At 39.5% G+C, this 127,169-nt stretch overlaps 5 protein-coding genes across 5 annotated transcripts; 1 reads left to right on the top strand and 4 right to left on the bottom strand.

The window, feature by feature from the left end:
* Nucleotides 1-34,860: 34,860 nt before the first annotated feature.
* Nucleotides 34,861-36,505, bottom strand: LOC109196405 (lactose-binding lectin l-2-like). The gene is made up of 2 exons (XM_019350393.2): nt 36,160-36,505; nt 34,861-35,326 (listed from the first exon to the last, which is right to left on the bottom strand). Exons 1-2 carry the CDS (start codon nt 36,245-36,247, stop codon nt 34,902-34,904), a joined length of 513 nt encoding a protein of 170 aa, XP_019205938.1. The 5' UTR covers nt 36,248-36,505; the 3' UTR covers nt 34,861-34,901.
* Nucleotides 36,506-47,021: 10,516 nt separating this feature from the next.
* Nucleotides 47,022-48,306, bottom strand: LOC100692159 (lactose-binding lectin l-2-like). The gene is made up of 2 exons (XM_005478658.4): nt 47,858-48,306; nt 47,022-47,519 (listed from the first exon to the last, which is right to left on the bottom strand). The coding sequence occupies exons 1-2, from the start codon at nt 47,943-47,945 to the stop codon at nt 47,086-47,088; spliced, it is 522 nt and encodes a 173-aa protein (XP_005478715.1). The 5' UTR covers nt 47,946-48,306; the 3' UTR covers nt 47,022-47,085.
* An 8,187-nt stretch (nt 48,307-56,493) lies between these two features.
* On the top strand, nt 56,494-57,410 carry LOC100692428 (lactose-binding lectin l-2-like). Its single transcript, XM_005478657.3, has 2 exons — nt 56,494-56,582; nt 56,921-57,410. The coding sequence occupies exons 1-2, from the start codon at nt 56,495-56,497 to the stop codon at nt 57,352-57,354; spliced, it is 522 nt and encodes a 173-aa protein (XP_005478714.1). The 5' UTR covers nt 56,494; the 3' UTR covers nt 57,355-57,410.
* A 2,514-nt stretch (nt 57,411-59,924) lies between these two features.
* LOC100692883 (lactose-binding lectin l-2-like) lies at nt 59,925-61,004 on the bottom strand. Its single transcript, XM_003444027.4, has 2 exons — nt 60,773-61,004; nt 59,925-60,422 (listed from the first exon to the last, which is right to left on the bottom strand). The coding sequence occupies exons 1-2, from the start codon at nt 60,858-60,860 to the stop codon at nt 59,989-59,991; spliced, it is 522 nt and encodes a 173-aa protein (XP_003444075.1). The 5' UTR covers nt 60,861-61,004; the 3' UTR covers nt 59,925-59,988.
* A 5,061-nt stretch (nt 61,005-66,065) lies between these two features.
* On the bottom strand, nt 66,066-114,408 carry rapgef5a (Rap guanine nucleotide exchange factor (GEF) 5a). The gene is made up of 26 exons (XM_003444113.5): nt 114,026-114,408; nt 102,950-103,000; nt 100,409-100,515; nt 99,686-99,807; nt 96,997-97,174; nt 91,462-91,543; nt 91,272-91,320; nt 91,063-91,136; nt 87,475-87,654; nt 81,353-81,498; nt 80,305-80,405; nt 77,068-77,146; nt 76,821-76,965; nt 74,293-74,384; nt 74,127-74,157; nt 73,665-73,743; nt 73,302-73,451; nt 73,006-73,103; nt 72,253-72,375; nt 71,601-71,779; nt 71,408-71,498; nt 71,277-71,327; nt 71,073-71,160; nt 70,895-70,959; nt 70,132-70,186; nt 66,066-69,583 (listed from the first exon to the last, which is right to left on the bottom strand). The coding sequence occupies exons 1-26, from the start codon at nt 114,167-114,169 to the stop codon at nt 69,465-69,467; spliced, it is 2,679 nt and encodes an 892-aa protein (XP_003444161.2). The 5' UTR covers nt 114,170-114,408; the 3' UTR covers nt 66,066-69,464.
* Between the last annotated feature and the right edge of the window lie 12,761 nt (nt 114,409-127,169).

Here is a 127,169-nt window from a genome sequence, read left to right as displayed (position 1 = left end):
GGTAGAGCAGAACACTGATCATTTTATTAAAGATGAAAGACTTTAGACAGTTTTTCAACTCTCAGTAATGCCACAGTGATCGTTTGATATATGGACCTGCAGCAGAGTTCTGTACCTGAGCTGTGGTAACGCACAAATTTGGGATCAATAAAGATTTATCTTTTCTTACCTTATCTTATTTAATGTCTTAATTTTCTTATACTATATCAACTGACATAATAAATAAAACAATGTGTGGGGCAACTGGAAGAGTCCTACATAATCTTATTTGAAAATGTTAAGGAAGAAAAATTTTACACTCCGTTTGCTTCTTCAAGTCTCACAGGAGATCGTAGAGAAGTGGTTGTAAAAGGTTTTATGAGCACGACCTGAGACGATTCTATGTTATCAAGACAAGTGTCATAATTTCTTGCAATAATAAAAACTACAGTTGTTCTTGAACTGATATTCAGATGCAGACACAAAGGTCACACTAGTTAATCTTAAGTCATTGCACACAATAAATCATTTTTATATAGTATTTCCCACACACAAAGGCAATTCAAAGCATTTTACAGAATACAATAAAACAACTAGAAAGCGAAAATTTCAGAAGAAATTTTATGTGTGCCTATGCCGCTGCTAATCACTGTAGTTTGCCATTCATACGGCTACAGAGAGCAAAACTCAGAAGAGCAGCCATTCTCCACCATGAACTATGGTAAAAACAAACACCGCTCACGCTTCACAGATGACAGCTTACAGTTTTGTGTAAAGATGAAGTTACTTTGTACAGCGCCGATTTGCAGACGCTGTGCACACAGGTTCATGAGCAGAAGTCCCATTGTACCACGGCAGACCCGACAATGTTTGCATGAACACACTTTGAAGCATTACATTATAGACCACTTTTCACACATGCATTCACTTTTTGTTTTTTGTTATTTTTACACAGTGTTCTGAATTATGAACAATGGTCTACAGCCAATCCTGTGTATTATTATACAAACTTTGGTTGTGAGATTCAGATAACTATTTAATAAAAGCTAAATATTTTATATGAGAGTAAGAAAGAAAAGTATATCTTTGTGTCCACCTTTCTCTGTTAATGCCCTAGCTCCCCCCCCCCTAAAAGCTTTGCTAGATCCGCCCCTGCACAGTTACCAGCTGTCAGCTACACAAAAAAGGAGCTTGGTCTTTGTCTCTCAGAAACAACTCATAACTTCCCTTCAACTCATTCATGTCACCTAAAGTGTAAACCTGTTTCTCCATCACCAGTTCAGCTCTGATGATTCAGTAAGGACATCTCCTGATTTCATCTTCATGCTCCAGCAAACATCAGCTGATACTAGAAATTAAAATCAAAAGAATTCTAACAACAGCTGATCAAGCTTAAACGTGCTGCTGTTGTTTAGCGCGATAAATAAGAGCGAACAGCCGATCATTGATCAGTTTCATGATTGACGTTTCAACACGCGAGAGAATGACAGGGGAGGCTTCGTAACGACAGAATAAATCATAATGTTTTCTCTGAATGTGGGACGATTCCGTTTGTACGGCACGGCAACTCTATGAACTAACCCTAATGAATAAAATAAAGTCCAACGTCAGTAACTTAGTACGCACACAGCTGTATATAAACTCCCGTGGCATTACGATTGTAAAAGGTCAACGAAAATAAATTACACCTAAACTCGGTTTATATCTGACCCAAATAGAGAGCGACCGGGTGCTGACACGAGTTTCACCCGCCTCAATATAAGCCAAGCCTGGGTGCTTTTTCACGAAGGGTTGCTAGCGGCGCGAGCTAACTATGCTAGCGGCGCTAGCTAGCTAGCCGGCTATCAGCAACACATAAGAGAACTGCTGCTAAATAAACTACACCTAAACTCGGTTTATATCTGACCCAAATAGAGAGCGACCGGGTGCTGACACGAGTTTCACCTGCCTCAATATAAGCCAAGCCTGGGTGCTTTTTCACGAAGGGTTGCTAGCGGCGCGAGCTAACTATGCTAGCGGCGCTAGCTAGCTAGCCGGCTATCAGCAACACATAAGAGAACTGCTGCTAAATAAACTACACCTAAACTCGGTTTATATCTGACCCAAATAGAGTGCAGTTCATAACTTCTTACCTGAAATTCAGTTCACCTCACGCTCCTGCCTTCGCTTTCCCTGATCCATGATTGACCACCGCGTTAGCAATCGCCTGCCCGGCCTCATATGTCTCGTTGGCGGCATGTCCTTTCTGTCACACACCGGTGGGTAGCTGCCCTCTGTTGTAGCTCCACCACCAAACAACTCAGTTATTTTTTCCACATCCAGCTGTAACTCCGATTCTATGCGAGCATTTGCGAGAGACCACGGAGGTGAAACGACAGAGAGAGTCCCCTCGCTATCCATTTGCAGCCAAGTGCGGCAGCTAGCTAGGTAGCCAGCTAGGTAGCCGGCTAGCTGTCAGGCAGGACCGACGTAGTCAGAGCACTGTCGCTAAATATGGGATGTCTTGATAAAACAAGCAGATATTTGAAGTTTACACACCTACATTCTCGCCTGAAAATATCTTAAAAGCTTATTTTGTGACCTAGAAACACGAATAAAAGACATATAAAACGAAGTGGTGGCCGCCATTGTTCACTCTGTAGAGGCGTGCTATGAATTGTGGGATATGGAGTTTTCAACACAAGGATAAATCTTTTCGGCTGTACTACTCCCGGTATACCACTAGAGAGAGCCAAGACACCACAAATGAAGTCTGTTTATTTGGCGCCAAAAGATGAATTGGCCTAAATTTGTACTAAAATATTAATATTTAAAAAACTATAAAAGTCATAAACACCAAAAGTCACAACATAATAGTCCAGCTCCAGCCGCACAAAATGATCTAACATATGTAATCCTAATGTCAAAACTGTTTGGCAGAGGAGCGCGGGAAAATTTTCACTAAAATATTAATATTTAAAAAACTATAAAATTCATAAACACCAAAAGTCATAGCACACCATTCCAGATCCGGCCGCACAAAATGAGGTAACATATATGAAGCTTGTCTCAAAACTGCGGGGCGTGATACGTGCCGAAATTTAGGCGGAAGATGGAGAATAATAATAATAATAATAATAAGAATAACTAGAAAGCGAAAATTTCAGAAGAAATTTTATGTGTGCCTATGCCGCTGCTAATCACTGTAGTTGCCATTCATACGGCTACAGAGAGCAAAACTCAGAAGAGCAGCCATTCTCCACCATGAACTATGGTAAAAACAAACACCGCTCACGCTTCACAGATGACAGCTTACAGTTTTGTGTAAAGATGAAGTTACTTCGTACAGCGCCGATTTGCAGACGCTGTGCACACAGGTTCATGAGCAGAAGTCCCATTGTACCACGGCAGACCCGACAATGTTTGCATGAACACGCTTTGAAGCATTACATTATGGACCACTTTTCACACATGCATTCACTTTTTGTTTTTTGTTATTTTTACACAGTGTTCTGAATGATGAACAATGGTCTACAGCCAACCTTGTGTATTATTATACAAACTTTGGTTGTAAGATTCGGATAAGCATTTAATAAAAGCTAAATATTTTATATGAGAGTAAGAAAGAAAAGTATATCTTTATGTCCACCTTTCTCTGTTAATGCCCTACCTGGCCCCCTGGCAAAAGCTTTGCTAGATCCGCCCCTGCACAGTTACCAGCTGTCAGCTACACAAAAAAGGAGCTTGGTGTTTACAGGGAGTGCAGAATTATTAGGCAAATGAGTATTTTGTCCACATCATCCTCTTCATGCATGTTGTCTTACTCCAAGCTGTATAGGCTCAAAAGCCTACTACCAATTAAGTATATTAGGTGATGTGCAGCTCTGTAATGAGAAGGGGTGTGGTCTAATGACATCAACACCCTATATCAGGTGTGCATAATTATTAGGCAACTTCCTTTCCTTTGGCAAAATGGGTCAAAAGAAGGACTTGACAGGCTCAGAAAAGTCAAAAATAGTGAGATATCTTGCAGAGGGATGCAGCAGTCTTAAAATTGCAAAGCTTCTGAAGCGTGATCATCGAACAATCAAGCGTTTCATTCAAAATAGTCAACAGGGTCGCAAGAAGCGTGTGGAAAAACCAAGGCGCAAAATAACTGCCCATGAACTGAGAAAAGTCAAGCGTGCAGCTGCCAAGATGCCACTTGCCACCAGTTTGGCCATATTTCAGAGCTGCAACATCACTGGAGTGCCCAAAAGCACAAGGTGTGCAATACTCAGAGACATGGCCAAGGTAAGAAAGGCTGAAAGACGACCACCACTGAACAAGACACACAAGCTGAAACGTCAAGACTGGGCCAAGAAATATCTCAAGACTGATTTTTCTAAGGTTTTATGGACTGATGAAATGAGAGTGAGTCTTGATGGGCCAGATGGATGGGCCCGTGGCTGGATTGGTAAAGGGCAGAGAGCTCCAGTCCCACTCAGATGCCAGCAAGGTGGAGGTGGAGTTCTGGTTTGGGCTGGTATCATCAAAGATGAGCTTGTGGGGCCTTTTCGGGTTGAGGATGGAGTCAAGCTCAACTCACAGTGCTACTGCCAGTTTCTGGAAGACACCTTCTTCAAGCAGTGGTACAGGAAGAAGTCTGCATCCTTCAAGAAAAACATGATTTTCATGCAGGACAATGCTCCATCACACGCGTCCAAGTACTCCACAGCGTGGCTGGCAAGAAAGGGTATAAAAGAAGAAAAACTAATGACATGGCCTCCTTGTTCACCTGATCTGAACCCATTGAGAACCTGTGGTCCATCATCAAATGTGAGATTTACAAGGAGGGAAAACAGTACACCTCTCTGAACAGTGTCTGGGAGGCTGTGGTTGCTGCTGCACGCAATGTTGATGGTGAACAGATCAAAACACTGACAGAATCCATGGATGGCAGGCTTTTGAGTGTCCTTGCAAAGAAAGGTGGCTATATTGGTCGCTGATTTGCTTTGGTTTTGTTTTTGAATGTCAGAAATGTATATTTGTGAATGTGGAGATGTTATATTGGTTTCACTGGTAAAAATAAGTAATTGAAATGGGTATATATTTGTTTTTTGTTAAGTTGCCTAATAATTATGCACAGTAATAGTCACCTGCACACACAGATATCCCCCTAAAATAGTTAAAACTAAAAACTACTTCCAAAAACATTCAGCTTTGATATTAATGAGTTTTTTGGGTTCATTTAGAACATGGTTGTTGTTCAATAATAAAATTATTCCTCAAAAATACAACTTGCCTAATAATTCTGCACTCCCTGTATTTGTCTGTCAAAAATAGTTCATAACTTCCCTTCAACTTATTCATGTCACCTAAAGAGTAAACCTGTTTCTCCATCACCAGTTCAGCTCTGATGATTCAGTAAGGACATCTGCCGTTTTTACAGCTGTAGCTCCAGCAAACATCAGCTGATACCAGAAATTAAAAGCAAATGAATTCTAACAACAGCTGATCAAGCTTAAACGTGCTGCTGTTGTTTTGCGCGATAAACAAACAAGAGAGAAACGCCGATCATTGATCAGTTTCATGACTGAAGTTTCAACAGGCGAGAGAATGACAGGGGAGGCTGTCATAAAGTTCAACATGCGCACACAGCTGTATAGAAACTCCGTCGTGCTAGCTAGAACGCAGTACGAGTTATTGTAAGTGATTGAAAAAGTCAGCACAACGAAAATAAACTACACCTAAACTCGGTTTATATCTGACCGAAATAGAGTGCAGTTCATAACTTCTTACCTGAAATTCAGTTCACCTCACGCTCCTGCCTTCGCTTTCCCTGATCCATGATTGACCACCGCGTTAGCAATCGCCTGCCCGGCCTCGTATGTCTCGTTGGCGGCATGTCCTTTCTGTCACACACCGGTGGATAGCTGCCCTCTGTTGTAGCTCCACCACCAAACAACTCAGTTATTTTTTCCACATCGACCAGCATCATCAGCCCATATAAACGAAAAATAAGTCCAGCTAAGACACAGACCCTTGCCGAGCGATCGGGCGATTAAACAAATTTTAGCCACCTCACTATCAGCCAAGCCTGGGTGGTTTTTCACGAAGGGTCGCTAGCCGCGCTAGCTAGCTAAGCTAGCGGCGCTAGCTAGCTAGCCAGCCGGCTATCAGCAACACGTAAGAGAACTGTTGCTAAATAAACTACACCTAAACTCGGTTTATATCTGACCCAAATAGAGTGCAGGTCATAACTTCTTACCTGAAATTCAGTTCACCTCACGCTCCTGCCTTCGGTTTCCCTGATCCACGATTGACCTCCGCGTTAGCAAACACCGGTCGATCGGCGGTAGCCTCACCGCCTTGTATGTCTCGTTCGCGGCATGTCCTTTCTGTCACACACCGGTGGATAGCTGCCCTCTGTTGTAGCTCCACCACCAAACAACTCAGTTATTTTTTCCACATCGACCAGCATCATCGGCCCATATAAACGAAAAATAAGTCCAGCTAAGACACAGACCCTTGCCGAGCGATCGGGCGATTAAACAAATTTTAGCCACCTCACTATCAGCCAAGCCTGGGTGGTTTTTCACGAAGGGGCGCTAGCTAGCTAGCTAGCTAGCCGGCTATCAGCAACACTTAAGAGAATTGTCGCTAATATGGGATGTCTTGATAAAACGAGCAGATATTTGAAGTTTACACACCTACATTCTCGCCTGAAAATATCTTAAAAGTGTATTTTGTGACCTAGAAACACGAATAAAAGACATATAAAACGAAGTGGTGTCCGCCATTGTTTGACTCGGTAGAGGCATGCTATGAATTGTGGGATATGTAGTTTTCACCAAGCATGGCACTCTTTAGGCCGTACTACTCCCGGTATACCACTAGAGAGAGCCAACACACCACAAATGAAGTCTGTTTCTATGGTGCCAAAAGCAGAATCTTTCTCAGGAGCCTAGAAATTGGCCTAAATTTGCACTAAAATCTAAATATTTCAAAAACTATAAAAGTTATAAACACCAAAAGTCACACCATACTAGCCCAGCTCCAGCCGCACAAAATGATGTAACATATGTACCCCTATTGTCAAAACTGTTTGGCAGAGGAGCGCGGGAAAATTTTCACTAAAATATTAATATTTAAAAAACTATAATAGTCATAAACACCAAAAGTCATAGCACACCATTCCAGATCCAGCCGCACAAAATGAGGTAACATATATGAAGCTTTTCTCAAAACTGCGGGGCGTGATACGTGCCGAAATTTAGGCGGAAGATGGAGAATAATAATAATAATAATAATAAGAATAATAAATCCGACGAATAGTAATATGTGTGCCTCTTGGCATAGGCACACATAATAAATCCGACGAATAGTAATATGTGTGCCTCTTTCCATAGGCACACATAATTAAAGGTAACATCAAAGGAGCTCATTTAAAACAATCTGTAATTTGACAGAACGTCATTTTAAAAAACACAGTATGTTGCGACTTTCATCCACAAATAAAGCCGCTGCCGGTTGAGTTGGTTTTTGTTTGTTTGAAAAATTTGCAAAAGAAACCCATTCAACCAACCTCCCTCTGATGTACGCCAGTGTCAGGTAAATAACATGCGACCACCCCCCCATGCAATCACCTGAGGTGCAGGAAAATCTGAACACCTGTGTCACCATAACAAAAAAACAAAACATAGATATTCACTTTGGCTCTTACACAGTACAAGCTGTTTTATCATAATAATAATAATAGTAATAATGATTATACATTTTATTTATAAAGCGCCTTTCAAGACACCCAAGGACACTTTACAATGGGATACAACACATAATGGAAAAATGACAAAATGAAGAACAATAAAACAAAAGCACAAGATAAAATTAGTGTTTCTAAGTTTTTCTAAATTTAGTTGTTTTAGTCTCTTTGCACTGGCTCCCAGTCTGTTTTACAAGAGCTTTATTGGCATTTCTCCATTTGGGATCTGCCCAAAGAAACACAATCACCATAGTCAGTAACTACTTTCAAGATGTAGTTTGATGGGAGAACCTTTCCTGAGTTTTCCTTTAAATTTCCTCATCACTTTTTTATACACTCGTTTGTTTTTATCTGTTTTTATTGCTTTTGACAACATTTTATCTGTCTTCTTTTAAACTTGATGATTTTATGACATGATTGACGGTTGGGTTTGCTGCCCTTGTGAATTGGTTTTTAGCACTGACCTGGAAAAGTGCTTAATAAACATTATTTAGACTATTTTATGTTCACCTACAAACAAAACATGCCTGTTTTATTAGAAATAACATAGGATTACAGAGGAAGCGTAGAGGTCGAAATTTTTTACTAATATTTGAAAGGAATTTATATTTACGGATCCGTGAAGCTGACAATGTGAAATGTGTCACAAATCTCAAGTGCACATGTGATGTGATCTGTTTATCAGTTGATATGAGCACTGTGTTTAATGATCTGAGAACAAATAGATCTTGAAGTCTCTCAGAATTTTCATGTTCAGGAACTGTGACATTGAACTTCAAAATTTGTGTGTAACTCCTCAGTTTTTGATATAGACACTCATACAGAGGCTTTGTTGTCTTTTTTATTGTTAACCATGAAATTAGTTCACTAATTGTCATCACTAAAGAAATGCTTCCTCCTTTTAATTGCCAGTTGCAGTTTATTTTTATCCAAACACACATTAAACCCAGGACTGTGCTGGGTTCAGGAAGAGACTCTCCCGGTCGTCTTGTCCCACGATGATGGCTTCTCTCACCAAGCTTGGGTTTTTGTTCATTTTTGATTAAAGGATGTTAGCTACCGCTCACCGTTTGTCTTCAGGTTTTATTAAATGGAAACTTCCACAACAGTCTCATCTGACTAAAGGACGCACTTCTAGTGTGCATAATCCTTTCTTCAGGTTGTCCTTAGTATACTGCCTGGTCGCTTGGATCTCCCACTACCTCACTGACAGACCACAGTATGTTAGGCTGAAGGACATCACATCTGACACTGTGGTCAGCAGCACAGGGGCACCACAGGGAACTGTACTGTCTCCTCTTCTCTTCACCCCCTACACCTCTCACTTCTGCTATAACTCTGAATCATGTCATATTCAGAAGTTTGCAGACGACACGGCCATCATGGGGTGCATCTGGGATGATCAGAAAGAGGAGTACAGCAGTCTAGTGAGGAACTTTGTCACATGGAGTCACACAAACTACCTGCAACTCAACACCTCAAAGACCAAGGAACTGGTTGTGGACTTCGGGAGGTCCAGACCAGGTCCACATCCAGTTCAGATAGACGGAGAAGAGGTGGAGGTGGTCAACACGTACAAGTACCTTGGGCTGTGGGTGGACAACAAACTGGACTGGTCATGTGTGATCCACACAGATATGTGGTCACAATTGTGAGTTAAGTGTCGTGATATATGGAGATTATTATGCATGTTTTATTTTGCTGGTTTATTGGTGTAATTTAAATCCACAATGTCATGTAAGTTCCCTGTTGCCAGGAGAGTGTATAACACTTTGGACAGTAGGGGGCAGCAGCGTGCTTTGGGAACTGAGTCGGGTGCATAGCTGCCGTAAGTTTTCCATTGTGGCAAGACTGACCAGGCGAACGGCAGCGTGTCTCCTGTGTTCACTTTCTCTCCTGTTTTACAGGTCAGTAATGTGGTCAAAAACATAAAGAAATACACAGCTGGACACTGTGATACTTAGACTTTCATGACATAAGACGGGTCTGTGATATGTGATGTATTACACTGTCGCTATGTGAGCTACTTTAGCTCTGTAGGATGTTATAGCTAGGCTGTATGCCTGGGTAACGCTAGCAAGCTGTTGCAACTGCGTATAATACTCCATATAATAATAAGAAGCACCAACCCGGTTGGGTTTACAATTCCTGATAAACTTGTAGCTTTGTGTTCATGGCAAATGTTTTGTATAACGTGTCTGTAAAGTGTTCTGAGCCCGCCTGAAGTCATGTGTAAACTTGCTGTTTCAGTGTTAGAATCTAACTGGTCTGAAAAAGACATATGAAGCGAGAGAGAGCTAATAAGAGTACGGCCAACAAAAATGCTGGCAAGGACAGTAGTGCAGTAATGTTGAAAGTAGAGATTCCTTTCTATGATAAGACACTACCATGATGATGTGAGTTATTTTGTTTATCTGTTTTATGGGAAAAGAGGTGTAGTTTTCATTTGTTTCATTCATTTAAACCCTTTGTTGTTTTATGCCAGTGGTGTGGATTAATTGAAATGTACTGGTGGAAAACAAGCCATGTGAGGGAATGAGCAGTTATAGTGCAATTGAGTTACCAAAAGAGTGGAGCAGATATGCTCGTGTTGTATGAATAAATTCTGGCAAGACTGACCAGGCAAACGGCAGCGTGTCTCCTGTGTTCACTTTCCCTCCTGTTTTACAGGATCGTAATCTGGCTACGCGCCCATCATAGTGGGGCCTGTAACACATGCAACATGCAGCACCTGTACATAAAAGGCCAAAGCAGTCTGTACTTCCTCAGGAGGCTGAGGTCCTTCAACATCTGCAGGAAGCTCCTGAGGATGTTTTATCAGTTGGTAAGTAGGGGAGAGGGAGGGGAAACAGGAGGACAAAGGAGGGTGGGAACAACTGAGCTGTAGTGCCTTTTCACTGTGCAATATTTATTTTGTTATACTATCAATAATATTTATATGAATATGGGATACTGTTAGATGTTTGCATAGACTTTTGTGGAATATGGAGACACTCCTGGCATTATATGAGCAAAGTGAGACTCATTTTTAGGGTTTGTGGAGATGAGTGTGAAGATCCAAACAATCCCTGTCAGTGATGGAGAAGCTTTGATGAATAAATTTGGTAAAAAGTTCACCAGCATGAAGGAAATGAAGTTCTCAAACTTTCCTAAGGAGGACCCCAGCACGCCTGCTTAAAGAAAAGTAAGTGTGCTGATGTGGATGCTTGCAGCGACTGCTGTATAGAGGCCATCCTGCTACACATGAAACACATCAGTGTCATAATTGCTAGTTTAGTCACGTGTTTGTTTATTATCCTCATTGTTTTATCAGGGACTGTTTGCAAACATCTCAGAGAGAGGAGACACCAGCATCTGAACAGAGACTCAAACCAGCAACCTGCAGCTCCCTGCTTGGCTGCTCCAGTTTTCTCCTCACTCATGTTGCCCACCAGTGATTTCTAGCTGCCCACCCACACAGCAGGCTAGAATATGCGCTGAGCCTCAGCACCATGGTTGCAATACTTGGACATGTTTTCTTTATTAAATAATGAACCAGACCCCAAAAAGTAAACAGCTGTTATTGCTAGGCAACGGGAGCAGCATTTGGTGATGCAGCACCTGACATTCCTGACCATGTGGGCGGAGCATGCGTGAAATGGAATGTTTAGTAGAACTGTGCAACACAAGCACTTAGTTACGGCATTTTTCATTGTATCCAGACACAGTTAGAGACACATCTACAGCAGCATCTCTGTGCAGGACAAACGACAGTTGAAGATATAAAACATCAAAAACTTCACTTCTCTACAGTACGTTGGTTCCTTTGTTTAAAAGGCCAAAATGAATCAAGGGAGATCGAGAAGAGGATTGGCGAGTGCTTCACCATACAGTATAGTGAAGTCTGAGCTGACTAACCTACGAGAGGAATTTCAAATAATACAGGCTGAAAATGTCAAATTAAAAGAAGAGGCAGAAAAATCAAGAGGAGAAGCTAAAAATTCAAAGTTTGAAACTGAAGTAGTATTGCAGGAATTACTGCATGTGGGTCTAAAACTTAAAGGAGAGAAGATGGAAAAACAACGGGCAGAAAATGAGAATGAAAATATAAAGAAAGAACTGTTGGAAGCTGAAAAAGCATTGGAGGAAGAGAAAACCACAGCACAAGAAGCCAAAAATAAATATCAAACTGCAAAGAAGGAGGCAGAAAATGTGATGCAGGAATTACAGGAGGTGCAGAAAGATTTTGAAGAGGAAAAGAGGAAAATGCAGTTGGCAACACAAGAAGCTGAAAATGTAATGGCTGAAGCTGAAATAGTAAGGAAGGAATTCCTGCATGTAAAGCAACAACTTGAAGAGGAGAAAAAACGTAAACATGAGGCAGAAAATGAGATTGAAAATATGAAGAAAGAATTGTTGGAAGCTCAAAAAGTGTTGGAGGAAGAGAAAATGAAAATACAGGAAGCAAAGAAAGAAATAGAAAATACAAATAGTTACACTCAAAACATGAAGAAGAAGTTGCTGGAAACACAGGAAGCAATAGAAAAAGAGACACGTGGAAAATGGGAGGCAAAACAGGAAAGTGAAACTCTGAAGAAGGAACTGATGAAAGTGAAAGAAATACGAAAAGCACAAAAAGGAAGCTAAAGAGCTCCTCAAACAGAAAGTGAAACTGGCCAAACAGCAGCTGAAAGAAAAATTTAAAGACGCCGAGGAACAGCTAAACAAAACGTTGAAAGAGCTGAAGGCAAAAGAAAAAGAAAAGAAAGCCGAGGAGACGAGGGGATTCTGGAGCAGACTGCTGAGAAAGAACTGACCCAGCAGCATCAAGTTTAAGGAGATCAACAGTTTCGTCCTCCTTCCCCCTCTCTCCACCTTTCTTTCACCCCATCCTTCTTCTTCTCTCTCTCCTCTCTCATCTTCTCTACCCTCACCTCTCACCTTTAACCCACTTTCTCTTTCACCGTCCCTCTCCTCCTAAAAATTCCCCCAAACTTTACTTGGGACATTTGTTTGTTTTTTAAAAACTCTAATCTGAATACATGTCCTGAAATACACAAATAAAATTGCCGTAACTTGACCTCATGTTGCCTGCTTCTTTTCTTGTGTGTCTGTGGATGTAAAACAGTAACACACTTTCTGCTCTGTGTGTCTTTAATTGTAAATAAATGCAATATATCTTCATTTTAAAATGCAGTGCAAAAAACTTCTGCTCTAAATCTTTTTTTAGCAAAAAGCTTTTTTTTTTGCCCCTTCCTGATTTCTTATGTTTTAACATGTTTGTTACACTTACATGTTTCCGATTTCAAATGTGGTCAGAGTAAATACAGATTGTAGTTTTTAAATGATGATTTCATTTAGTTTGGGAAAAAAGCTCTCCAACTTTACCTCATGTGAAAAAGTAATTTCCTTCTAAACCTAATAAGTGGTTTTGTCATCTAGCAAGAACTGCAATCAAGCATTTGCAATAACTGGTGATGAGTGTTTTACAGCGCTGTGGAGGAATTTTGGTCCACTCTTCTTTGCATAATTGTTTTCATTCGGCCACTTTGGAGGGTTTTCCAGCATAGGCTGAGTTTTTAAGGTCATGCTAAATCATCTCAATCTGATTCCAGTCTGCACTTTGACCAGGCCAAAACCTCCATTTTGTTTTTTGAGCCATTCAGAGATGATCTTGCTGCTGTGTTTTGCATTATTGTCCTGGTGCACTTGAGCTTCAGGGCACATTAAATGAGACAAGTGAGGCCTTCAGGTTTTCCACATTTTCTGGATAATGGCCCTCATCGTGGTTCGATTCCCAAAGCGTTTGAATTGCCTTTGTAACCCTTTCCAGACTGATAGAGTTCAGTGTTTCTTAGCTCTTTCTTTAGATGTCCATGATGTTGCTTTCTAAGATCTTGTAGTCACCGTCACTTTGTCAGACACGTTCTAGTTAAGTGATTTCTTGACTAAAATATTCTGGCCATATTCCAGCCTGGGTGTTGCTCATGAAGTCATCTCTATAAAAAAATGTGATTAATCACTGTTGATTGTTGATTTAATACATTGGTGTAATTACTTTTTACATAGAGACAGAGGTTGGACAGCTGATGGGTCTGTCTAGCACAAACCCGCCGCTGGAACGAAACAATTTGACTACACAGCAAAAGCACTGAACACCAAGTAGGCAAAGTTCTTTGTGTTACTCATGCATGAGGGAGAGGACTGGACGAGCGCCGTTCCTTCGCCTGACCTCAGTTGCTTTTGTCTGCTCCCTCGTAACACTGCTCCTTTATTGAGGTTACATGCATAGGTTCATTAACATATGAGTCTTACATAGATATACATGTAACCAGAGTGTACCGTGTGTGTGTGTGTGTGGGATGTGACCCCATAAACGACCCCCCTAATCCTGCTGGTCTGGAAGTCCAGCAGTTCATCTAACCCACGGGTCTGCAACCTTTAACACCGAAAGAGCCACTTGGACCCGGTTTCCACGGAAAAGAAAACACTGGGAGCCGCAAATACTTTTTGACATCTAAAATGAAGATAACACTGTATATATTGTTTTTTGTGCTTTGTGTAAACAACTTAAGTAAGTAAAGTTTATTTATTAAGCGCTTTTCACAGACAGGCAGTCACAAAGCGCTGCACACAAAGATTCAAATAAACAATACAGTCAATAGACATTATACACAATGTAAAAGATCAAATGTAAATAATGTAAAGAATATAAAATACGTAGATCAACAAAAGGCTTGTTTGAACAGAAAAGTTTTTAACTGCTTTTTAAAAGAATCCACAGAGCAACTAAGGTGTGTTGCTTATAAAATCCATGAAGTGCTACAGAGAAAATTACATTTTATTTATGTAATTAACACATTTTGAACTCCTAAAGAAATATAACAAAAGGAAAGACACCCAGCTGAACTAAAATGATCCATGTAGCAAACAAAAACTGTTGTGAGCCGCCACCCTCACAACAGTTTTTTTCCAATTAAAAAGTAATTGAAAAAAAAAGCACTATGCCGCTAAAAAAAATAGATATTTGCAAAATTCTGCCTAAATATGTATTTTACCTGCTTAATGTGTGTGGCGGGGCGTGGTCTGCAGTGCCGCTGCATGGGAATCGGACGCACCTGAGCGGCACCCGCAATCACGCCTCGCCGCCTTAAAGTCTGTGCTCTCTCTGTTGTTGGTATGTGTCGGGCTGTGAGCTGAAAAGCTACAGCCGGCTGTATGCGTACAGCAACCGTGTGTGAAAAGTGCTCAATAAAGAGATGCTGAAAAGCATGTCCATGCAAACATCATCGGGTCTGCCGTGATATGTTTACAATGAGACTTCTGGTCCCGAACCTCTGCGCACAGCGTCTGCAAATCGGGGCTTTCATCTTTACGCAGGACTGTAAGCTGTCATCTGTGAGGTGTGAGCGGTGTTTGTTTTTAACATAGTTCACGGTTGAGAACAGCTGCCGACATAATGTGAATTCGAAGATCCATAATTGGCCTACCTGGAGTCGAAAGTCTCGATAAATGCACGGCGTTTCAGCGGGTATACCGGCTTCTGCGAGTGTGACGCTTATTGTGAGCGATGAAATAATAAAATATAATTGTATTTTTATATTTCAAAATCACAATAATCTTCCAATTTAGAACTACAAGTTAAAAAAGCACTAACATAAATAAAATACACTTCAGATAAATACTTCTAATTTATTTTCCCAAACCACCCGGAGCCGCAGTATAAGGACAAAAGAGCCGGGTTGCCGACCCCTGATCTAAACAAAAGACACTTAGACTAAAACAGATATACTTGTGTTTGCTATACCATAAAACAATAAAAGAAGGTACGACCTCTTCTCGTGACCCCAGGATGTGAGTGTGTATGCCAGAACACTCTGGAAGGCACACAGAGTCTTTACAGACTGCTAAGGATCAAACCTCTATCAATATACAATTGATTATAAAACTCTAAGCATATATGGGTAAATATTTCTAAGCATAAATAACAATCCAATAATATAAACCTGACAACAGCTCTTTCCCTTTATTTGTATTTTTTTTTGTATTTATTCAGGTTATCTTTGAAATATCTCAGTGTGACACTGATACTGTACATGAGTGTGGTAGGTTTTGAAAACAGCATCAGCACAGCACACAGCAAAGGGGACAGGAACAATTGTTCCTTTCAAATTTTATACAAGACATCCAATCACCTCATAGGTTTCACTCTGTACTCACCACACCGAGGACGGCATACAAGGTGATGATGTTGGCTATGGTGGGATTGCTGAGGTTCACGGCTGGCCTGAAGGCGTGTAGGTCAAAGACAGCCTGCAAGGACTCGTGTGTTGGACCACTGTGGCCATTTTTAAAAGACAGTATACTGTAACATACAGACACTGACCACAGAGAAAAGGTATTTAACATAAACAACAGAACACAAAAAGAAGAAAAACAAACTTTGCTTTTGAGTTTTTGCCTTTATGCGTTTTACAATAGCTGGACTGGCCAACGAGCATACCGGGCATATGCTGGTGGGCCGATGGTGAATTTTTGTTTTTACCGATGTTTTTTATCTTTCTTTCTTTTTTTCTTTTCTTTGTAACGTATAAACAATGAAAGGCGGGGCGATTGGTCAATGTGTCATGATCAACTCTGGGCTGGACCAATTACAGCCGAGGAGGTCGGACTACGTTTGATCTCATGTTATATTTAACCTTCAAATTGTTTTATTATTATTATTTATAATTTTTTTTACCCTGCCTTGCTGAAGCTTTCTTTTCAGCACAAGCTCACGTGTCTGAATTTACAGTTATTTTTTCATTGACATGAACACAACTGATCTGAAATCACACAAAAAACATAAAATCCAAGTAGTAGTTTTTTTTTTACTGTAAAAACCACAGACATGTTTAGTGAATTATTTTCATAACTTGAAATGCAAATATAAATTATTTTGAAAACTTATGCTTAAATGTAACAATGTAAATGTAAACAATAAAATGATATACAACTATTTATCTGAAAATGCAGGCAACACATCTGGTGTTTTTTTTTTTAATTTATGTTTTGTACAACCGTTTAAAAAACACACACAAAACGTAAATCTGCCAGAGTGCCTATTCCAGGTCACTTTTACCGGTACCAAGCCCGGATAAAGGAGATGGGTTGAAATTGTGACATAAAAAAAAAACAATTGCTGAAAGAAATGTAACTAGAAAAATTTGCATTTCCTGCGAAAATGCAGTGTGGATGCTGTAATGCTGAAGCTGTCTGCTAAAAATAGCTGAAAAAGCTGAAAAGTTGCAGAAATTGTAAAAACTTTGCAGAAGCAAAGGAACTTTGCTAAAATGTAGTAACTTAGCAGAACTGCAATATCTTAGAGGAAACATAATACTTGGCAGAAATACAATAGCATAGCAGAACTTAGCAGAAACATTGTAACTTAACAGAAACACGATAACTTCTCAAAAATACAAGAATTTAGGAGAAATAGTATAAGATAACAGAAAGAATATATTTAGCCAAACATTCTTAAACATTACAGAAATACTATGATTTAGAAAAACAGTACAACATAGCAGAAATGCTGTGATTTACCAGAGACACTGTGATGAACTATGAATATTGTAATTTTAAATTAAAACTATGTTTTAGCACAAATACTATAATTTGGCAGAAATACTATCATTTGGCAGAAATACTATGTTTCAGCACAAATACTCTGGTTTAGCACAAATATTATAACATAGCAGAATACACTTATATAGCAGAAATGCTATATTTAGAAAGAAAAATATAATATAGTAGAAATACTATGATTTAGCAGAAATACTGTAATCAGCACATATACTGTAACATGACAGAAATTCCTCCACTTAGTAGTAATACTATAACATAAGACAAATGTTATGATTTGGCACAAAAACCAAGATTTGGCAAAATACTATGATTTAGCAGAAATACTATGATTGAGCAGAAGTACTAAGATGTAGTAAAAGTACTTTGATTTAACAGAAATACAATTATGGAGGAGTAATACTTTAAAATGGGAGAAATATTGATACACACACACATACACAGAGCCTAAAGGGAACATTATTTGTGCCATGGAGTTTTAACAAGAATCTGAAGTCCATATTAGAAAAGCTGGTAAAATCATAAAAGTTTGCAGAATACTGTAAAAGGCTTTCTCTCTCTCTCTCTCTCTCTCTCTCTGTGTGTGTGTGTCTCGCACACACACACACGCACACAAACACACACACGGAGAGAGAAGCAAGTTTCTAGGTCAGTCAAGCAGCCTGGGAGCCGCTAAATTTGAATCCACCAATCAGAGAGGCTGTGTACTTTTTCCCGCCAAAACAGGTGCACACACGCAGCACAGAGACAGGATTTTTGTAGTCTATTTCTCATAGTGAGGATTCCCCTCAAACAAATGGCCATAATTACCTAACCGTAGGGGTTAGAGCGGTCGTTCTTAGATCGTTTTGTTCAGAAGAGATGGGGGAATCGTCAAGTGTTGTCTATTTAAAATAAAAATGTAAATTTTTAGAGATATATGACATTGATGACTTGTTGGCTTAAAAGCCGTGAAGGCCCCAATATGCAAATTTGAATGTGTCAGACCTCAGATATGATTGGCTGGTTGGGAAGCCGTGCAGGCCCTGATTTGTGGATTTGAATTCCTCAGCCCTCAGATATGATTGGCTGGCTGGGAAGCCGTGCAGACCCTGATACGCAAATTTGAATGTCTCAGTCCTCACAGAGGATTGGCTGCCTGGGGACCTGGCAGTAATATATGGAAATAGTATGATTAAGCATAAATACTACATTTAGTAGAAATACTATATTTTTGCACAAATCCTATAAAAAGCAGAAATACTAAAATTTTGCAGAAATACAATATTAAGCACAAATCCTATAAAAAGCAGAAATACTATATTAGGCACAAATCTTATAAAAAGCAGAAATAGTATGATTTAGCACAATAGTAATAACTTAAACAGAAAAATTGGAAAAGCAAAATGGACAGCTGAAAAAATGCTGAACATGCTGAGGGTCCCTCAAATATACTTGTTAAATGAAAAAAATCGGCAAAAAAAATATAACAGGCACACAATCACAAATATGGACACATATGCAAACACACATGCACAGAGAGACACACACACAAGATCCAATTCAGTCAACCAGTCTAAATATATTGAATTTGAATCTTACAATGAGATGCTTCCATAAAAAGTCTCTCTCTCTCTCTCTCTAACACACACACACACACACACACACTAGCAGCAGCAGCAGCAAGTGAACTGGGGCTGTTAACAGCATGTTTCTTAGTCAGTCAAGCAGCCTGGGAGCTGCTAAATTTGAATCCACCAATCAGAGAGGCTGTGTACTTTTTCCCGCCAAAACAGGTGCAGCCGCTTTTGCACAGGCAGCAGAGAGACAGGATTGTTGCAGTCTATTTCTCACAGTGACGACTCCCCTCAAACAAATGACCATAATTTCCGAACCGTAGGGGCTAGAACGATCATTCTTACACTGTTTTGTTCAGAAGAGATGGGGGAATCGTCAAGTGTTGACAATTTATCATTAAAATATGAATTTTTAGAGATATATGACATGGATGACTTGTTGGCTTAGAAGCCACGAAGGCCCCAATATGCAAATTTGAATGCCTCAGCCCACATATATGATTGGCTGGCTGGGAAGCCGTACAGGCCCTGATTTTTAAATTTGAATGTCTCATCCCTAAGATATGATTGGCTGGCTGGGAAGCCGTGCAGGCCCTGATATGTAAATTTGAATGCCTCAGTCCTCACAGAGGATTGGCTGCCTGGGGACCTGGCAGAAATATATAGAAATACTATGATTAAGCATAAATACTACATTTAGCAGAAATACTATATTAAGCACAAATCCTATAATAAGCAGAAGTACTATATTAAGCACAAATCCTATAAAAAGCAGAAATACTATATTAAGCAATATAAATAACCTATAAAAATCCTATAAAAAGCAAAAATACTGTACTATGATTTGGTAGAAAAACTATAATTAATCAGAAATACTATATTTGGCAGAAATACTATATTTAGCACAAATCTTATAAAACAGCAGAAATGCTATGATTTAGCGCAATAGTAATAACTTAAACAGAAAAATTGGAAAAGCAAAATGGACAGCTGAAAAAATGCTGAACATGCTAAGGATCCCTCAAATATACTTGTTAAATGAAAAAAATCGGCAAAAAAAAATATAACAGCCACACAATCACAAATATGGACACATATGGAAACACACATGCACAGAGTGAGACACACACAAGATCCAATTCAGTCAACCAGTCTAAATATATTGAGTTTGAATCTTACAATGAGATCATCCCATAAAAAGGCTTTCTCTCTCTCTCTCTCTCTCTCTCTCTCTCTCTCTCATACAAACACACAGACACACACACACACACACACAAGATCCAATTCAGTCAACCAGTCTAAATATATTGAATTTAAATCTTACAATGAGATCATCCCATAAAAAGGCTTTATCTCTCTCTCTCTGTCTCTCTCTCTGTCTCTCTCTCTGTCACACACACACACACACACACACACAAGATCCAATTCAGTCAACCAGTCTAAATATATTGAATTTGAATCTTACAATGAGATCATCCCATAAAAAGTCTCTCTCTCTCTCTCTCTCTCTCTCTCTCTCTCTCTGTCTCACACACACACACACACACAAAATCCAATTCAGTCAACCAGTCTAAATATATTGAATTTGAATCTTACAATGAGATCATCCCATAAAAAGGCTTTCTCTCTCTCTCTCTCTCTCTCTGTCACACACAGACACACACACACACACACACACACACACACAAGATCCAATTCAGTCAACCAGTCTAAATATATTGAATTTAAATCTTACAATGAGATCATCCCATAAAAAGGCTCTCTCTCTCTCTCGCTCTCTGTCACACACACACACACACACACACACACAGGGAGAGAGAAGTAAGTTTCTAGCTCAGTCAAGCAGCCTGGGAGCTGCTGAATTTGAATCCACCAATCAGAGAGCCTGTGCACTTTTTCCCGCCAAAACAGGTGCACGCAGCACAGAGAGACACAGGATTTTTGCAGTCTATTTCTCATAATGACGACTCCCCTCAAACAAATGACCATAATTTCCTAACCGTAGGGGCTAGAATGGTCATTCTTACACCGTTTTGTTCAGAAGAGATGGGGGAATCTTAAAGTGTTGACAATTTATCATTAAAATATGATTTATTAAAGATATTTGACTTCTAATGCACCATAACTGAGTAGAGCAAAGCAAAAACTGCCTTGACTTGCCCTCAAACAATGCTTTCTAACTCTAAATCTATTTGGAGTATCAATATCATTCTTTCACCGTAAGAGACAGCAGGCTTTGGTGAACAATCATGGAAATTTTCAGATCTCTGTGGAAATCCATTAAAAAGATATGACGAGAGAAAAAAGTGGTTCATTTCCAGAGTTTGAAATCTGAAGAAATCTGAGCGAAGGACGAATTTCCTACCCTCAAACAAGTCTAACTCATTTCAGAACGGTAATAGGTGAGAAAGAAATTCTTGAATTGTGAGCGTCAGGAGTGTCTGAAGATATACTGGGACAAGCCTTATGTCTTAACTTTGCTTCGTTAAGGAGATATGACAATTCGAATATGCCTCTCATTACAGAAATCAAGCGGTGATTTTGAACAAGCTCTCCATTGACTTTCTATGGAGAGTTTTGCGACTTTGTGTTGGTCTGAGGAGATTTGCCAAAATTCTATAAATCCCACAACAATGATAGTGACATTTTCGGAAAGCCAGCAAAAATACCTACGTTTTGATATATAATTTGTGGAAGTTGAGTGAAAATTGAGCAAGTAGCAAGAAGTTGTTCGGACATGAAGAGAAGACTGCAAAACCTTCAGTGGCACACTGAAAGCCAAGTGCATAGCAACCATAACAACGCATGTATTTTGTGAAAAATCACAATTTTGCAACTGAAAACTTTAAGAGGCATAAAAGTAAAATGGTAAAACATTTGAAAAAGCTGATTTATACCTGAATAGCCCAATAATTTGTGAACATTTTAAAGTTTAAATGGTTGTTCTACATGAAAATATGACGAAGTAGTTTCAAAAACAAGCAAATTTTAGCAGAATTGCAGAAGTTTCCCATTCATTTCAATGGGACAAATTAAGCTTAATATTTTAAAAAGTATAATAGTGAAAAATACCAAAAGACATAGCCATCATTAGCAGAAATAGCAGAATAGTTCAAAATTTGAACGGTGAAAATCGGCTGAAAATTGTGGAAGTAGTTAAGTGCCAAAAAGTGTACGGAAGTCCCAAGAGGAACTCAATAGTGTGGATGCTTAAAGCATCCACACAAATATATTCTAAATGCATTTAGGGTGTTTTTACTCTCTTTGTCTCTTCCTACAATGTAGGTTACAATTACATAAGCATGACCAATTATGCAAATTAGGCGATGAAGTCATTTAGCGACTTCTAGCCACTTTTAGTTCAGCCAATAGCGATTTTCCTTACTGGCCACAAGACAGAGGTGTTACGACTGTTGTCGTAATTTTATCTAATATGCAAATCTGAGTGTGCAGGTGCCTTTCCATGATTGGTGCATCCAGGGGGACGGATGGCACCAATTGGCTAATGACCAGGAGGCAGCATATAAGAAGACACCACCATGGACGGCCAGTCATCCATCCTCGGCCCATCCCAACCGGCAGACTGTGTGTTCCCTGTCTAGTAATGTTTGTTTAATGCAGGAGCATGTAGGGGTGGACTGCCTTTTTGGTTGATTACAGTTTTCTCCTGTTTTTGTTAGTTAGGGAGGTAAGGCATTGTCGTTTGGTTAAATTCTTTTGAATAGGTAAGTTTGATGTATCCTTGAGATAGGCTGCCTTTCTTTGTTATTTTGGCCGTAGGTCCACCCCGAAGTTATAATTTGCTCTCTTCCTTTGTTTCTCAATTCACTTATTGTAAATAAATCACCGTCAAAAAGTATTAATTGTGTGATGTGCTGCTTGGGGTCGGACGGGGATGGATCACCCTTATGTTATGGTCTGGCCACGCCTAGAAGGGCCATAACAGAGGAGAAACCACAGGGATAAACCTTGCAGGCCTGGCAACAGGAGGTGTATCACTCCTCTGGTTTTCCACCTGGAGACAGTGTTTACATAGCAATCTGCCTTTGTGACATTCATTAGTGCCTAACTAACGCACTAACTACTGTTGTGGAAGTTTTCCACTTAAATAAAGCCTGCAGATGAGCGGTAGCTAACATTCTTTAATCAAAAGCACACAAAAGAACATACAACCAAGCTTGGTGGAGAGCCTGCATGACCACGGGGCAGGGTCAGCAGAGTCTCTCTGAGCCTAGTGTGGCTCTCAGTTAAATACCTTCTCCAGGAACAAAAGGCAGTACACAGTTGTTTCACACCTTAAGATTCACCACTCCCTGGAAGAGACAAAAGACTCTTCCTGTGGAGTTGTCTGCTTCCCCCAACTTCCTAACTAGACCCCCACCATTTGTCTTACAGTATGGGTGTCAGACATGTTAAAATCCAGTGGCACCAAGGCATTACAATAAAATAATGTGATTAATACATAAGTGAAAGAAATTCCTTTACAATCCCACCCTTTGATTCTCAAATCAAGAATCACATTAAAACCAGAATTTCTTTCCCAACATTCTGTATATTACATCAACATTATTTTACACTTAAAGGAGTTTCACACTGTGTATCCTCACTGCACTGTTCTCTCACCACCCTTTGTTCATCTTTAATCCTCCCCACAATCTAAGCTCTCACATGCAAATGGCAACAACAATGATACAGAGGAAAGGTCTTCTCCAGAGTGTCAAAATACTTTGCATGGCAAAGTGAAACAGCATTAGGTGGTTATATGGTCATGGCTCCTGGTGTCTGGGCTGTTTACAGAGTCATAATTCCAACGCTGGTCTCCCTCTGCGCTGTCACTTTTGGAGCTTGGCACGCTCTCTCCATCCCTTGATTTCTGTTCCAACGCAGCTGTAGATTTAAGGCAGAGCACGTCGTACACCTTAGTTGTCTTCCTCAACGTCAACGGCGAAACTCTTTCATTTTATTTTAAGATTTTTGCTGTTCAAAGTCTCCTCATGACAATCCTTTGGAAGCCCAGTGGTGCAGCCCACTGTCGTTTGTCTGCTGTCCTGCAGATGGTCCCTGCTTCTCGCTGGTCCTGTTGAAGCGTTCTCTCCCGGTCGTGGTCTGGATCTGCGTCAATCCTTCCATATCCCTCATGTCATGGTCTCTGCAATTTAAAAATGAAAGCTTCCACGGAAAACCCTCTTTTGCCCTATGTCAGCTTAGCACAATTAGACATGCACAATGAAGTTGTGCATTGTCTCTTAAAAATTCACAGGGATTCTCCCCTGGAGTAGTTTCACTCCAGGCCCTGTCTTAAGAAAAGGTAAAACATTAGCCAGTGGTGTGTCCTGCTGTAGATCATGTGATTAGATCATATGATTAACCCTCTGCTGTGGAAAAATAGATGTTAGCGCAGCGCATCTGTATGCACACTTTCTCACAGTGACCTCTGCACTGTAAACAATACAAGGTCATGAATAACACACTGCTGGTAAATTCAAAGACACAGAAAGTGGCAATTAAAAGGTTAAGTCAGCACGGCCCAAAAGCCCATACAACCTTTTGCTGTCATCTTTCTGCTCCTGTAAAAAGAAACATACATACATCCACCCTTTTGTCACTGTCTGGGTGGAGGTGCAATCTTGCATACTGGTGTCAAGTCAGTGAAGCTTTTGTCAGTCCAGTCAGTCCCCATTTTTATTTGCTGACAGTAGAACCTCGTGACGCAATAAGTTTCTACTGCCAGCAATGACGTCATTTAAAAAAAGAAAAATAATTTAGACTGGATTACATCGCTGAATCCTTTTTGGCAGGGACTTGTTTTCTGGTTGTCCCAAATCAGTGGCTTTCTCCCGAGCCCATTTTAATTTTTTGGAGAAACTCACTTGCGATTGTTCAACATGTTGTGTAGCGCTTTCGATCCCGATCTTGTAGGCCTGCTTCAAAAGAGAAAATTACCAAACAAAAATCTCAGTGCACTGTTAAAAATCAGAAAATATGAAGGCCTCTTTTTAGAAGTTGTCTGAGCATGCTATCTTAGAATGATAGATCCAAACAAAACTAATTGGCAGTTTCAAAGTGGTACCAAAAGAAAATGCATCAGTAAATCTCCCAAACTTTCATCCACCAGTCACACACCTCACACAACAACAATATTCTATTAGATAATGAGTTTTGTTTTCCCCCATGTACCCAGATGTGTGTCATGATAAGACCTTCCCCACACATCAGAAACAAGAAACTCAATAATCTATTAGTCCCCACTCATCTGACCCCCCTGCAGCATTCTGTTCACCCCTGCAATAATTCAGTCATCCTTCCCCAAAATAATACTAGTTCACTAGTCTATGTATCACTTCTTAACCCACTAAGTGAACCGGACAAGATGATGGTAACAGCAATGCATGCTTAAAATGCTATTTGGTCTTCATGAGCTTCATTGCATGTGTGTTTGTGTTAGTAGGATTAATGCATTTTTCTGTTTGTGTAATTTTTTGTGTACCTCTCCTCTTTGCAGTGCTCCAGACACTTTTCAATTCTCCACGCAAGGCAGTCATTTTTTCTTCCCACTCAGTTTCCTAAACCCAAATTTCAGTTCCCACACTAAAACAGCCATGTTCTCCCCTGCTCCTTCCACTGTGGTCTCATCTCATCTCTCCCCCTTGCAGCAGTCCAGTGAGAGTCAGTTGTCCTGTGTTTTCCACTGTCTCATCTTGCCATTTTGCTCCAAATGTGGCAAATGTCCAACTCAGACAGTCTTTTCAAAGGTCCATTCACACACAGTGAAGTTGCAGCTCGTTGGAAATGCACATCCATCCATCCAGTCATGATGATGCCATTTTTCTCCTTGCTGTCGCTGTCTTGCACAGTTGCTGCTGCAACTTTTCTTCACTGCTCAGGATACTGCTGTGAGCTCCTGATATCCATCTCGTTGTTCTGGAACTGCATTTCTTGTCTTCAGGGAGAGATTCTTGGAGCTTGTGTTCTCAGGGTGACAAACACATGGAAGTTAAGCTGTAAAACAATTCAGCCAAAACTTGGCTTGAGTGTTTCTAAATGATGTTAACCTATAATTTCTTGCGACTGCTGCATGTGAAAAATTGATCAGGGTCTGCTCTTCACCTGCAAGTGACACACTGAGACATTTTGATCATTCTTATCACTGCTTTAAAAAAAAAAAAACACGTCTCCCCTCTCTGGTTCTGAAGTCCCCTTTCTTAAAAACCCAGAGAGATTGTAGTTGTTCTACATTGAAAATCACCAAACCCTCTTCCTATTTTTATTGCTTATTTTATCAACAATTCTGCTAAAAAGAAATTTTTCTGTGTCCACACTAGGGGAGCTGGTAGCCTGCAGTACCACCGTCTCGCGCTAGTTGGAAACAACTTTTACACACATGTCTACACTCCTCTCTTTTTTTTTTTTTCCTGTTTTTGTTCCCTATTTTCAACATTTTGAACCCCATTTTTCACTGGTTTTTTTACACACACATCAACTTTTCCCACACAACCATTCTCTGCAATCTTACACACCACACATTTACTCAGTTCTTACCATACAGTCAAACATTGAGTTCTGTCCCTGGCCGCCTGGTGGAACGTCTGCCGCTCTACTGGATCTAGATCCCATTTTACTACACGAGGCGTCCCCCGTGAGGCCCTTGCCTTCTACGGACCAAGGAGCGAACACCGCCACTCCGTGCACTATAGTATGCAGAAATGGACTCCGACAGTGTACCCGAACCGCTGTTCCTGTGACGTACTTGGACTGACCACAGGTCTGGGCCGGCTTCTCCCCAACAGCGCACTCGAGCCAATGTCCTTGTGATGGACCGTACCCAACACAAGCCTGGGGCCTCAAACCACCAGGATTTCCTCCCGGAGACTCGAACTCCGGGGGCAGCCAGCGTTCCCCCCCTCGGCCAGACAAAAAACTCTCCATGACTGTATACAAGTTAGCTACAACTCACCCATCTGCAGGAGTCCCCTCAAAATCGATGGTCTCGGTGGTGACTGAAACACACGGCTCCGTGACTCCTCCATTTCCTTTGCTTCAACAGCTGGTAGGACAAAGGTACCTTTTCCTTCAGGGGTGATCAGCCCATCCACGGAACCGTTGTTCAGCGACCACACGGACCACCCTGCTCACAGCGCCATTCTGTTGTGGAAGTTTTCCACTTAAATAAAGCCTGCAGATGAGCGGTAGCTAACATTCTTTAATCAAAAGCACACAAAAGAACATACAACCAAGCTTGGTGGAGAGCCTGCATGACCACGGGGCAGGGTCAGCAGAGTCTCTCTGAGCCTAGTGTGGCTCTCAGTTAAATACCTTCTCCAGGAACAAAAGGCAGTACACAGTTGTTTCACACCTTAAGATTCACCACTCCCTGGAAGAGACAAAAGACTCTTCCTGTGGAGTTGTCTGCTTCCCCCAACTTCCTAACTAGACCCCCACCATTTGTCTTACAGTATGGGTGTCAGACATGTTAAAATCCAGTGGCACCAAGGCATTACAATAAAATAATGTGATTAATACATAAGTGAAAGAAATTCCTTTACACTACACAAGACAACACAACACACTAACTATACACTAAACTTCACAAATCTAAAATAGAATAGAATAGAATACAATTTTATTTCGAACATGCAAATATAATTGAAATAACAAGAGAAAACAAAACTTAAAAAACATCAAGTTTTCATGTCTACGGAATGTGTGTGCTCGAAAAGGAGTAGGATGAAGTTTACACTTTTGATCCATATATGTTTAACTATGTACAAGTCTAACACATTGAACATACACAAATAAAACCATTTTCAGCACGTAAACCAGAACAACAACAAACTGCATTTTTACATAAACTAATCACCCTGTCTTTAACACCCGCTTAATCTCTGAGCTTATTTTATGTCTGTGTGACAAACACCTTAATGAACACTTAAGCTTGGGGTACTCTGGCCTTGATCTATAAACAATGAGGACACAATGAGACGACTCAGTCACTGAGAGGAAGATTTCCTATATTCATGCAATTTACTATTTTTGAACAATTGTGTGAATTTTTGTATTGATGTACTTTTCTTGATTTCATCTGTACAGGTGTTCCACACACTAACTCCTCTGACTGTAATGCTGTGATATTTTACATTTGTCCTTACTACTGGCTTGCTGAACATAAGGATTCCTCTCATGTCATGAGTATTTGGTGTTATTTGGAACAAGTTCTGAATGTTGTGGGGCAACATTTGCTGGTTTGTACATTGTTTGCGCAGTTCTGAGGTCAACCAAATCTTTAAATTTGAGAATATTTAATTTGATAAAAAGTGGACTTGATGGTTCTCTTGAAGTAGCTTTATTTATTATTCTTCATTCTCATTTCATTCTCATTTTCTGCCTGCTGTTTTCCCATCTTCTCTCCTTTAAGTTTTAGACCCACATGCAGTAATTCCTGCAATACTACCTCAGTTTCAAACTTTGAATTTTTAGCTTCTCCTCTTGATTTTTCTGCCTCTTCTCTTAATTTGACATTTTCAGCCTGTATTATTTGAAATTCCTCTCGTAGGTTAATCAGCTCAGACTTCACTGTACTGTATGGTGAAGCACTCGCCAATCCTCTTCTCGATCTCCCTTGATTCATTTTGGCCTTTTAAACAAAGGAACCAAAGTATTGTAGAGAAGTGAAGTGAAGTTTTCGATGTTTTATATCTTCAACTGTCGTTTGTCCTGCACAGAGATGCTGCTGTAGATGTTTCTCTAGCTGTGTCTGGATACAATGAAAAATGCCGTAACTAAGTGCTTGTGTTGCACAGTTCTATAAACATTCCATTTCATGCATGCTCCGCCCACATGGTCAGGAAGGTCAGGTGCTGCATCACCAAATGCTGCTCCCGTTGCCTAGCAATAACAGCTGTTTACTTTTTGGGGTCTGGTTCATTATTTAATAAAGAAAACATGTCCAAGTATTGCAACCATGGTGCTGAGGCTCAGTGCATATTCTAGCCTGCTGTGTGGGTGGGCAGCTAGAAATCACTGGTGAGCAACATGAGTGAGGAGAAAACTGGAGCAGCCAAGCAGGGAGCTGCAGGTTGCTGGTTTGAGTCTCTGTTCAGATGCTGGTGTCTCCTCTCTCTGAGATGTTTGCAAACAGTCCCTGATAAAACAATAAGGATAAGAAACAAACACGTGACTAAACTAGCAATTATGACACTGATGTGTTTCATGTGTAGCAGGATGGCCTCTATACAGCAGTCGCTGCAAGCATCCACATCAGCACACTTACTTTTCTTTAAGCAGGCGTGCTGGGGTCCTCCTAAGGAAAGTTTGAGAACTTCATTTCCTTCATGCCGGTGAACTTTTTACCAAATTTATTCATGAAAGCTTCTCCATCACTGACAGGGATTGTTTGGATCTTCACACTCATCTCCACAAACCCTAAAAAATGAGTCTCACTTTGCTCATATAATGCCAGGAGTGTCTCCATATTCCACAAAAGTCTATGCAAACATGTAACAGTATCCCATATTCATATAAATATTATTGATATTATAACAAAAGCTGTCACCAGCACAATTGTCCCAAGTGCTTTTTTTAAACAGGATTTTCAACCAGAGGATTTCCCTAGAGCTTAATGTTAAGTTGTTCCCTCCCTCCTTTGTCCTCCTGTTTCCCCTCCCTTTCCCCTCCAATGAGAAGTTAAACAGTTTGATGGCGTGTGGGACAAAGGAGTTTTTAAGCCTGTTGGTTCTTGACTTTGAGAGAAGCAACCTGTCGCTGAATAGGCTCCTCTGATTATTTACCACCGTGTGCAGAGGATGCCCAGCATTGTCCATAATGTCCAGCAGTTTCTTTAATGTCCTTTTCTCTGCCACTGTCACCAAAGTGTCCAGCTTCATGCCGACCACAGAGCCAGCCTTCCTGGATGAGTCCTTCTTTGCTGTGCTGCTCCCCCAGCACACCACAGCTTAGAACAGTACTCCTGCAACCACCGACTGATTAAACATCCTCAGGAGCTTCCTGCAGATGTTGAAGGACCTCAGCCTCCTGAGGAAGTACAGTCTTCTTTGGCCTTTTATGTACAGGTGCTGCGTGTTGCATGACCAGTCCAGTTTGTTGTCCACCCACAGCCCAAGGTACTTGTACGTGTTGACCACCTCCACCTCCTCTCCGTCTATCTGAACTGGCAGTGGACCTGGTCTGGACCTCCCGAAGTCCACAACCAGTTCCTTGGTCTTTGAGGTGTTGAGTTGCAGGTGGTTTGTGTGACTCCATGTGACAAAGTTCCTCACCAGACTGCTGCACTCCTCTTTCTGATCATCCCAGATGCACCCCATGATGGCCGTGTCGTCTGCAAACTTCTGAATATGGCATGATTCAGAGTTATAGCAGAAGTGAGAGGTGTAGGGGATGAAGAGAAGAGGAGACAGTACAGTTCCCTGTGGTGCCCCTGTGCTGCTGACCACAGTGTCAGACGTGATGTCCTTCAGCCTAACATACTGTGGTCTGTCAGTGAGGTTGTTGGAGATCCAAGCGACCAGGCAGTATACTAAGGACAACCTGAAGAAAGGATTATGCACACTAGAAGTGCGTCCTTTAGTCAGATGAGACTGTTGTGGAAGTTTCCATTTAATAAAACCTGAAGACAAACGGTGAGCGGTAGCTAACATCCTTTAATCAAAAAAGAACAAAAACCCAAGCTTGGTGAGAGAAGCCATCATCGTGGGACAAGACGACCGGGAGAGTCTCTTCCTGAACCCAGCACAGTCCTGGGTTTAATGTGTGTTTGGATAAAAATAAACTGCAACTGGCAATTAAAAGGAGGAAGCATTTCTTTAGTGATGACAATTAGTGAACTAATTTCATGGTTAACAATAAAAAAGACAACAAAGCCTCTGTATGAGTGTCTATATCAAAAACTGAGGAGTTACACACAAATTTTGAAGTTCAATGTCACAGTTCCTGAACATGAAAATTCTGAGAGACTTCAAGATCTATTTGTTCTCAGATCATTAAACACAGTGCTCATATCAACTCATAAACAGATCACATCACATGTGCACTTGAGATTTGTGACACATTTCACATTGTCAGCTTCACGGATCCGTAAATATAAATTCCTTTCAAATATTAGTAAAAAATTTCGACCTCTACGCTTCCTCTGTAATCCTATGTTATTTCTAATAAAACAGGCATGTTTTATAGATAGACATGTAAAAACTGGTCACAATGTGTTTTTGTAGGTGAACATAAAATAGTCTAAATAATATTTATTAAGCACTTTTCCAGGTCAGTGCTAAAAACCAATTCACAAGGACAGCAAACCCAACCGTCAATCATGTCATAAAATCATCAAGTTTAAAAGAAGACAGATAAAATGTTGTCAAAAGCAATAAAAACAGATAAAAACAAACGAGTGTATAAAAAAGTGATGAGGAAATTTAAAGGAAAACTCAGGAAAGGTTCTCCCACAAAACTACATCTTGAAAGTAGTTACTGACTATGGTGATTGTGTTTCTTTGGGCAGATCCCAAATGGAGAAATGCCGATAAAGCTCTTGTAAAACAGACTGGGAGCCAGTGCAAAGAGACTAAAACAACTAAATTTAGAAAAACTTAGAAACACTAATTTTATCTTGTGCTTTTGTTTTATTGTTTTTCATTTTGTCATTTTTCCATTATGTGATATATCCTATTGTAAAGTGTCCTTGGGTGTCTCGAAAGGCGCTTTATAAATAAAATGTATTATTATTATTATTATTATTATGATAAAACAGCTTGTACTGTGTAAGAGCCAAAGTGAATATCTATGTTTTGTTTTTTTGTTATGGTGACACAGGTGTTCAGATTTTCCTGCACCTCAGGTGATTGCATGGGGGGGTGGTCGCATGTTATTTACCTGACACTGGCGTACATCAGAGGGAGGTTGGTTGAATGGGTTTCTTTTGCAAATTTTTCAAACAAACAAAAACCAACTCAACCGGCAGCGGCTTTATTTGTGGATGAAAGTCGCAACATACTGTGTTTTTTAAAATTACGTTCTGTCAAATTACAGATTGTCTTAAATGAGCTCCTTTTATGTTACCTTTAATTGTTTTATTGTATTCTGTAAAATGCTTTGAATTGCCTTTGTGTGTGGGAAATGCTATATAAAAATGATTTATTGTGTGCAATGACTTAAGATTAACTAGTGTGACCTTTGTGTCTGCATCTGAATATCAGTTCAAGAACAACTGTAGTTTTTATTATTGCAAGAAATTATGACACTTGTCTTGATAACATAGAATCGTCTCAGGTCGTGCTCATAAAACCTTTTACAACCACTTCTCTACGATCTCCTGTGAGACTTGAAGAAGCATCAACAAAAAAGATTTTGCTAATGCAAACAAGCTCAAGATAGCGAATACATCCAGTGGTGTATGTTGAAGGGTGTGTGTAAGACATGCATGCAGCCTCTGTAATGTAACTTGCACCATGTACATTAAAATCCAACACTTCGAAAAAAGTACATCACAGTTTTTGTGATGTTTTAAAGGGACTGACCAACTCGAAACAATGAAGAGAAACTAGAAGGGAGGATTTTGTTTTATAAACCACTGAGCCTCCAGAAAGAGCAAATCAAACTGGGATAAAACTAACACGGCATTTCAGAGAAAGAACATTATACCAACAGTCAAACATGGTGTTGGTAGTCTGGGGCTGCTTTGCTGAACAACCTGCCATAATTGATGGAACCACCTTAACCTGTTGGCCTGCAAGACGTTATGCCTTTGGTCTTTGCAGATTGTATGTTTTAAGCGCATTGAATATATGTATAATATAATGCCTAATTTACACCTAAAATACTAAAGGAACAGAATTAGATGATTTTTTTTTCGTAATATCCTATAATGAATCAAGAAAAGAAAACGGAGTGTAAAATTTTTCTTCCTTTATATTTTCAAATACGATTATGTAGGTCTCTTCCTGTTGCCCCACACATTGTTTTATTTATTAGTTGCTATAGTATAAGCAATTAAGACGTTAAATAAGATAAGATAAGAAAAGATAAAACTTTATTGATCCCAAATTTGTGCGTTACCACAGCTCAGGTACAGATAACAGAAGAATACAAAGAGTATACCAGAATAGATAATATAATGTATTCAGCGGTAGCTGAGGTTCTATGTACACACATACCCAGAGTGTGTTATGGATATAGGATTGTGGAAAAATGCAAGTAATAAATTTCAACTATTCTACTACTACTATTACTACGTAAGTAATAGCTGTCTATAAGTATCAACAAGTATAGACATGTACATGCACACAGACATGTACAAATACACATACACCGTACTCACTAAAAATACATATATATACATATACATACACATATACATGCATACGTCCATACATATATAAGGTGCACTATGCACGAAGTGGTAACCGTGGATGTCCAATGGATGTCCACAATGTCCAAGTGACTCATGTCATCATGATTGAGTTATTGAGGAATAAATAAATTAAATTAAATTAAATTAAAACTATTTTAATAACAAATTATTTACTCTCTCTTATTTGACTCTCTTTCATTGACTTAGCTTGTTTCTTCTAAGTGCATTTGAATTTGATACATGTGAATCCCTCAGCAAAATTAAAATTGTGGATCAGGGAAAGTTCAAGTTCATCCGAAGAAACCAAACCAAACACTGAAAGAAGATTATGTTTGAGTTCTTTAGGGTCTATAGCCTTCAGAAAGGCTGCTTGCATTGTTGCTGTGATATCATTGGCCAAACGCACTTGTGGTGTCCCTGAATCTACAACTTGCAATCAGTATCAGAAATATCAGCTTCCTGTGACATGTGATAAAACTATAAGCAAATTTATTTTCTGTAAAATTTTGAGAGAATAAAATGTTCCTTTCGAATCAAGAAGTGACAAAGTAAAATGTGATTGGATGGGATGCTCTTTTTTGACATTATAGATTGTATTAGATTGTATTAGGGTCAGCTGTTCAACTTCTCATTAAGACAAATAATCAGCCAATCACATGGCGGCACCTCAGTAGATTTAGGCATGTAGACATGGTCAAGATAACTTGGTGAATTTAAACCCAGCATCAGAATTGGAAGTAATAAGAATCATAATCATCATCTTACACTGTAAGCTTTTTATATACAGGTTTTTAACTATGTCGCTTTAAGAACAATACTTTCATAACAGTGACAGAATACTGTTGCAACCATGTCGGCTTCCAGGCTCCTTTTAGTTTCCTCTCCATTACAGAATTTGACAGCAAAAGGAGGAGATGGGCATCATCACATCAACCAGCTCTTTTTTGGTTCCTTAACCTGGAAGCAGGTTCAACAAACTCTAAATTTTTAGCTACAGCCCTGTCCTTAGTGACCACAACACAGCCACAACTAGACATATGTTCTACCATTGAGCTATAAACTGGAGTTTATAGCTCAGATTTTGTTATGATGGGGAAAAATAAAAAATGACCTCTGGAGGTGCCAATAATTGGATTTTTCTCAATAGCATTATCATCATCATATTGCTTAAAATGTTGATTTTGACTGTTTACCCTTTCTGTGTGTTTAACGTTCCTGGAAGTGAGACATTTAAAGTTCTCTGCTATTGTGAAGGATTAATTATCATGACTACAAATCGTAGTAGTACTAATCAGTAGTTATTAATAGCACTTATCAGGATAACATATTGCTGCACCCTGTGTCAAAACAACCACTGATCCCTCCCTTACACAAACACACAAAGATGCACTTGTTGACAGAGTTCATTTTATTGGAATCAGCTCAATTCAAATATCTTCATTTCTTCCTTTTTTAGTTAACCAAGAGCAGCCTCAGTCATCTTTGTACAGATGTAGGTTAGAACAGGTGTTATTTTTTCCACATAGAAATTTGTTTGCACGATGACAGGCTATGTACACTCAGAGTTACTGTAAATAACTAATTTCAACACACTTAGTTACTTTGAATATGTAAATAATCACAAAATGTGTAACCATTCTAATTGATCATGATGTGTTACTAGTTCTTTAATATGTAAGAGTCTCGGTTACTGAGAACAGCGAGTTGCACAGACAAAGGGAAAACTTTCAGAACATCGATTGTCATTCCACTTCATACCAAAGTTTTTATGAACACAGTGTTCATTTCCTCCCATGTTGTCTGGCTGATTTGAGGTCCAATAGGTGAAATCCACTGGACTACCATCAGACCACATCCAGCCTCCTTCTTTATGGAGATCTGTGAGTCCAATCCAGGTGTATCCTTCAGTGGGGTCAAAGTTACTGATCAGGACTTTCACAAACTGATGTTCCTCCAAACTGTGGATAGATGCCAGGTTGGCTCCCTGTGACACACAGTGGAGCTCTGCATCAGCCCAGGTCATGCGTGCAGAAACATATTTGTAGCAGCGGCTGTTGAAGCTGTACCAGAACGCGGGACAGTTTCCACGTAGTAGTTTAACTCCATGGTCAGCTGAAGGAAACACAGAAAGAAGACGAGGAACAAGATTATGATTTTATAAATCCAGAACAAACTAAATGTTAATGAGATACTTGCCATAGGCACCTTCAAAAATATTAGAATTACAAAAACCATAATTAACAAAACCATAATGTCCTGTGATGAATTGTGAAATTCATGTTCAAAAAGCATGCTCATAATATTGGGTATTAAAATACTAACACTGTTCTGTTTTCTTTTGATTACAGTATTTGACAGCAGATCATCATCATAACACTAATTCAATCTTCACTCATTCAACTGTCCACGACGTCGTCATTAAACCCACTGTTAAACAATTCTCAAGTGTGGTTGAATTTCTGTGCCATGTAAAAGTTAATACTGAAAATGAATATCACAAGATCTTGATGACAGTTAATATGTACACAGCCTCTCTTTTATTTTTAGCTTACTAGGTCAATATATCTTTATGATGTATCTGTATGATGTACAATACATCTACTAACTGATGCCTGTGTAGCAACATTTTATTTTGACTTCAAATGACTGTTAAGTGCTGAACAGCAAACTATTATTTCAGCATAGAAAGCTTAATCTGACGTGTCAACCTGTACTCCAAATAACATGATATTAAGGGGGTCTGTCTGTAAAGGCACTGGACAAACTGGACTAATGTATCCATATATAATCCGACACAAATTTGTATCAAAATATCTGTTGAAACAAAGAACGTATTCTTGGAGTGCTTGACTTAAATCATGGTTCATTAAAATGAACCAAAACAAAACAAAAATCAGGGTAAAAGTAAATAAAGTAAAAGAGCAGCCAGAATATCGGACAGTTACCGAGTTGTAGCTTCATTTCTTTGCCATCAGGAGTAGACTCAGATGGAGCACCCAGAGCCAGACCAAACCAGAAGAGGAGCAAGATCATGTTGGAGCTTTAAGTCTCAAAGTGTCATAAAGTACTGTTGAAGCTTCTTAAAGTAGGATATTAAGATTCCTCCAGAGATTTGGGCTGCTTTTTTACATAGATGCCTGAGAGGGCGTTTTTGTTGCTGGTGTGATATGATTGGCTAAAACATAAGCCAAAAAAAGAGAAAGAAATTAACAATTGTTGATCTTTCAGCACATCCAGTAAATGATGAAGTTTTGGGATGTAATTTTTTCATTTATTGTATCATAAAAGGCCTTATCGACATAGTGGATAAAAAAGCCAAAAAGGTCAGCGTGATAACACGACAGCAACTGTGTCACTCAACACCACTGCTCTGGTCTAAACATTTCTGCAGTTCCATGGCAACCTTTGTGTGCTTTTCTTTCAGGTAGATGTGCAGTTTTCTTTGAAGGCTTTTTTCATCTTTTAGATCAAGGCTTTTAATGAAATTTCTGATGATAAGAGCGAATATTTGGAAGCATATTTCTAACTTTATGTGAATTTGAACTGCTTTATATAGGCATCAATTGGGCCCTCACAAACTGTTACATATCACTGTATATTTCTAAGTACTTTTGCTCACTTGGTCAGATGGCAGAAAAAAATAAGAGCACAAGGAGACTGCACTTTGATGTTTTATTATGCTTTTATTACAACTTACCAACATCAACCGGCTTTTATAACAACAAGCTCATGTCTGACCTATGACCTTGAGGCATGACATCGTAGAACTGTATTTTATTATCTTATCTATCCATATGATTGGAGCAGATTGGCTGAAAGTTCTTTGCTTATATAAAAAGTTGAGATTTTAAGATAAATTCATGCAGTGTGTGTGTGTATTGGCAGAAATCTATGATGTCATTGTGATGTCGCAGGGCATTGTATAGAAAAAATAAAAAGTGTGTTGTACAGCTCTCTCCATGCCCTTTCATGTGATATATTACTTGATTTGGTTTCTTGACATTTTCTTCAAGGTCAACTTTTGGAAGCATGAAGGTCAAGGTCAAATGCTCAGCCAACCTAGGCACTCATGTCCCCCAACGTCTAGTATATTGTTGTGAAGTTTGGTGTGACCTTGGCCATGACCTGGTTTTCACCTAAATTATGTTAGCTTGAGCTGTTACTCCTTCGCATTGGGGGTAGATCAGAAAAAAGAAGCTGGGTACCTTGCCAGTCTTTTAAAGGATTGGCACAGAGAGACAGAACACAAGCTAACTATTAGAGTTAAAGCAGAAAGACATGGCATGGATGACGCAGACTGAAAATCAGTCAGTGGAAAACAGACAGAGAAAACAGACGGAGAAAACAGACAGAGAAGCACTGAATAGAATAAACATCAAATAAAGGGACCAAAAACTCAAAGCCATATGTGAGAGAAGCTACATGTCATTGCAAAACTCTGGAACCATGACATCAAATAGTTCACAAAACTCTATTTTTTGTGCAATTTTACATTGTTGTACATATTTTACTGCAACATAAAGTATTATTTATTTGTAAGATCACGTTTGTGTTTAAAGCCTTTTATACAAAATCCATTCAGGACACATGATTTTTTATTAAAAACCATAAACAACTCAAAGACATCACAAAGAATATTATTTTACTATTTACTGATACTTGTTGAGCTCTGGCCGTTTCAGCAGAACTTCATGGTTTATCAGAGATGGTTTTATTATATTATAAAAACCCCACACACATCAGCAAATGTCAGGAAGATGTTATAGAAGTTTACAATCCTTTCCAGTAAATGAATACGAAACAATGTGCAACAATGTGAAACAATATGTTATGTAACAAAGAACATGAGAATATGAATGCCCTGATTGTGGCAGACCTGTTTAGAGATAATAAAAATCAAGACTGTCATCATAGTTGTAAGATTTATACATGTGCAGTTGTAATGTTTTTTTCTTCCTTTTGTCACTTTTTTTTTAGTTAGGATATTTAAAGCTTTCTTCTAATCCGAATGTTCATTTATGTTCAATTAAAGTAAAGAATACACTGTAAAAAACAATCTATAGAATCTAACCAGTGAATTTGAAGTAACAATTTGCATTGATTTTGTTTAGGTAAATTTTATTACATAGTTTTAGTAAATAGTCCCTTATATTAAAAGCTATGAAATACTAAAACAAATAAGGTGAAGTCTACCCGATACTTCTCAGTACATTACATAACAAATTACTAAAATTGAATCATTTTAACTTATGTTTGTGAGTAGATAATTGTTAATCTACTTAATAATACTCATTGATTTAATTCGTTAACCCTCACTTATTCAGGGCTTTTAGCTTTATCCCAGAACTTAATTTCAGAAACAAGAGATGATGATTATGTCAATATTTTTAATCAATAATCCAATGTGCTAACAACTCAAGAAACAGTTTGGTCACAGTTGTCACGTTCCTGGGTCTGTTGATTCAGCGTTTTGAGTTTTAGTTTATTTTGATGTTTATGGTTTATTTTTAAGTTCATTAGGTTATCTAAGCTCATTTGTTCATTTAGATTCCCCTTGTGTCTTCTTCCCCTATATTTAAGTTTCCCTCACCCTTTGTCTGTGAGGCTGTTTTGACTGCGTGTCTTATGTTATCAAGTTTGTATTGTCATGTCTGCTTCACGTTTCCTGTTTTATTTTGAAGGTCTGTGTCCTATGTCAGCGTAGTCAATTTTGCTTTCTTTGTCTCGTTATGTCAGATTAGTGTCAGCTGTTTCCCCATGTGTTTCCACTTCCCTTAATCACCCTTGTGTGTATTTAGTCTGTGTGTTTCTGTTCATTCTTTGTCAGGTCGTCTGTTGTTCCACGCCATGTTTCTAGGATTTTCCATGTTTAGGGGGTTTTGGTTTTTTTTTTTTGCAATGTTCAAGGTTTTGTTCTTTACCTTTTGTGTTTAGCATCTAGTTTTCCCAGTTTAGTTGTAGTTAGGTTCTTTCTTGTGTGCATCTGCCTTTTGTTTTTGTACCTTTTTATCAGCCATGTTAAATGGCTCGCTTTTTGTTGACACTCAAGTTTTCGTCCAAGTTCCTTCGTGTCTGCATTTTGGGTCCGCTCTTCACAACACATACAGTCTGCCTCAGCCAGACTGTGACAACAGTGGAGTTGTTATTGTGGTAGAGAAAGAAGGCAAGATGGAGATGAAGGGAAAGGGGGCCAAACCATCTATGTAGAAGGTTCTTGAAGAATAGTGTACAACCTTCAGCCGAACTGGGCGATGCAATATTTTATCACCAAACCTTTTTTTTTATAGTTATTCTTTTAACAGCTTCACATTTGGATTAACATGTATGAACAACCATGGATAAAACATTTCAACTCTTTTAGGGTAAAGAAAGGCAAATGCTCCACGGGAGAGGGCAGAACAAAAATATGTTTAGTGCAAATTTTTTTTGAACAGGGCTGCAGTGAACGGCAGCTTTGAAGAAACTCAAGATGGTGTTGTCAAATGTGTTTCTGCCCACAATTACAACATATTTAGTTTACTTTCAGAGAAGAGAAAAGGAAACGGACCTTGAGGCAGCTGTTGCTATATAAAAAAAACTGAATTGAACTGAACTGAATTGAAAAAAATAAGCTTTATTTGAGAACCATGAATCAGAGAATTGAGACTTTTTTTTCATACAGATTAACTGATTATTAGAATAGTTGACAATGTAGTAGCAAAATCAAAATCTTCCAAAAGAAGCACACTTCCATTATCACTCCATCATAGCTTCAAATGTAGTTCACACACAGGTCGATCCTAAATTAATTTCTATTGATTTCAGGTAAAAATAATAATTAAAAAAACTAAAAAATGAAGACAAATAAGCAACGTTGTTGCTATCTAAAAGCTTTGTTCTTCCCCCAGCTCTCATCTTAACTTCCACTATTTCCGTTTACTGAAGTTTCGTTCTCAAATAAGCATTTAATGCCACATTAATGGTTTGTGGAGCTGTGAGACATTAAGAAAAATGATTTCACAAACACCACAATCACTGTTTCATTTTTAAATAACAGGAAAATTAACATAGAGTCGGTATTTTTTTAAGACAATTTTTTTTTAAATACATTTGTTTCTGTACATAAACTTTGACACAATTAGCAAAAGGTAGCAGCTGTCAGAGCTCAACATCAAACATCTAACAACTATGCAACCTTGTATGAAGGTCACATAGTCAATGCTCGTTCCTGTGGCTTTACTCACACAAGCAAGAATGTAGGCAATTTAAAATAAGTGACGGAGACCATGAGCAGTCAGAAACAACAAAATGTTCATAATTAGCTTATTTTACTTTTTGTTTCTTTTGGCCATGTACATTTGTGTGATTGATGTAGTGCTAGTTGATCCATCGGACAACCATTGGACCACATCCATCTCCCTTCTTAATGGTTCTCACTAAGTCCAACCCACCTGCGTCCCTCAGCGTGGTCAAAGTTCTCAATCAAGGATTTCACAACATTTTCTTCCCCCTCACTGTGGATAGACACCAGGTTGGCTCTCTCAGACAAACAGTGGAGCCCAGGTCATGCGTGTGGCAACAACAGACGGAAGAGGATTTAAAAAACAAAAAAAACAGAGGCACCTCCACGCAATGTTGCAGAGACATGTCAACCAGGACAGCCCTACAACATCCAGAGCCTTTAGGGCGAATCTTATTCATCCAATAGTTCCTGCTACTGAGCAATTGCTGTGACCTCACTCCCAGTGGTAGGCAAGCTGTCTAGGCTTCCAGTATATATTGTATGACAGTGGGTTTGAGGTGATCCTCAAAATGTTCCTTCCACTGCCTGACTATATCCTCAGTTGATGTCAGCAGCATCCCACTACCACTTTATACAGTGTAATTAAAGCACAGCTTCCCCCTCTTCAGTCGTCTGAGGGCTGAGCTTATTGTGGCAGGCCTGCTTAGAGGCATTTTAAAAAACCTATTTTCATAGTTGTAAGATTTATACACAATTTATTTTCCTTTGCTATTGTATGCGGTGTCCTTTGGGATATTTACAGTATATGCAAACATTTTAGCACCCATCCATCCATATCCTCCACTTATCCAAGTCTCTGGGGTTTCCCAGCTGTCATAGTGTGACATGAGGGGTACACCCAAACACAGTTTTATTTCATTTGAAATCCTGACACTTAGTCTTGTCTACGCTAGTTGGAAAACTCGAAAATCAGTTTTATTTGCTGTTATTTATATAGTTTCTGTCCAATTTCTCCACTTTTTATCTGATTAGTGGGTGATTTTAACATCCGTGTACCTACTAAAAATAACATTGTCAACATGGCATTTAAATTCATAAGAATCAGTTGTTTTCTTTCAAAATGTAGAAGACCATAGCCATCACTTTAATCACACTTTAGATCTTTTTTGACACATGACGTGGAAACTGAACATTTAAAGGGATTTCCTTAAAACCCTCTTTTGTCTGATCATTTATTAACAACATTTAGATTTACAGTAATGGATTCGCCAAAGCAGTGGGAAGTTTTTTATCACAGTAGATGTATTTTTGATAGTGCTCTAATTACGTTTAAGGATATAATTCATCCACTTTTATCTTCTTCAATGTCAGGTGCAAACCAGCTACCTGAACGCTACTTTCACAGAGGTTGATTATCTTGTTAATAATTTTATGACCTTCAATGTGTATGACTCTGGATACTGTAGCTCCACTATTGGTTGGGTCTGATTACTGGGGGGGTCATAACCCCCCTAACCCCCCTGGAAATTACACCCCTGCGTACACATGCTAATTCACGCCATTGCCCAGTGTCTGCAAACAGCTGAGCAGATGTGCTTGTAGTGGTTATTTATGTACTTCAATTTCTTGTCAGACTCACTCCCTAGCCTCACATTTTTGATAGCTGAGACATGTAATGTCTTCTTTTTGTTGTATACACTTTAAAGTGGGTATCATATTTTTCATAATGTGAAATTAGATGAAACTTTTGCTTTTGGACAGCTACAAAGACGAAAAACAGGTCTGCAAAGAACATGTCACCTAAAGATGGCGCACAAATCTTGATGATTGATGAAGATTTTTTTGCCTTCCTGTGTGTGTTTTGTTAGCACACACACACACACACACACACACACAAAACTGTAACAATGGCTACTGAAAGTAGCTGCTGAAACTGGCTTGTGTTGATTTTCTGCATTACAGAATTGGAGTTTAGGTTGATCCTCATCACGTTAACTTGATACTCTGCTGCCCTCAACTGGCTAAAAAACATTAGACAAACATTACATCTTAATTGTGTGTATGTGTGTTTTTATATCTGTGTCATGCACGAGTTGATATTTAAAATCAGAACTGATATGTACACAGTGAAAAATAAAGTAAACAAATCATGAAAATGTGAGATATAAAATAAAATGTTGCATTTTTAGAAGGAAGATTTATCAAATCTGCTCTGGTTCTGAGCAAATTACGTACTTTAAATGCATTTATTGTGTGTGTAATACAGCTCCTGTTTTACATGTAAATCACAAAAGGGAAATTCAGTAATTGGCCTCCAGAGAATGGATTCTGTGTTATATCACTGGCTGGATTTGTCGTGTATCAGTATCATTTTTCTTATTAGATGTCACAAAAATTATAATCAGTGATTTTTACAGAATAAAATTCGGCTTTCAAACCAGGATGTGACTTTAGGCGATCATGAAGATGGGGCGAGATAAATGTGTTGGTTGACATTTTTTATACATATACTACTAATAATAATACAAACATAAATACTACTACTGCTGCTATTAGTACTAATAGTAGTAATAAAAAATAATAAAAACTTACACTCTAATTTTTTTAATGTACAGGTTTTAAATGACATTGCTTTAAGAACATTGCTTTTCTGACTTATAAAACACTAAATGCATTCATTAAGAAGGTGCAAGAATATGGGGCAGTTGTTGTAACTTCACTTCAGTACCATCAGAAGGAAACTCATAGACAGAGTTACCTACCTAAATTACCACAGTAACTTGAACACAACCTGATCAAGAGCAGTGTATGTGTTCAGATAGCATTTCTTGTGGGGAACTACACATCACGTTGACACAGCAGCTGTCATGGCGAGTGCTGTGCGGCAGGCAGGAAGGAGGACCCAACTGCAGGACTCACAGATGGAAGGTTAACTTAAAGCACAGCTTTATACGCTGGGAAAAACAACTCATCAAAGAAACAAACTTCTTAAAACAAACCAAAACATCAAATGTGAAACCTAAACTAAACTGGCACTGGAAACTAGAAACTAGGAAACACGGGCTCGGAACATGACGGGAAAAAACACAGCACAAAGAGAGTGAACGACGCGACAACAAGCAGAACATCACAGAGGACTAAAATACACAGCGGAGTAATCAGGAAATGGGAGACATAAGGGAAACACAGCTGGGACTAATTTGGCACGACGAGACAAGGGAAGCAAAAGTAGACACACTACCTAAGCACACGAAACTATCAAAGTAAAACAGGAAGCACACGACAGGCACAGAGACACAAGCTGTGTCTCAATTCAGGGGCTGCATCCTTCGGAGGACCCGGCCTTCAAAGTCTACGTGGGCTGGGTCCTCCGAAGACCGAGAAGGTCTTCGAAGGCTGTGAAATGGGATGGTCTAGCCTTCAATTTTTTGTTGGTGCTAGGAGAGAGTTCATGGAGTTAATGAAAGGAATGGATCAAGAAAAGGCTAAGACTCTAGGATGTGAATTTCTCATGAACCCTCCAAAAGCAAGTCACATGGGAGGTGTCTGGGAGCGTCAAATAAAGACTATAAGAAGTGTTCTTACTGCTATTCTCGATCAGTCATCACAAAGGCTTGACTGCACCTCCTTAAGAACCTTTCTGTATGAAATCATGGCTATCATCAACAGCAGACCACTCACGACCCTGAACCATTGATGTCTTAACAATGAAGTCCAAGACCATTCTGCCCCCACCTGGAGAGTTTGTCAAGGAAAATGTTTATCTTAGGAAAAGATGGCGTCGAGTGCAGTATTTGGCTAATATGTTTTGGACTCGATGGAAGAAAGAATATCTTCTAAATTTACAAGAGCGACAAAAGTGGCGGAAGAACAGAAGGAACATCAAGGTTGATGACATTGTCCTTCTACATGTCCTTCTACAAGATAATCTGGCACCACGCAATGAGTGGAAGATGGCGGAGGAGGGAGCCCCACAGCTAAAACAGTTTTTCTTGAGAGACCTGTTCAAAGTGTGGTTACTCTCTTAGGCTACGTCCACACTAGCCCGGATAGATTTGAAAACGCATTTTCGTCTGAAAACGTCTGAAAACGGCCTGCCTCATTTCTGTCTGCCGCTTATTTACTTTCCTGCTCTTTGAAACGTTGCAGCAAAATGTTGAGGAAAAGCACCGAGTTTTTTAAATGGACTAACAATGAGGTGGAGTTGTTGCTGCGAGTAACACATAAGTACAAAGTTGCAACAGCAAGTGAGAATTAAAGAATTTGAAGAAAAGCCATCTGGAGCTTGTACAAACTGGACTTTGTCAAAATTGAGAGCAAACAAAGCAACTGCTGTACAATGCCCTCCGCTATCTTAGTTTAATTGGTCACATGACTGCATCATATCACTAACATGCGTCATCGTTTTAGAAAGTCTGTATTTTTGCTGTCCACACTGCAACGCGAAAGCACCGTTTTCAAATGTATGCATTTTCGAGAGTGTTTTTTCAAAACGCTGCGTTTTCCTTGAGGAAAACGCCGTCTCAGTGTGGATGGGAGGCCAAAACGGAGAGAAAACGATGCGTTTCCAAACGAAAACGCATTAGTGTGGACGTAGCCTTAGAAGCAGACTAAAGGGTTGTTTGCTGGAAGTTACCTGACAAAGAGTTGATAACAAGACATTCTTTGGTGATAAGTAGAAATGCTTGTTTGAAGAGACTATTTCATTAGGAAAATCCCACATAAACATTTGTGTGATTCAGTGGGAGTGTAGCTGTTGGCATGATGACATTGTATATAATTTGGATTATTTCTTTATCTTCTCAAGGTCCATGTCATCATTGTAAATTGTTTAAGCTGTTCATTACTTTATGCTTTGTTATTTTATGTAGTCAAAGTTTCAGTGCTTTTATTTTGAAAGTCAAGCTCGCTTACAAGTCGCGCTAGTTTCCTCTTTGGGTAGAAAGAATGGTCTTTATTGAAAGTCATGTTAAGTGGACTTTAACAACACACACATAAAGGAAACCTCAGAAGAATGGAGGCTAATTCCCTTTTTGCAGCATGCAGCCAACGAGGTATTTATTGATTTATCGTATTTGTTATACAGTGTTATTTTTAGTGCTGTGTCTTACATTGAGTTTTATTTTGTTAATGCTGTATAGTTTTCACGGTGGCTTTGGAGAGAAGTCTTCAAATAAACCAGTGACAGAAAACCACTTGTGTCTGCCTGTGCTTCGAGGGAATTATATCAGCCATCTGCTCCTTGGTGTGTAAAATATAACAGGACATTTGAGTAAATTCTCACCATTTCACACTTCTGTTTAATCAGTTTTCTGTTCAACGTTTATTCAGCTGTGTGAAACTATAACTTTAATCTCAGCCAAACCGATTTCCTCAGGAAAAAATAAAACACTGAAAAAAGCCAAACAATAACATTTTTAAGTTATCTAAGTGACTTATATATCATGTTATCCCTGATTAGCGAAAGACCGCGTGGGGTCTGAAAACGATGTGCCGGGAATCCGCCAGCTCTAATGAGCTTTGACCACCTGGTCAGCTGTCGAGCTGGTGGGTAACAGACGTCTCCGAAAACGTCAGAGCCCTTTTGCAAATATGTGATGTCTTAATAAACTGAGCAGATATTTGAAGTTTACACAGCTACATTTTCCCTGAAAATATTTTAAAAGTTTATTTTGTGACCCAGAAAGAGTAATATTTCAAACTCTTTAGCTGCGCTCCTCCATCATCGCCACATTTGAAAAGTATTTTTACATAATTATACAAATATTATAAATAATAATTTAATTTAATAATTTAATTTAATTAACTATTATTATAATATTATTATTAGAGTATTAGAGAGTATTATTATAAGGGTAACATTACAACTTAGTTGTTGGTTCCATGGTTGGAAACAGGAATTGGCTGGGCCGCACTATGAATTCTGGGATAGGTTGGGCCATGAAAGATACATCCAACCCAACCTTCAAGTTTGGGGAAAAGGGGGATGCTTTGGTTGGCCGCATTTGGAGCAGCCTTCGAATTGGGACAGCCTTTGTGGCGTTGCTCTGAAGTAATCAGCCTTCAAATGCGGCCTCCGAAGAATGCGCCAGCTGAACTGAGACACAGACTAGACACAGAACAGAGGCAGCATGGGAACCAAAACCTAAGACCTAGAAGTCACAAACCAAAACCAAAACACTGGTAGTAATAAACCAAGATGAAACTAAACAATAATAATAGTAACACTGGGTCACTGACCCAGGACTGTGACAGAAGCAACATCTCTTATTTAGACTGGCTGAACTCTTTCTTTGGTGCTTTCAGGTTAGAGTCACTGTATAAGTAATTTATTGTTAGTTTGACTGTATTTTATTTTAATAAGGCTTTATCACCAAAACATTTTTTTTTTAAAGTTTAATATAGATGTTGGGTGTTTTTTTCCTCCTGTCTCATTATATTAACATTAGCTGTGAGATTAAAACAATGAGTAAATATTCCCTTTGATCCACCATCAGAGCTACCAGTGGATGATTCTGTATTCATGAAAATATAGGTGAGTGAAATTTAATGACTTTTGCACAGACACACAAAAGACTACAGAGATTACAGTGTACATTTAAATCTTTATTATAGCATTGTACTAGCAGGAACAGAGGGTTCAGTGCTTCTAAGGACAGGTAATGCGTGTTGCACAAACATAAGGTAAATTGGTAGCACATGTGTGGTCATTCCATTTCTTATCTGGTACTACATTGGTGTGAACACAGTGTTCATTTCCTCCCTGATTATTAGGTTGTGTTGGACTCCAGTAGACAAAACGCACTGGACATCCATCGGACCACATCCAAGTGCCTTCTTTATGCTTGTCACTGAGTCCAATCCAGGTGTGTCCCTCGGCGTGGTCAAAGTTCATGATCAGGTTTTTCACAAAACTCTGTTCCTCTGTATTGCGGATGGACACCAGGTTGGCTCCCTGTGACAAACAGTAGACTTCTGCATCAGCCCAGGCCATGCGGGTGGCGACATATTTGTAGCAGCGGCCGTTGAAGCTCCACCAGAACATGGGACAGGCTCCACGTAGCAGTTTAAATTTCCGTTCACCTGAAGGGAAAACAGAATTCAGGGCTAGATGAAACAGTTAAAAAGTTGAAGTGATTTTATTTTCTTAGAGTCACAGAAACAGAGGTGAAAATGCTCTGATGGTATTGAAACGACTAACTGCTTTATTTTATGCGCTGCAGAGAAGCATGGCTGCACAGTTGAAATAATGCCACTGGTCAAATGCATTCGGCAAAAGCTTTTTCCTCATTCACAGTTACAAGGAAGAGGAGCATAAGGTAACAAATATCCACATAAAATGTTCTTTTGCTAAAATAATAACCACAAATAAAGGTAAAAATAAATAAGGGAAAATAAGAGCCAGAAAATGGGACAGTTACCAGGTTGTTGCATGACTTCATTGTCACGAGAGGGAGACTCAGAAGGAGCACCCAGAGCCAGACCAAACAAGAAGAGGAGCAAGATCATGTTGAAGCTTTAAGTCTCAAAGTGTGATGAAGAGCTGCTGAAGCTTCTTTGTACAGGATGGTTTCTTTTATAGCTGCCTGAGTGGGTGTTTTTATTGCTGGTGTGATATCATTGGCCAGATGGACCAAACCTCTCCACCATACATAATAACATTAAATATAAGCCAGAAAAAAATGAAATTCCAAAGAAATTCATAATTGTTTAACTGTTGAACAGTCATTTCCTCTTGGCACATTCAGGAGAACGTGACTATTTTATGTAGTTAGATACTTATTGCATAGTAAAAAGCCTTATCAAGGTCATGGATAATTAAACAGGACAGGTCTGAGCTACGAAAGGAAAAGTAAAAAAAGATGAGTTAATCTAACATATAGAGAACAACATCCCTCCACACAGAAGGATCCTCGCTTTCATTTTGGCCGGACAAATAAGTAAATAAACTATTAGGACATTAAAACTTGTTTATTAATGAATGTGTTTGTTTTTTGTTTGATTGCATAATTTTCATTCGTTTATGTTTATAGTTTGAGCACTCTATATTATAACAATTTATTTCCTTTCTTTTAAAATTAACTTCTGTGTAAATCGACTGAGGAAAATTTGTGTTCTCTTTTCTGGTTACTGTCCTCGGTTTTTGGGCTCCTCCACTACTAATTATTACATTGTCAAACTCAGTTTTGCCCTTATCACGTGATCCGGCCATTTATCTTATCCATTTTTTTCTAACTGTGCTTTAAATGTCAGCACTATTCTGTCATTATGCTTTTCAGTATCTATGAAGAATTACAACAGGACCCAAATGCAGACACCGAGCCAGAATGAGCAACAAAACAAGAGGCCTTATTTTGGCTAATTTATAAAAACATACAAAACTCAGCAGACAGAAGGCACCAGAATCCAAAGTAGGCTAGTAATACACACACACAAACACACACACACGCACACACACAGCTGAGAAAACAGATAAAACTGATCAGTGAGACAGAAGAAAGTAAAAATAAACTAAAACTAAAATATATGTCTCAGGGGATCTAAAGGGGAGACTGATCACTTTGTGGTTGCCAGTTTCATTTACAAGAGATTCAAAACAGATGCTTTCATATAGCGCACATGAGCACACTGGCTGTCACTGTCTCACTTGGTCACATGGTAATAATAAAAAATAATCCCAGTTAACACTGGGAGTTTTACAAGTTAACACTTGTAAATAAGTGTTAACTTGTAAAAACAAGTTAACACTTGTAAAACTCTTGCACTTTCACGTGTTATTGTTTTCTTTGTCTGAGCAATTGTCTCTTATCATGTCATTAAAACATCTTATCAACAAGATGATAATGAAAATGGTATCAGGAAGTTGAAGTTCGTAAGCTTTTCCTGTAAACAAAGATTTTTTAAAAAAACCCTTTCAACTCTTTTTTTTATAACAGTGAACACACAACACAATGAACTGTGGCAGGCCTGCTTAGGGTCATTAAAATCCAAGACTATATTCACAGGTGTAAAATTTATAGACGTTATGTTGGGATTTTCCTCTTCTTTATTTTTCTTTGTCTGAGCAATTGTCGCTTTATCATGTCCTTAAAACATCTTATCAACAAAATGATAACAAAAATGATACCAGGAAATCAAACTTTGTGAGCGTTTCTGTAAACAAAGATTTAAAAAAACCCTCTCAACTCTATGCTCACTGTTATAAAAGAAAAAAGAAAGAAAGAAAGAAACTGTAGCAGGCCTGCTTGGAGTCATTAAAATCCAAGACTATGTTCATAGGTGTCAAATGTATGCACTTTATGTTGGGATTTTCTTATTCTTTTATGTTCTATCATTTGGGATATTTACAGTTTTTTCCCTTCCTGACCTAAAATATGACTGAAGTTTTTTAATGGCATTTCTGACAGTGAGAACTGATATTTAGAAGTGCATTTCTATCCTTTAATAACCTCCCAGTGGTTTGGATTGATAGAGGTATTTAGTGACTCTAAGAAGACCTTAGAAGAAGAAGACCATAATTGACAGATTCATGGACTAAATCCCCCAAAGTATTTGCTTGTCTTCCTTCATACACATATGACATCCCATTCTTAACCTAAAGGGTTTAATATAATAAAGGCCTGGCTCACAGTCTCTGCTCTAATTCATCCCAAAGGTCTGGTTGAGGTCAGGACTCTGTGCAGGCCAAATAAGTTCTTCAACAACAAATTTGCTCATCAGTGCCTTTATGGGCCTTTCTTTGTGCAGTGGTGCACAGTCATATTGGAACAAGAAGCTGTTCCCAAATGGTTCACACAAAGTTAGAAACATGAAATTGTCCAAAATATCTTGGTATGCTGAAGCATTAAAAGATCCTTTCACTGTCACTAAGGGGGCAAGCCTAGCTCCTAAGAAACAACCCCACATCATAATCTTCCCTCCACCAAACTACACCTGGCACAGTGCAGTCAGACAAGTACCCTTCTTGTTTCAGTCAATCAGACTGCCAGATGGAGCAGCAGGATTCGTCACTCCAGAGTGATTGTGCATTGTGATCACTGATGTATGTAAGGCTTGATTGCAGCTGCTGGGCTATGGAAATCAATTCCATGACACTCTCTATGTACTGTCCTTGAGCTAATATGAATTAGCTAGGTTCTTGACTTTGTACACCTGTTGCCATGAAAGTGACTGGAACACCTGAATTCAGGCATTTGAATGAGTGAGTGAATACTTTTGACAGTATAGTGCATGTGTGTTTATTGTTACATCAATTTGCCAAGAAGCATTTATCTACAACAGCCGAGAGCACGAACTCAGGAGGTTCAACCTTCCAGCGGCGAACTGCTCCGTGCCACTGCATCAAATAGCAACTAGGAGAATCAGCCAGATCAGCAGTGGTGGTGACAATCACACAGGTGCGTGGGCCAAGAGCAAGAGCCCGTAACGAGCTCCGCCCAGGCAGACAGGAGCGAGGGAGAGGGAGAGAGGAAGAGAAAAACAAAAACAAAACCTGTAGCCAGCGTGAGCCAGCCAGAGAGACACGGGGACCATGACACCAAGCCTCTCTTCTATGGAGCCAGCTCCCACTTTGGATTTGGGAGTAGGGCTGCCACAAACGATTATTTTGATAGTCGACTAGTCACCGATTATTTTTGCGATTAGTCGACTAATCAGATCATGCATCGATTGGACGTAAAACTTACAGCTTGAAAATATGTTAAACGTTTATTTTGTGACCCAGAAAGAATAATAAGAGTAATATTAAAACTAACTAGCTGCCGCCATTGTTGACAACTGCGCTGGGCCGCACTATGAATTCTGGGACACAGCTTCTTCTTCTTCGGGGTTTAACGGCAGCTGGCATCCTTTACATGCACTGCTGCCATCTTCTGTTTCAGTCCGTTATTACACTTTTAAATCCTACTACTTATTCCTGCGTCTTTTGTGATCTTACAAAGCTTCAAACGACGCGTCGACTATTAAATCAGTCGTCGACGATTTTGATAGTCGACGTAATCGTGACTAGTCGACTAATCGTGGCAGCTCTATTTGGGAGACAGATACCCAAAGGATTTCTCTCAGGACTCTGTGCAAGGCCAGTTAAGTTCTACTGCACCAAACTCCCTCATCCCTCATTGCTTTGAGCACTGGTGGGCAGTCATGTTGAAACAGGCAGGTGCTATCCCCAAACTGTTCACACAAAGTCGGAAGCATGCAATCGCCCAAAATATCTTGGTATGCTGAAGCATTAAGAGTTCCTTTCACTGGAACTAAGGGGCCAAGCCCAACTCCTGAAAAACAACCTCACACCATAATCCCCCCTCAACCAAACTTTACACTTGGCACAGTGCAATCAGACAAGTTCTCATGACAACCGCCAAACCCAGACTCATCCATCGGATCATGAGATGAAGAAGTGTGATTTATCACTCCAGAATACACGTCTCCACTGTTCTAGTCCAGTGGTGGCTTGCTTTACACCACTCCATCCAATAATTTGCATTGCGCTTGATGTAAGTCTTGATTCCAGCTGTTCAGCCATGTTAGACCCATTAAATGAAGCTCTCTGCATACTGTTGTTGAGCTAATTTGAAGGCTACATGATGTTTGGAGGTCTGTAGTGATTGACTCTGCAGAAAGTTGGCAACATCTGCGCACTATGTGACTCAGCACATGGTGACTGTCAGCCTACCACTTCGTGGCTGAGTTGCTGTCATTCCCAATCACGTCCACTTTTTTATAATACCACTAATAGCTGACTGTGGAACATTTAGCAGAAAGATAACTTGATGACTGGACTTGTTGCATGGGTTGCATCCTGTTATGGTACCACACTGGAATTCACTAAGCTTCTGAGAGTGAGACATTTTTTTCACAAATGTTTGTAGAAGCCATCTGCATGCCGAGGTGCATCTGCATGCCGAGGTGCTTGATTTTATAGACCTGTGGCCATGGAAGTGATTGGAACACCTGAATTCAATGATTTGGATGGGTGAGTGAATGCTTGTGACAATACAGCACATGTGTGTTTACTTTTATATCATTTCATTGATATCACTGCCAAGAATGACTTTTATGATAGAATAAAACTATTCTATCATAAACTAACAAACAAAGTCCAGATATTTACAGCAGATAATGAATAGTATGTGGTGACCTGCACGTGACCCCACTTGTATAATCAAACAAACAGAAAGTGAAAGCACAGGATGTAAATGCCACATTAAGGAACTTAAAGATTTTAAGTAAAAATTTGCACAGGCCTCAGTTTAATTTTAAATATGCAAGGTTTGCAGCAAATTTAACCGAGGGTTTTAAAAATATATATATTTATTGTTGTATACTCTATTTTTTCCTTAAAGAACACTTGCCATAGTTATAAAAGGTAGCAACTGACAGAGCTCAACATCTAATAACTTGACTCTTTTTTTGTAAGAAAGGTGTAATACTAAGGCTAATATTTTGTGTATCTGGTCTTGTGCACTATTCTATGATTGTGTATTGGGGTTTTTTTTGTTTTTTCTGGTGCACCAGACACGATGTCTGTCTCTCGGCTTTATCAAAAATCTCTCTCTGTGTATTGGCCCGTTGAACTAACTGTCGTATTTTGTGTACAGATACCCCCTCCCGGACCAGGTTACAGACCTTTCCTGAGTTTCCTGTGTTTGGCAGCGTGAGTGGAGTTTTGGAGCGAGTGCAGCTGAAGAGGAGTGAGTGTGTGCCAAGGAGCTGCGGCTGTGATTGTGGTGAAGAGGAAGTGTGTGTGTGGATTACCCCCTCTTCCTGGTGCCCTGGACCTCCTCCCAACTCACTGTACATATATATAGCACTAAGGTGTTTCCTGTTGTAAATAAATTGTCTTTGCAAAGGACTCTGTGCGTGAGTCCGTCCGGTAGCCATGACACCTGGAAAATGAAGGCTCTGCCTCCCATTCTACTGTTAAATATCCTAGGAACCACAAGTAACCTAGTAGTTACTAGGACTATTAGGGTGTTTGTGAACTTTTGAATCTTGGTTAATCATTATTGTGGTATTCCAGAAGTGACTTATGTTTCATCCTTTGTCTCCCCAGTCAGTCATGGGCTTCCATGTCTGTTTATCCCTTGTCCTAATGTCAAACTTACATGTCCTTGTCCGTTTCACTTCCTGTTCTATTTTGACAGTACCTCGTCTCATGTGTGTTATGTTCAGTTTTGCTTCTCCTGTTCCGTTAGTCAGATTAGTTCCAGGTGTTTCCACCCTTTTGCCCATCCTTTCATTATCCTGTGTATTTAGGCTCTCAATCTACCTCTGTTTCTTGTTACGTTGTTGTGATTTTCCTGGCTGTGTGTGCGCTCCTTGTGTCTTAGTGTTCCCACGTCACCATGTTTCTTTCCTTTTTTTCATGTCAAGGTTTTGTTTTTTCCAATTTTGGGAGTATCAGGAATAAAGCTGCCATTTATGTTTAGCCTGGACTGCGAGTCCTGCTTTTGGGTCCTTTTATTATTAAATTTTTAAACGTTGTTTAAACTTTGTCTAAAAGTTAAACTGTGGCATGTGTTGAAAGCTTGTGCAAGTTTGTACTTAAAATCTCAGAATTTTGAACTCTTTAATGTGGCGTTTCATGACTCTTTAAGACTTGTAGCTAATGAATATCACGGCGTCTGCCTTCACTCCCCAGCGGGCGTTCCAGCCTTTGCTTTCGCTTTCTGTGTGTTTAATAATATAAATTGGGTCAGGTTTATAGTTCACAAACCTATTCATCTTTCACATTATAAGTACCTGGACTTTGTTTTTAGTTTGTTTTATTGTTAGTTTGTTACAATTGTTTTATTGTATCATAAAAGTTCTTCTTGGCAAATTGATGTAACAATAAACACACATGCACTATATTGTCACTCACTCATTCAAATGCCTGAATTCAGGTGCTCCAGTCACTTTCATGGCAACAGGTGTACAAAGTCAAGAACCTAGCTAATTCATATTAGCTCAAGGACAGTACATAGAGAGTGTCATGGAATTGATTTCCATAGCCCAGCAGCTGCAGTCAAGCCTTACATACATCAGTGATCACAATGCACAATCACTCTGGAGTGACGAATCCTGCTGCTCCACCTGGCAGTCTGATTGATTGCCACAAGAAGGGTACTTGTCTGACTGCACTGTGCCAGGTGTAGTTTGGTGGAGGGAAGATTACGATGTGGGGTTGTTTTTTAGGAGCTAGGCTTGGCCCCTTAGTGCCAGTGAAAGGATCTTTTAATGCTTCAGCATACCAAGATATTTTGGACAATTTCATGTTTCCAACTTTGTGTGAACCGTTTGGGAACAGCTTCTTGTTCCAATATGACTGTGCACCGCTGCACAAAGAAAGGCCCATAAAGGCACTGATGAGCAAATTTGTTGTTGAAGAACTTATTTGGCCTGCACAGAGTCCTGACCTCAACCAGACCTTTGGGATGAATTAGAGCAGAGACTGTGAGCCAGGCCTTTATTATATTAAACCCTTTAGGTTAAGAATGGGATGTCATATGTGTATGAAGGAAGACAACCAAATACTTTGGGGGATTTAGTGCATGAATCAATCAACAGTGGAAGGTCTTCTTAGAGTCACTAAATACCTCTATCAATCCAAACCACTGGGAGGTTATTAAAGGATAGAAATGCACTTCTAAATATCAGTTCTCACTGTCAGAAATGCCATTAAAAAACTTCAGTCATATTTTAGGTCAGGAAGGGAAAAAAAACTGTAAATATCCCAAATGATAGAACATAAAAGAATAAGAAAATCCCAACATAAAGTGCATACATTTGACACCTATGAACATAGTCTTGGATTTTAATGACTCCAAGCAGGCCTGCTACAGTTTATTTATTTATTTCTTTTTTATAACAGTGAACATTGAGTTGAGAGGGGTTTTTTTTTTTATCTTTGTTTACAGAAAAGCTCACAAAGTTTGATTTCCTGGTAACATTTTTATTATCATCTTGTTGATAACATGTTTTAATGACATGATAAAGGGACAATTGCTCAGACAAAGAAAACACTAAAACGTGAAAGTGCCAGAGTTCAACAAGTGTTAACTTGTGGGATTATTTTTTATTCTTTTTATCTTCTTTGTCTCACTGATCAGTTTTACCTGTTCTCTCAGCTGTGTGTGTGTGTGTGCGTGCGTGCGTGCGTGCGTGCGTGCGTGTGTGTGTGTGTGTGTGTGTGTGTGTGTCCTACTTTGGATTCTGGTGCCTTCTGTCTGCTGAGTTTTGTATGTTTTTATAAATCAGCCAAAATAAGGCCTCTTGTTTTGTCGCTCATTCTGGCTCGGTGTCTGCATTTGGGTCCTGTTGTAATTCTTCATAGAGACTGAAAAGCATAATGACAGAATAGTGCTGACATTTAAAGCACAGTTAGAAAAAAATGGATAAGATAAATGGCCGGATCACATGATAAGGGCAAAACTGAGTTTGACAATGTAATAATTAGTAGTGGAGGAGCCCAAAAACCGAGGACAGTAAGCAGAAAAGAGAACACAAATTTTCAAGATAATTTTAAAAGAAAAGAAATAAATTTTAAATTTTAATAATCTAGGTTGCTCAAACTATAAACATAAAAGAATGAAAATTATGCAATCAAACAATAAACATAAAACAAACACATTTATTAATAAACAAGTTTTAATGTCCTAATAGTTTATTTACTTATTTGTCCTGCCAAAATGAAAGCGAGGATCCTTCTGTGTGGAGGGATGTTGTTCTCTATATGTTAGATTAGCTCATCTGTTTTTCCTTTCCTTTTGTAGCTCAGACCTGTCCTGTTTAATTATCCATGACCTTGATAAGGCTTTTTACTATGCAATAAGTATCTAACTACATAAAATAGTCACATTCTCCTGAATGTGCCAAGAGGACATGACTGTTCAACAGTTAAACAATTATTAATTTCTTTGGAATTTGATTTTTTTTTCTGGCTTATATTTAATGTTATTGTGTATGGTGAAGAGTTTTGGTCCATGTGGCCAATGATATCACACCAGCAATAAAAACCATCCTATATAAAGAAGCTTCAGCAGCTCCTCATCACATCACAGACTTAAAGCTTCAACATGATCTTGCTCCTCTTCTTGTTTGGTCTGGCTCTGGGTGCTCCTTCTGAGTCTCCTTCTGATGACAATGAAGTGACGCAACAACCTGGTAACTGTCCCATTTTCTGGCTCTTATTTTCCCTTATTTATTTTTACCTTTATTTGTGATTATTATTTTAGCAAAAGAGCATTTTATGTGGATATTTGTTACCTTATGCTCCTCTTCCTTGTAACTGTGAATAAGGAAAAAGCTGTTGTCGAATGCATTTGACCAGTGGCATTATTTCAACTGTGCAGCCATGCATCTCTGCAGCGCATAAAATAAAGCAGTTGGTCGTTTCAATACCAGCAGAGCATTTTCACCTCTGTTTCTGTGACTCTGAAAAAATAAAATAACTTCAACTTTTTAACTGTTTCATCTAGCCCTGAATTCTGTTTTCCCTTCAGGTGAACGGAAATTTAAACTGCAACGTGGAGCCTGTCCCATGTTCTGGTGGAGCTTCAACGGCCGCTGCTACAAATATGTCGCCACCCGCATGGCCTGGGCTGATGCAGAAGTCTACTGTTTGTCACAGGGAGCCAACCTGGTGTCCATCCGCAATACAGAGGAACAGAGTTTTGTGAAAAACCTGATCATGAACTTTGACCACGCCGAGGGACACACCTGGATTGGACTCAGTGACAAGCATAAAGAAGACACTTGGATGTGGTCCGATGGATGTCCAGTGCGTTTTGTCTACTGGAGTCCAACAGAACCTAATAATCAGGGAGGAAATGAACACTGTGTTCACACCAATGTAGTACCAGATAAGAAATGGAATGACTACTCGTGTGCTACCAATTTACCTTATGTTTGTGCAACACGCATTACCTGTCCTTAGACCCACTGAACCCTCTGTTCCTGCTAGTGCAATGCTACAATAAAGATGTGAATGCACACTGTAATCTGTCTTTTGTGTGTCTGTGCAAAAGTCATTAGATTTCACTCACCTATATTTTCATGAATACAGAATCATCCACTGGTAGCTCTGATGGTGGATCAAAGGGAATATTTACCCGTTGCTTTGATCTCACAACTAATGTTAATATAATGAGACAGGAGGAAAAAAACACCCAACATCTATACTGAATTTTTCTTGTTCATTGTTTTGGTGATAAACTCATTTTAAAATAAAATCAAACAGTCAAACTAACAATAAATTACTTATACGGTGACTCTAACCAGAAGTTTAAATAAGAGATGTTGCTTCTGTCACTGCTGTCCCAATTCGAAGGCTGCTCCAAATGCGGCCAACAAATGCGTTGGCCGAATTTGAAGGATGGGTCGGGTGTATCCTTCGTGGCCCAACCTATCCCAGAATTCATAGCGTGGCCCAGCCAATTCAAGTTTTGAACAATGGTGGCTGCTACTTAGTTGTAATATTACTCTTATTACTCTTTTCAAACCTGAAAATAGTAATAAGCGAGAATAATAATCACCTGAGCGAGACGGTCATAGAAAAAAGATGAATTGAGTGTAACTGAAGGTATAATTGTTGGTGTTACGTGTACAAGACACACAGATGGAAACACCAGTGAAACACATCTCTCTGCTCACTCTGTTCAAAGAGCAGAGCAGTTGTGCTTTTATTACATGTTGAAGCCTTTTTATAAATAATGGATTTGTAATAATGTTGATGTTTGAAGCCTAAACACTCCAAGTGCACGTTTCTAATGTTTGCATTAAAATGTGGATGTGTGTGTTACTTTTTCAGAGCCAAATGTTCCAGTGAGTTCTGTTAGATGTGCTGTAGTAGTTATGATAAAGAGCTGCACATAAAAATAAAAAGGAGCACACAGTTATCATCTGTGCATGAAATCACTCACTTCCTCTTTGTTGTCATTTATACTTCCCAGTTTGAAGTAAGAAGGTCTTTAGAGCACAGGATGGTCAGATTAAGAGGATACAAATTGTATTTACTCTTCAGGGTGAGACTACATGCTTTTGATGTAGAAAATTTAATTTACTGTTTAACATTTTCCTAATTAATGATTTAAATCCAAGCTAAAATGCTGCTACAGGCAAGTCACCAGTTAGCAAACTGACTGTTCATCATACAGATATATCCATTCTGGGGCTGTTGGTGTTTCAAAGTAGAGACAAAAACAAAACCCCTTTGCACTCACCCATATTGGCAAGGTTCGAGTTAAAACTTTTATACATCAATATTTCCATAAAAATCTCAGATAACTAAAAACAGGACTGTTTCAGAATTACAGAATGTTTAATATGAAATGTGAAATGTCTTAATAGGTCGAGGAGGACTCACAATTTTGAAAAATATTTAACATATCACAATGTAAATCGTGCATCTGATATTTAAAAAGATGTTGCAAGTCAAGACACGACAACAGTATCATCAAACAGACTCAGTATTCTGGGTGTTAAATATTAGCACTGAAATCTTCAAATGACCTTTCCTCCAAATCTATAGAATCTGAATATATCTTTTCTGTAGTTCAGAGGAAAGTCAAAGCTATTTTTCCAGTCACCCATAAAAATTGAAATTTCTTACATTCCCAATAATAAAAACATTGAGAGGAGGCAGCGAGAGGGCCGAGGTGGCTTTCAGCTGTAGCAAGGAGGAGAGAGCTGCACACACCTGCACATGATCTAATGGAAGGAGCCAACGACAAAAATGACATCTGATCATGGATCATGACATCATAACAACATGAATCTTTACCCAGTTTATATATAGTATATAGTTCATAATTAGTAAGTTATAAGAGACATATCTTTTCTTTTAAATTCCTAACGACAAACAGTGCGAGTTGCACATACAAAGGAAACTGTTTTTGAACACTCAAGGTCATTCCATGTGCACAGTTCTCCTTTCCCTTCAGCGTTGAGTTAGTTATGGCAGTGTGCATACAGCAGCGGTCGCTGTAGCTGTACCAGGAGTTGGTTTCTTTGGTAATTTATTTTATTTTATTTTATTTTAAAAATGCTTTATTAGCAAAACAATTAAACAAAAAAAGTTCAGTATAGGTGTTGGGTGTTTTTCCCTCATGCTTCAATATTGTGGCAGGGTGTGGTCTGTGGTGCCGCTGCAGAGGTGACGGAAGCACCTGCACGGCATCTGCAATCATGCCCTGCCTGCTTAAAATCTGTGCTCTGTCTGCTGTTGTTGTTGATGATGATGATGTGTGTGGCTGACAGCTGCAGAGCTGCAGCCGTGTGTGGAAGAAAAGTAGTTATTAAAGATGATGCTGAAAAGCATGTTCATGCAAACTTCGTCAGGTCTGCTGTGGGTCATTTACAAATTTATTAACATTAGCTGTGAGATTAAAACAGTGAGTAAATATTCCCTTTGATCCACCATCAGAGCTACCAGTGGATGATTCTGTATTCATGAAAATATAGGTGAGTGAAATCTAATGACTTTTGCACAGACACACAAAAGACAGATTACAGTGTGCATTCACATCTTTATTGTAGCATTGCACTAGCAGGAACAGAGGGTTCAGTGGGTCTAAGGACAGGTAACGCGTGTTGCACAAACATAAGGTAAATTGGTAGCACACGTGTAGTCATTCCATTTCTTATCTAATACTACATTGGTGTGAACACAGTGTTCATCTCCATCCAGATTATCTGGTTGTGCTGGACTCCAGTAGACAAAACGCACTGGACATCCATCGGACCACATCCAAGTGCCTTCTTTATGGTTGTCACTGAGTCCAATCCAGGTGAGTCCCTCAGCGTGGTCAAAGTTCTGGATCAGGTTTTTCACAAAACTCTGTTCCTCTCCATTGCGGATGGACACCAGGTTGGCTCCCTGTGACAAACAGTAGATCTCTGCATCAGCCCAGGTCATGCGGGTGGCGACATATTTGTAGCAGCGGCCGTTGAAGCTCCACCAGAACATGGGACAGGCTTCACGTTGCAGTTTAAATTTCCGTTCACCTGAAGGGAAAACAGAATTCAGGGCTAGATGAAACAGTTAAAAAGTTGAAGTTATTTTTTTTTCTCAGAGTCACAAAAACAGAGGTGAAAATGCTCTGATGGTATTGAGTAACTGCTTTATTAACTTTAGTAACTGCGCTGCAGGGAAGCATGACTGCACAGTTGAAATAATGCACTTGGTCAAATGCATTTGGCAAAAGCTTTTCCCTCATATTCACAGTTACAAGGAAGAGGCGCACAAGGTAGCAAATATCCACATAAAATGATCTTTTGCTAACATAATAACCACAGATAAAGGTAAAAAAAAAAAAAAAAAAAGGAAAATGAGAGCAAGAAAATGGGACAGTTACCAGGTTGTTGCGTCACTTCAGGAGACTCAGAGGGAGACTCAGAAGGAGCACCCAGAGCCAGACCAAACAAGAAGAGGAGCAAGATCATGTTGAAGCTTTAAGTCTCAAAGTGTGATGAGGAGCTGCTAAAGCTTCTTTGTACAGGATGGTTTCTTTTATAGCTGCCTGAGTGGGTGTTTTTACTGCTGGTGTGATATCATTGGTCAGATGGACCAAAACTCTCCACCATACATAATAACATTAAATATAAACCAGAAAAAAATCTAATTCCAAAGAAATTCATAATTGTTTAACTGTTGAACAGTGATTTCCTCTTGGCACATTCAGGAGAACGTGAAACTTTATTTTATGTAGTTATATATTTATTACATGGTGAATAGCCTTATCAAACTCATGGATAATTAAACAGCACAGGCCAGAGCTACGAAAGGAAAAGTAAAACAGATGAGCTAATCCTTCCACACTGAAGGATCCTCTCTTCCTCTCTTTCATTTTGGAAGGACAACTTAAAGTAAATTAGAAAATAAGAAACTATTAAGACATTAAGACTTATTTATTAATAAATGTGTTTTGTTTTTTTTCTTACTGCGCTTTAAATATCAGTACTATTCTGTTATTATGCTTTTCAGTCTCTATGAAGAATTACAACATGAGGACCCAAATGCAGACACGGAGGCCTTATTTTGGCTGATTTATAAAAACATACAAAACTCAGCAGACAGAAGGCACCAGAATCCAAAGTAGGCTGGTAACACACACACACACACACACACACACACACACACACACACATTTTTATATCTTAGTGAGGACATTCCTTGGCTGCTCACCCTAAAAATGTCCCCATGAGTGACTGTTGGTCCCCACAAGTATAGTGACATGCCAACGTTCTGCCCTCACAAAGCTGTCTAAACATGTACACACCTACACACACACACACATACACACAGCTGGGAAAACAGGTCAAATTCATCAATAAGACAAAGAAACTAAAACTAAATGCAAGACACAAAAAACAACTTCCTAGTAAAACTGAAATAAAAGCAGGTGAATAAGACTAATTGAACAGTGAAATACAGGTTAACCTATGATATAACCAGAAGTGAGGGCTCAAAATTGTAGGAACAACTGAGAACCAAAACACAAATAATAACACTGAAAATACAAGACATCTAACAACATTAATAACACAAAACTCGGCTGTTAAAGCTTTCTTTATCCTCCTGAGCTTCTCTTGACTTTAACAGTTCTCCTTAACTAACATCTCTTGATGACATTTGTGTATGTGTGATTTTTTTTTTAGTTACTTTAGTCCTAATTAAATATTTAAGATTACATTAATGAGTTAGTTTGAAGGTCAACAGACATTCATACATGCCAGAATTACTTTCTAAAAGGGGAGACTGATCACTTTGTGGTTGCCAGTTTCCTTTACAAGAGATTCTAAATAAATGCTTTCATATAGTGCACATGAGCACACTGGCTGTGACTCTCACTTGGTCACATGGCAATAATAAAAAATAATCCCAGAAGTTGAAGCTTGTCGAACTCTGGCACTTTCACGTGTTATTGTTTACTTTGTCTGAGTAATTGTAACTTTATCATGTCATTAAAACATCTTATCAACAAAATGATAATCAAAATGGTATCAGGAAGTTGAAGTTCGTAAGCTTTTCCTGTAATCAAAGATTTTAAAAAACCCCTTTCAACTCTTTTTTTATAACAGTGAACACACAACACAATGAACTGTGGCAGGCCTGCTTAGGGTCATTAACCTCTAAGTGGTTTGTATAGACAGAGGTCTTTAGTGACTCTAAGTCAGGGGTGTTGAACTCCAGGCCTCGAGAGCCGGTGTCCTGTAGGTTTTAGATCTCACCCTGGGTCAGCACACCTGAATCAAATGATTAGTTCATTACCAGGCTTCTGGAGAACTTCAAGACATGTTGAGGAGGCCATTTAGTCATTTAAATCAGCTGTGTTGGATCAAGGACACATCTAAAACCTGCAGGACACCAGCCCTCGAGGCCTGGAGTTCGACACCTGTGCTCTAAGTTTACCTTCTATAGTTGACTGATTCATACGCTATTTTTCCAAAAGTATTTGCTTGTCTGCTTTCATACACATGTGAACTTGAGTGACATCCCATTCTTAACTCATGTGCCCCACTCTAATTTTGCACCCTTTTGACACCTTTGTGTACAAAAAGCTGCCAAAATCCTCTTTTAACCCTTTAAGCGCCAGTTTAAACAGTTGAGGTTATTGCAAAAACTCACAAAAAACAGGCTTTCCACGACGTTTAGGAGTGTTTATGGTTATTTCTTGTCATTTTCTCAGAAGCACATTTGTGAGGTGAGACACTGATAATGGATGACAAGGCCTGGTTGCGCTCTAATTCATCCCCAAAGTGTTCTCTCGGGTTGAGGTGAGGACTCTGTGCAGGCCAGTCAAGTTGTTCCACACCAGATTTGCTCATCAGTGCCTTTATGGGCCTTTCTTTGTGCAGCAGTGCACAGTTATGTTGGAACAAGAAGAGGCTGTCCTAAACTGTTCACACAGAGTTGGGAGCATGAACTTTTCCAAAATATCTTGGTATGCTGAAGCATTAAAAGTTCCTTTCACTTGAACAACTCCTGAAAAACAAACACACACCATTATCCCCTCTCAATCAAACGTTACACTTGGCACAATGCAATCAAACAAGTACCGTTCTCCTGGCAACCGCCAAACCCAGACTCATCCATGGATTTCCTAGACGACAGTCCGATGATGTGGTGTGATGTGATTCGTCACTCCAGAGAACACATCTCCACTGCTCTGGAGTCCAGTGGAGATGTGCTCTCTAAACACTGTTCTAGAGCTAATCTGAAGGCTACATGATGTTTGGAGATCTGTAGTGATTGACTACATCAATTGGCATCATCTGCGCACTATGTGCCTCTGTGATTTTACGTGGCCTACCACTTTGTGGCTGCGTTGCTATCATTCCCAGTCACTTCAACTTTCTTACAGTTAAAGTTGGTAAAGTTAGTAGCAAGAAAACGTGGCCATGGAAGTTACTATAACTTTAATGATACAATAAAAGTATTCTATCATAAACTAAGAACAAAGTCCAGGTATTTACAGACAACCACCTCGACTTATCTGATGAAATTATCTTATTTTATCAGATAATGATGAATAGTATTTGGACCTGCACACATAACCCCACTTATATAATCAAACACACAGAAAGCAAAAGCAAAAGATGTAATTCTAGCTGGCAGAGGCCGTGAAATTTATTAGCTAAGTCTTAAATAGTCGTTAAATGCCACAATAAGGAACTTACAGAATTATGAGATTTTATGTAAAAATTTGCACAAGCTTTCACACATGCCACAGTTTATTTTTTAAACTCACTAAGTTCACAGAAAATTGAAATTGTGAAGCAGGCCCCTCTTCTGTGAAACCAGCTCCCAGTTTGGATTTGGGAGACAGACACCCACTCTACTTTAAAAATTAGGTTTAAACTTTCATTTTTGATCAAGTTTATAGTTAGCGCTGGATCAGGTAACCCTGAATCCATCTTTAGATAGGTTGCAACAGGTCTAGGCTGCTGGTAGAATATAGGCATCAACAATACTACATCATTACAAATCCTTCAATATGTCCTCTTTTGCATTATGAAATTTGCAGTTTTTGTTTAATTAATTTGTGTTTTATCACTCACACAGTTTTTTAAAGAGGATTGCTACTTTAAAAAAGTGACAGTCAACTCATTGACTGTGAGGCAAGTACTTTTACCTCTTGTGTGTGTGTACAGGTGTGCTCGTCTTTGTGTGTTAGCAGGACGCAGTCAGTCTCCACACAGCTGTTGGTAATCTCTCTTCTCAGTCTCTCCTCAGCACAGCAATGTTAAGCAAATATGTAAGTAAAGTAAATTTATGTTGTCTTTCAAGATACAAATCAAAAGGTTCTTCACCTGATATAAAATCAACAAAACACAAGCCCAGGAGTTAGATGACATCAGAATGTCAGAATGTTTAATATGAAATGTGAAAGGTTCAGAAGGACTCACAATATTGAACAATATTTAACATGCAATGTAAATCACAATATAAATGTAAATGTAAATAAATGTAATGTAAATCGTGCATCTGATATTTATTCCCAATAATAAGAACAGTGAGAGGAGGCAGCGAGAGGGCTGAGGTGGCTTTCAGCTGGAGCAAGGAGGAGAGAGCTGCACACACCTGCACATGATCTAATGGAAGGAGCCACACGTGTAATCAAAAATGACATCTGATCATGGATCATGACATCATAACAACATGAATCTTTACTGTGCAGTCTTAATGTGCTTTACCCAGTTTATACGGTTATAATTAGTAAGTTGTATCAGACATATCTTTTAAATTCCTAACGACAAACAGTGCAAGTTGCACATACAAAATAAATTTTTTTTGGACATTCAAGGTCATTCCATTTTAAATCTGGGCCAAAGTTTGTGTGCACAGTTCTCCTTTCCTTCAGCGTTGTTTGGCTCTCCTTGACCCCAAAATTCAAAGCTGACTTGAGATCCATCAGGCCACATCCATCTGCCTTCTTTGTGAATGTCACTGGGTCCGATCCAGGTGAAGACATTTTCACCACTTAAGGTCTTACTCAAGGTTTAGATAAAATTATGTTCCTCCAGACTGGTTGGACACAAGGTTGGCTCCCTCTGACACACAGTGCAGCTCTGCATCAGCCCAGGTCATAGTTACAGCATTGTGCATGTAGCAGCAGTCGCTGTAGCTGGAGTAGAGGAGTTGGAGGAGGAGTTGGTACAGTTACCACACAATAAATGTACTTCTTGTTCATCTGAAGTAGATAGCGCACGCAGAACCAGCAAGAAGACAAGGTCATTGAGTTAGGGCTTTAATCTGTCACTTTTGATGAAGTGTGTTGCTGGAATTTAAAAGGTGGATGTCACCAAGAATCCTACAGAGAAATGTGACTGGATGCTTTCTTTTATGGACTCCAGAGAGAGTGGGTGCAATGTTAGTCAAATATCACTGGCCAAAAGCACCTGCGCCAAATAAAAAAACCCAAACAAATAAACAAAACTTCATTTGGGCATAACTGCACAGGATTTGAATATAAGCCAGACCTTCACTTCTCCATTTTCAGTCAGATTTTGACATAATCAAACATATTTCAGAGATTACACTGAACCGAGTCTGATATGAGTGTCGTCGCATCAGCCACCACATTCACTCGTCCACATCTACACAGTATCCGAACATCGGCCAACAAAAAGACAAACACCTGGAGATATGTCACATAAAACCTATAATTTATTCATTTTCAGTAAAATCTTCACATAGTAAAACGCAGCTTTAGAAAAGACGTGACTTCAGCCGTCTGAAGGTCGAGGGGAGACAAAGGGAGACGTATTGCTTTGTGGTTACTCTTTCTTTTTTTCCCCCATTTACAACAGATAAATAACATACCAAACATAGGCATATATTTACACATCAACAATATTACAATAGTACAAAGCCTTCAACATGTCCTCTCTTGCATTGTGAACATTGTGGTTTTGTTTTGTTTTTTTTCGTCATGCAAACAGGTTTTGAACAACACTGTTCTAAAAAAAAGTAACTTTAGACACTCATAACAGTGGCCGATTAACACTACATATAGTCTCTGTTGGTCTCCTCCCTATTACAGTTTTTACTGCTAACAAAAAAAAGCAACAACAAAGAAATCTGATCTCCGATCTCATCCTCTGCTGCCCTCATGTGGCCACAGAACGTGACAGCAAGTCCTTTTACTTTCCCTCTTTAGCAGTTTCAAACCACAAACATCTTCTTCTGCACTGTTGAAACTCCTGACATGGCACAAAAAACAGAGACATTTTTTTCCACCTATGAAATACATAAATAAACAATATATTACAATAAATAACTTCTGCTCTCTGAACACAACGAGCAGAGGTGTGTGTGCATGTGCGCTTCGTTTACAGGTTAATAGTAAAAATGACTACCACAAGGCCTTCATGTGACACTGAATTCAAACAGATCATGGCTCTCATTTATCACCTCTAGCCAGGCAAAGAATCACCAGCTGGCTTTCCTCCTTTAAAAATTTGAAGAGAAAAAAAAAATAAAGCCAAAAAATTAAAATAAAATAAGAAGAAGTTATGTTAGATTCGTTTAGTGCAGCAACCTGCAGCAAATGATGGCAAAGATCAGATGCATACAGATGAACGCTCGGTCCGACTTTTAACCAAATTCTGAACTTGTTGTTTTCTTGTTTTCTTTCTCTAAAGCACGACTGTTTGGACTCGAGGATTTTACACGACTCAAATACTCTTAAGATAAATACAAGCAATGAAACGCAGACTAAAGCTGTGTCTGCAAAACATTCAGTGACAACAAAAGAGTTAGAGTGTATGTTTCAAAGAATCTTTAATGCACAGTGAGAAGCAGCTTATAACACAAAAACTATGTTTAAAGTGACTCTTCACCTTCACATCCTTGAGTTCTTTCTTGTAAAGAACCAACGATGCCTTTGGCACTAAAACGGTGTCAAGAATTTTAAGAAGGTTCTGATCTAGAGGGGAAAAAACAGCTCTTTGCTCTGAAAGTGTTTAAATAATGATGGTGGACACTTGTGGCAACATTTCTACTGTATTGCACTTCATCCTAATGTCTTGCCTTATAAGAATCAAAAACAATGCAACACACGTGTGGCATCTGGATGTTTCCTCCCACTCAGCAGAAATGTATTAGTGAAATAACAGGCTAGGTATGAACAGATATCGGGCACAAAATAATGAAAATACTAGTGTTTTTTTCTCCTTAATCTCTATTTCTCATCATCTGTCATTACTCCTCTGTGATTCATCCAGTAGTCAATTTCTTTCATTGCAGAGTGATAGTTTGTGTAACAAGACGGCAGATTCTACACAATGGAAATATTAAATAAGTGTTTTTCACGTCTTATGGCTTTATCAACAAGACAACAACATAACTTGGGAACTAATTAGATTCAAAGTAGATTTCTTTGAGAGAACCTCAATCAAAAGGATTAACAATCTATAGAAGAACCAAAATTAAATATCCCATCCATGCACGTGTTATTATAGAGGAATTCTGTGTAATTGTGCTTCCATTATTCCGTCTCACCCTTTGTTATCTTTCAAAGAGTTTACATGGGACCACTTCTGCATGAAGTGATATTTTCAGTCAGTAGGAATTAATCGAAATCTCCACTTAACTCTTAATGAACCCTCAATGATGACCTCTGACACCTCAGCATATATCAACAAAGATGTGGTTTTATGACCATTAGACTGGTTTCTGGGTTTTTCCAAAGGTAGGCAGAGACCACCCGCACTAACTTCTGAGGCACACTCAGTCATTTTGTTCTATAAGTGGGCCTGAAATATGACAGAAACCACTCAGGTTAGAAAAAGCGCTTCAAGGGGTAAAGAATTAAACCACAATTCTGTGGCATAAAGCCATTATTTGTGTCTTGTGTTGGAATACTTTGACTTTATCTGTCTAACACAATAAAACACAACAACAAACATAAAAAAAGAGACCATAGCTCTGTGCTGGGGCCTTGTTTCAACAGAAGCCCGATACAATCTCACACACACCCTGAACTCAGTCACGACGAAGTCAAACAGCATCTCAGTGAGAACTAAGACGTCAGATTTTCCTTATTCCAGGAAATAAAACTCTGTGACAAAAAGACACGGATTCCTAAACAAACCAAGAGCCTCACAGTACAATCGTGCCGCAAGACTCCACGTGAGTTTTGGCACTGAAAAATGTGTAGGTCCATATACACAATGCAGTGTTATCAGTAACTGTTCACACAAAAACACCATAGAGAAGAGTGCACGAGGAGTGTCGGCCTTAAAAGTCAAACAGGAGTTGGATAAAAAGCAAACAAACTTCAGCTTGTCCAGTGTTTCCTTCACTGTTAACAGTGCACCTTATTTTACTCGCAGACTCTATAGATCAAAGAGAAAGTCTGAGTATCACTGTGTAAAGTGTGCTGCCTCATCACAGTAACAAAAAAAAGCTGCACACCATCAACTAAATAACTACAGCATGTGTAGGCTTAATGTATCACAAGTCAAAGATGTTCCATGTAGATAAAAACAGATTAGAGCACCCACAGTACAGATTGTGGCCACAGGTCCTTCACTCCTCTACAGGTGCTTTTGTGTTTGTAGCTGAACTGAAATGTAACAAGGAGGCTATTGAGTCCTTACTGACCCCTCAGGGGGCACGACGACGTGACGGCAAAAAAATAAAGTTTAAAAATTCAACCTGCTGAACAGGCTAATAAATAACAAAAGACCGATCACAAGAACAAAACGATGACATACTCAGTCCAATAGATACTGTACAAACTAATTACAGCCTCCTCTGCTCTCTGTCTCCGTTTGGCAAATCTCCATTTCGCTGCGCAAATTCGGCTCTTGTAGAAAGTTCACAGGTCGAGCGCAGTTTATAAATCCTTTCTTGGCATGTGTTTGGCTTTTACCAGAGCACACCTTGTTGTCCATTTGGCACCACTGCTGGTAGCATAACTTGTTGTCGGCGTGTGACATTGTGCTGTGCAGAGCGTCCTCTACGTCACACAGCAGCATTTCCACCATTGTGTCTCTGTGAGTGTGCGTGTGTGTGTGTGTGTGTGTGCGCGTGTCTGTTTAAGCGCGGGGCTCCAGTTTGTGTGAAAGTTCAAAAAGCGTCTGCTGATTGTCGATAATGTGCAGGTAGTGAACGCTCGCCCTCACCTCCGCACTGTCGACCCCAATTACCTCGTTGCCTAAAAGACAAACACACACACATCAGTGGATTCAACACAACATACACACACAGTTACTACAAACAGACTGTATTACAGCCTTAGAAAGAAATAAAAGACTGTCTGGAAATGGTTGCTTGGAAACTGGAAGAAACGGACTCAGGTAAAAATGCAGTACACTAACTCGGCTGCAGATGGCGACAAATTCCTCTCAAGGATTTGAAAACAGCATAAACAACAGCATCGAGCAGAAAAAACAAATATTTTTTAAATATTGTTTTACTTTTTGATGTCACGGCATTATAGATAGACACAAACTTCTAATGTGTAGTACATACATATATGTGACAGCTCCTTTATGGATTATAAACTACTGGAAGTATATGATTTGTTTACACTGTGAAAAATATATAACATATACTTAATAAGTACCTAAACTACCTTCAGCAACTCTGCATGATTGATATGTTTTACATTGGATGTCCTTCCTAACTACACTATAGAGTGATCAGAAGCAAGACTTTGAACCTAAAGACTCAGTTCAGTAAAAAAAAAATGACATAACCCACCTGGCTGGTCACTTTGGCAGTGGCGAATCATTCTCACCGTGTCTGCAATCATATGCTGTTGGTTTAAGAGAACACATGTTGCATTAGGGTGACATTAAACAGGAAAGATCTCATTTGTTCTGGTGGACTGAAAACATCAATAGTTTTTCTTTTGTCCAAAACATCCATCTTTTTACAAACCAAATACATTTCAACAGGCCAGCGTTTTACTTTTGGTGATGGTGGATTCACCACTCAGCATGTACTCTGGAAATACAGAGCGTTTACTTTCATCAGTCAACTTGACAACAAATAGCAGATGGCGCCTTCATCAGCTGAAAAATGCCCATCTTTAACTCAGGCAGTAGTATGATATATTCACCACAGATGCAGCTTGCTATTGTTATAATATATTGCAGAATACTCACAAAACAGAAACTACAGAGCACAACAGTCCCTGCTTTTTTTAAGGGCCCTGGGTACAAAAGTGAATTTCCCATTTGTTTTCTCCACTGACATTTCAGAAAATGTCATCTGAGCTCTAAGTAAGTCTGCTTTGGATGATTACAACATTAATGTTGTGATTTTTACTTCAAAATCTCACTGTTGCACTCTTTCATCATCACAATACAAATATCCAAGTATCGTGACCTTGTTATCAACTACAGCGCACAGCTTAAGTCTACAGAATAAATCTAGAGAACCAGAAAGGAAAAATTCCTCAAATGTCACAGGGAATTGGTTTGAGGCACTGAAAGACATTAAAGAAATGACTCAAACTCACCAACTTCTCAAAGTTGACCAAGTTGTCATGGAAGGTCTTATTTCCCTCGTGGATAAATGTGATATCTAAAAGCAGAAGACAGGCTTATTAGGGATTCATTCAGTGTTTCTGTGTGTGTGTGTGTGTGTGTGTGTGTGTGTGTGTGTGTGTGTGTGTGTGTAGGATTTAGAATAGGTACCTTTTAAGAGAAGAGGCATGAAAGGGATCTTAGGAGGTTTCATCCTCTTGAAGGCTTCTCTGTAGGCTTTGTGGTTCAGAGATGGATCCTGGAAAAAAAGATGGAGGAAAACAGAAAGCAGAGTAAAGAAAAGGAGGAGGCATTTAAAGGAATAGCACATTTTCATCTCTGCGTGTTTCTCTATCTCTGTCCACCAGGTCTCACCGTGATGAGTTCCAGCTCTGAGAAGAGCTTCTTGAACTTCCCCGGACATTTCTGCAAGGGAAAGCATTTGCTCAGAGCTGGACTTGAAAATAGGCATCGTAATGAACAGACTCAGTTGTGTTAAGACTTACCTCCCACGTTTGGTTGAGTCGACTGACAGCAGCTGTGTTAAGACCCATGATGATGGCAAATGCAGAGTTCAGATTTCTCTGGGCTTTACAGCTGTGTGCAACAGAAGCAGAAACATGTTATTAAAAAAAAGGAGATAAAGAAAAATACACTCTTCATTTTGTTTACATGACCACGTGTGTGTTCTGTTCTTACTGAGCTGCAATCTTGATAAACTTCTTGAGAAGCTGTACTCGCTTGTTGAGCGATACACACATGAGCACCTCGGACATGACCCACTGCTGGACCTCGTTACAGCGCTGCAGCAGGACTGAGAGCGCCGCCGTGTGGCCAGTGCCAGGAGCGCGGCTCAGAGTGTAGTACACCAGCTCTTGCTGCATGTTGACAGAAAGAAAGAGTGTGAGTGAAACACATCAAGAAACACACATCCTTGGGTGTGTTCTCCCTCTATAAACGCGGCTACCTCGCCATCACTTGTTTCACTCTAATCTTGATATTGCTTCATTTTTTTGAACTTAAAATCAAAAACTGAAACAAAAAAAATTCACGTATGCGATATAAAACAAGGAAAGAAAAAAAGTGCTCAAATGTACTCTAGTACCAAATGGGAAAGCACACAAAGATGGAGCCTGTGTCTCTTCATCTGTGCTATGTTTAAAGTTTTCACAAGAACAACACTTCCTGAAAGCCGCTCAGCTGCTGGCTGAGCTGTGCTCATGATCCAGGAAGTCTCGCTGAGCATTTGCTTATACTCTAATGCTTAAACTCCAGCAGCATCTATCATAAATATGAATTTATTAAAAAATCTGTGCATACACCACATACATTTATCAGTATGAGTGGATACCTCATGAATGGATTTGAAGAGACTCCAGTCCAGGTGTGTGAGGGCAGCTGCCACATCCCAGGTGTTGATGCCCAGGAGTCGAACTGGCCTCCTGCTTAGCTCAGCACTGTCTGTTAAAGGAGGCTGCACATACAAACCCGTAATACCAGTTAAATTATTGCACAGAAAGACAAGTCATGCACAAATGAAGTCCTATCAGGAGCACTATAGTCAATTTGCATCTGCATCAGTTAGTATGTGGCATTATGGCAACATCTGTTCTGGGACCTTTTCATTTATCAGCTGTTATAAACGCCGATAACGATAGTTCTGCAAATAGCTAATATCGCCCCACCAACAAATCAGTCAGGCTCCAGCCGGTAGGAAATTCAGACATAGATCTCACTCTGTGAAGATGACATGCCTTTACAAAGGGGTCCTGAAACGGCACTTTCCAGTCCAGCTGTCACTGTGGGGCAACCACACAATAATTGTGGCTCACACGTTTTCCTCTCCTACTGAGTCAGAGTTAATAACAATCACCAGGCCTGAGCCTCTCCAGTTTGCTGCTGCATGACTCATTGCAACACTGAAAATATGTCTGCTGGGGAAGTGAAATTCTCATTTTCATGCCTGATTTACTAAGAAGGTGATACAGAGGCTAAATAACTAACTGTGTTTGCTGTGTTTTGCTTTGGACCTGCAAGCTGCAACTTGAGCTTCTTTTAAAGACTGAATGTTACAGAAAGACACAAAATGCAGTCATTTACATACCAAGATCTCAGTAAGATCCCTGCGACAGGCCACAAGCTTTCCTTGTGGGGTCAGAGACTCCGAGTACACACAGTCACTGGGCTGTAACACCCTCCGCTCTTCAGAGACAAACACAGACAGAAGGAGAGAGATGAACGAGAGCCAAGAAAATATATCAGTGATTCCCAGCTAGGAGGACTTGTACAGCTATGTTTGAGGAGCCGGTCAGGCAGCAGGAGTAAATCCTTCATATTGCTTATATTAGGAAAATATCTTGACTATATGTTCTGCTTGAATTGTGCTTGAATCGCATTTACCTCCAGTGTGCAACACCACGGCGAGCACCATGTCCTCTTCTGCTCTGTCCATCTTCAGAGCCACAATCCGCAGAAGCTCATGGGCCTCCAGCGAGGGATGCGTGTGGACACTCAGGTAGGAGTCGGCACTCACGTACACGCAGCAAATAACTGAAAAACATGGTGACAGTAAATGTCTAAAATAAATGAATACTGAAATGCTGGAGAAAGAAAACTTCAGTTAGTTTTTGCCAAAAAATATTATTGAAAACACCATTTAAGCAATTTGCATGTGCAAACTCAAATTACACTCCACAACTGTAATTATGCATAACTGTGTAGAGTTTGGGGCAGTGATTGTGTATGTCTGTGTCTGTCACTCACCCTCTCTGGTATCGGTCTGTGGACTGCGGAGCTGCAAACAGTTTTCCTTCAGACTCATATGCTGATACGTTTGTTTGCTCTGCGAGAAAAGCGGAGGACAAATAGAGATTTGAAATTCTTTATGTAGTCTGTGCTGGATGTTATTAGGCACTGATAGCACCTGTATTATCTCCATCAGCACCTACACTGCTTAAAGAAAATCTAAAAAGGTTGTTTCTGTGTGTTATTTAACAATGCAAAAATACAGATCCTCCATCTGTTTTAGCTTGTTGTGGATTAGTAAGAATAAGTACAGTGGCCAATGTGAGGTAACTGACAAATATTTATTCTATTTTGTGGACTTTTTCTGTGTATTATTGAATGTAATTAATGCATATTTAGTGTACTTCCAAAGCCTGAATAATTTTTTTACATTTTGAAATATGTGACAGATTCTCTCTCATATCCATTTGTGTGTAATACCTTTTGGTTTGGAGGGCAGTCATCCACCGTGCTGCAAGAAACAAACACAGAAACCAGTGAAGGAGTGAAGGAGGTTACGGGTAGTCAAAATATTTTAAAAAGAAGCACCGTTATAGGCAGACAGATGAGTTTACACATCATCACATGCTTCTTTAATGTCTCTTACTGCCTGCGACGCAGAAGTTTCTGAAACTCCTTCAGGTCTTTCTCCAATGTGGGGAACTCGTACAGATCTTCTAAAACACACCTGTACAGAGTCTGACAGACAGAGAAAGGAAATATTATTAAAATCCATGATCACATGAGTCATGCTAAATACTTCTTGACTAACGGTAAAGGTTGTCTGACCCAGAAAAAAACAAAACAATGAATGTGTGTTAACCTCACTCTATTGCACAGCAGGCATAACAGCCAATCTTAGCTTTCAGTGTGAGGAACATTTTATAACCACATGTATACAAAGACTGACCTCAATGCAACATAACAACCAGGACCAGTCTGCACTGACTGTGTAATAAACAGCTGTGTATGTGCCATAGGTATCTAAACTTAGCTGTACGTCAGAACACGCTGATAAAATATCTTAGAAATATATAACCATACATATTTTGACCACTGATTTATTTCTGTTACTACTTTATGTTTTTGTTATAAAAAATACATTAAAAAAATCCAGTTATGAATCCCCATAACCAAAGTTAACTTAATCAGATTGTCTTGATTCATTTAGTCAAAACCCCAAACTGTTTTATTTGTAATTGTTTTATCGAAATAAATAATAAATATGGAAACATCAGTTTAACATTTTACATTTATCTGCTACTTTCTACTGATAATGTTGTACTTTTAAACACTTTTTAAACCCAGAAACTCAAGAGGAAAAAGAAAATCTATAGCACATTCTTTGTCTGATGCCTCAGCCTTTATTATCTGCTGATATTAATATCCATTACATATGCTTTTTCACCTCTTCTAAATAACTTAGCTGTTTATAACACATTTGTCTGGATGCACATCAGAGCTAAAAATATCAGTTGTATCAATTTTAGGTCAAGATTACACTTTGACTATGTGGGCAAAAGTCTTTTGCAACACCATAATCTTTGAATTCTGGTGTTTTAGGTCTCATTGCCACATGTGTATAAAAATCAAAAACCTAACCAGGCAACCTGCCTTTACAAATATTTGTTTAAAAAAAGTTTCGCTCTAAAGAACTCAATGAATTTGAGCAGAGTACTGTGATAGGATGTCACTGTCGTAACAGGTCAGAAATTCAGCTCATGAAATTTCCTCTCTCCTAGATACTCCACAATCAGCTCTAAGTGGTATTATAACAAACTGGAGGTGATTGGGAGCGACAGCAACTCAATTACAGAACGGGGTCACCGAGTGCTGAAACGCATAGTGTGTAAAAATCGCCAACGCTCTGCTGACTCAGTAACTGCAGAGCTCTAAATCCCTTTGGTGTTAACATCAACACAAAAATTGTGCACCGGGAGCTTCACGGCATGGGTTTCCACAGTTGAACAGCTGCTGTAGGTGTAATGTGTATGTGGCTCAGCACAGACACCAATGCTGGGTATAGACTGCCACATTCCTAAACACATACATTCTGTTTAACTCCTTTACTTCCAGTGTGATACTTCCTGCATCACCAAGTGCAGTACTTAAACCTATGCCTGGACATGCCACAGAATAAGTGACACGACTGAATTAGCGCTAAGAACTTGCAAGGATCCACACAAACACACACGCATCTCCAGACGCCTCCTTATCGTTGTCATTGACCCACTGTAGCCTCCAGTCCCTATTCCCCTCTCGTTCCTCTGTTACTAGGCAACTATCACCTGGGTTACGCACTCCATTTGAGATTATACCCATGCCAACCCTACCACTTTGGTTTCCATGGCAACCCGGCACCGAGCAATGGAGCCGTCAGGTTACGGAGGGACAAGTGATGGGCGAGTATATGTGTGTGTGTGTGTGTGTGTGTGGGTGTACACGTTTGATTGTGTTGTGTGTGTTTGTCTGTTTCCCCTTCGGTGTCAGAGACATCCCGAGTCGATGCAGCAAACCATGTGAAAATAACAAGAACACAGACACAAGCAGCATTTGTGAAGGAAAATGTGACAGTTATGGGAGGTTATGTGACACTTAGGATTCTGTGTGTGTGTGCTTTCAATCACTACCATGCCCTGTGTGGATACCCATCCATACGTGATATAAACTGAAGAAGCTTCCAGATTATAATGTGGAATAAAACATAATAATTGTACAGTAATTGTCGCTGTTATTTTGGATTCTTCTGTGAAGTCATAAAAAACACATCTCACGATACATTCAGAAACTCCTGCATTTTATTATTTGCCAGAAGGATGAGATGAATCAATTAAAGAAGGATTTGCTTGTGGGAGAAGGCAGGAACGCCGATCAGTTTATCATCATGTGCAGCAAGCGCACGCATGTGCACAAACACACACACACATACACAAAGCTCCTTATCCTTTCTAAAAAGCTGATGTCCAGTCATGTAGAACTTAAGGAAGGACAACTTCATTTAGAAGACAGGGAGACAAATGAAGATGAATGAGCCTTTTGATGTTCTTCAGCGATACGTTTAAGAGAAGACAACACTGGATCAAACTCAACATGTCTTTAAAACTATATAATCAGAAATAGTAAAGAAGGCCATACCTTCATGAAGCTCCTGACGTGCTCCTCTTCCTTTAGGAAATCCTTATAAAGTCTGCTCCAGTGGGAAACAAGCTGCAGTACTTTACGTTTCCTGAAGAGGGCATCTTTGCCCTCCTCCTGGCCCCTGCAGCGTGCGCTGCTATAGGTGACTGTGGTCAAGGAACAACAAAGGAGAATATGGAGTCTGAAACGTGTGTGTTAATATGACTGTGTTTGGATCAATGCAGGGTGTTCCTTGTAAGGATATTGTCCCAGCAGGGCCTGACAGAGGTCATGAGTGGACATGAACACCAGATACGTTAACAGGAAATCATCCAGCAGCATTTCTGAAAAACAGAAAAAACATTGTTAAAAATCCAAAATCTTTACTTGGAAAGTGATCCAAGATCTTCTCCTTATCTGTGGGATTAAGATGTGGAAAACCAAAACAAAGTATCTTATATTCTTCTGTCCTTCAATTAACTTCTGATTTCCCCAGATAAGCAGCAGAAGTTATATTCACTTTAAAAATCAATTACAGCTATTTGAGATACAAAAGAGAGGTCGGACAATAAATCTTCAAGCTTGAGCTCATTGTCCTATTTTCTTCTTTTACTTGCCCTTCGACTAGACTTAAAGCAGCAATAATCACATGTTATATGAACAGTGTCTCTTTATAGTGAGGAATCCAAAGATAATTATAACCCATTTCCACAGTTCCCAGCAAAGCATTTTTAACAGTACACATTAAACAATAATAATAATAATAATAATAATGATACAGATGGCTACATAGCAAACTACAACTCCAAACATTCACACTTCTGAGCCTGGTTCTGCCAGAGGTTTCTTCCTCTTAAAAGGAAGTTTTTCTTTCCCACCTACACAAAGTGCTCGATCATAGGCGGCTGTTTGACTGCTTAGAGTTTTCTCAAGAATACTGCAGTGTCTTTATCTTACAGTATAAACTGCCTTGAGACAACCATTTGGTGCATAATTAAACTTGGATTGACTTGAATTTGAATGTTCTGGAGTTTAAAGTTACTTTCTTAAGTCACCAACCACTCCCACACAGTCCTGATGAAGCAGATTATTACTTTCTTTATTATTTTACCCAAAGCTGCTTTTTCCTAAATATTGAGCTATTTTTCTTTGTCAAGAGAATTTTTGATGTCTCACCAGGTTTTGGGGTCCCTAAGGGAAAATTTAAACAAACCTATGACAATGAGCAGGTTTTTCTTCCTCTTGGCTCATTTTCCAAACAACTTCAAAAAAAAAAAAAAAAAAAAAACGACACAAATTTATCAGAGTGGAGCGAGCTAATGTGCAAGACAGATGCCAAGAGTGTGCCTCTGAGTGTGTGTGAGACTCAGCAGGTGATCAATGGGTAAGAACCAAATATAAACAGCCCTCGTGGCAGATGGGTAATGAGCCATTGTTGGTGCTGTGAGGAAGTTGCTGTGTGTGTGTGTGTGTGTGTGTGTGTGTGTGTGTGGTGTCAACTCTTTCCCTGGGAAAATGTGTGACCCACATATGACTCTGTCAGGCAGAGAGCAAAGAAATCAATTATAGAAGACCGAGCATAGGCTGAGGCATTAATATTTTATCAACGGTCTTTGCTTTAAAAATAAAAACACAACTCTCGAGAAATATTTTAAGCAGGTCTGACAGCACTTATCACTTTTTCAGAACCCCGTTCACTCACTTTCCCCACACTTCCTATTCAATCTGAGGAAGTGGAGCCCTTTCTTGACCATTTATCAGTTCTTTTCCTGTTTCCCACTCTCTGTCTCTCCATCCTAAAGTATCCCCATCTACCCCCTCCTCCACTCCACACCCCCCCATTTTTCATTTTCTCCTTCTTAGCGATTACATTTCCCCCTGCTACTTCTCTCCTCCTACATTCACCCCCTCCCAGCTCTCTGTGATGATAAATATCCATTTTCATCTTCAACATATGCCCTCTGCGTTTACCCGCTGGCGCACACAAAGTCAAACACATGCACTCAGACGCTGCAACACACATGCACACAGACACACACACAGCACCCTGATGAATAACTCATTGAGTTCTGACCTTGGGGACTTTATCTCTTGTGAGAGGGAAAGGGGGGGGGAACAAGAAGAGAGAGAAACTGTGTGTGTGCTGAACTAATCGCACTAATCTGCTGCTGTGTTTTTGTTGCGTCTGTGTTCTCTTTGTGCATGCACGGTGCACGGTGAGGGGTGTTTGGGGTAATCGCTGCAGAAGCGTGTTTGAGCCTGTTCAACATGCTGCACCGTTAAGCCACCTAAAACGGCACACTGATGCACTCACTCACACATACACGCACACACACACATACACATATGTGCTTATTCAGGCAACACCAACCATAAAGCAAAGGTAGACATAGACACACACACAGATGGGGAGAAGATGAAGATAAATTCTGCATTCCTACTTCCTCCTTTCCCTGTGCTGTCATAAAAAAAAGCAAGTGTTTTCTCATTTTCACTAAATAAATATCAGACAGAGCTCCTCCACAAAGACCATCTCAGTCCTCTCTCACTCTCCTTCTCTCTCTCCCACATTTATCTCTCCGTCTTTCTTCGTTTGCTTCCTGCAATTCAGTGAGATGGCTCCCTGTGGACTGTTGGGAACTGGTGGTGCTGAGGGGGCTGATGCATAAAGGCGCCTTGTCTAGAATAGATGCTAACAGACAAGTGCAGGGTTTTATAAAATGAATGCCGGGACCCAGACCTCCCTCTGTGATTAAAGCATTATTATAGTGGACCTGGGATCTGTGATGGCTCTGAAATGTAATTAGAAGGAAAGAAGTCAAGACCCATTGATATTTAAGAATGCCAATTTTTCACCACGATTTTAGTGCTTTCTAAATTCAAATATGATAAAAGATTAACTAATTACATCAAGGATTGCAATGATTTCCTGAGTAAAACATTACTGCACTATAAAACAACCCATAATGTAATAAGCTAGACTTAAGGTGTGTGTAAATGTGACATGACAGTTAACAGTCCACTGAAATCGTTTGCAGCACAACTGCCTAAAGCACCCCGTGGCAATCATTTCACAAACCCATTAGAGCATTTAACCTCCTGAGTGCTCCTCATATTTGTGGCCACTGACATGGCTGAATGAATGCACATACACGCACACCTGGATATGGTTCGAGGGCTGACTCATGCAGCCACACACAGGCTCAAACACAGCAGGGAAATGCTCATACCTCACAGGTCTGCCCCAACTTCGGGGAAATTAAAAGAGACAGAGAGGTCGGGGCTGGGTTGTGTTGTAACTTGTGCAGCTGGGAAACAAAGTCCTTGGCAAGAGGTGTGGGGCCTCATTTAACACAAGATACTAAGACTTGTGTTACAACTAAACTCTACACCTTTATGTTTATGCCATTATGTAGATGGTTCTTCACAAAGACATGCCTCTGACTACAGCTTCAAGGACAATCAAATGCGTGTGTTTGTGTTTACATGTCTCCAAACTCACCGCTCTCCTTGTTCTCTGGTGCCCCTCTTTGGTCATCCAATCGCAGGTCACTTAGCAGATGCTCCAAAATCTTGAGCGGCGTTCCGGACACCACCACATACCTGCAAGATGAAGAGTTGCAGGTATCTTCCTCATTATAGCAAGAGGACCAAGTACCACTTCTGTTCCTCCACCCTCCCACCCTGCCTTCGTCCATATTCTCCTCCGTGTCGTCGTCATCAATGTAGCGAAAATGGGGAACATTAAATGCACACATCTCTGACTTGCTCCCATCATCATCATGACTATCCTCCTCTTCATCGTCATCGTCTTCATCACTATCTTCATCTAAATCCTCCTCTGCCTCTGCAAGCGTGACTAGCTCAGAGGTCATCTTCATATCTAAACTATTCCCAGTTCAGCCCTGTAAGGGTCGCTCATTCTGGGTGTAAACTGCTCTGCTGTCTGCTCCTGTCAGCCGAGAGCTCCAGAGATTGAAACCCTCTCTCTGACAGCTCCTACAGTAACTCTGACAGAGAACCAACGTCTACGGAAAACACTGAAAACTGCTTACACACAAATACACACACCCACTTAACCTGCCTGTCACTGACACTCCCTGCATTGTGCCTTAGGTCAAAGACTGTGGTATGTTGCACTATGTGTATTCAAGTCAAAGAAATCAACTTTGAAGAGCTGCACTTGGAAAGGAACACAGATGTGTAATTATACATACAGTATATGATCCTAAAACACACTGATATGTGGAAGGAAGTAAACCAGTCTTATGTGATCTTTTTTCCTCTTCCAGCTGAAAACAAAAAGCCATTCTCTCCTTCCTGCACTCTGCCAGAAGCCAAAGCATACATTATCCTAGACAAACACACACACGCCCACAGATTTTTGACAGCCCTGCTGATATTCTGCTTGCATATGCAAAAGTGTGTGTCTGCAACTTGATATTCCAAAGAAAAAAAACTAAAAAAAAACTACACAGGAGGACTATAATTATGTTTTCGTTGCCATTGTTAGTCTGGAAGGCCCTCATTATGCAGGAGGAGGGACCAACCTCTTGTCGCAATCCTCCTCTCTGGACCCGCCCCCGGACGATGTTGGTGAGGGCCTGTCTGATGGCGATGTCACTGATGATGTCACTCTCCGCAACACCAATACGTCCCGACCTCTCTCCTTTAGACAAACCCTTCCTACCGCCTCCTAAAAGAGAAAATGTGAGAAAAATAAAACACAAAGTCAAGCAAGGACAAAACTGCTGGAAGGCGATTAAAGGAGTAGATGAAAGATTTCAGACAGAACAGGGAACAATACAACGCATCCCATGTGACTTTCTTACATACTCTGTAGTGGATTTGGACACTCTTTGTGGTTTTTGCCAACTTTGTTTATTTCCCATCTGCTTTTACCAAACATTTAAGCAAATCAACGGCCTCCTTTAGCTTATAACTGTGGTCTCTATGTGGTGTTCAATAAATAATATAAAATTAAAGCGAAAGATACATTTAAAACAATAATTATATAAAATATGGTTTGTATGATTCTATTAAAGAGAGCAGCTAGCATGCAATTCTAGTTTTTGTAAACCTCTCAGATATTGCCCTTATTATGCGTTTCTCCAACACATAAGCAGACATACTCACACCTCAGTTTTAGTCCACACTTTCAGACACTGCCTGTGTTGGCAGCGTCAAAGGGACGGATTGCATTTCCTCTGCCTTTAGAAAGATTTCAAGAATTATATTACAATGAGGACATCTATGAATGTCAGCTTTAAATGATCTGCGGCTCCATAAATGTGCAGCAACTTGATCCACGACTCTGATACACGCATACGCAGACTCCTGCTATGACAGTGCAGTGTAACAGTAACAGAGCTCCAGGTGAACAAAGGAGCACAATAAGAAAGAGCCTGAGGAGAAGAGAGAAAAGCAGAGGAGAGAGAGAGAGATCAAAGGAGCAGGAGGATAGATAAAGAAGCGACGTCTCTCCTCCAGATGCTCGCTGCAGTCTCTGTCGCAGCCAGAAGGACTGAGCAGCAGTCACAACTGACACAGAGAGTCAGTGCAAGGCTGTTTTTTCTCGTTAGCTGGCCATAAAATTAACAATTTAGATGTAACATTTCCACTGACTGATAAAAAATAAACCAAACCTCTGAAAACAACACTAACCAGAACTAAAAAAATATGCTACGCTTCATAAAAGTGTGAACAACGCACTAGATAGTAACTGCTTTTGCAACGATCTGTATCTAAAGTGAAAATATAGAGATTTCAGCTGAAGCTGATTGAAATCACAAACACACATACCTGTATAACATTTAGGAAAAGAACTGAGACAAGTTTGCAGAGAAGCAGAGAGCAACACACAGACATACACCATCTCTGGTATTGTATGATGAAAGGATCAGTCTGATCCCAAGAGACAGCAGGTGGGATCTGACTTGTGTCAGACAAAACAATATGCCCAAAGTGTTGTGTGTGCGTGTGTAGAGGTGTTTGTGTGCAGACATGTTTCAGTGATTCATATTCTATGGGAGTGTGACACAGATGTGCAGCAGCAGCCATCACATCCAGTGTACTGTAGCGTGTCTAATTCTTTTTCTAAAGGAATGATAATTGCTGGTTGATGGTACCTTTACACCCCCTCCAACATGTTAGAATAGTAGACTCTATCTTGGCTGAGCACCTGAACAGACAAAACCAGAGGTATTCAACCCTCACACGTCCACGTTTAGAGCTCGTACTGTGATAAGCCAACATGAAAATAAATATTTCATTGCACTGTTTTTTGGGGGATTTTTTGCTTAGTTCTTCTACTTTATATAACATTAAGTGTTACCTTAAGACCCCCAAAACACTTAGCAACGTAATAACTTTGATATAATTATTCTATACAGAAGAAACTTGAGCACCACCCCCTAACTCTTGTCAGGCCCAAAACATTCATACCAAAATAGCAAGGAATGCAACTCTGAAATCCCCTAGGGCTAAACTTTATCTAAATTTGGAGATAAACACAAACACTAAACTGAGTTGAATTCACAGACCGGAAAAGCAGACAAAAACACCATCCACCTGTAGAGAACAGGGACTTTCGTAAAAGGACATAGTCCTAATGACATGATGTTTAATTTCCTCTATAACATGCTAAAAATAATCATACAGAAGGGTTAACAACACAAAAATGCAAAAAGGATATTAGCAAAGCAGTGACAGCTCATCTGACAAAACATCATTAATCACATAATGGCCTGGCACAGACACCGCGCCCAGCGACCCTGATGTGGTGCCGAGATAACAAGTTTGGTGGCCTAAGGGTCTAAAGGGGACACGCCACTGAACAGAGACTGGGATCGGCTTTATCACGAGTCCCCCTTCTCTATCTGTGTTGACTCTTCCTGTCACTCTGCACCATCAGATATATAATAAAGTGCTCTAGAAATACACTTTAAAAAAAAGAGACCCATTATGTAACCAATTACAACTACTGTAAAAACAAAGGAGAAGAAAATGTTCTGCCTTCCTGATTCAGTAGAAAGCGGTTGATCTTTCCGACAACACTTACATTCTTTACACAGATGCCAAGGAAAACAACTCTGAGCCAAGAATGGAGGAAGGCAGTGAGACAACACACACACACACATTCAAGATCAAAAAGCTTTCAGAAAATGCAGCAAAGTGAAACTTGCAGCATTAACACTTGGACAATAAGTAACATGCACACGACACCTCACATACGTGTTTACGCCGTAAGAACGAAGTGCAAACGGCAAAATGCAAGAAAAAACGTTTAATGTAGCCATGGAAAAGACTCAGAGGCATGAAAAAGTAAAAATATACAAAAGGGCACTTGTGGAGAGGATAGGTCAGAAAGTTATGCAATAGAGAAAGACAGTGAGAACAAAAAAGGAACGATAGATGAAAGGAAAGAGCCTGGGAAGTAAAGTGAGGGACACAGAGGAGTGTGGGAGAAAGCAACATTTACAAAAGACAAAAAACAGAAACATTTTAATCAAGCTGCCGTGCGTTTTAGCAAAACATCTGATATGAAAGGAAAAAAGGGGATTTCAGGCAGTTACACATCAATGACAAAGAGAGAGCTTTACAAATAAATAATGGATCTGTTTCAATGTCTTTTTACTTTACTGTCTACTAATAACAGCAACATAACAACCACTAATGTATAGATAAAAAAAACTGTAGGTAAAAACTGTGGACATGACATTTCTGAAATGTCTCAAAGGCATGAAAAAAGCTTCTGACATTTCTTTAGACAGTCACTTGTTCTCTGCTAACAGGTGTATCGGTCCGTTTCCTCCTGTTCTTGTTGCTCCTTCCTCAAACCATTTGTACTTCCAGCTCTCCTGCGTTCACCCAATTTTTCCTGTCCCCCCGCTCCCTCGCCCCCCGTCTGTCTCCAAATTGTGCAGACTTCATGCTCGAAAGGTTTGAGAAGTCGAAACAGAAAATAGAAAGCTCGGAAACCTGGGGACACGCTGCACTCGTCACAGGGTCAAAGAGTTAAATCTGAGTGTGAAAAATGAAGGATTTATATATTATATAAATATAGCTTTGTACAGGATTTGAAAGTCTCTTTTACCCTCACTGTTTCTATCAGTTAGTCACACACAGACACACAGCATGACGTAATATTGTTCAGAGGAAAGGTGGATGCCCATGCAAAGCCTAAAGGAAGCACTCTCTGTTCCTTTCCTGTTCCTACTAATGTATGTGTGTGTCAACACTGGCCAAGCCATATCTTTGTTATGATAGCTCTGTGCCTGATTCCTGGAAATAATGGATAAGAGTATAACACACAATGCTTTTAAGTCAGCAGCACACAGATAGTATGTGCAACCACACATAGTGGGACACACATAAAGCATTAACGAACCCTTTGTGTAGGTGGACCTCTCGAAACTTCTGATGCTGATTAAATGTGGAAGAGTAACAAAAATGCAAGTCAGAAATGACTATTGAGAAATGGAAAAACCCAAAGCAATGCAATGACACAGGAGTTAAATCACTATGGAAACAGCCCACACTGGTTTGTCAGAGCTTATCTGTTACAAAAAAAAAAGAAAATCACCATGACAACCCAGTAAAAGGAGAATGGTTTCTGTTGTGTATCGAGCTGGTCGTCTAGCTTTGGTTTCTGCTAAATTCTGCAGCCTAAGCTGAACGATGAGCTGAAATAATAACACCTACGAATAAAAGGCCAACTGAGTTAAATCAAGATAGCAAAGCATCTTTGTTTCAAAATATGTTTTTACTCATTTATTATGTTGTGTGGCTTAAAACTGACACACGTATTGGTCACATGTAGTTTAAACTGCTTGCACTGTAGTGCTGTACAGCAACACCTGGGGATGTCACACCACACTTTTATGCTATAATATTAAAGGCAGGGATAAATCAAATAAGAAATGTGGCCAGTAACGCACCTTGTGTTCTTGTGTTCTGGTATAAGAACAAGTGCACTTTTCTTTTCAACAAGATTTTGTTGATAAGGCACCTTAAATGTAAATTATACTTTGTAGAGAAAAAATGCTTTCAGTGCTGATGCGTCATTTATGTAAAGAAATCTTCTGTTTGACATCCTGGAATAACCAAACAATGTTCTGTTTACTCTGACAAAGTAAAAAATGGGCACGACTGCAGGATCAATAAACTACATGGGCGTTCCATGTAGGAAGTTTTTACCATGAATTTCTCCCAGCGCCTTTATTTAAGCATATTACTTAGATAAAATATTGTTTCCTGATTATATCATGTTATCTTTGTACCAACCACACATAACATACTTGCATATAATCTTATAAACATCTGCTTGCAGTTCTACTAATAATTCATAAAGAAAATGTGCTTGAAGTATTTGAATAATCCTCATATAAATGGATGCAACTACTTGTTGTGAATCATCACCCGTCATCGCTTGTGATGATTTACAGACGAATACGAAGAAAAGTTTAATCTTCAACCCATCCAATTTCTTTAACGCTTATCTTATTCAGGGTCATAAAGGGGACTGGAGCCTATTCCAGCTGTCTCAGGGCAAGAGACAGAAGGTTTATCCACATGTAACTTAAACTACTTACAGGAACTTAAAGCTATACTTGCTCAGATTTATGTTACATGAGATAAACCCTTCAAGAGTCTAAATACAGATATAATGATATTTATACCTAAAAGTTTAGAGCACAATGATTAGGTAGGAGTCTAGTTGATCTCTCTCTTGCATCCCTCCTTTAATATAAAACATGATAAAGCAGCAATGCTCTTGTAAAATACAGTACATTTTTATTGTGTACGTTTTCAAGAAATGAAACTAAATTTATGCACACTTTAGAAAATCCCCAAGGCTGGGCTTCAGTCAGACTCAAACAGACACAACCACGGTGATGCAGGGTGAAATGTGACTGCATTTCCTTCGTTTCCGGCCCTCAGGTGTACTGTAGAGCAGGATTATACAGTACAATGCTTCACTAACACCCCGCTCATTATCAGCCCACTCTGACTCAGCCTGCCACAGGGCAAGCAGCACATGAACATACACATGCAAGCGCCCACGAATGATTATAAGCTCTAGCCAGCAAACTGACACACACACACATCCGCACGCACACACACAGTACTTGACAGCGTGTAAAAAGAGTATGAGATCACGATGCACTAAGCCATTATTAACACCCACATTAGATGAGCTACAGAACTGGTGTATGTTTAAAGTAAAGTGATCTGAATGAAGCCAAGCTCTGGGCGTCTTCAGTGATAACTTTAGTTGGCGTGTGCATGTCAGTGCAGAATTGTGCCCTCATGTACTGAGAAAAGGCCTAAAAAGGCCAGGCGTGCTGGAAAATACATGCATGCATGCGTGCCTATCCCTTAGGTGGACAGAACCACCAATAATGATGGTGCTGAGGAGGATTTACTCGCATGATCCCTGACCTGAATCCATGAGTAACTCTGACCTGAGGTGTGTGTGTGTGCCTGCTTAAAAATGATGACAGTAATGACAGCATTAACCACATGACGTCCATTACTCTCCACTCACACTGAGCATGCAGCCACAACTCTGTCTGCAGATTACATGGTAGGAGTTCACAAGACAACGTCAGCAATCCTGCCGATATTATAAGATGTACTATAATATCAAACTATAGCACTCTCTACTCACCGCCTGGTTCCTGTCGGGTAGACGGTAGTTGTGGTTCTGCAGCAGCCGACAGCCGTCTTTGGCCAGCCGCTGAACGGCCTCCAGCCCGAGCCGGCTGGTTAGCTCCTCACGGCCGCACACGGTGCCCATCCCTCCACCGCCGCTGCTGCTGCTGTCCCGCAAAGCACACACACCTCCCAGCTGCAACACAGGAGGCATGAAGACATATCTCAGCCCGCAGTCCCAAGACATTGTAGAAACACTCAGAGTATGTTTGATGAATGGAGGTCAACAAAGTTGAGTCACAATCCAGAAACACACTAGGAGAAGTTTTCTGTTGCCCCTATATAGCCATGTGAGTAGGATAAGAAAATGTGGTAATCCTAGCTCTCTCTATCTAATCTCGTTCTCCCTGTTATTATTACTTGTCTCTTTATTCTTTTCTATCTATTACAGTCACTAATTCCTTTTTATCTGTTGAACTCCTCTTTGTCTCAGTCTGACTGCTCTGTGTCAGAGGATCTGGCGGAGAAGGAGTGAGAGTGTGTGATTAGTAGTATAAGTGGGCGGGAGTGGGTGTCTGTGTGAGAATAGTGTGCTAGGGTGCAAGTGTGTTGTCTGTCTCCTCCCCTCTATAGTCAGTACAGAAATCTGCTACTGTCCTGGTAGTCTAGCAAGCAGATAAAATAAAAAAGCGGATGAAAAGGAATGTATAACACTTTGGTCTTAAAAAAGGAAAACGAAACAGGAACATATTTCCCTGAAATAGCTCAAGGATTCTGGAGAAACGAGTGCTTCTGTCCCTAGATATACCTGACAATAGAAAACATTACTGTGTGAGTGTGCTCCCCAGGGTGCTAGTATGATGGTTATCACCAGTGGCTGGTAGCCTGGTCTGTTTATTTTCCTTGGAAGAGAGATAGAAAGGGGAGGGGGGTATGTTTCATTTGGCTGGGGGTGGGTGGGTATCCTTTCCTGTGGGCTCAACTATCCCACGGTGCCATGTTCCAATAGAGGGTAACACACACCCCTGTAGAACATCGCTCATTTTTGTTTACTAGGAAAACACCCCCCTTCCCCCAATGGCACCACTTATCTGGCAGAATAGCCACGTACACATAGACATTATATCACAACCCCTGTGCCATGTCCCTTACTACTTCCTGCAAACCTGCTTTCAGCTTCCTGTCAAAGACACACCAAGATAAAACGTTGTCGACTGCGTGTACTTGAATTGTCTGCCTGTTTCTTTGAGTCGCTTTAATTTTTCTATGATCTTCAAGTGTTTAAGCTAAATTAGAAAGCACTATATTTTAGTGCCTTTTGAGTTTAACAAAATATCTGCATAGGTTAAAAAAAGAAATTGTACGCCAAAGGAAATGAAAGTTGAAATTGACATTGTTATCCTACTACATTTTGCAGTTGTACTTGTTTATTGTAACATGTAACACCTATGTTACCACTACAGTCTGCAGCAGCTCCTAAACTGCTCCTGCAGGATCAATGTAATGTCTGGATCAGATTCACTATTCGCTGTATCCACCTGGGTTGCATAGCAGTTTCCACAGCATTCACAACTGTACCAACACAGTGAGGAGTCCTACATCATTTACTTGTAAATGTACATTAGTGCCTATATTCATTTGCAAATGACTCTAATTCATTTAAATTATGCACTTCATTTGTTCCTGGTAATTAAAGCAAAACTAGTTTAATGCGTTTGTAGTCAGTGAGAGGCAGAATGAGGAATGAGAGTGGAGCAGACGATTCCTCGTTAAGAACAGCTCTACTTCGAAGCGGCTGAATTCACAATGTGTTTGGGCTCATTTGGATATTTTCTCTTTTCCTCGGCCAACAAAACAAATATGAAAATTTGAGCTTGTCTCATAAATAGCTTACTATGTTAGCCAGAACTCACTTCCAAGCTGCCAAAATCCAGATAACATGACATATTCAAACAAAATAACACTATGCGGTTAGACTTTGTGGATTGATATTTAAAAGGAGGGATCAAGAGAGTAAAAAGAACATGTCACTGTCAATTAGCTTTTCAGTATATGTGAAATATAAAAGTCCACAGAGGAGCAACAACTGAGCTACAACAGCACAACACAAACACATACTAACAACATCTGGTGAACTGAAGAAGTTCTAATAGAATTGCTGCAGTCAGAAGCAAGATATAAATATGTTTAAACATTTTCTCTCATTTTGACTCTTTAAAGAATACTTTATCTGCTTTAGTCCTCTAAATTTTTTGATCATCGTTTAAAGTGAAAATAATAGAGACATCTAACACATCACAAGGCATCAAAACAAGCTGAAGTGCAACAAGCCAAAAACTAAAAAGTGGAAGTAAAATGTGAAGTGATCCGTTGGCTCTGTGTATGAAATAGTTTATGTACATCTAGGAGGGATGGGTCAATACAAAGTGCCTTTTTACTATGATGAAGCATTTCTCTCTTGACTGCAGTAGTCTCCTCCAGAATGTCTCTATGCATGGGGCACGAATGGTCACTAAATGATTATCTGATTACCAATATTACAAGCCTAATATGCTACGGCCTTTGCAGTCACCCCAGATGATCCCACCTAGGAGAGGCTTAGGACCAAGATGTCAGGCTAATGTATTTTTAGCATTTGATAGACACACATATTTATTATGAGAGGGTGAACAGCTCACCATGCACTTTCACATGCCCTCAAATTGTCGTGACCACACAAACTAGTTGTATCAAACTGTACTATCTACAAACTACACTTGCATCCTCCAGGCAAACTTGACAACAACTACTTCTTTGTGATATCTGCAGCTGTCCAAGTGCATGTCTTCAAGCACGTATAATCCCAGCCTTAGACAGTGCTCTAAACCACCATCATCAAAATACCAACTAGGGAATAACCTTCAGAAGAATGATGTTTCTTCCTCCACAGGAAGAAACACCAATGCTAAAAAGCACTGAAGCTATTCTAGTGGTGCATGATGACCCAGCACCTCACTACGACGCTATATGGATTTTCCTTTAATCTGTCACCCATCCGTACACATTACTATATGTGTGTAATTGTGTTTAAATGCTGTTCTTCCTCCCGTTTTCCTGCTCTTTCTTCATTTCTCCGGTGTATCCACAGAATGAATAATTGATAGAGAGAAAGAAGTTCTGGCTCTACATAGTCGGGACCAAACTATGTAGAGCTCCCTCTGCTCTGACCCTGTTTTCTACATTCAACCACGTGTACCACTACATAAATTCAACCTGCAACCTTTAAGAGAAAAAAATAAATCGAGCAAAACAATTATCATTTTTATCTCTTCATGTTGGAGGGGATCTGTGTTTGAGCGGAGACTTTGTGTTGTTGCATTAGGGTTGCAAGAGCTACTAGAATGTGTTTACTGTGCCCTATTTAGACACTGAAATAGCTTCTTAAGAGTAATGCAACAAGAACGCAAACTGATTCGGCTGTAGGTGTACTTCAGGCAAGTGCAAACTGTCGAAGGAACAGATTTCTTTTTTAAATGAAATGAACTTTGAAAAATTAATTGATGGACAAGACTATGGTTAAAAGAAAAAAAGGGGGGTTAAAGACGTTTTTGTCTCTGTGTGTTACCGGACTGCTCTCCTCGCTGGGCGTTCGAGGCTCCTGGTGGCTCGTCTCTGCTGTCTCAGAGTCCTGCTCTGACACTGTAACCAATCAAACAGCAGCACATTAACGCGTTTCTTCTTACAACATGACATTGTCCTTTTCATTCTGTCTTCTCACAGTGGAAACGCTGAAAAGGTAACACACACACATACGCATCAACTAAATGTACTTACAAGCTTTACGTGTCTTTCGCGCAAGAGCAGCCGCCAACTCACTTTGAACCTATAAGAAAGAAGATTGAAGATGTTACACCACAAAAACATACACAAACATATCTGGTGAACTATAACACAATCCAGTTTTCACTTTTCAGCTTCAGGATTATGTGTTTATCTCATTGGATGATGATACTGCCACACTGACCGTAGAAGTGAGTCTCTCAAGAGCTTTCATCTGAAGGATCTCACTGCAGATGTCCCTGTTGCCTTCAGAGTCTTCCTCTGACCTTGGAGAGACAGAAACACCTTTACTGGTAACTAACTGGTTCATAAAGTTTAAATAAAACACCCCACAATGACAAAAGTTTCTTCTTAAAGTCCTCACTACACTGCCCCCTGGTCTAATAAGAAAAGAACTACAGCCAGATCCAAATTGGTTCTATTCGTCTGAATAGCAGCGATATTGGTACATCAGCACTTTCCTATTTCCTAAATTAAATAAGCTGACTTTGTTGTGGTGGAACCTTATTATATTATAATTTTACAGTGACTTCATTAAGGTGGCACAACAAGTTCTCAAACACCAACCGATGAGAAATCTCATTGTAAAATGACGTGAAAGTGCACAAGAATTTTTCGTGACCTTGTTTTACCTGTATTCAAAGTTGCCAATTACAATTAAATAGAATTTCTGACATAATTGTTCAATAAAGCTGATTATGAATGCTAAACATTTTTAATGAAAATTAAATGAAAACAAGACTGTTAAGGTGAAATCGGGGGGGAAATTCTTATTCCCTAAAGTTGTACCTGCCCATCTGAGTTACCATCCTGTCTTTATAGTTCCTCAGGGTCTGCATGTTTTTGTATTAGGAACTTCTCATCAGCCCTTTCTCTTTTTCATGTGGTTTATGCAAAATAGCTCTGAGACACACCCTTCTGTTGAAGTTAGAGTGGCCTAGTGTGTGTGTGTGTGTGTGTGTGTGTGTGTGTGTGTGTGTGTGTGTGTGTGTGTGTGTGTGTGTGTGTGTGTGTGTGTGGGTACTGGCAGTGAGTACATCGGTTCACAACATATATATGTGCAGCTCTTGTTGAGGGTTTTTTTCTAAAAGTGCTCTGTGAATATATTTAGGTTTAACTTCATTTGTGTGTGTGTGTGTATGTGTGTTTTGTGTAAACAGGCGGTTGTTTTGGGGTAAACTCTGCAGTATAACTCAGTAATAATACAAGATTGCACTGAGTTTGCCTTCAGTAGCGACAGACTGCACCCGAGGGCCCCTCATCTAATATGTTCTCTTACAAAACCACTGTTTGGATTGGACTCCCACATACTGCCTCACCCACACATATATTCTCTCTGCCTCTAGCACACACACACACACACACTCACGCACATACACACACACTCACACATATGCCCCAATTTGCATACAATTTGGATTTTATCAACAGGTGCCGTAGGCACTTGTAATAGTTGTAGAGGAAAGAAGATGAAGCCCTGTGTGGCTGTGTGTGTGTGCATTTGTGCTTGTGTGTGTGTCTACACTGTAATCTGATAAGGGAATGGTAGATGCAGAAGCAGGAGAGATGGTGATAACGCATAGCCTTCAGCCTGACACTTCAGCTTTGGCACGGACAGAGAGAGACAGAGGCAGGCAGGACATCAGATGCCTGGAAGGAGTGAAAACCTTTCCTTAAAGCGTAATTGGTCAGAATTACTAGTTTCTGTTAACAAACTCAGTGGAACAATTAGAGCAAATTATTCATTTTTGTTTGTTTCATACTTTACATTTTTATTACCCATAAAATCTAGAAGCCCATTACAAAACGAAGTCTATTCTGAGCCATGATAAATGCTAAATTTATTACAAACAGTGTCCTTAATTTTGTTTGCTGTTGATCATTTGGTACTTTGGTGACTCACCATGAGCCTGAATGCACCAGAGCTGAAAAAGAGGTGCAGTAGGAGGTGTGTCACCGGTCATTAAACAACACAAAGCAGAAACTGATACGAGATTATGATGATGGGTCACCTCCTTGTTCAAATTGTATCAGAGTGCACGGCACAAAGAGCAGTCATGTTTTTTGCCAAACACATCTTTGACACAAAGTTCTTCAGTCAGAATAATACAACTACATAACATAGACATTACGTACACGCATGTAGCCATGACCTGCATTTTGCCAGTCTAACAAAGAAATAAAGCCTTTTTAACAAACTGCGACAGACTGAGTGTGAATCATAAGGAGGACGTGTTCTCTGGAATACGCTCCTCTCTTGCTAAAATCCTTCGCTATTCTGCGAGACCGGCTTTTTTGGCTTTACTCGCCTCCCTATTAAAATAGAGAGGGAAACAGATCGTCTACTGTATACCAGAGGACTATGCAAAGCAAGCAAGTACGTTTTCCCCTCTCAGGCGAACGGTGGCATATTTTAGCTCCTGGCAAGTCTGCCTCTCCTGCACAATGCAGAGAACAGCGTTTTTCCACAGAAGGGGAAACCAGCAAAATAATTGTTATTGACAAACACCTCATACATCACACAGTAAAGTGTGTATATGGACTATGGGTTACAGTATATGAAATACAGTGTCATGTGGGATAAGAGAGGATCCAGTGTCTAATAAATTGTTATTTTTGAAACATTTCCTCCTTTTGTCACTTTTAGTGTTGCTTGTGATCTCAGCTTATTAACTTTTTAAGCAGTTGACACAATATTGTGTAAATTGTTAAACTACTGTAGTGTAGAGTTGCTCTTGTAATGCACTCCATAATATTCAAAAGGTAATGTTTAGTTTAAATCCTCAAATGTAAATGTAGCAGAGCTTATTATACTGAGTTACATCACACTGGGAAGATGCTCATATGCATGTCTCTGTGTCATGGGATTTGGCAGTTATATGCAGTTGATATTCAGTGCATGAGATATATTGATGTTCACATCTAGAGTAGCCAAGACAAATCACTGAAACTAAACGTTATTCTTCTGTATGTTTCTATATAAGCAAGATTTACTCTTTATGTAATGTGAGGTAAAGCATTTGAAAGAATGATGCCAGTCTCTATTTTTTTATTGCTGTTGTAAAAAAAAAAAAAGCTAATTAAATTAAAACTTCACTGACTTAATCAAAGAAAGATTCTTGTACGACAATATTGGATTCGCTCACGTCGCTTAGATGCATGAAGTTTAAACTTGCAATCTGCCTGAAACCATGACATTCCTGTCAATTTATAACAGTGAAAACTAACAATGAACTGACAAATCGCAGTGATGAAAATGTGCCTGAGAGCGTGTCATGTTGCTGAGACGCAGAGGTCCTTGGAGACAGACTGACAGTGTTGGCGTTAACTGAATAATATTGAATGAAAGTAGTAAACCTCTTCTACACATGATGCACCAGAGCAAGCCCATTTAATTAGAGACGTGTCCTTCTTTTGCTTTACTGAAGCAGCAATCACTCAATGGTCAGCTCAGGCTGTGCAGCCACTATCGTTTTAATTGTTCTCTTGTTAGATTAAACACTAAGACACCTGACGCAACGGTTCATGGGAGGCAGTCACAGCAGACTGCAATTTAAATTTTGCTGCAGCAATTTTTTTTAAATATGCATAATGTTAGGTGATGTTTTATTACAGTTACAAAGAGAATCAACATCAACTGAGTCACATATTTAACAATTCATCAGCTCACTTTGAAGCAACTAATAGAGTAACATCAGCTATTTTTGAGAACAGCTACAAATATTCTCTAAGAGGGGCGGAGGATGTAAGAAAGAGAGGAAGACAGAGAGAAAGAGCCTGCAGAGAAATGGCTCAACAGTCAAAGACAGACACAAAGTAGCAGTGCGAGAATCCTGAATGGAAAATCTCATTTCTGTCTGGTCTATAAAAAAACGAAATGGCTTCATTTTATTCAGATGCAGTTTCCAAAAGAAAATCTACAATCTATTTGAGCCAATATGGCACTACATCCATATTGATTCTTAGGACAGACATATTTACAGTCTTTTAAATATAAATGGGTGATTCAGCATGTTAAATATGGAATAAATTATATATTACTTTTTCTTTCTTAAATCAAATTAATAAACTCTTCCAGCACCTGGTAGGACTCTAAGTGCACATGTCATGCATTATTATGCATGGAAAATAACCGTACTTACAATACAATACATGAGAGTCACATTCAAATATGACATTCAATTCCCCCCGACTGTCTTTTTGTCTCTCTAGTGTCTCTAAATGCACCTTTTGATGTTGTTACTCAGAATTTCCTTGGCACGTTCCCTTGTTCCTTCGCACAAACACACACTGGTCCCTGCTTTTGTCTGACTGACACCTCTGCAGGAACCCCACACACGGAGCAACAAAGCAGGGAACTCTGGATGACACCACTCTGCATATTTGTTTTTGTTTGCGTAAGCGTGCATCAGAGCTCATCTCGCATATTTGAGCGATCGCATCATGCATCAGATTGTGTGCAAAGGCGATGGCTCATTTCTTCTAGGGATGCGGAGGTGTGTGCGCCAGCAACTGGATGCGTCTCTCACATAAGCAGATTGGGGATTTGAAACAGTGAATAGAGATTAAGTTCCTTGTTGGGATTTGAGGAAAATCTTAGACAGCGTGTGTATTTGAGTTGCAAGGTCAGATATGTACTTGCAAGGATTGCAACATTTCCGCCAAATCAAACACAGTCACATGTCTCTTTGCACAGTACATCAAATAGACAAATGACCTCAATCACAAATATAAACCGGAAGCCTGTCGCTTCAGCTTTGATATTTTATTAGTGCAACAAGCTTCCACTTCAGGTCAGTGAAGCTGTGGTATCTGTCACAAAGATGTTAGTGTCCTTTAAGTCCTGTAAGTTGTGAGGTGGGGGTCCCCATGGATCGGACACGTTTGTTCCCCATATCCTCGACTGGCTTAACATCTGGGGGGTTTAGAGGACAAAATCAACACCTCAAACTACATGATCTGCAATGCTTAGGTAGGTGGTGCATGTCAAAGTAACATCCGCATGTATGCCAGGACCCAAGGTTTCCCAGCAGAACGTTGCCCAAAGCTTCACACTGCCTCCGTGTGCATCCTGGTGCCGGAACGCACACGTACCCGGCCATCCACATGATTCATCAAACCAGGCCACTTTCTTTCATTGCCCCATGCATGTTCACATGCCCATTGTTGGCACTTTCAAACTGAGGACAGGATCAGGACAGGCATCCACCTTCCCATCAGAACTAGCACTAAATTTGTTTGGAGTTTGACCTACAGTAATGCGTCTGTTGAATTGGACCACACAACTCAGTCTTCGCTCCCCATGTGCATTTGTGACCATTTGGCCACCTTTGACCATATCGCTGGTTTACCGCTGTTCCTTACTTGGACGACTGCAGAATCGCCACGACAATTTTGGGCCTCATCAAACTCGCTCAATTCCTTACACTTTCCAATTTTTTCTGCTTTTTTAGGAGATCAACTTTGAGGACAAAATGTTCCCTTGTTCCCTTATATAGTCCACCCACTAACATGGATCATGATGAATGTTATTCCTGATCAGTATTCATGAATTCTTGTATCTTTTATTCAAAATTTTATCTGCAAGAAAGTATATGAGGCCAATACTTAAAATACTATTTATGAATTTTAAGTGATTCAGTTTTACAACATAATCTTTCCAATACATAGTGTGCTTTTCTATAAATCCATACATGATCAGATTTTATTGGACACTTACGGACTATTGGCTCCACCTCCTGAGCGAAATTGGACATATGGAGCGAGTTGTAGGAGGAGCTTAACAGCCTCTGGCCACTCCCCCTCATTGTAACGAAATTCACAGGAGGGAGAGTCACACTCCTCAAAGCTGAACTGGTAGTAAGAGTTGGAGTCTGAAAACACCACCCGCTGGTCCACTGGAGAGACAACAAAGAGAAACACAAACACTGTGATGAAAGAGAAGCAATGGCACCTTTTAAAGCACATATGCTGGCAGCATGCTGAAAGGGGGAAAACACAAAGGGGCTTTTTTGCCTCCTTTTGTATCCGAACCATGTCGTCTCATTAAGCGTGTAATATATAATTTATAGTTCAAGTGTATAAATATGATCAAAGATTGTTATGCCTAAATCACAATCAAAGCTATCAATCAGCCAGGTACGCGCTGAAGCATTTCTCAAAAGAAGTTGCCATGTGGCACATTGCTGTTCTGTTTATTGATTATTATTTAGTGCAATTGTAGAAATAAACATTATACACTCAGTGGCCACTTTATTAGGTACACATTTTAAACTACTGAATTTAAAACAGCCTCAAATTGGAGAAGTTGATTTAAGTGACTTTCAACGAGACACAGTTGTTGATGCCAGAAAGGCTGAAATGAGTATTTCAGAAACTATCGATCTACAACCATCTTTGGAGTTTACAGAAAATGGCCATGAAAGAGAAAATATTTAGTGAGTGGCAGTTCTCTGGATAAAAATACGAGGTTGGTGGAAAAAAAAAAAGACAAGAGTGCTTTAAGCTGATAGGTAGCCAACAATGACTCAAAAAACCACTCAATACACGCAAGGTATGCAGAAGAGCATCTCTGAAGACAACATATCGAAACTTGAGTTGCACATGGGCCACAGCAGTAGAAGACCACACCGAGTGCCAAGGAAATAAACTGAGGCCTAATTCACACAAACTCACCAAACCTGAACAAAAAAATGTAGCCTGGTCTGACGAGTTTCAATTTGTGCTACAACATTGAAAAAAAAACATGACTCCATCCAGCCTTGTGTCAACAGTTTAAGCTGCTGGTGGAGGTTTTGGAGCATTTGGAGCTTGGGCTCCTTATGTTCCAGCTGAGCATCGTTGAAACACCAGAGTCTACTCTAGTTTTGTTTCTGATCATGTCCACCAGATCTCAGTCCAATAGAGCACCTTTGGGATGTGGCTGAACAGTAAATTTGGATCGTGTATGTGCAACCAACAAATCTGCAGCAACTGTGATGCTGTCATGTCAACTTGGACCAAAATCTCTGAGGAGTGTTTCCAGCACCTTGAATCTGTGCCATGAAAAATTAAGGCAGTTCTGAAGGCAAATAGGTGTCCAACCTGGTAACAGTAAGTGATCCCTAATAATGTGGCCAGCAAGTGTATATATTATAATATCTACAGTGGTAAAGCCTTCTAAAAGAAAGCATCAAACAAACAAAAAAGGCTGTCACACTCTTAAAACAACCACCACAAAGAAAATTATTTAATCCACGCTGATTTGATTTTTATGTTTAACAGTTATTTAAACAACAACTGCGCCCACTGTAAATGTATTCTGTGTGGGTGAAAAGCAATTGAAATCCACACAGAGTGAAGTCTAGACAAGTACTGATGTGAGTCAATGCCTTCATGTGAGTTGTTACCTCCGCCAAAGAGGAGGAGGTGTGATTGGTCTGGTTTGTCTGTTTGTTTGTTAGCATGATTACTCATAAAGTTATGTATAGATTTGCATGAAAATGTAACCAGAAATTTGGCTCGAGGCAGTTTAGAAGTGAATACCGTTTGAAGTCAATCCACATCTGGATCAAAGAATTCCTGGCAGGATTATTTAAGACTGCGAGTTAAGATAAAACTGAACATTTTATGCCATATCACCACAGATACATAAAACATTTGAAGAAATTTGGAGACATCATTTTGATTTTTCAAGTCAATATCACAAACTCATTCAATTCCAGATATCTTGGATACAGGGACTCAAGTCACACATGGTGTAGGTGGAATTTTTAGCAGAGTTGCAAAGTGTGTGAATTTTTCCTCATATTGAATTAGCGCTGACAAAAACAAATGAGCACTTCTAAGTTGTAGTTAATGAGCAGAGACACAGCAGACACAGTTAAAGTCCTTTTATGAGTAACTGTGGATTAGCCAGACTGATGAACTGCACCTGAACACAACTGTTCATCCTCTGAAGAAACATTTACTGCCTTTAAAAGCTGAATTTACAAAGATGAAGAATGCAAACAAATGTTTATATTACCCTGTTACTAGTCCACTTACACCCAGGCACAGGGGGGTATGAATGGAGCAGTCTGATATTAGATTAACAGACTCGTAGATGTGTCAGTGCTTAGCAGGGTGTTGTTAACAGGGAGATGTTTTGGGGAATATAATTCTTGAGATTATTCTGGGTTACTGTGGGCTTCAGTGTAATTTAATTGTTGCAAGTTTTATCTCAGAGAGCTAATTCCAATATCTTCATTAGACAAGATCTTAATTTAAAATCAGGTTGAAGCAGAAAATGAAGCTTTTTATATTACTTTGTTTTGTTTGGAGCTGGTATCTCTAAAGATGTGTAGATTGTTGTTGAAGGTGACTGTGAATGTTAAAATGCAGTACACTCCGCAGGCATGGTCAGTGTTTGTGCATGTATGTGTTTTTACCAGACAGCAGGACTCCCAGCTCCAGCAGCACCTGCCAGACACGCACAGCAGTAGTCCGACAGCGCACATACACACATTGCTCACACAGCCACTGCACCAGCTCCACTCCCACATAGCTACGCCTGTTAAAATACACAAATGAAGATTTTCAGCACACAAATATGGCCACACAGTGTTAGCATGCATAATACACACACACACACACACACACACACACACACACACACACACACACACACACACACACACACACACACACACACACACACACTTCCCTTGGCACACAGTTTGTCATTCTTATTTAGTCAATACCCATTGATTATTCATTAGTTCTCTGTAAGCCTTTTCCTCCAAAACACTGAACTATTCCCATCTGCCTTCCCTCAAATAAACTCCTCGTCTATGTGTGCTTCTAAGCGCGTTTGTCTGACTGTACGTGCAATGATTATTAAGAGTATCTATTTATATTTTTCCCAAGATGTTTGGATGGATTTTACATACATTTCAGTGTAATGTGCCCCATTATAGTACATGTATTCCCAGACTACCTTGTGCTTCACTGCGAAACATCTACGTCCTGCTTTGTTCGCCACAGAGCATAAACAAGTTGAGCGACCAATAAGGATGGAGCACAAGAGTGACTGTGAGTCGGTGTATATGCTTCACTGGACTCATCGATTCAGGTCTGCACACAGACACACAAATAGACAGAGACAAGCGTACCGTATGATTCTGGCCAGGTGTATCTTGTCCTTCGCTGGGTATGGTCCATGTGACAAGAAAGCATTCCTCACAGCCCGACCAGCGCATGGAAAACTCTGGGAACAAGACTGACATACAAACAATAACATAAAAATAGTGTTATAATTTTAAAACCTGCAAACTTAAAAACAAGAAAAAGGGACTAAATGCCAAAAATCGTATCTCAGTATTGGTTTAAACATGAATTTTCAAGTATCACAAGCTAATGTGGCTACATGCAGCTGTCATTGACCGGCTCACAAGGACAGCTCGATTTCTTTCCCCCTGAGGAACTGAACATTGACCGTCTACACGCTCAGCAATAATCCTGCTATTGATGCTACCGTAAATAAGACCGTATTTCAATTAAGCTGGTTACATGGGCTGTTTGTTCTGTTCTATTCATATTCCCTTTTACATGCAGCAGAGTAAGGCTCACTTAGAAGCTGATGAGGCTCCACTCACATTATGTTACAACATTAGAGACTCTCTTTATGTCCATATCCCATCTTTTTTATGTAGTGCAGCTTTGTGGCTGCTGTGTACACAGGTTTTTCATAATAGATAAGTCACTAGGCAGTACACATGGTACCTGAAGAGTCCTATATATATAATGCATATAATGGCATTATAAAAAGATGAGAAGCGCATGAACACCGTGAGGGGATTTCTTCACTTTGACTCAAAGAGAAATTTATTAGGTTTTGATGGTTAAAAAAATCAAGATCACTTTCACCTCTTTTTGGTTAGAACTCACAAATTCTATAAAAGTAACCAATTTTCACAAAGACAGTCCACTAGGACAGATCAATGTTCTTTTAACATTTCATAACCAAGGTTTAATGCTGTGCCTGGACAGACCTGGGTGTAAACAGCAACTTTAATAATTGTGGTAATATTATCATACAAAGGTTAGAGCAGAAAACCAGAACATCAGTGTTGGACAAGTTCATCAGGCTCACAAAGGCTCCATCAAAGTTTCAGGTTATTCTTGTGCGTGAAGTGTAGTGCACAAACTGTCATATCAAAGACAATTGAATTTAGTTAACAACTAAATGAAGGTTCAGGAGTATTATGAGTCCATGGTCAACAGTAACCACGACCAAATAAAGAATGGAAATATGTAAATCCACCAGCATGCCGTAGCATTGACCATATTACCATATTACAGGCAACAACCATGCCTTACTAATGTGGGACCCAACCAATAGGACAACATTTCAACAAGTTATCACATCATTTGGTGTTTCAATAAGTTTTTTTCTTTATCATTTTATGCAAAACTTGTTAACATCAAGATCTGCCACCAATGGTTTGAACTGAATATTGTTCAGTACATCCGGAGCAAGAATTTGATGAAACTTAAAGTAGTGTGCATGAAGGTAATACTGTGAAACTGAGGACCCATTAGGTGACCACCGTGTGAAAGTTTGATTACATTCAAACTAATACTGCAGCAGGAGTAGAGCTATGGCATAAGTTCACTTGTCATTTCATCTAGAGTGGTTTGAAGTCTGAGTTAATTTCCTAATTAACTGAAACTTCGGTCATGTTTAGTATGAACATTCACAACTGTGACAAAAAACAAACAAACAACAAAACAAGCAAAGAAAAAGACAACAGGACCCCTTTAACTTTAAGGTAGTAGCTCGTGGTTGTTCATCACACTATGAAGGAAGAATCTGAAATTTCTAAACTCGAAGCAGAATTTCTGATCATTATTGCGGGCGGGCAAGGTAATGTCATCAAAGCCTGCGAAACGAAGAGCCTCAGTTCATCCATACTCACGAGGCCCAAAGCTCGAGAGCTGCAAGGTGGAGATCAGTGGTAACTGTCTGACTAATCATCATCATCCAAACTAATCCGCCAGGTTTATTGATTAGTCTAGCTTTCAGTTACCACATTCAGTTAGTTTTCACCTTGTGTTTGTTAGACAAACTTCATAGCAAGATTTAAAATGGCCTGGCAAAGACTGCAGCTCCTTCTTTCAAGGATCTCCTTGCATAGGTGTTCATGGGCAGGTTTTCAGTGTTGTAATGCTTTAGGCACTACATCAGATGTTGTGTATGCAGACTTTCATTAAGTATATAATGACATACAGCCAATAAAAAATACAAAGTACTGAGGGGCAAAACAACCCAGCAGGTAGAAACATTTTTTGGCACAAGTAACAGATTTGCTTTTGAATACACTGCAGCTCCTCCTCAGATGTTGATTTCTTCGCTTTACTTTTTATTTCTTTGGCTCTTTTCTCCCCAGTGTTGAAAGGAAAACTTCTCCTGTGTGATATTTAAGCTTTGAGGTCTTCAGAGTGCTGTACACACACATATTTGAATTTCAAATTAACGCTGTGTGTGTATGTGTGTGTGCACGCGTCTGTGTAGTTGGTGAAATTAGCCTGGAAAAACCCTCAGATAATATCCCCGCTGATGTAATTTGTGTTGGGATTAAACAAACACACTTTTGCTTGACAGCAAAACTAAAAGTATGACATCACTTTCATGTGTGCGAGTGTTTCCTTACCTTATGTACAGCAGGTCCAGTGCTCGGTCCGGGGATTGTGTCAGGTGATTGCTGTTGAAACACAAAACACACGCCATCAGAGCCAAAACACACAAAATGACACACACAGAGTAAATACACTAAACAAACACGAGTGAGGTGAGCGAGGCCAGTTTTACCATTCCCAAAAGATTACTCGGGTTTTGTTTAAGCTTACTTTCCAGTCGATTGGGTGCTTTCATGCTTACACCTGTTACTGCAATAAACCTAATAAACCTCAAGAACGTGGCTATTAACTTATCTAATAAAAATATCACAATCTGCTTATTTAAACATAAACGTATTCTCTCTGACATGAAACCCGCAAACTACATCAGTTCAAATGCTGAGCAATATAATTCCAACTGCCAGCTCACTTATCACATCGTAACAGTGACACTACAATAAATCCTTTCTTCTTACTACCATCATGCCACCATTTTACAGCATTTGCCTTAGGTGTATCCACTGCACCTCTACTTCCCCAATCAGAAAATAAGCTGTTAATCTTTATGGATTATTATGGCGCCAGGGGAGGAAGATAACAGTGTTGAGACCGTGTTGACACACTAGCCCTAAAATAGATTAAAATTGATAGTAATTGTTAGATCAAGTAGACCGCAAACGAACTTCATAGAGACCACAGTTTCTGTTTCACTCTAGTGTGTACAGTATGATGTCATTTCCTAACTCCTTGTCTTGCTTCCTAAGAGCCCCATTTTAATGGGTCTTAACAGTTAATGACTCCTTATGGCTTAAAAATCCAAACATAATAAGAAATTACAACAACTGGTTATTTTTTATGCTCGTTTTCAAAGAATAAAGACCCCTTTGTATATGAGGTACGGTGCTTAATTTAAATCTATTAAACCACCTGTAATAAGGTACGAAAACAAATAGCATTTACAACTCTATCAAAAACTTGTTAACAACTGCAAAATATTTTGTTTTTTATTAGGTAACTAAAACGTTTTAATACCCATACTGGAAATCTTTGAGAAGTCAGGAATTAATCGAGCATTGAACCCATAGAACTCATTAAAATAATTTAAAAAACTGTAATTTACCATCTTAATCCAAAAAAATGCTTTAATATTTTGTATAATAGTAAAATGTAAATTTGAAAGTTCAATTCAAAAGTTGAATAACAAAAATAATTATATTTTAATCAATATAATTTTGATTAAAGGGCTTGCACACATTGGTGGATTAACCATTACAGAAACATAAAAAATTATTTGGGTATTTACCAGTATTTGGGCAGCTGTGGCATATATTTGTAAAGCAATGTATATGTGTGGCTCCATAGTGTACCTGCTTACACATTCGCTGTTTCTTTGAAGGTTTTCTGGTTCGAGACCAGGAGTAGCCACAAATCCCTTCAGGCTCGTGTCAGGAAGGGCATAAAAATCTTATTTTATGAGGCATCTGTACCACATCCAACATCCAACATCCAGCATATACTTACAAAAGCCCCATTTATAGTACAACCTGACTAAACCAACTATGAAAACGTTTGCTCTAATGCAATCTTTTCTGCAGATATGTAGCCAGTACTTAATATTAGTTTTGCAAAAACACCTCGCTACAATGATTGTACAAAAACGTGTTACTTTATCCATAACCTGTTACTATTCGCCTCCCCCAGTCTTTGACAAAGCTTGTTCAACACTTGAGAGAACAAAAAAACCTTTGTTAACAGTGACCAGCAGAAAATGAATAAAGTCAAAATGAAAAATCTCTACAAATATTTCTCATTCACGCACAGATAGAAAGGACAGAATGACCATTTACATAAACATTAACCCCACTTTATAATGCCACACCTAAATCATCACTGGTGTAGCCCGGGGGTTTATTGAACTTAACTCTTCAGTTATAGAAAAATCACCTCTGTCTAAACAAGGTGTGGTAAGAGATTTTAGCTTAAACAAGCTTCTACCTGCCAGGTGAAGTGGCTGTCTTATTCATTTTTATCTAAAATAACTCAACTCAGACAGAGGAATTAAGTATTTGCCACTTCATATAGAGCAAAGGTGTTACCAATAATGTGAATGATGCCTTCATTATACTCAAGTCCCGCTAAGTCATGACTTTGTCACAGTGAGTCAACTTTCACGTGTGAAAGCAGCTTGAGGTGACTGTTGTTCTGAATGGGCACTATGTACAGTACTGTGTAGTCTTCAGTTACCCTCATTTCTTTACATTTTGCTAGATAAAAATACATGACAGAAATAGATGCACTGATTTATCAAACGTGTGCAAACAGAGAAATACAGTACAGTACAGTTCTAACAAGCTTGAAAAATCAATGTTTGGTATGACCACCTTTATCCTTCAATACAGCCTGAACTCTTTTGGACAAGCTTTCTTGTCATTTCTTTAAGGAGTCTTCAGGGATAGCTCACTAGAAAGACATTCAAAGCTGCTCTTTGGATTTTTTCTGCCTTTTGTTCTGTTCTCTGTCAACATGATCCCACACTGCTTCAGCAGTGTTGAGGTTCAGACTCCGGAGAGGCCAATCCACGACTGATTTTCATTTCTGTGTTGCACTGTGTGCTTTTCTATCCAGGTATGTGAAATCTGATAGCACTTTTCTGCTTTCATACCTCAAACTATTTTGACAAGATCCCCAACACCACTGTCTGAAATACAGCTCTAAACTATGGCAGAGCTCCCTTTTTTACAGATGGCTATAGACACACCACATCCATACATACTTAAGATGATTTGAACCAGAAACTTCAAATTCGTCATCCTTGTGTAACAGGACAAAATGAATGCAAAAATACAGGAGAGCATTAAAGCGAAACCTGCTGCCTGTGTTGGATTTTTGAAAGCTTATTTTCCAGTACACAAAGGTCCTGTAAGTGGTCACTATATTACCATGTCATGCAAAAATACCCAGCTTGAACAGTTTTGATGAGAATAATTCATATGGCTAGTTATTGCATTTCTTCCATCAGGAAATTGCATGGTGGATGAAAATCTGACTGTACTTTTCTGCATTCACTTCCCTCAGTTTCACTCAACTGTGGTACCCCTCTCCTAATCTCCACTGTTAGTAAAACTGAATAGAGACACATCCCATATAAATGTTACAGTTGCTGCCAGACACAATTTATAAAGATTTGCTTTCAAATTTAACAATAACAATTTTTCTTCTACTGGTTTAAAAAAAAAAATAGGACAATTTAGCATCATTATCAGTTGATCTGGGGTAAGAAAATATCACATACTAGTATTTGCTTTAAAAATGCTTGGTAGTACTCTCAAGATAAAACAGAAACTGCAGGGTTGTATTAGGATGACAATCACGTTGCCAACATTCATTAAAAAGAGACAGATAAGAACCTCCTGCAACATGAGTGCAACTGGTCTGGGAGCTCAGTCAGTGAAGCAGGATCAGTGACAGAGTTGTGGGTTTGACTCCCTGCAGAAAGCTCTGCAGTGAACTGAGCCGCTGCAGGCAGTCGTTGCTGCCCTTAGCCTCTCACTGGCTGGCGATAGCAAACCACCAGATGAAAGCAGAGCGATTCAGACACATTACCTGATCAAATGAAAAGCACCTAACTGTGGCAGACAGATCTAGATGAAGAAATACAAATGAGATGATGTGCAAGACGAGCAAGAAAAGACGAAGGCTGAACAATTGACATCAGTCTCTGAAAGTATGAGAGTATGACAGATGGAGAGGAAAAGAGATGAGGCAGTGAGAGACGGAGAGATCGTTTTAATTATAATCGTGAACGAGTGGTAGAGGGAGCAAGACAGAGAGGGAGAGAAATGCTTGGCTGTGGCTTTGAGTTGCAAGAAAATGAAATAGAGTGGTGATTAGTGAGATGTGGAGCTGTGTATGTGTGTGTGTGAGATCCTCATTTGAGCGATGATACTGTCTGCGATGCCACAGGCTCACACACACATACAGACACACTCAGGGCTACAGTGTATGACTGCACTTATTTTAATGCAAGTTACAAAACACTTACTTACTTTTCATTATAGAAATAGATTCACTTTCTGAGATATATGCTTCTTTGCTTATTTAATGAGAATCTGATGGGAAGATCAATACCACTCCTATTCATGGCATTACGTTTAAAACTAAAGCCAGAAGCTGGTTGGATTACCTAAGACCAAAAACGATAACAGGGGAAATACCTAGTTTGCATCTCTCTAAAGGTGACAGGGTTCAGAAAACTAATCATAACCTCAGGGGTTGAAAAAGAACTAACAAAAAAATGAAGGAAGTCTTAACCCCGATCCAAAAAATGGTTTTGGTATCTAGAAATTTCCCCCATTCACGAAAATTGTAAAGTGGTAAACTTTAAAAGGTTTGATTATTCACTTCAATTTAATTGCATTTTATTTATAAATCACAAAATCAGTTCCCTCAAGGCGCTTTATATTGTAAGGTAAAGAATCTACAATAATGTGGAAACAAACACCAACAATCAGAGAAACCCTATAAGGAAGCATTTCGCAAGAGTGGGAAGGAAAAACGTCCTTTTAACAGGAAGAAAACTCCAGCAGAACTTGGCTTAAAGGAGGGGCAGCAATCTGCTGCGACCGGTTGAGGGTGATGTGTTGTATAAACACATAGTGATGAAAAGAAGTGAGTGTAGAAAAAAAACATTCGATGCATCATGGGAAGACCCCAGCAGCCGAGACCTATTGGAGCATAACTACGGGAGGATTCAGGGTCAACTGATTCAGCCCTAACTATATGCTTTATTAAAAAGGAAAGTTGGCAAAATTTGCATCCCATTTACCCTAAGAGTGAGTTTTCACTTCATCTTGCTAACCAAGTTAGCCACCTGGCATGTGTGGAGGTCTCAGCTGTGTCATGAAAGGTCTGCACATTAATCAGTTTGTCCATTTTTTTATCTCCCCTTATGCAAATATACTGATCTCTGGTCCAAAAGCAGTTTTTCCCCTTCAAAATAAAATGCGAGGTGTGAGTATTCGTTTTATATGCTCTGGCAAACATTTTCAGTAAAACGTTGTTATTTGCTGTGAAATATGTCAGCTCATTGTGGACATATTCCTTGATATTAGTAAGCAACAGAGCTTTTTTCCTGTATTTGTGCACTGTTTGGACTGGGGATTAAGTAGAGCACACCAGCCAGCCAAGCGCACAGACAAAATAAATTGTTTCTGTGTCTCTGTAGCTATCTTGTTCTGACTTTCTTTCGTCCTGGTCCTTGTATCTTCTCTCTCCATCTCGGTTTCTCCTCATCTGGTGAAAACAGATCTCTCACGAAGTCTTTGTTTCTTCTACCATCATCTCTTCTCACAAACATACTCCAGACACATACCAGCACCAGAGGTGTTTCATTCATACTGTATCACACAAAAAGAAAACTGCCTGCTATGTTCTTGTCTCTTTGTCTGTGCTTCAGTTTGTATTTCAAACAAGCACACACACATACAATATGTTGCCATGTTGTATCCTATAACAGAGAAGAGAAGAGAAGAGAAGAGAAGAGAAGAGAAGAGAAGAGAAGAGAAGAGAAGAGAAGAAGATGAATGAAAGCTATAAAGAAAGAGCACATGCTGACACGCTTATCTGTGTGATGACTTCAAAGTGTGTATACAGCAAGAGAGAGGAGAGAGAGCGAGGTCATTATCTGCAAGAAATGGATTACTCAGATTAGATTGCTGAGCACAGTGAAGAGCTGTAGCACAGTATGCTTGGCAAACCCTCCTCTCTCTCTCTCCCTCTCTCTCTCTCTCACACACACACACACACACACACACACACACACACTAAGCTCCTGTCGACTCCTCAACACATCTGTCATACAAGCAAGTCAAAATAAAGACATCAAAGAAGCTACAGCTCAATAGACACATACAAATACCCAAGCACACAAAGACACGGTTAATCTGTTAAGAAACCTATCCAACAGCCCACACCCATCTGCAGGCACATGACCTTTGGCTTAAACGCATTCATCTAGTCTTTATTTGTTACCGTCATCTAAGAACATTAAAAAAACAGTCTTGAGTTAGTTGCCTCATCAAAAATCCTATAAATCTCCAATTTCTTCTTATTTTGAAGGTTTCCTGTGAGTATTTACGCTCTTATAACGTAGGTTTTCCCTGTATCTGTTCATAATCTCTGAGATGTTTCTATACTTTTAATGGATTTAGAAAGGCGTCACATTGGCGTGAGGTTTAAAGAACTGCCTGCAGAGCTCAGACACAGGAGTGAATTGAAGCGCAGATGTGCCCAAGAGCACAGTGGCATCCTTAATTCTTAAATGCAAGAAACTTGGATAGACCAGAACCCTTTCACAGTCAAACTGAGCGATCGGGGGAGAAGGGCTTTCGTAAGAGAGATGACCAATACCCTGATGGTCACTCTGGCTGAGCTCCAGAGATCATGTGTGGATAGAGGAGAAACGTCCAGAAGGGCAACAATCACTGCTGCACTCCATCAATCAGTCTGAGCTTTATGGCACAGCAGCCTCTCCACAGTGGAACATGTAGGAAAAACCTGCATGGAGTCTGCATAAAAATACCTAAAGGACCGTCAGACATTTTCTCATTAAAATACACAATTATATCAAAATCTACTTCACCTTGCAGTAAAAGCGTTTTGAACATAGATTTATGAAGGAAAATTTAATTCACTCAGTTTTTAGCATGAGGCTGCAAAGTCTGGAACTGAATACTTGCTGGATTTGATGTAGCCCTCTGAAACCATTACCAGACCATCTGGTGATGTAGACTGCTGTTTTCTGACATTTTTAAAAATTAAAAGTATTACTTTGCTAAATTAAGAAAGTATTGTGTGACATTTGAATCTCAAAATAATTTTAGAAATTAACAGAGCTGCAGGGCTGCAATTTTTTGTACTTTGTTTTGCCAACATAATCATTATTTGGGGTAAATATCCAACCATACGCTTGCATAACATCACATATGTTCATTGCACCTAATAATTCTATGTCAAATGCTCCAAAAGTGATAACAAAAATCATAAACGTTGGATATAACATTAGTATGCTTCTCAGTTTGTGGCCATTGAGAGCCTCTCTACTCCTCGGTTGTCTTTCATCTTACTTACATTAAGGTAGGATGCCTTATGGAAGGAAAATATGGCTGGAAGACGTAAAACACAACACAAGCCACTATTTTTGTGCATATTAAAGCAGAAATGAGATCATCCTCTGAGAAATATCACCAGCTTTCCTCTAAGACAGTGATTATAAAGTCAGATAGCTCGCATTAAGAGTGCTTAAGGTTTCATAATCTCATTTTACCGCCTAAAGCACGATGCTGTATATTTGACTTCAGAGTTTGCAGAAGAAAATGCTGAATGTTTAAGTTCAAGTTTGAATCAACACAAAGGCTTAACTTTTCAAATTGTTGTTATAGCAATTGCATTATAAAACACACCTCTATAAGTACCATTTAGATATGAAAACTTGGTATCGTGTGGGGGCAGCAGTATAATTTACAGCATGTAGTTTATCATAAACTCATTAGCAGAGAGGCTAAAAGCTGCAACCACAAAACCACAGAACAAAGCAAAAAAAAAAAAACGTGAGTGCACAAGATTATTTCTCCAAAATATGCCACTCCACATTTGTTTTTTTAAAACACCTCCTCCACCTTTAACTCTTTCCTCATAAACAACATCTAACAACCTCCCAGATATGGTTTGATGACCATTAGAATATTTTACAGGTTTTTCCGAGCATAGCTACAAATTGGCAGAGGCTAACCTCACTAACTCCTCATGCACACTCAGTAGGTTTCCCTGAAATACGACAGAAACCGCTCAGTTCACAAAAGAGCTTCAAGGGTTACTCCTAGTAGTCCTTCAAAGGGGGTAAAGAGTTCGCATGCATAATTCCTTGGCTGTCATTAAGAATGCAAACACATGGAAATGCAAGAATCAAACAATACAAAGCAGTCGTGCTAGTGTAACTCAAAGTCTCTGCACCTCTTCAATTTAAGCAGAAAATTCTATATTACAAAATTACTGACATCAATACACAGAATCTGGCTCAAGGGAAACCAGCAGTTGACAGTTTTTCTTATTACTGTTGGCAGCATTGCCTTTTAGGTATGTTCAACACGCACAGAGGGCGAGCCAGGGGAGTCCCAGCACCCCACATGCCACTTTCAGTAAATACAATCACGGAAGAGGCTGTTGTTAAAAGGATATGAAGCACTTAATTGGGATTATTTTGGTTTCAAACCAGGAGAAACGTTAAGCCAAAGGACGTGAATGTAACTTCAGATAACGGATGCCGCTGCCTGCAGACTCTACATGAACAAGTCAGCAGAGATAATACATGCTATTAAATGATCAGGGTGCAGAACCACACATGCAGTTGGTGGTCTAGTTCCATGATTTTTGAACCGATGTTGCTTTTCAGCATGGGTTGAATGCCTGAAACACTACAGAAGGCTTAATTCTGTGAGAGGCAGAAATCATTGCAGCATTCATTATATTTTACTAAAGAACACAGATTTTTACATCTGACAAACAAACTCAACATGACCCAGACAAAAATTAAATGGCAATGGACTTGCCAAGTTGCAATTAGCCACTCGCCAAACTCTATTGAAAAACTGCAATGCACTGTGGTTACTGACTTTTCAACTGCCCTTAAAGTGTTAGCAAAACTCCCTGCACCTGTCACATTGCAACCAATAAAGGAGTAATAATTGAATACCAGAGCAAGTCACAACAGAGTATAATGCAGGACAGGATTTTTCAAGGTGAGGCTGCTGCAGGCTGGAATTTTAGGCGACAGATGGCTCCGTAAAGGACAACAAGCTCAATTCACTTTATGAGCTGTCACCAAACATCAAAGAATCAGATAATGTGAAAAAAACCCACTCAGGTAGGATACTTGGGACTTATGAACGCCTTCATATACACGTATTAGAAAATAACATATCTCAAGACATGTGCATCTTGTGGGAGGGTACCAGAAAACTCTCCAGTGTTATTGACCAATCACCAATTAACAAGCTTTTGATGAATGCAGATTAGTACTTGCATTCTCTGCAAAGCAATCTTAAAACTCTCAGTTAAGCTAGCTTTTTAAAACTGTATCTCAGATAAAACCACAACCCTTATATGTAAAATATATATCCACAGGCCACACCAAAGCACTGAAATATATGGGCTGTGACTCCGAGAAACTAAATCAGCAAAGTAGCCGATGCGTTCCCAGGAAGGAGATTGTTTACTTAAGCATGATTTTTGTTTGGCAAACAGTCAAAACTAAAGAAAAAGCATATATTTATGTCAACGAAGATAGCAAGGGCTTTTTTTTTTACTGTAAGTGGGCAGATCATTCTTATTCCTATGTATCACCCACCTCTGAGCCAGAAAAGATGCTGCTGCCGCCGCCATTGTTGCATCTTTAGACAATTGCCTCAGGTGCTGGTGCAGTGCAATGCAAAAACAATCCCAGGAACTTCCCATCCAACAACTTTTTGATTTTTTTTTTTTTTTGTGCACAAAGAAATAACATGTATTGTGGGTATGCCAGGTGAAGCAGAGGTGACTGAAAAGAGCCTGGTGAGGACCAGTCTGTGCAAAACACCCATACCTTTACACTACTTACCTACGCTTCATCACACTCACCCGCACAAACATAGAATGCTCACACCAAGATATCAGAAGAGAATGAAAGATTCTTCATCTACACAAGCCTTCCATTATTTTCACCTTCATGGGTACTGGACAAAAAGCATGGTTAATTCACAAAAGGAGGTAAATTCACCCTCTAATGCAGCTGTTCTCTGGTGGTTTTATAATAACATTCTTGAGTGGGCTCGCTTCAGTTGTCACGTACAGCTGCTGATTTATTTTGACTGGAAAACGGGATCGTACAAACAGGTAACAGGAGACTGAGTGGCCCTGTTCTGTGGGTCATTCAAACATCAGTTAAAATGACCAGATGGAACATGACAAAGTGTTCATCTCTTTGGCCCTATGTGGCTTTAAACTACAAATGTTGCATATTTTTAACATGTCTGTCTCCAGTGGGACTGCAAGGAGTGGCACACAAGTCTCTGATCTCTAAGGAGGGAACTCGGAGACATATTTTTTTTTTCCTTTTTCCCCTCCTGGGTGCCACTGATGATGAAGATGAGGGGAGCTGACACTTTGAGCAGCCATTTGGCTTGTCAGGTGTGTTAGTGCCACAGTAGGGCACGTCAAGTCACAGTTACTGCTTAGCAGGCCAATCATGGAAAAAAAAAATTTCAAAGATACATCAGATGGAAATTCTGATTTGATATACAAATATTAGGATAGCTTATTCGTCAAAGAACAGACCTGACTCAATCAGATGTTTACTCGTTTTGAAATTAGTTTGATAACCAATACATCCTTAAAGTTATTTACATAAACAAAAATGCAAATAGCTGCTAGTCCAGACTTCTTTTTATGTCCTCCCATGAATGCTTTCTCTGTGTGATGCTGTTATCTCTGATTTCTGGGTGAGTAGACCCACGGTTAAACAGACAAAATCATATGAATACATCACAGTGGACTCAGAACTTGTGATGGTCATTTCATCATAATTTTTTTTTTTTAATTTCTCTACTGAAAAAGAAAAAAAAAACTACACGTACCAGAATATTACTGTACAATCAAAATAACTGAGTTGTGTAGCAGTGAACCCACGCACATTCCTTTTTTATATGTTTATATATATATAACGTGTCTAATTCTTAGTGTATGTAAGTAGGTGTATGTAGTCAATATGGTGGAGGTGGTGTTGCCTTGACTACCAGAGTGTGAAGGTATGGTGTCCAACAGCAGTTCTGGTTATTATGGATGTAGCGTGCATACGCACGCGCGCGCACACACGTACACACACTGGGTGCCTCTGCGACAGCGCTGTTCACAGCAAAATACAAACACCTGAGTCGTGACAGGCTTACGAAACGGCTTCAGAGCCTTCACGGAGAGATGTCGGGACAGTTAAAAAAAAAAAATAAAACCCGTCCACCTTTCCCCAGACATCAAACACGGAAGGACGGACAGTCAGACAGCGGTCGGTTTGAAATACTCACGCTCTTCTTCCGCAGGTGCAGCCCGTGCTTCAGTAGTCCCGGCAGATCCCGGATTTTGTGTTTCAGCTGAGCTTGGTCTCTTGCGCTCCTGTTCCACCGCAAGCCCGCGAGTAAGCCGTCCTCTGCGGGCTCCGAGTCCTCCATGGTTCCTCTGCTTCTCCTCTCTGTCCTCGAGCTGCCTCTCTGCCTGCCTGCGCTCCCGGTGCCTACTATATCCTCAAAAGGTGCACCGCCGCCCGCGCCTGTTCGCCATTTCCCCCCGCCTCGCGCTCCCACTCAGCGACCTGCATCTGCAGCCGAACCGCGCGCAGCCTTAACGACCTACTCAATGTATTCCGCAGCACGCGACGCCGCTGCTCCACCCAATGGCTCGAGCGTCCTACTCTTCGGTAGGCTGCTGCCAGGTTCGTGTGTGTGTGTGTCTGTGTTGTCCGCGGGAGGGGGTGTCACAGGTGCAAACGAACATTGCATCACTTTCACCTCTCATCCTCTACCAGCCTGTCTACACCGGGGGAAATATTCACAGGGACTGGTGGAGCTGGCACCACAGTGTCACTGCTTATTTCTGTTAGAAGTTGAAAACTTGAAAGCTAATGACAGCAGTGTTTGGGGGAAGGGAGGGGGAAGAAGAAGAAGCCGACGGCACCCGGTAGGGCTACGTCACCACTTTACCTGGCTCAAATTTCCATAGGTAAACAAAGAGCCGCCACAGAGCGAACCTGTGTGGGTGTGCCTTTCGAGGTAGCTGACATTCAAGAGAGCATTTTCCTCATTTTAATCCATATTTTATTGACCTGACGTTTCAGCTTAACCTTTCTCAGAAGCACAGGTGTGCAACAGGAGTCGCGAGAGGGGTACACCATGTAGCTTTGTTGTAAGTTTTTGCCTCATGATGTCTCATATGTGGTTCGCCCTACCATAAACGTCCATAATAGCAATTATTAGACTGAAAAACGAGATGGTGTTTGGGTATCACCGTTAATTACAGCATGCATTAGATGATAGGTGATATCATCATCAGATGATCAGATGATAATATCACTTTAATGTCATATTATTTTTTTTAAATACATGACAAGTATTATAAATCCTCTTGTGAACAATTAAAAATTATTCGTCAGAAAGTGCCACACAAAAAACACTGCTAAATCAAATGGAAAGTTAGTTATTGTAAACTCAATCTTTGATCCAATTGAGCCCAGGATTAATTTATCCAGCTCAGACAGGTTCCAGCATATATGGCACAAATCTGGGTGCCACAGCGATTGCATGGCCCTGACTGTAAGGCATAGAGATAGAGTCTGATCATATGACGCTAAATGAATGGCAAAGATGTCAATTTATAGATGGACATGTGATAATAGCACCCAAACTCTCCAGAAGTCTGATAGGAGAGGAACAGCGCAGTATAAGAGTGATTTAAACAAACCACTAGAATTACAGGAGAAACATCCAATAGAAAATTTTCAAGGCATTTTTAAGTTAGATACAGAGACACTAAACAAAGAGAAGCTGAACAAATAGTGGTAGAACATTTTAAAACTGGTCTCCTCCAAGCCAAGGAGAATTAAGTATGTCATTAACAATAAAAGTAAACTAAAGTTTTATTCTTTTAAAAGAATAAAAGATTTTTAAAGTCTTCTGAGTTCCAGCTGCAGAGCTTGTGTTTCTGTTGGACTAAATCTAAGCAGTTAGTTTTTCATTTGGCTTTGAAGTGATATTGCATAATTGGTGTGTATATTTCTGTTACATGCACACAAAAAAGAGTTTGATGGAAAATTTCAAGAAGAAAGCACTAAAGAAATGCCCAAAAACTTCCATTCACCAGCTACTTTATTAGGTACATCCATCAGTACTTCATTGATGAAAATCAATAAAAAAGAAATCAATGAATATATCAATCACATGTCAGCAACTCAGTGCATTTAGTCATGTAGATCTGGTCAAGGTGACCTGCTGAAGTTCAAACTGAACATCAGAATGGGGAAGAAAGGTGATTTAAGTGACTTTGAACGTGGCATGGTTGTTAGTGCTAGACCGCCTGGTGTGAGTGTTCAGAAACTGCTGATCTGCTGGGATTTTCCCACATAGCCATCTCCGGTGTTTACAGAGAACAGTCTGAACAAGAAAAATAGCCAGTGAGCAGCAAAAGATGTCTTTCTGATACCAGAGGTCAGCAGAGAATAGCCAGACTGCTTTGAGCTGATAAGGCAACAATAACTCATATAATCTCTTGTCACAACCAAGGTATGCAAAAGAGCATCTCTGAACGCACAACATGTTGAACCTTGAAGCAGATGGGCTACAGCACCAGAGGAGCACAGCAGGTGCCAATCCTGTCAGCTAAAAACAGGAAGCCGAGACTACAATTCACAGGAGCTCACAAAAACTGGACAGTAGAAGACTGGAAAAACATTGTCTGATCCGATTTCTGCTGTGACATTCAGGGTGTGGGATCAGATTTTGGTGTAAACAACATGAAACCATGGATCAGTCCTGCTTTGTGTCAATGGTTCAGGCTGGTGATAGTGGTGTAATGGTGTGGGGGATATTTTCTTGCCACATTTTACACCCCTAAATGCCACAGTGTTAACTGAGTACTGTTGCTGACCATGTCCACCTCTTTATAACCACAGCGTACCCATTTTTTGAAGTCTGCTGCGGTGATAACACACCATGCCACAAAGTTCAGATCATCTTGAACATGACAATCAACTCATTGTACTCAAGTGACATCCAAAGTCACCAGATCTCAATCCAGTAGAGTACCCTTGAGATCTGGTGACTGTGGAAAATTCACATTATGGATGTGCAGAGGCTGTTGTACTGTTGAGGCCTTAATAGACAAACATTGTGAGCTGTAGCGACACTCACCCCATATTTTCCCGATGAGTCACTGCTTGCTATTACATAGTTATACCAGGAGAGAGCACCAATGAGTTATATGTTCAAATGTGAACATGATCATCGCTGTTCTTTACAGTTTGTTTGTTAGTTTTTTGTGTCATTTGGCTCTAGAAAAACCCCACCAGCCAGTAGACCTATATCAACTGGATGTCATTGTAACAATAATGGGCTCAAAAATCCACCAGTCAAGAGGGTGAACACTACACTCAGTCTATGACCTAAGCTCAAAAATTAATGCCAGGCAACGCAGGGGGTTGCAACATTAGCTGCTGCTCTGAGGGTCACAGACTCTTACCAAAATCCAGATTAAAGAAATATCCGGCCTGCTCCTGGATTAAACAGGATTTTGACACATTTCCGGAACTGCTGGAACAGGACGATTTCAGATCCAAGGAATGAATGAAAGATCTCTCGCTGTGTTTGTTTCTATAACATTTTATTATGCTCATTGATTTTCTTTTATACATACATAAATACACACACATTCACCTTACATGATCTACAATCATGAAAAGATCGGCAGTTCGAGACTGGGAGGAGACACAAACCCAACCTTGGGGGATGGTTGCATCAGGAAGGACATCCGGCATAAAACCTGTGCCAAATCAATCATGCGGATCCATCCACTGTGGTGACCCCTTGGGAAATAAGTAAGCAGGTGACAGTACCTTCCAGTACTGTAATAGACTATGAATTGTAAGGAGTATTAATCTCTGAAGAAAATATGTTTGGCTCTGTGGCACGCACATGAGAGACAAAGCCTGGGGCTCGGCCTGCACAGTGGCCTAAGCAACAAGGCTGTAATACCCTCTGTAATGTATTCAACTCATTTTAAAATTCATTGGTATTATATGGGGCAATAAAGCTTTTCTTATTCATAATTCCAGCAGTAAAATATTGTTTGTTGTCCACTTGCATCATAATAAGAAGGATGTGTTTTTGCTACTTGCGCCACACACATAATCAGTGCAAATCAAAACCATGCATTTCTTTCTGGATATTCTTTGTGGGTTTATGAGTCATGGGGGGAAAAGAGTAAATTCACTATATGTATTTAAAAAGTGCAGCCTTCTTGGGAAGTTGTTTAATGTTCAATGACCCAATTAAAAAATTCAACTGAACATGACATGAAAGAGAATGAATTTATTAATACAGCAGATAGGAGAGGATCTGAGCCCGATACTCCACATGACATAAAGCCAAGCAGAGTTCAGCTCGAGTGCTGCGGCTTCAGTTGTACAACTCAGATGTCGAGGCTGCTTCTTGATAGAACGTGTAATCTGGGATAATTGGCCCCTTTCTGGGACTCAGATTATACCACACCATGGCTGTTAGAGGTAATGGGACAGTGTATAATGTTTGGCAGCTGAACAGCACACATAGAAAAAAAGACATCAAAACTATTTTTTGTTTTTGAGCAAAAGCTCGCTGGAGCATTTCAGTCCTTCACATGTCAAACCTACAGATGCAGTCATGACATGCTGTATATCAACTGTCTCCATCACTCACCATACTTGAGATGTTGTCGGTCTTTCCTACAGATGATGGACTGTAAACTCTACATAGACCTTTCCACTTTTGTATGTTGGTCACAGTTTCTTTTACTTTATGACTGCATGTCAATTAAAACCAATAGACCCGAGTGCAGGTGTTTAACAGTAGGAATAGCAAGGGACACTGTATTGTGTGATTAGTACACTAATAACGACAATAGGCCTTTACCCTGCTAGAAATAATCAAGACATGTATATGATATCCACCATGGTACTGTGATAATGTCAGGGGCAAAGGAAGGAAAAGAACACATTATTTCTACGTAGCACTAAAAACCCATTGAGTCGGCCCCTGGCTCCTCTGGTCCACATGTCCTATTCCTGGACAAAATACCGAATCCTAAATTTCCCCATCACCATTCATCCATCAGAGCGCTAGTGTGTCTGTGACTGTTAGAAAGTGCTTTAGGGCATAGAATAAAGAGCTGTATCAATGCGTGTGTGAATGGGCAAATGTGGCTCGCAGCAGAAAGCGCTTTGAGTGCTCAGAGTACATTTACCATCACATTTCTTTTACAGGGTATCCTAATTGATACATGGAAACTAACATCATCTTTTTAAATGAAATCTGCCCACTATAAAGTAGTGGGAATAATACATGGCAAAAAAAAACTAATGTGAATTAATGTCAGACTTTATGGACAGTCAGTTTTGGCAGAAAATGTTCATGTAGCTCACCATCAGAAGTTTAATTCATAAGTTTAATGCGACTCAGTCTGCTGTGCCTGCAATAATTTTAGCATCAAGCATTACCTTTGACCTGATACAGTTAAACTGAGGAACAGGATGGAGTCTTTATATCAGGTTTTTACACAGGCTTGATAAAACACATGGCTGCTGCATGAGAACTCTGTGGAGAGGCTGCTGTTTGTAGATAAACATACAGCTCAAAAATGCAAAGCAGCTTTGACATCTGTTACTAAAATCCATTTCTCCGTGGACAAAGAACGCTGATTCGAAATGAAGAAGAAACGCCTCATCAGGGCCCTTGTGAGCACCACAGTGAGGCAAAAGTGAAGAAGCCAAGCTAAACAGAATTACTGAAAACCCATCAGTCATGTTTAGATCATTGTTCAGATAGCTGCCTTCTGAGATTTTGTGGACACTGAAACAGAGGCTCTGAAACTACAGTTTCCAAGAAGATGATATTACAGTTGATAGGAAGATTTCGCCTGCGCTCAATCAAATCAAAACCTTCCGCAACAAAAAACAAAAAAAATCCTGCAGAGTGGCATCCCACAGTGTATGTTACACAGTGACAGCATGCTAATCAGCGTGCTCTCCTCTAAAAGCAAAAGTAAAACAAAAAAACAAAAACAACAAAAAAAGGAAATAAGGAAAACACTCTGTGCTTGCTCAATGTGCTGAAGAAGCAAAAAGAAGAAAAGAGGACTTTGGGATTTCTTGTGGTAAGACTGATGAAATATGCTTCTCTGTCGTCCTCGGGGACACCACCGGGACCAGCCACTGATGCATGCACGCGGTCATATATGCACACGCAGCGAAATCAAATACAAATGATTATACAGGGTTAGAAAAACACACACAGTAGTGTATATACTGTACTACACAGCACATGATAACGTGATGATGCAGTAGGGGGAGAATGGATTATAGGGGGAGGGGAAGTTGAGTAAAGGAGGAGATGGGGAAAAGAAAGAGGGGGCGAGAGCAGGGAGAGATAGTAAACCAATTACTCCAAGACCGGAGAAAACCTTTCATTCCAACTCTGTCACCACACACAAAAATATACAACTTCTATCTCTTTCTCCACCTTCCATGCATACAAATGCAGTGTCTACACACACAGACACACACACTGGATAGACAGCTCTCTTTATCACTCACTCACACACATATTCAGAGCTCTCTTCAAACAAATGCACTCTTGATTAAATATTGAAGAGGGCCTGTGGCGAACTGAGCAGAGATACAATTTCTGCTGTCTCTCATGGAGCTCTCCGTCCAGGGAAGAAGAAAAAGTCAAAGGAAGAACAGAGCGGCCTGAGAAAAAGGCACAGAGGGAAGAGGAGTGGAGAGAGGAAAGGATGAGAGGTGGAGAAAAGGAGAAGAGCCAACAAGGCTGCGATTACAAAAAAATGACAGGAAAGGAGACGATGGAGGATGGAGCAGAATCACAAAGGAAAGAAAAGTGAGGGGAGAACTGTTACATTGAGCTAAACACAAAATGACAGACAAGGTCATGTATACAAGAACAGAAGCAAAGCTCAGACCCTGAAAGAATGGTTCTTTCATTCTGGTTACTGCACTGACCTTTACGGCATGACAGATGGAACAGGAATTTTGACTCTGCTACCTAACTGAGGGAAACAGCTCAAAGACTGTGAGATAGATTTGCCCTGAAGTTTGGGTAGAGCCTCATAAAACAGCCGTTAACTTATGGTGGCATTTCCCAAAGTTTACCATTTAAGTTTACTGAATTTAAAGTGTGATGTGCAGTAGAGCAAGATGGTAATAGCTGAAGATATAAGGAAAAGAAGAAGCAAATCATACAGGTATTTTAAAGTAGTGAGTAAATTCAGGGTTTTTTGGTTAACAGCAAAAGATACAAAAAACCCTTTAAGTCATTTTAAGCAGTATTTTAAGGGAAAACACAAAGACATCTCCATATTTTAACAACAATGTAATTTTACAAGAATGGGGCGTGTCACTGAGCAACCTAACATCCTCATGCTACATTGTGATTGGGCTTCTTTTTATGCTAGGAAACACTTAATGTGAATTGTCAATGTTTGAACTGTCCAACTTAATTAATTGCAATAAAAACAAATCCCATTAAAATTAAATGCATTCTTTTGGAATACAATTTTAATAAATGTAAAAGTGAAATTTAATTCAGGTGCTTTGAAACTGCGTTTGATCCCCATGAAAGATTCTTGAACTTTCACTTTGCAGAAGAAGAAGAAGAAAAAGAACAACAACAACAACACTGACTGCAGATTCCCAGAACTCCTTTTAGTTAGTCTGCCCCATCTCTATAATTTAAATATCAAAGTACTATGTAGTTAAAATCTAGAAAGGGAAGATTATCCTACTTAGTAATACAGCAAGCTCTCCTAAAAGTAATGTACACTAGAATGGTTTTATGCATAGGAAACACTTACATGAACATTTTAGTTGAGCAGAAAGCAGAACATAAACACATAACACATGTACAACAGATTCACATATACATAAATTCAAGCTTGGTCATATATTGCTGCAGTATTAGCGTGGGCAAATAACAAAACAACAGTCCATTGCATACTTTTAGCCTCAGAAAGACAGCCTTCAAGAGAGAGCTGATCAGAGCGTGAATCCTTAGAGCTACACATGATTGCCATCTAGCAGCAGCCCCAGTGAACTGCAGTAAAGAGTTCAGTCTTACAGGCTCAGCCATCATGTACTGTACTGTATAAATCCTGACCCTGACCAGGACTCACATATCGTGCTCAGAATGTTTTATCTGAGAGGTATGCATGTAATGATGTCTAGCTTTTAAGAGCAGGACACTTCAGGCTGTATTTCTACACTGCAGTCCAAGCGTGAAAATGTAAACCAACAAAAAAAATGTATTTATTAAAAATGACCATTTATAGCTATGTTATAAATGATGAATAGACCAAATTGTTTGTTCTTTTCATAATTTGCGTTAGATAATGATTACTTATTAATTACAACCACAGAATATCAGTTACATCTGTTATCTTAATTTCCATATTCGCCCAGCTGTAATGAACTTGTCTGTATAAATAATTCATCTCCCCAGAGCCCTGGATCAAACTCTAGTTTGGAGGACTTGATGAGTTTACTTCTTTTGTTCTTTTCCCAGGGTGGAATGATTGTACAGCATGCATTTTTGGTGACTTTAAGAAACAAAAACTGTCTATGTTGGATTTTCTCAAATCTACACAGTGTTAAAAGCACACTAGCATCACTATCCACAGTGAAGCCAGATGTACATGGCCATGGTCTGAGAGAGTGCCAACCTAGAAAGAACAAAAATAGTGAAAAGGTGCAGTAATTTGCTGAAACATGTGCAATCAGATGTAAATTCATTACATAAGGCATCAATATAGTTTGTACAATTCTAAATAGCTTAAAGGACAATATTTGGTATGACCACCTTTATTCTACAACAGTCTCAACTCTTTGAGGCAAGCTTTCTTGTCATTTCTCTGTTCTCAGTATAGATAATCCCACACTGCTTCAATAATGTTGAGATCCAGGGAGGCCAATCTATGACTGATAGTGTTCCACTGTGTGATTCTCTAACTAGACAGTTGTAGATTCTTATTGTTGTACCTCATTCTACTGTTGTAAATACTGATGATGATTTGACCCAACAATTTCCTAACTGAATTCAACACTCCATAAGTCCTGCTGCCGCTGGTTTTCATTTCTTGTGCAATTTGGCATAGCTCAGCCTTTTCTTCCTGTTTCCCTGCTTCTTTGCTCCAAATTCAACACCTTCAAACTTGACTGAATTTTGCAGCTGCCCACATGATGGTCAATGGACAAGACAAAGACTAATATATTTGGCCTCAATGACAAGAGGAGTAAAGGTGGAGCTTTCAAACCTAAGAACACTGTACCAGATGTCAAGCATGGTGGTGGTAGTATCATATTCTTGAGCAGTTTTGCTGACCGTGGCACTAGTATACTGCACAAAGTGCATGAAATAATGAAGGAGGAGGACTCCAAATTCTCATAACTCAACTTCAAGTCAGCAGCTAGCAAACTGAAACTTGAAGCTAGGTGTTCCAACAGGATAATGATCCAAAACACACATCAAAACTGGGTTTGCAAAAGCATTGACATCAATCCTATTGAAAATGTATGGGCTACGCTTAAAACCTGGGTCTATGCCATGAAACCAATCAATCTGAAGTAACTCTAAATTCTGCCAAGAACACTGGTCAAATATCCAGACAGAATTATGGCAGCTGATTGCATATTTTTGAGATGCAAATTCCTAAGAGACATTTGAGCCTACATGTATATATATATTTTTTACCTAATAAAACTTCAATCTTGTGCCCTCATTTCCTGTTTTGAAAGTCATTAAAGATGTATGGTGTACAATCATTCCACCCTGGAAAAAGAACAGTTCAAAGAAATCATTAAGAGTTTGATGAGTGCATATAAACTTGACCACAACTGTATTTTGTATATTTTCATTTAGATTCTTTCATCTCCTGAACACTTTTGAGGGCTAGAACTAGTCCCAAAACACCCAGGAGATTTATGGCATTTTTACTGTGAATAAGCCACCACTCACAGGCCAGAGAAAGAATCATAGCTGTCACTTTTATGTTTATTGTAAGGCAATGCAACCATATACTGTATACTGTGAGGCAGTCAAAATGAACAGGATCCGTAATGTTGGAATTTCAGTGTCGATGTAGTCTCACTATTACATTATTTGTCAAAAACAGATATTCCCCTCTGTTTAAAGATGACTGCTAGTTTGACTTTTTTGCACTTACAACCAATACAACGAATGCAAAAGAAAAGTGAACTGAATTTCCCTGAATGTAAGTTTCATTGATAATGAAAGGAAAATAAGAGGATCTTACTAATTTAGATACTGCATTCTATTTCTTGTCTGGACAGATACTGGGCGTTATACAGTTAGAGCCAAGTATTTCCACAATGCTGCAGTTTTTGTAATCGAGCAACTATGATGTGATTGACATGAAGGGTTTCAACTTCAGTTCTCAGTGTTAAAAGTATTGCATATTGCAACATATTTCCAAACATAAAGATTGTTTTTAATACTTGAGCAAATATTTTTTTGGAGTCATTGACTGTTTGAAATCTAGAATGAATGGACATCATCAAATGCTGTGTTCCTTCACTCGAAATGATCAGCCGGGCCTTTACAGGAGACAGCTTTAGTTGCTGCTTGTTTGTGGGCTCTATTTCCAGTTTTGTCTTGAGTTACTGAAAAGCACACTCTGTTGGGTTGAGATCAGGTGACTTGGCCATTGAAGAAAATCCCATTTCTTTGCCTTGAGAAACTCTTGAGTTTTGCAGCATTTGACTGAATCTGAGCAGAGTATAGCCCTCTACACAAATCATCCTGCTGCTTCAACAACCAAATGATGTGGTATGCTTCACACCATGAGCTGTTTCCCTTGTTCTGCACATTTTTCCCATTACTCTAATTCATGTTCATCTTGGTTTTTCCAGACCTGTGTAGGATTATTTGGATCTTTTCTGTCTAATCTGGCCTTCTGTTCTTGCATGTTCTTGAGTGTAACCAGAGGTTTGCATGTTATTCTGAACCCTCTGTATTTCCATTTGTGATTTGTTTTTCTTTTAGACTTTGACAATGATACAGCTGCCTTCTCAACAGTTTTTTTTTTTTTTTGACTTGCTGTGGGGGGTTTCTTGTCTAGGAAATAATTCTGCCATCACTCACTAGTTTAGTGGTCTTCTGTGGTTATTCGGGTCCTTTAGAGTTGCTGAGTTGGCTAGTGCATTTATTCTTTTTATGGATGAAGCAGATGATTGATTTTGTCACTCCTGAAGTTTTTCGTTTGTTTGTTGTTGTTTTGTTTCTCTCTGATAGGTAAATTTTTTAGCTTTCGATGGCCTCCGTGATTTACACCGTCATTTCTTGGGACTTCATTCAGCTACCATTTGGATCTTTAACACTTGCAATCAACTCCAGATCTTTATTAGTCATGGAATAAAAGGGAACAGGCCTCACCCGGCCTCTGAAAATTGGGGATTATGTATTAAAAAAATAGCTGTATCTTCATTTGATGCAGTACTTTTATTAAAGACCTAAAGTCTGCACTTCAGTTACAGCTTAATAGTATAATTTAAAATCCACTGTGGTGATGTAGAGTTCAAAAGGTTATGTCCCTAACCGTAAATGTTACGATAAGCCATGCATGTTTCTTTTCATCATAATTAATAATTAGCTTCAGCTTGAGTCCTCACCTCAGTACTGACTCAAAGTGGTTTCAGTACAAGGAGCTGCAGGTTTAAGACTAGTCAAAAGAAAGCAAATCTGGCAACCACTATGAGTGTGAATGAATAATTTTCAAGTTAACGCATTCTCAAGTTAAATCATTCCACTGGCATAGTTTTCCCAAGATCAGCTTATTTGACTCAGTTTACTTTTGCATTTACAGATTGATGCACTCGAAAGAAGGAAAGCTCATTTCCTTTTGTGTGTTCACATCCTTACTTGTTATTTTTTGCAATGGAAAACGGGAAGTTAAAAAAAAAAGTGCTGATGCAACCAATTCCATTACTCTTTGCTTTTCATTTTATTGATCTTTTTAGATTTTAGACAAAGTGTGACAGAGACAGGAAACTTGCAAAGGACTCTTGTAGATGATGGGCAGCAAATATTCTGAATAATAATTTTTTGTTTTGTTTTGTTTTTACTTTTGTTTTTGTTTTTTGAGAATCTGACAAGGATTAGCAACCTCTTTCCTCTGTCATGAACTAAACGTATGACATATGACTTAACGATGTAAAGAGCAGGCACTGCAGGAGTTGTCTGCATCATCAGTTGCATGATCCATGGGCCATTTGACCCCAGGACCGACTTTTTCTTTTTTTTAATCATGTAGGTCGAACATTGAGTCAGCGTCTCAAAATATTTAACAGTTTCACTTCCCTTTACACGAGACTTGCTTTCTGCTATTTTCTTATAATTTATGTACATATGATTTTAGTTTTAGTCTTTTTCTTCAAAGCAGACACTGTTACCTGGTTGGTTTAGTCGGTAGGTTTTATACAAAGATTGTTTCATTCATTTTAATTTAGCTCAGAATGCTTACCTGTTTCTTGCTGATGTAGTTTTTCTTTCCATGTAGATCAGTAAAAACCACACAGGAAGTCCCTATGTCTTTAGCTTGAACGTGACACACACTGCTTCAAAACCACTGCCTCATTTAGCACATAGAGATATATAGAGAGAGATATACAGAGATATATGATACATATATATATATATATACATATATATTTTTATAGATATAGATATAAGATTTAGACTGCCAAACTAAGGAAATATAAGAAATGGTTGTCTTGGAGAAGCAGGAAAAGCATGCAGTAAATCATAATGTGCCTTCTCTCCAAGGTGCTTAGTGTAGCAGATGGTAAGCCCCTTTTAAAATGCAAAGTAACAAAGTACAGAACTTCCAAATGCACACACACACACACACACACACACACACACACACACACACACACACACACACACACACACACACACACATATATATCCTAAACAAATCATCTCAATATGTACTGGGCAGCTACAACAGAGCAAAAAGTGGCATTATAAGCTCTTGTTTAATAAATTTGATGAAGGATAAAATAAAATGTTGATATTTTTTTTCCCCAAGTAGAAGACAGTGTGTGGTGTACTGTGGATTTTTGTGGTAGAAAATATATTACTTTGGTCACAACTACAAAAAAGCAGAAATGAGAGAAGTAGCTTGCAAGATTTTCTTTCCAGAGAAAAACAACCAGGATAATCACACGTAAACTAAACCCGGTGAAAACATCTGAGAATTGTGGCAATTTTACTTTCCCCAAAGTTGCAGATTTAACAATCTGAAATCATGTCTTAATATGAAGGATGCAAATGTCAAGACTGGCAATTCCCAATAACTACACCCACTACCCCACAACCACTGAGCTATTCTAAAGCC

This window comes from Oreochromis niloticus, linkage group LG22 (assembly GCF_001858045.2).
Source record: "Oreochromis niloticus isolate F11D_XX linkage group LG22, O_niloticus_UMD_NMBU, whole genome shotgun sequence".
Taxonomy (NCBI): Eukaryota; Metazoa; Chordata; class Actinopteri; order Cichliformes; family Cichlidae; genus Oreochromis; species Oreochromis niloticus.
This window is presented reverse-complemented; position numbering and strand designations above follow the sequence as displayed.

Coding starts and splice junctions, on each gene's coding strand:
- LOC109196405 (XM_019350393.2), bottom strand. CDS start 36,247: ATGATCTTGCTCCTCTTCTGGTTTGGTCTGGCTCTGGGTGCTCCATCT. Junction 35,327..36,159: donor AGAAATGAAGCTACAACTCG/GTAACTGTCCGA, acceptor TGTTTCCTTCAG/CTGACCATGGAGTTAAACTA.
- LOC100692159 (XM_005478658.4), bottom strand. CDS start 47,945: ATGATCTTGCTCCTCTTCTTGTTTGGTCTGGCTCTGGGTGCTCCTTCT. Junction 47,520..47,857: donor TGAAGTCATGCAACAACCTG/GTAACTGTCCCA, acceptor TTTTCCCTTCAG/GTGAACGGAAATTTAAACTG.
- LOC100692428 (XM_005478657.3), top strand. CDS start 56,495: ATGATCTTGCTCCTCTTCTTGTTTGGTCTGGCTCTGGGTGCTCCTTCT. Junction 56,583..56,920: donor TGAAGTGACGCAACAACCTG/GTAACTGTCCCA, acceptor TTTTCCCTTCAG/GTGAACGGAAATTTAAACTG.
- LOC100692883 (XM_003444027.4), bottom strand. CDS start 60,860: ATGATCTTGCTCCTCTTCTTGTTTGGTCTGGCTCTGGGTGCTCCTTCT. Junction 60,423..60,772: donor TGAAGTGACGCAACAACCTG/GTAACTGTCCCA, acceptor TTTTCCCTTCAG/GTGAACGGAAATTTAAACTG.
- rapgef5a (XM_003444113.5), bottom strand. CDS start 114,169: ATGGAGGACTCGGAGCCCGCAGAGGACGGCTTACTCGCGGGCTTGCGG. Junction 80,406..81,352: donor GAGGAGGATTGCGACAAGAG/GTTGGTCCCTCC, acceptor TTCATCTTGCAG/GTATGTGGTGGTGTCCGGAA. Junction 74,385..76,820: donor ACGTCAGGAGCTTCATGAAG/GTATGGCCTTCT, acceptor TCTGTCTGTCAG/ACTCTGTACAGGTGTGTTTT.